General features: G+C 40.4%; 2 protein-coding genes across 4 annotated transcripts; one reads left to right on the top strand and one right to left on the bottom strand.

The window, feature by feature from the left end:
* The first annotated feature begins 48139 nt into the window (after positions 1-48139).
* On the top strand, positions 48140-138974 carry LOC128869333 (mediator of RNA polymerase II transcription subunit 26). 3 transcript variants are annotated; one of them, XM_054111867.1, is made up of 6 exons: positions 48140-48306; positions 109924-110128; positions 110188-111337; positions 111447-112232; positions 134143-134253; positions 134366-138974. In XM_054111867.1, exons 2-6 carry the CDS (start codon positions 110063-110065, stop codon positions 138691-138693), a joined length of 6441 nt encoding a protein of 2146 aa, XP_053967842.1. In that variant the 5' UTR covers positions 48140-48306; positions 109924-110062; the 3' UTR covers positions 138694-138974. The 3 variants fall into 3 exon arrangements, with proteins under 3 accessions (XP_053967842.1, XP_053967840.1, XP_053967841.1); XM_054111865.1 differs by having other exon boundaries at positions 111396-112232; XM_054111866.1 differs by lacking the exon at positions 48140-48306 and adding an exon at positions 48413-48470 and having other exon boundaries at positions 111396-112232.
* Positions 77658-96561, bottom strand: LOC128870372 (uncharacterized). Its single transcript, XM_054112986.1, has 3 exons — positions 96501-96561; positions 92682-93717; positions 77658-77880 (listed from the first exon to the last, which is right to left on the bottom strand). Exons 1-3 carry the CDS (start codon positions 96559-96561, stop codon positions 77658-77660), a joined length of 1320 nt encoding a protein of 439 aa, XP_053968961.1.
* Positions 138975-144179: the final 5205 nt, after the last annotated feature.

Raw genomic sequence — 144179 nt, 5'->3', positions numbered from 1 at the left:
GAACTATTTGCATTTGTTGGTTTTTGGCTTTGATTTATGAAACAAAGAAAAATTGTAACTAATAACGCGGATGTGTGTAAAAGTGTGTATGCAAAAATATCGATGGCAACATTGTGCCGATAGCACCAAACACAGGCAAACAGCTGTATGATGTAAATATGATACGATACTATGCTACGATACTGAAAAGGAAGTAATTTTTCATTTACATGGGGCTCTCATTAGTTTGATCGTAACAGCTGGCAGGAGACAGCGTTTACATCGGTGACTGTTTGCATCATAATGGTGCTCACACCTGGTTGGCGACAGTAGATAGTAAGATAGGGCATACTTTCTAGGTCTACCGTTAAATTAGTTAGACCAAGACGACAGGTGACTACATCGCAATGACGGGGTTAAGATAGCTTCTATAACAACAGAACTCGCCAGAAGGTACGAGCGGCCAGGTTTAAACATTACGATAGTTATCAAGCACATGTTATAAGCAGAGGTGAATTCGTACAGGGTATTCAGTTGGTAATTGAACTTGTAAGCGAATAAACGCAAAGAAATATAGTGATTCAGTCTTAAGCTGAACGTGTACATTTAAAGTGAAGTGTTGCAAATTAAGTAAAGCAAGTGTGTTACCATTAACTTGTGATTTTAATTGGCAATCGAACTCAGAGGAGTTATTGCAGAACATTTATTTGAATTTTAAAGTAAAAAATATATAACAGTATTAATAGTCCGACTAACAAGCAAAGCTAACTCAACTTTCGAACCATTAAGGGACTGGGGTACCACTTGTAAAAAGTATTTAAAAATTTAACTTATTTCATGGTACACAATTGTAAGGATGGCTCTTAAATCGTGACTGTTTTATTCATCATTGTCTACATTTACATTTCAGTTAGGAATTCATTTTAAAGTATATTTACATATTTAGATAAAAGAGAGTAACAGTAAGCTAAGATAATAATTTAGCTACATCGCAGGGATGTATTTGCGATGTAACTACTTGAATAGGTCATTGGATTTATGACCTTACATTCGGCCAATCCTGGTCACTGGATACGACCTCGGATCCATCGCCGCCATCATTGAAACCGTCAAAATTCGGAAGGATACACCATGGTTTTAGTTTGTCAGCTGCGTGTATCGAGGAGTAGTGCCGCTGTTTACGACTTGAACCTGGCACATCTTCGATTAAATATCGGTCATTACCTATTACTTTTGTTATGATAAATGGCCCTTTGTACGGAGGTTCTAATTTGCGTGAACTTCCCGTACTAACAGGCTCATTTTCTGTAAGTACTAAGTCACCTACAGTATAGCGTATTGGTCGACTATGCTTTTCGTCGAACCTTATCTTTGCTTTTCTTCTTTGTTGATTCACTCGTTCTGCTGCTTCTCGTTGTACATCCTGGAGTTCTTCGTTTGTTATGATTTCATCTTTATGTAGCGCTAGTATAAGTTTATTTTGTAATATATCTCTTGGCTTGAAGTTAAATAATAGTTCTTGTGGTGATCGACCTGTAGTTTTGTTCTTTGTAGAATTCAATGTCCATTGTATTGCTCGTACTTCTTCATCCCAACATTTGTTCTCGCTTGTCGACGGAAGTAACATACTCATGATCGTACGATTAGCTCTTTCTGCATGACCATTCGCTCGTGGTGTTCTTACGGCATTAAGTATATGTTTAATGTCGTTATCTTTACAGTATTTCTGGAAATCTCTAGACGTAAACGCTGTCCCTCGATCGGTCACTATTCTCGCTGGTACACCAAAGTAACTGCTCACCTCATTTAGTAATCCAATAACATGTCATGTTGCTGTGCTTCTTACAGCTCTCACAATTGTGAACTTCGTAAATGAGTCCACAAAAACTAATATATGCTCGTTTTGTTTTTTACTTTTTGGGAATGGACTAAGATGATCCAAATGAACCGTCTTAAAAGGTATTGGTTCCATTTCATCATAATGGTATTCGCCTTCTTGTTTACCACTACGTTGTTTATTGTAACCACATTGAATACAAGATTTTATAAATGACTTTATAAAATTACGCATTCTGGGAAACCAAAAAATATTTTTGTGTCTCTTCTAAAGTCTTCTCGATACTTAAGTGCTTTACTTTTTCATGCATGCTCTGTATTATTTTGTAGCGTATCGCATTCGGCACTACCCATCATCTTTTACCTTTCTCTTTACGATAAAGCCTCTCATCTTCTACCGTATACTCTTCATTCAAAACATTGTCGCCATTTTTAACTTTATTAATAATCTCTTTTATTTTCTCGTCCTGTTGTTGCGTGCTATAAATCCAATCGCTTGTCTCTAATGTTGTCTTCGATACCTTTAACGATGCTGTGTCTAACTCTTCAGTATTTTCGTTAGGTATTCTACTTAAAAAGTCAATATGTTCCATGCGCCGACCTGGACGATGTTCGAACGTTACATCAAAATCTTGGATTCGTAACCACCAACGCGCTATTCTCGGTATGAGCTCTCTCTTGTTCATTGTTGACGTTACCGCACTACAATCGGTAACTACGACGACATGCTTACCCTGCACATAAAATTTAAAACGTTCCAAGCTGCTAACTACTGCCAACGCCTCAAGCTCGTAACTATGAAAGTTTCTTTCGCAATCAGTTGTAGGCCTGCTGTAATAAGCCACTGGCTTCCAATCGCCCTCATCATTTTGCATTAACACGCCTGCTATGCCCACTGAACTTGCATCTGTGTGAATTTGATGTTCTGCGTCTACTCTATATTTTGTCATTACAAGTTCTGACATTAAAGCTTTTTTCAATTTGCTAAAAGCTATCTCTTGCTGTTCAGCCCACTCAAATGGTTGGTCTTTTCGTAACAATTTTCTCAGTGCTTCGCTAATAATTGAATACCCCGGAACAAACCGACGGAAGTATCCGCTAAGACCAAGAAACTTTCTCACATCCGTTAATGTCTTCGGCGTAGGAAAACATTCGATCGCTAATGTCTTTATACTTCCTAGGCTCACGCCATCTTTATGTAATTTATGCCCTAAGAACTCTATAGTCTCCTTCAGGAACTCGCATTTGTTTACGTTTAGTGTTAACTTTAGTTGTCGCAATGCCTCAAATACTCTGCTTAATTTCTCGTACATTTCGTTAATACTATTACTGCCTACTAATATATCATCCATATAATGGATCATGTCACCTGGTTTTACCTTATCCGCTATACACTGCATTAACCTTTGGAATACGGCTGGCGCATTCTTAAGCCCGAATGGCATTCGTTTGAATTCGTATAAGCCCTCAGTGGTAATAAAAGCTGTAAATTTTCTACACTCCTCTCGAATAGGTACCTGATAATATCCACTATTAAGATCCAGTATTGAAAAATACTTAAACTTCATAGCTTCACTTAAACGTTCTTCAATATTCGGAGTCGGATAAATTTCTTTTGCTGTATGTTTATTAAGTCGCCTATAATCGACACAAAGGCGTTCTCCTCCGTTCTTTTTCGCTACTAGTACAACTGGACTCGCATACTCAGAATGGGACTTAGTAATAATGTCACACTCGAGGAGATCATTTATCATTTTCGATATGATGCACTTCTTCGGCTCTGGAACTCTATAAGGCTTTTGTGCAATCGCTTCTTTTGTCGTCAACTCGATCTTCATATCGATCACGTTAGTTAATCCAATATCATGCAAATTTTCAGCGAAAATGTCGCAATCTTCGTTAAGAAACTTTTGTAACTTATCTTTAGTTTGATCGTCATTAACGTTACAAATTATGTTACTTGAATTTGCTTTTGCAGCTTGCGTTGTAAACTCAAAATTTTTATTTGAAATTTCTATAATAACATCTCTACCTTGAAATATATCTTGACCAAGAAGAATGTCCGTCGACAAAATATCGTCATGGACAATAAACAAATCTAAATTCAAAACCTCATTGTCCAAACCGATGTTTGTGTTTATCTTTTCTGTCAAACAATTTTTACCGCCACTAATACCATAAATAATCATTGCACATTTCTGATATGGTATCGCTAAAGTATTTGCTACTGAACGCTTTATCATGCTGCACTCACTTCCCGTATCAATAAAAGATAAAAAGGTCTTCCCGCTTATTGAAATATATTTTTCTCCAAATTTAATTTCCTGGTTGATTTGTGCTCGTTTCACATTAAATTTTTTTCCGCAATTTACCGGTTCACCGTCACCATGAAATTTAGTACAGGCTTTACACCGACGTGGTTGTTTTTGCTTCTTACAATTTCGTGCGATATGTCCTAATTCTTGGCAATTATAGCACTTTGAACTCGTTTTATCGTAGCCACTTTTTTCGTTTTCGTTCTTAACCCAATTCACGTACTGTTTATCAGCCGTTTCGTTTCTTATAGTTTTCGTTAACACCGAATTTTGTAAATATTCCTCAATCGTTTCACGCATTTCTTTTAATGATTTAAATCGTACCGCCGATATAGCAACCTGTAGTTCTCTATGTTTCAACCCGTCACGCAAATATTTTATGATCGCACTTTCACTCAGTCCATAACGCCGACCAAGTCCACTCACTCTAAAACAATAGTCCATTATTTTCTCACTTTGCTTACGTGTAGCATTCGACATTTTAATATGCACTTCTGCTTCATTTAGTTTATACCCAAATTCTTCGACTAAACTATTCGAAAAGTCATTCCAAGTCGAATGAAACTTAGGTGATGCATCTAGCCACAGTCTCGCAGCACCCTTTAATTTGCTATATACTGCTAAGAGTAAACATTTCTCATCCCATTGATATGCTTCAATGGCACTGTTTACCCTATCAACGAATTGATCTACTGTTAAAGAGTTTTCGCTTGTTGGGTCATATTCAGGAATTGTCTCGGCAATTTCCTTTACACTCACACTTCGGCCCGCTGTCACACTCGAATTTTGTGGTGAGTTTATTATTCTATCTGCACCAACGCTATCACGTTCTCTCTCTACACTCGCGTTATTATAGTCTGTTTGCCTTTGGTCAGCTAAATCTTTAACAGCTGCCATCATGCTTCCTAACATTACACGAAATTCGTTTACCTGAGCTTGCAACGCACTTTCGCTACTTTGAATTTCTACCTCATCGGCATTCACGCATTCCGATAACCGAAGCATCAGTTCATTTCTCGTACCCGCAGTTGAGAGCTCGCGAGCGCGCAATTGCTCTTTAACTTCATCCACTCTCAATGAATTTATTTTTCTCAGCGGCATATTGTGTTCTTCTAATGTGTCTCTCTTTCTCGATTGTTCTTGAATTTCCGCGAATTTCAACACGCGCGACACCCCGACGACGCAATTTCGATATGTATATATATATATATATGTGCAACAAATACTCGTAAATTCATACGCGCATTATCACAACAATATACTTTTATTTGTCTTTGTACGCAAATGCAACAACAATACACTACTTCTTTCGCGTCTCTAAGCCACTTGCGCATGTACCTACATATGTATGTATCTACAAATGCTCATATGTATATTCGTACGCGCATTCACATACCTACGCAGTTTTTTTTTTTGTCCTTCTAAATTGTTTACTTTTTGTACTTTATTATGTGCAACTAAACGTATACTCATACGCAAATTTGCAACAACCACAATACACTTAATACACTTGCTCTTCTTCGCTTAGGTTTCAATCTTACTTCTGACCTGTAAGGATGGCTCTTAAATCGTGACTGTTTTATTCATCATTGTCTACATTTACATTTCAGTTAGGAATTCATTTTAAAGTATATTTACATATTTAGATAAAAGAGAGTAACAGTAAGCTAAGATAATAATTTAGCTACATCGCAGGGATGTATTTGGGATGTAACTACTTGAATAGGTCATTGGATTTATGACCTTACACAATATAATAAAAACGTATAAGTCTGTGTACAGTCTTAAAACATATGAAAAAGCCGTACAAATAATATATAAACACAAAAATTCATATTTTATTGGATAGCCACTTTATAGAGGGAGTTCATTCAATCTATTTGGCATTGAGTTTACTTTTCTGTTTCCTCAGTTGTAATCTTCGCCCATTCTGTCCGAATAACACTTCGCGAAGCCTCCTTACTTCTAATTACATGCTGCTGAATTCGTTTTTCTAATAGATCCCACAGATGGTCAATAGTATTGTGATCGGGTGAGAATGGGCCGGTTTTATCTGTTTGGGAACGTTGTACGAGAGCTAAAGCATGACGATCTCGGTTGTGTGTTTTCTTCTTGATAATCCAAGATTTTCAGCACTCTGTTTCGATTTCCGTTTTATAATGTTCAATGTACTCCCATTTACCAATTGTCGATTCAATCAATTTTAATTCGCCACTTGCCACCATGCATCCTACACCACAATTTCACTACCGTCGTGTTTGACTTGTGCCAAACAATTTGACGATCTCCTCTCCTAAAAATACAAAATTTACTTTCGTATGAAAAAAAAACTCTCAAGGCTTATTTATATATTTATTAGCGAATTCATCGAACTCTCGTCTGTTCACAAGTGAAATAAACGACTTTCTTCGAGCGACTACACTATGGTATCTAGCTTTTTGAAAATTTTTCTAACAGTTTCCGCACAAATAATTTTTTTTAAATGTTTGGTTAACTTTTTACAAACTTTTTTTAGGAAATAGTTCGGAATATTGATTATACTGCGTACTTCTCGGAACGATACTATGTACTCTTGGACGCCCACACCTCTGTTTAGATGCTAAAATCCCGGTTTGCTTGTAACCGCTATTACGCGTTAAACATGAAAGCATGCTTGCCAATTGGAATTTAAGAGTGCTCTGTCCAATCCATAAGAAGGGTGATCCTACAATCTGTGCCAATCATCGCGGGATTAGGATGTAGTGTGGGTACTGTGTGAGAGGCCGAAAGCCCACCGTTAACCAAATGATGGGACCTTATCAGTGTGGACTTCTTAAGCTGATGGTGGAAAAGAATAAAACTAGACTAAAAAACTAGCACTTTACAAGGCTCTCATTATATCGGTCCTATCGTATGGCGAAGAAGCTTGGACGATGACAATGTCCGCTGAGGCGTCCCTTGGAGTGTTTGAGAGAAAGATTCTGCGGAAGATTTTTGTACTTGTGCATGTTGGCGACGGCGAATAAACGCAGGCGCTGGTATGGCTTTACGACGACATAGACATAGCGCAGCGAATAAAGATCCAGCGTCTATGTTGGCTAGGTCATGTCGTCCGAATGGATACAAACGTTCCGGCTTTGAAAGCATTCGATGCGGTACCAGCTGGTGGTAGCACAGGAAGAGGAAGGCCTCTTCTGCGTTGGAAAGACCAGGTGGAGAAGGACTTGACTTCACTTGGTGTGTCCAATTGGCGTAACCGGAGTAACCGGCTCGAGAAAGAAACGACTGGCGCGCTTTGTTAAACTCGGCCAAACACGCGTAAGCGGTTCTCGCGCCAATCAGGACGAAGATGTTACCTAATAATACGTTCACATATAAGTAGATGATCTACTTTTTCGCGCTTAATTCATAATCCGTAATTAAAGAGCGCGATTTCCCATACAAAATTTCTCTCACAAAATCTGAGAGTGTAAAATAATCCTAGATAGTACCTATACTTATTGACATACAACCCTGTGTTTTCTGTGTTATCGATAATTATTATTACGAATGTAAGGAGAAACGTCAAAATAAAAACTAAATTAAATAGATGCCGGCAAAGAAAACACGTCTGTAAATATAATTCTAATAAAATTTTTGTTAAATATTATTAATTAAGGATCCATTTTACAGAAAAAAGCGTGTGTTCATAAACGTTTTATCCTCTTATTACTTATTATAAAATGTAATATCGAATTTTGCATGCGTTTTGCTGCCATTATTTTTTGCAACCTCAGTAAACGTCGTATACGGATTTCCTCCAACTGTTTATTATTAGCAGCCAATGGCACAATTTAAATTAGCTATTCCTTCGTCTTAAATTTTCTTCATATCATTAAAAATAATTAAAGCAACCAAAAACACCGAACTATTCCACCAAAATAATTTCTATGAAGAAAAACCTTTCACAACAGTATTGACGGCTGATTGTAGATTTTGCAGGTAATCTGCCATATGTGAACGGGTAGATTAATTTGGTGGACTTATAGGTGATTAATGCATATATGAACATGTTATAAAAGAGAGTTTTAGAATCAGCTGATCTCAGCTGTGGGCATTTTGTGACAACCAGGTGAGAGTGTTTTTACTTATGGACCTGTACAATGACTATATATACACGCACTTCTTCCATTATGTGAACGTCAAGATACTGAATCAGTCAAGGCGTCACTGTGACGTCAGGCTCCGAGAGTATACAAACAATAGGAATGGTAATAACTTGTTTGTTAAGAAAGCAAAAGATACTACCAAACACAAAAATTATACACATACAAACGCATGCTTACCACGCGGTCTTTCGAATAAAAATGCAAAAGAACTACAATCGGAAACTATATACTTATTTCATTTTGTTTAAATGTCCCGAATAGCAATATTACCAAGCCATTTACTGAATTTTGACAAACATGTAATTTATCTTCATTTTGTGTGTTTTGTTTATTTGTTTTCTACTATTATTGTGCCTGACGCCACACCAAAATAACGGTTTTCGCAAGGCGCGATCCATATCTATTATTTACGCATCAAACTTAACTGTTCCATCTTTTCCAATGAAGTGGAATTCGTTATCTCATCCATCTTCCTTAATTTTCTGCTAACAACAGAACTCACTAGAAGAAAATTACTATAGTTATTAAGCACATGTATATAAGCAGAGGTGAGTTCGTATAGGGTATTCAGTTGGAAATTGAACTTGTAAGCGAATAAACGGAAAGTAATATAATGATTCAGTGTAAAGCTGAACGTGGACATTTAGAAGTAAAGGGATGTAAATAAATCAAACGAAGTGTTGTATCATTCATTTTTGTGTTTTGTTCGACCACCCAGTGATCGAACTTAGAGAGTTATTGTAAGAGATTTATTTGTTATTATAAGTTTAACGTAAGAAAATTCGTAACAATATATTTCAAGTATGTAAATAATTAAACTCACTGGGTGGTTTACATCCTGGCGTTAGTAATGCATCGTTAATTATTGGAATCGAAATCAATTGCTTTTTTTCTGCTTGCGCATTCTGTACAAAATTGGTAATCTTGCCTGGTCTATTTTACTTTTCATTTATTAAATTGTTCATTCTTATTCAGTTATTTGCAACTGTTGAGCAGTTATAACAAGAGTAAGTTGCCCTGTATACTTTATATTTTATTTATATTACATAAAGTGCCATCTATCAAAGCGGAGCTGTGAAAACCAATTTTTCCCGGTGAAGGCGAAATCACATTTAAGGCCACACCAATGTGAATGTGGCAGCAGTTGTACAAGAACAGAACGTTACAAGTATTTTGTTTTTGCTTTTTTGGCACAAGTGTCAAAATAATTATTTCCTACGCGAATTGGATCGTAAATAGTAAATGAACGTAAGCAAAGTTTATTGGGTGTTACATTGTCCGAAGTAAATTTGTGTTGTTAATAGCAAAAATAGTTAACAACTGGGATTATTAATTATTCCAAGAATTCGCAGAATTTATAATAACACAGTTTTCAAGATTGTTATTAAATGAAAATGGAGTGCAGGTAAAACGAAATTTCCGGAGACATTGGTATTTTCTTAATACCTTGCAGACACAAATTATGCATGTCAAGTATCATCATCAACAATTTACGAAAAATTCAGAGTGGTGTAGTACTTTCAGTTTGGATTCATCACTTGCGGTCCTGCGCTGTGGTGAAGTGCATGTAAGCAATACTTGCCTCTACTTTTATTTAGATACTATTTCCTAATATATGCAGCGCCTGTTATGAAGATTTCGTAACTCAAAATTGAAAAGTTGACGAAAAGCTAGTGGACAACAGGATGCCGTTAAAATTCTCGACTATTTAAGAACGTTTGACAACAAATATTGCAGCCGATTTCAAGGAACACATGCACGGTAAGTCAATTCTCTTCTGTGTTACATCATTTAATTCGCTAATATAATCGTATTATTTTTTATTAAGTTATATTTTGGTTTTAGATCATTTTATTTGTTATATCATTAATATATTGCTAATATTAGCGCTAAGACAATAGTCGGTAAGAACCTTTGTGCTCTTTCACTAAAGGTTTAAATGATTAAATAAAATTCAACTATATCCAACGTTGAAACTTGTTTTTATCACATAAGAATATATGTACATTTATATTTAATATCGTTAAAATTATAATTTATCACATACTATGTATGTGTAAAAGAAAGTACAAAATCAAATGGTATTCTTAAAACACAAAAAAAAATAATTTCTTTCTGAACAGTTTGGAAAAAGGATTTAATTAAAATGCCGGATTTGCAAATTTTATTTAAGCTTAAAGGTTGACAAACCAAATTTGTTCATTTCATTTTGTTTACTTAGCTTATAGACTTGATCTTGACTATGGCTATGAATAGACTTGTTGGATAACTATACGAATTACATTCGTTCAGTAATACACAAAGCCAGCTTTATAATGATATAACTACATTTATATATATACTAGCGGACCCTCACCCGCTGGGTGAAAGAAAAATATAAATGAAAAGTGTTCTTTGTTTTTTTCTTGTTTCATCATTTAATTCATGCTCGGCCATTATTTTCTGACTTGTTCTAATAACAATGTTTTATTTATTTTAGTGACTTACTCAAATGATTGTAAACGAACAACTTATTCTAAAGCCTTCTGATACACAAAATTTTTGGTTTTATTTTCATGCGGTGTATAAATATAAAGTAATGATGGTTGTCATGTCGGTCTCCTTGCCGCGGGGATGAGGCTTAAGTGGCGAGTTAACCCCATTCTATGGATATTAACTTACCACGAACTAAGAGGGCAGCTCCATATAGGAATTGGGTATCCACTCAACCGCGGAACGGCGGAATTGGTGACCACCCAAGTACTATGTGGAGAGTACCGTACCGACAACCTGGCAGGAGGCATAAAACGCATTTTCCTACAATGTGGAGGCTAACCAAGGATCTCTCTGCACGAGGTAACCCACTTCTGGGAAATCCTCCCGTCGAGCAATCGACGGCTCGGGCATCGGATGTGCAGGCCCGAACCCCACACTCCCCTATGACCGGAACTGCCACCCAGGGTTCCGGAGGAAGCGCACTACTAGTGGTGAAACATGGCACATTGGCTATGCCAATGGAGAGCCGAGTGAGTGTGAGCGATATACCGCCGTCGAAACGATCTGAAGCAACCGAACAAGTTGTGGAGGATGTGGAGATGGCGGACAATCTCTCAGTAGACTCAGACGGATCTCTGGTACCGAGTAAGTCTTTGCCAACGGTTAAACCTGGTGTGAATCAGGTAAGTACCGGTAAAAATACTGAAGTTATTGGAGATTCGAACGCAGGTGTTGGTTTAACCGCAAGGCAGATCAAACGAAGAAAACAGAAGGCGAGGCAAGCCGAAGCACTAGCTAAGGCAAGGACTCAACCTCCGTCAACTTCGACACCTGTAACGGAAACGGGAAAGCGTGGCAGAACAGAGGATTCCTCTGTAGCGCTGCGGTCTTCCGGAAACGAAACGGGGTCTGTGCCAACGACCGGGAAGAGGAGAAAGGCAAAGAAGAGGAAAGTCGAGAGACGGAATTCGGAAATGCCTGCATCCTCGATCCAATCCAAGGCAGACAAACCTTTGCCTGACAAGGCAGAGGCTAAGGGACCTCAAATGTCGAATGACACTCTTCCGTCAACGTCTGGCGAATCATTCGCGAGAAAGGCAGCAAAGGCAATAACGGTGGAGATACATACGGACAAACAAGATGGTCTACTGTCCAAAGGGCAACAAGACTATCTTGACAGCTATCTTTGGAAAGCTATCGGTGAGTCGAAAGACGCGCCGACGTTCGAGGGGAAAAGCGTGGTGGACGGCATCGTAAAGGTGCACTGTTCCAATGCCTTTTCCCGAGAATGGCTAGAAAAAGCGATAGCAAAGATTCCAGCCTGCGAAAACAGCAAGTTTATTCTTGTTGAGAGTAGCAAAGAAAGGCTGGTACGAGCGAGTGTCTGGGTTCCGGGTCCTTCCTGTAATTCAGCAGAACTCCTCAAGCGCATCCGTGTTCAGAACAAACATCCTGACACGACTCTCTGGAGAGTATACTCGTGCACCAGGCAGAAATCCGCTACCACTTCGGAAGCGGGTTCCCACCTGGTACTGGGTATCGATCTTGGGTATCGATCTTGGGTACCTCAAGGTTCTTAAGTCGAAGTACGGGTGCCGTCCTCACCTACATCCGGGGCGGATCCACTTCCGTGTCCAGGATAAGGTGGAGGACAAAGCGTAAATATACTCAGTCTCACGACTGAAGTAATATTTACACAGATAAATCTGCAGCATAGCAAAGCGTCTACGGCTCTCCTGTGCCGTAGGCATGCAAAACTGCACACAAACCCACACATAATACTAATACAAGAACCATGGGTATGTCACAAGCGTATCTGTGGTCTAAGTGCTATGTCGTGGGGACAAATACTTCATTGTGAAGGGAATGTGAGACCGCGAGCATGTATTATCATGCCGAGGTTGATCGAACACACGATGTTAAAAGAGCTATGCTCCGGAGATATCGTTGCTGCAAAAATAAAGTACTTGAAAAGTGGGAACAGTGTCGAAGCTATCATAGTTTCGGCCTACCTACCCTACGACTCTTTACAGCCACCTCCTTCGAGGGAGCTAAGAGAAGTGGTCAAGTACGCAGAATCCAATAATCTGGGGCTAATAGTGGGCTGTGATGCAAATTCACAGAACATTGTGTAGGGAAGCAGCAAATGCAACCCCAGAGGTCTCAAGTTACTGGATTTTATCCTGTCATCCGATTTGGTCATCCAAAACACTGGTAACAAACCAACTTTTGTGACCAGAAGGAGACAAGAGGTGATTGATTTAACACTTACCAATAGGTCAGTTGGAAATCAAATGAACCGATGGCGAGTTTTGGAAGAGAACTCTCTTTCTGATCATCGTCTTATCGAATTCCGACTGGGAATTGACACAATATCAATACCTTCCGGTAGGAATCCTCGAAATGTGGACTGGGACAGGTATGGTGAGCTTGTAACAGAGCGATTACCAAACCTGAAAAAACTCAAATCAGCTGAAATGATTGAAGATGCGACTAAGAAATTAGAAGGTACTTTAATTAATTGCTTTGAGGAACTGTGTCCACTCAGGCAAAGCAGACAGGGGAAAGCGGTTCCTTGGTGGAACCCTGAACTGTCGAAGCTTCGTGTACGGTCCAGGAAACTTCTTAATAAGGCCTTGAAGACCAAAACAGAAGAGGACTGGGCTAATCATCGACTTACACAGAGGGAATATAAGAAAAAAGTACGGAGAGCCAAACTTGAATCCTATAGAAATTTCTGCAGTAACGTCGAAGAAATGAGGGAAACAGCGAGACTTTGTAAGGTCCTTCATTTAGACCGCTCAGTAAGGCTGGCTTTCATTCGAAAACCTGATGGTTCATACACCATTTCCAAATCGGAAACGTTTAATGCTCTACTCGAAACCCATTTTCCGGGTAGTAGAACTCTCTGTGAAGTTGAGAGTGGCATGAACAATGACGGTGGCAACGATGGAACCTCTAGGTACAGCTGGTATATTGCTAGTCGGATAGTGACAAGGGAATCGATAAGGTTTTCCTTATCTTCCTTTGAGAACTTTAAGTCACCTGGACCTGACGGAATATATCCAGCAATGCTTAAGAAAGGAGGAGACAGGCTGATTAAGGCCCTGAAAAGGATCTTCACAGCCTGTCTTGCATTTGGTTATATACCATCCCAATGGCGACGCGTAAGAGTAGTATTTATTCCGAAACCAGGAAAAGATGACTATTCCCGAGCAAAAAGTTTTAGACCAATCAGTTTGACATCGTTCATGTTGAAAAGTCTGGAACGAGTGGTGGAGAAACATATTCGAGTGGAGGTATTGCCGAGAAGTCCACTTAGTAGAAATCAACACCCTTACCAGAGTGGAAATTCATGTGAATCAGCCTTACACGATCTTGTTAGCAAGATTGAAGCTGGGCTGGAAGCTGACGAATACACAATGGGCGTGTTCGTGGACATTGAGGAGGCTTTTGATAATGCCACTTTCGGCTCGATATGTTCTTCTGCCGAACGTCACGGAGTTAATCAAGCCATTATAAAATGGATATACTCCATGCTCTCTGAGAGGCTGTTAACCGCTGGTGGGAGCGATGACGAGCAAATCACCGTCAGGGCCAAGCAAGGATGTCCCCAAGGGGGTGTTCTTTCTCCGCTGCTGTGGTGCTTCGTCGTAGACTCCCTATTAGAAGAGATGCAGGAACTCGGTTTTCACGTCCAAGCATATGCGGACGACGTCTGTGCGCTAACATCGGATAAATCCTTAAGGAGGCTTTGCACGAAAGTGCAGAGGATTCTTGACAAAATCGATGATTGGTGCATGAGACAAGGTCTTTCCGTTAATCCGAACAAAACAACCATAGTCTTGTTTACGAGAAAACGGAAATTGGACGGACTCAGTCTTCCAACACTGAAAGGTGTGACACTTGGTCTTTCCAACGAAGTTAAATATCTAAGAGTAATCTTGGATAAGAAGCTGACCTGGGAGACACACGTTTCACTGAAGGTGAAGATTTTTCAGCAATGCCGTAGAGCCTTTGGCAAAACTTGGGGTCTGAAACCTGCTGTGGTCCTATGGATATACACGGCACTTATCAGACCAATCATCACTTACGCTTCTGTGGACTGGTGGCGACGGAGCATGGTTAAGTCCACAATCCGGGAACTATACAGGCTGCAAAGAAGTGTATGTTTATGCATCACGGGTGCCATGAGTACAACCTCTGGTGATGCCCTAAATGCTATGCTTGATTTGCTCCCCCTGGATCTTAAGATACAGCAGGAAGCAATAAAAGCAATGTGTAGACTCCATAAATATGGTTTCTGGCACGAAGATGGAACTTCGGGACACAGAGAAATCTTTAAGTTGCTGTCGGAGCAGTATCCACTGTTTTTGGCACCTAAAGATGACCTGATACCCACAGTTTCATTCGGAAGGAAATTTGATGTCAGATTTCCATTGCGTGAGCAATGGAGCAATCCAGAATGCATGCAGGGAGGTTTGACGGATATTTTCTTTACCGATGGGTCCAAGACTGAAATAGGGTCTGGAGCCGGATGGTACTTAAACGATAGTAATAAGTATCACTATGCTATGGGGGGAATGGCAACTGTTTTCCAAACAGAAGTTTTTGCCATCCTAAAAGTAGCCGAATGGATAATCGAGAGGATATGGAGCGGGAAACAGATTGGAGTCTTCAGTGACAGTCAGGCTGCATTGAAGGCCCTGGAGAACGCGAAACAAACCTCAAAGATTGTTCAAGAATGTAAGAAGAAGCTTAATTCTGTCGCAAGATAAAACAGGCTTGTACTTATATGGGTTCCGGGACACTCCGGTGTTCAAGGAAGCGAAATTGCCGACGAATTGGCCAACCGTGGATCAGCGGCGCCCCCACAGGGGCCAGAGCCAATAATCGGAATCAGTTCCGCAGGAATCAAGAATTGGATCAACGATTATGTAGACAATCTACATAAAGAGCGATGGTCCGGTCTAGAACGCTGCAGAACTGCAAAGTGTTTTGTGACAAGTCCGAACAGAAAACTGTCAAACTTTCTACTAAAACTTAGAAGGAAAGACATTCGGTTGATGGTCGGCATCATTACAGGACACAACCCATGGGGTCAGCATATGACCACCATTGGAATCATCGAGGACCCGGTATGCCTGTCATGCTTGGAGGAGGCGGATAGCACTGAGCACTTTCTCTGTGAGTGTCCTGCCTTTGCTAGAGCGTGACTACGAGTGTTGGGTCCCGATGTCATGGGAATGAGTAATATTCGTTCTCTAAAACTGGAGGATATTTACAGATTTGCCAAAGAATCTGGAAGATTCTCACAGGACTAACTATCTCTATCTCTGTCTCTATTCTTTCCTACCTCTTTCTCTGATACTTTTCTCCCTCCCTCCTTGACTATCTACCCCCTTTCCAGAGCTTTAAATACAATGGGCTTTTTAGCCTGAGTGTTTTAGGAGCCACCAAATCTCCTGGTGCTCCTTGGCTTGACCTCTTCAACTTCAACGATGCTTTCCCTACTCGAGAACATCCTACATACAGTTGCCCATGTCCAAAGCATGGATAAGTTAGGTCAATTCCACATAATTTAAGTGTTTGACCTTGAGACTTATTGATTGTAATAGCAAAAGCAAGGCGAATGGGAAATTGAATTCGCTTAAAATCAAAAGGCAAATCTGTTGAAATGTTGTAACGTCACTAATTTATCGATTATCACACAACGAATTTTTGCGCCGTATCTCATCTCTAATATTAATACCAATCTCTCTTTCCTTTTTATATTTGTACGCTTAACAAACCACATTGAAATTCGGCAACCTAATTTGAAATAAAGAAATATCAGTAATTCGCGATATTTACCGAATAAAAAGTATATAGGTGTTTTCTTTATATTATTGGAAGAGGTCACTCGATCCAACAATTGATAGCAGTACAAGGTTTTCAGTAATCATCATAAATACTCAAAATGGCTACTTCCACGCACAATCGTATTGAGGCACTTACAAAAAGCAATTACGACACGTGGTGTCTTCAGGCACAAGCAGTGTTAATAAAAGCCGAATTATGGGATTATGTTAGCGGTGCGACGATTTTAGCATCCACAGCGACTGCTGAGCAACAAGCTCAATTCAATAAAAAGGACATGATGGCAAAAGCCGAGCTTAAACAATTAAAAGGCTGTTCAACAACAAAGCAAGTGTGGGATAAACTAAAAGCAACCTATCAAAGCACTGGCCCTGCAAGAAAGGCAACTCTTCTAAAACAACTTATATTGCAAAAAGCATCTACGGCAGATGATACAAGAGACCATCTTAATAACTTCCTCGATATAGTTGACAAACTGGCCGACATGAATATAAAAATCAATACGGAGTTGCTAAGCATCATGATGCTCTATAGCCTTCCGCCAAGTTTCGAAAATTTTAGAATAGCTATTGAATCCAGAGATACACTTCCTAGCCCCGAAGAGCTTAAAGTTAAAATAATCGAGGAAAATGACGCGAGAAATAGCACAAAAAGTGGCGAAGGAGCGTTTTACACGAAAAAAAAAACGCGAACATGTACTGTCAATCATGCAAAAAGAAAGGTCATACGACAGATACATGCTGGAGTAAAAAGAAAACAGGCAAAAATAATGCAAAAAGCTTCAACGTCACACACAAATGTATGAATATTACCTCTCCCAATACATGGTGCTTAGACAGTGGAAGCACCTCCCACATGTGTGCTCAGAAAAGCTATTTCGAAACAATGTGCGCTGAAAATGGATCACTAAAGTTAGCATCAAATAGTCACACAGTAAATGTCGAAGGAAAAGGCAAAGTACAAGTCAACATTAACAACGAGAAATACAATTTACTCAACACCCTGTATGTACCCAACCTATCAACAAACCTATTGTCAGTATCAAAAATCACTGAAAAAGGAAATTGCGTAATTTTCACAAATGAAAAAGCTTTCATAAAAGATAAATCTGGTAATATGACATTAATCGCTGAAAAAGAAAATGGTCTTTATTATACAACGAACGAAAAAGCAAAAATTGTTCACACCACTGAAAACAAAATTGAAATGTGGCATCGAAAATTAGGACACCTAAATGAAAACGACCTATGGATCTAGGAAATGAGAACTTATCTAAGTGCGAAGTCTGCATAAAAGGTAAGATGACTCGATCACCATTTACCTCCATAGAAGGTGTTAAGTCTAGCCAGCCATTAGAAACAATCCATAGTGACGTGTGTGGCCCCATACAAACCGAATCTTTAGCCGGAGCCGTATATTTCGTAACATTTATGGATGACTTTACAAAATACATATATTTCATGGCTCATAAGAACGAAGTTTTCCAAAGATTTAAGGAATACAAAAATGAAGTTGAAAACTTTCACAACAGAAAAATAAAAAGTTTGCAATCTGACAATGGCACAGAATATTGCAATCGCGAATTTGATCACTGCCTAAAAGCAAACGGAATAAAAAGAAGACTGAATGCACCCTACACACCCCAGCAAAATGGGCAAAGCGAAAGAAAAAATCGATCGTTGCTGGATAAAGCCCGATGCCTGATGATAGAGGGAAACATACCCCAGAAGTTATGGGCGGAAGCGGTATATACTGCTAACTATCTACTAAACAGAAATCCCGCAAAGGCACTTAAGGGCTGTACACCACACGAAAAATGGATAGGACGTGCGCCATCTGGAAATCACTTACACGTTTTTGGTAGCAAGGCATTCGTGTTAGACAAACTTAGAAAGGGTAAGTTTACACCAAAGGCTACAGAAGGTATTTTTGTCGGTTATGCACAAAACGCAAAAGGTTTTCGCATATACTTACCGAAAAAAAAGGATATCATAATTAGTAGAGATGTCAAAGTAATTGATAAAATGTATTATCAGATAAACACAAATGAAACGAATAGCTATGTCAATCAATCAAATACAGATGAGGTTGGACTGCAAAAAGAAGACCTGTCTAAAAGTAGACCTATGTATTGAGTTCACATCAAAAGAAACAGACCGTGAAGAGATAATTTCTGAAAATTCCCATATCCCTGAAACCATATCCTACCAAGGTACACAATCTGAAACAGAGAGTAATACTAGAACCATAAACGAGCTAGAAAACGTTGAAGAATCCTAAAGTGAGGAAAATGCTCAAAGCACGAAAGAATTGAATACCGGCAGAGAAAATCAGAGACCTCTCCGAGATCGAAAACATCCAAATTGGTTAGATGACTATGCAGCCGATGAGGAAGAAACATCTGATGAGTACCTATCAAATTTTTGCGAAAGAGGCATTGATGAGTCAACGTTTATGTGTCAAACCGAAGAAAAAGAATGGCATAATGCCATCAAATCGGAACTCAGAGCTCACATAAAAAATTGTACATGTACAAATTGTACAAATAAAAGATAAAGAAAAAGAAAGAAATGTAGTTGATTTCAAAATGATACTCAAAGAAAAAGGGGATGCCAAAAAGGCCCGCCTTGTCGCACCGGAAATCTCACAGAGACCAGGTGTAGACTACCTTGAAACTTGGGCTCCAGTTGGAAAATTGAGCTCTATTAGGCTATTGATATCAATTGCTGCTCAAGAGAACCTAACGCTTCATCAATTAGACGTTACTACGGCATACCTAAATGGAGACTTAGATGAGCGAATAATAATGAAGAAACCCGAATACCTAGAAAAATATATCGCAGAAATTTTAGTTAATGAGAGCGAAAATGAATGATGAATGAATGCTAAAATAAATCAACAATTCTTCAAAGGAAACGGTGTGTGTCTTCAAAAAGGCATTATACGGGTTAAAAAAATCCGGACGACAATGGTATAAAAGGTTGGACTCCGAATTAAAGAAACTTGATTTCAATCCTTCAATAGCAGACCCCTGCATTTACGTACTGCGGAAAGGAGGAGCCAAGATACTACTCGGGCTATATGTCGATGATATATTATTGGCGTATTCCTGCGAGCAAGCCTTTGAACAAATCAAGAAAAAACTGATGGCCACTTTTGAAATGAATGATATTGGGCCTGTACAAGATTTTGTTGGTATTGAAATAAACCAAACACATAGTACGATAACATTGAAACAAGAAAAATACATTGAAAAACTACTTGCGAAATTTAAAATGGAAGAATGCAAGAGTTGTGTTACACCAACAGAACCGCACCTAAACCTGGAAAAACTAGCAAAATGCGATGAAAGCTTACCTTACCGAAACCTGATTGGATCCCTGATGTTTTTGGCTGTAGCAATCAGACCAGACATAATGTTTGCCGTAAATTATCTTTCACAATTCAATAACTGTTATGGCACTGAGCATTTTAAATCTGCGAAACGCATTTTAAGATACCTTAAAGGCACCAAGGAAATAGGTTTAACTTTTGATAAAAATGCAAACAAAGAGTTGATCGGATATGCAGATGCTGACTGGGCAGCTTGTACCATAGACCGGATACTGTTTCATGATGTCAAATGGCATTATTAGTTGCGAATCCAGGAAGCAGAGGACCACAGCCATGTCCACAGCAGAAGCAGAATACATGGCGTTGTCGGATGCAACAAAGGAGACGCTGCACCTTAAACTTCTTCTTGAAAACATAGCTGAACGTAAGCAACAGGTTATTACCATTTTTAACGATAACCAAGCGGCACTAAAGCTATGCCAAAATACTATAATAAGCAGAAAAACAAAGCACATCGATTTGCGAATACATTTTTTGAGAGAACACATACAAAATGGAAGCATCGTGGTCAAATATCAAGACACGTCTGGAATGCCTGCAGATATCTTGACGAAGGGATTAAGCGGACTTCGACACCAAGAACTAAGAGACAATCTGGGATTAAAAATATAGTTGTGAGGAGGAGCGTTGTAACGTCACTAATTTATCGATTATCACACAACGAATTTTTGCGCCGTATCTCATCTCTAATATTAATACCAATCTCTCTTTCCTTTTTATATTTGTACGCTTAACAAACCACATTGAAATTCGGCAACCTAATTTGAAATAAAGAAATATCGGGAATTCGCGATATTTACCGAATAAAAAGTATATAGGTTTTTTCTTTATATTATTGGAAGAGGTCACTCGATCCAACATGAAATCATTGGAATGCGCGGAATCAAAACATCCTTACCTTTAAAATTGCCTTTCACAATTGTTGCTTCAATTACATTGTTCATTGTCCGTTTCACTGCTAATCTTGTCCCATTGCATAGTTTCGGCTGATTGATATTTCGCAACATAATGACCACTGCGCCGACTTTCAATTGCAAACGATGTTGTGGCAAGCCAGGCAAATTAAATTAATTCAAAAATTCATTTGGATAATTCACTACATCGTCGGAATTAGAGATTGAATCAATTGATTTATAGGTGACAACTTCACCTGGAATTTGAGTCAAAATACTGGCATTGATTTCATTGACATCGACATTTTTGGCAGCTAATATAACTCCCTCGCTTAGCCAATCTTGATTTCGATAGCTTTGTGCAATATTTGGGAATACATTTTGCACTAATTGTACTATTGATTCTGTTGCGGTACAAAAATTAGTTGGAAGTGTGATCATGCCTGTATTCTTATCAATTGACTTTCATCCATTTCCAATTTACAACAAATGTTCGGAAAATTCAGCAGCTGTTGGATCATTCTGTAACTGCACACGAACATTAGTAGTTAATGTGCAAGATTTAAGGCACGCTCTCAATTCATCAGCTGCTGTTGATTTGGGAATAACAGGCAAAGTTTGTCGAAAATCACCGGCCAATAGAATTAGTGCACCACCAAATATGTTTGTGTTATTTCGAAAATCTTTCAGTGTTCTATTTAAGGCTTCCAGTGATTTTTGAAATGAAAACTTCCTTAGAATCATTGGGAGTGATTTGAAACTCGATGAAACGAAAAAGCGACACTAAAAAGAGACATACACTCTTGGCTACGAAGCGTTATATGTTGATATACGTGTATGTGTGTGGCCGCGTACTGCTGAGCCACGCTAGTATAGTGAGTATTGTAGTATGTATACTACACTGCCTATTACTTGCTTTGGTGTTTAGTTCAAGCGTCATACGTATGTATGTTTGTATGTATGCTAGTACGTATGTGTGCGCGCCTGCGTATTACGGAGCCACGGTGAGCGAGAAGGCATTATGTATACCTATACTACACTACCTAATACTTGCTTAGACCAAGCGTCCTATGAATGTTTGTGTATATGTTAGTACGTCTGTGTAATATACGCGTTACGACGCTCATACTAGCAACCGCGTGTGCTGTATTGCGTCCGTATTTTTATATTCGTAACTATTTTCATTTTTAAATATTTACCGCAATTATGCCGAAAAATCATGCAGAAAAGTGTCGTGAATATCGACAGAAGCTAGGTAGGTAGGATGGTTGTCATAAGACACACTTAGACCTTTCGCAGGTCCATTGTGATACCACTGGAGCTTATCCTTACTCTACGTATTCCTTTTCAAACCATCCGGTTGCTTTAATAAACGAGCAGAGCTTCGTTTGTTTTAGATGGGCTATGTCCGCTACATCGGTTAGAAATGCTGTATCAAGAGTGCGCAGCCTTCTCATAGCTAGGCTTTCACACTCACATAAAAGGTGTCTGACTGTTTCCTCTTCTTCTGTATTAAGTCAGCTTCTACAGAAATCGAAGTACGGGAGTCCTAACCTTCTAGCGTGGCTGCCTATTAAACAATGATCAGGTAATTCAGACAATTCAACAATGAATCCACTGTGCAAAATAGTGAAAACGATCATCGTAAGTACATTAATATTTTCTATGACAACATCGAAACCAAAGCATTTGTATCATATTTTAGCTATCATAATCCACTCGTATCATTTGTTGAAATTGAAAACATTGAGGATGAATAATAATAAAATGAAGAAAATAAAATATGAACTTTATAGCAATATTATAATGAACCTATAATTATCCCGCTCCTAATGCTGCTTTCGTCTCATTCTCTCTCAATTTGTTTTAAGGAAGGTTTCACTTCTATCGCCTCTAACCGTTAGACTGGTATTTTTTTTTATGACCCATCGTACATTCATCCCATAAAATAATTTTACATGTTTGTAAAACCTTTCCCATTCCAGAATTTTTAGAAATGTTGCAAGTTGGTTCTTCATTTACGGGCATATTTAATGGTAACTTTAAGGTAGAATGTGCAGTGCGACCGACGTCCAATAAAGTTGCCGCTATTCCAGATGATGCCAAAGCCAATGCAATATTATTCTGTGATCGAATGGTGGCTAAAATTAACGACAACAAGCACGTTTTTCCAGTCCCACCAGGTGCATCTAAGAAGAATATTCCTCCTCTTTCATTTGCAACATTGTCTATAATTGCGGCATATGCCTGCCTTTGTTCTGTGTTTAATTTTGGTAGGTTTGTTGTTACAAATGTATTCAGATCATTTCGATCATATTCTTTTTCACGTCTTAATTCTGCATTGTATGCATCATGCATCGGACGATTTGGTGCGATCATACCTAACTCACTCAGGGTTTTATTTGCAATCATCAGGCAAAAGTCTTCGATTTTAATTAATGCCTCATTATATAATTCATCTGTATAATTCAAATTTGGATTTGCAGTAATGCGACGTACTTGATGTAGGATATCTTCTGTCATGTATTCTTGGTAAGTACTCCACAATTCTTTTGGGTTTGCTGGGAAACATGTAGCAATAATGATGGCAAATAGTGTTCTTATTTAGTGTGGAGAACTTGTTGCATATGCATTCATAAGAGTTGCATCCCACTGATTATCATTTTCAATTCTTTGCATGCTTGCTGATAAGTAAAACAAAGATGACCATTAACTCGTTTCAAACTTTCGAATGATCTTGGACCGGGAATATCAACTAAGAGTAAACGTAAATAGAAACATTCCACTTTACTTGGATGCACAGTGTAAAGTCGTCGAATTGCATCACCCAAATGAACACCTGGATATCCATATACAGGTATTCCTCGTTGCCTTCGTACCCAGGACCTTGATGATGCATTCCAAGCATAATATTTAAGAACATTTGAATAAAGCAATGTTCTTGCCAATGAATCTGTTTCACATAAGTTGAAAAATGCAGTTAGTGTTGTTGCTGGTGGTCGTTCGGCCATTTGTGGAGCAGTATTTTCAGTGAAATAAACACTTTGTTCATTTTCTAAATGGACTGTCAAATGAATAACAGCTAGATGGCGATCATGAATCGGAAATGATAATATTCTCCAAACTGCTTCGTTGCTACTAATGTATCTTCGCATTTGGTAATTAGTAATTTCATCATTTCGATTTACAACTCCAAATACTGCCATGTCAGTTTCTTTATTGTTATATTTGCATATGTATTTGATGGATTTTACAGAGTTACAATATTCAACATTTATATGTGCGTTAAATGTTTTCGACAATAATTTGGAATACGGAACTATCCAACGGTTATCGATCTCCACATCTTAATTATTTATTTTCACAGTGACTGTTTTTCCATTACCTTCTGGTGATCTTCTACGGTACAATGGATATCTATCATTTCCAGTCATTGTTTCAGCAATTGATTGCCTTGGGTAGTTTTTTGAACATTTACCATCAACCATGCATGGAGAATTTTGATTTAACGTACCACACGGTCCATGAATCATGTTTTTGGTTACAGTAGTATGTAATTCTGGATCTTCATTTATATCTGATTTTCAGCACATATAATATGATCAATTTTATCTGTGGTTAGTTTTTGTTTTAACCAAATCAAAATATGCGCTTGAGGCAAGCCTCTTTTTTGCCATTCCACAGAATACATGAAACATTATACATCTCCGTAAACTTTATGTTTTACAATGAAATCCATTAGAGACTGTAGCTTCGTCTAAACACTCTTGCAGTAATGTCATGCCTATCAGTAGCTGATTGCCCAGTATATAAATGATTCTTAATATCATCCCATTTCGGATTGCATGTGAAAGTTATGAATAAGTCGGGTCGACCATAATTTCTGACATAACACATTGCATCTTGGGCGTATTCATGCATATGCCTTGGACTGCCTGTATACGATGAAGGTTATATTACCATTTTACCAATGTTATTAACGTTGGTATCGTTGTTAATTGCATCTCGTAAATGTATGTATTCGTCACAGCGTAATTTTCTTTGGTTGAATCTAATGTAATTCAATCGTTCTGTTTCTATTTTCACATACATGTCAATGTACATTTAAAATGTGATTCTCTTGATTTTCTCTTATCATGATTCTGTATGCATAATAATTCATTGCGCTTACAATTTTATTTGTTTCTTGACCATTCGCTGGATTTATTTGTTTTATATCAATCGAATAACCATCTTCACCACGACAGAACATAAGAGGATATTGTAATGCATCATATTTTCGATGCGTTTCATTAACACGTTGCAGTGTATGATTTCTTCTTTGCAAAATAATATCTCTTGGTTGAAATTCTTCTCCAAATATAACAATTGCAACCTCGTTGCTTGAAGTTGGTTGATTGTATCTTCCACGATGTTCGCTGGCAGGCGTTTTATTTGCATCAATTTTAATTTTATGATTATCAGATGACAATCTTTCGATTCTTGTTTTAAAACTTTGCACCAAAACATTGTGTGTGTGTAATAAATCTTGTAACTCTCTCATAATGACTCTGTTTATGCACACCGTGCTTCACGATTTTTTTGACTTAATCTATCAGCATGATTTTCCTCACTTTCATTTTGTCTGTGATTTTGCACATTTCTATTGTGACGTGTATTACGTCCGATGTTAGCATGTCGTCTACCTCTTGGCATTTCTTTTACCGAATCAAAGTGGTCTTCTTTATGTCACTCTGAGCTCTTGATTGCTACTTTTCTTGTTTTTAAACTGGAATTCAAATTAACATACTGTTAGCGCCATCTTTTAAAAATATACAATAATTGAACTGTGAGCACGCGTTGAAATGAAAATTACACAGAACAGAAATGGGAAATGATCAGCAAAAATAATATATATTTTTGAAATTTTTCTTGAAAATATCTACGGAAAGTGTGAAAACAATCTTTTCTTAAATATCTTAAGTAAAAACTTCTAAAATATTAATTATTATTGCCGATTTCTGTTGTGTGTATTTTTCACACCATTTATTCACTGTTTCACTTGTTATGAATCATTTACAAAATTAATATATATTTTGTAAATTTTTCGTGAAAATATCGTTGGAAAATGTGAAAAGCATTTCTGTTCTCTTAAATATTTCTGACGCACTTTTTTTATTTCTTTGGTTAGTGCCTGGAAACTGCTTCACTTGAACACTTTATCAAATAAAACACTTTCTTGTTAGTTTTAACACTTACTTTCATTATGCACTATTACTGATAACCTTTGGTAATCTTCTAAGAGAACGGCCTTGCTTAAGTACTTTTTTAGCGACGACCTGTTCAGGTTCATTGAGCTAATGGTTTTGCTTGGTTATCCCGAAGTGTGGGTGTAAAGAAGAAGCATTTAAGCAAAGTGTTAAGTTAGTCACAGCAGCATTGTGTTACGATTAATTATTGCAGACGATCAGCTACAGCTGTGTCTGCTAATTTGTATGTTTCTATTCTATGCGAATGCATGCGTGCAACCACTGCTGTATGAATATATGTATATGTATGTATGTTTGCATTCCATTGAAATGTATGTAATGGAATGAAAATTTAGGCATAAATACTGCTGCGTTAACTTGAACATATCGCACCCTAAATACAAAAGGGTCACAACTCAAAATGTACCTTCTGCTCAAATATGAACGAGACGTTATCAAAAAAACGGTCCGCGGATGACATATGGCAAAAATAAATTTTTTGTTTTTTGGTAGGACTGTTATAAGCTTACATGGCAAATTTCAGCGTGATATGTCACATAGTTTGTTTTCTGTGCTACTGTAAACAAGTCAAGCTCGAGTGTGGAAAATTTTGAGTTGTGACCTTTTTGTATTTAGGGTGCGATATGTGAGTAAAACGTACGCTCCATGCAACCGTTTACAATAACAACCACACGCGTAAACAGAACGCTGCCTCGTGTATACTGTGCGTTGACGAAGAATTAAAGGAGATTTTAACCAAACATAGTTACAAACCGTCTCCACATGTGTCTCTTCAATGTGGCAAAGTTTGGTTAAAGTCGGTTGAGCCATTCTCCGTAAAGTTCATCACAACGCGAAAAACGGCTGAATTTTTATATATATAGATATATATAAATATATTATATATCGGCCGCCGTAGCGGGTTGATGCGTGACTACCATTCGGAATTTAGAGAGAACTTAGGTTCGAATCTTGGTAAAAGACGAAAATAAAGAAAAAGATGTTTCTAATAGCGGTCGCCCCTCGGCAGGCAATGGCAAACCTCCGAGTGTATTTTTGCCATGAAAAAGCTCCTCATCCCTACTAATATTATAAATGTGAATGTAAGTTTGTTTGTTTCCCTTTCACGCAAAAACTACTTAACCGATTATTATGAAACTCTGTACACATGTTTTTGGCGGTGTTAGAAGTAATATAGGATACTCTATATATACAAAAATTCAGCCGTTTTTCGCGTTGTGATGAACTTTACGGAGAATGGCTCTCCCGATTTTAACCAAACTTTGCCACATTGAAGAGACGCATGTGGAGAAGGTTTTTGTTTCAAAATTTTAAGAGTCGAATACCAAGGTCTCGAGAGATAGGCCAAAACGTGGACCCGGGTAACCCTAGAATGTGTTTGTACAATATGGGTATCAAATGGAAGCTGTTGATGATTTCTATAGTATAGAGTAGTTTTCATACCGTTTCCTGATTAGGGTCTCGAGATATAGGCCAAAACGTGGACCCGGCTAACCCTAGAATGTGTTTGTACAATATGGATATCAAATGGAAGCTTTTGGTGAATGCTTTAGTACAGAGTATTTTTCATGCCGCTCCGTGGCTGGGGTCTCGAGATATAGGTCAAAACGTGGACCCGGGTAACCTTTGGTTGTCTATGTACAATATGGGTATCAAATGAAAGCTGTTGATAAGTGCTTTAATACGGGGTAATTTTCGTACCTTTTGATGACTAGGGTCTCGAAATATATGCCAAAACGTGGACCCGCTGTGTCTTTGCACCAAATTAAACCAAACTTACACACATTGTTAAGTAAGTATTGAAAATGGGTTTCGTAAAGTTTGGTTGTAATTCGGAACACCGGCAACGCGTACAGCGTTCTTTTGAACCAGCCATAATGTCGTTTACTTTTTTAACGCTTGGGGCGGAACTGAACTGTCAAATTGACAGTGTGAGTTACAATGTGTCAATATTTCTTTCTGATTTGGACGCCATAAGGAGAAGACCTAAGTGCAAAGTGTAAACATTTTTTGTGAATTTTTTTGGAGTGGTGAATAATTTCTTACGAAATTTGAGAATTTAATGTGAAATCCGAATGTTCAAATGAAATTATGTTTTGTGGACTTAGTTTTTCGGTTCATATGCGATAAGCTACGATACACCATGAGTGAAAAAATGGTAAAAAAAAAATTAAAAAACAAAAGAAATTGTTAAAGGATGATAAAGAAGAGCACGAAAAATGCGTAACTTTGATGAAAAAATTAATAGTGTTATCATGCAAATTGTCAACAATTTTCAGAAGAAAAGAGTTAATTTAAGAAAATCACAACAAAATAAAATAATCCTGACCATGTGGACTGGGGCTTTTAAACACATATGCATCGAAAATATAATCCACAAAATTGAAAAAAAACATGTTTTAAAATCTCAGAATACCATAATTACAATCATGTTTATTACAGTACAAATGCCAAGACAATCACGTAATCATATTGGTCGTTCGACAAATAATAATAGGCGCATGAGAAATGCCCGGAATAACGCGACATCAGAAGAACGTCAAGAACAAAATGAAGTAGTCAAACGATTGATGAATAATGTTATCCAAGCAACTATTTTAATTGGCAAATTCAAGAATGAACACGTTCTAATACCAAGAATTCCAATGATTCCACCTGAATCGCCATTTGAATTCAAGCGTTTGCAACTACCCATTCGTTTAGCATTTGCAATAACTATCAAAAATTCACAAGGGCTAACTTTAGAAATATGCGGGATGAATTTAGAAGAACCAGTATTCACCCATGGTCAACTATACGTTGGCTGTTCACGTGTTGGGAAACCAACAACATTATATATATTATTTACTCAAAAACAAATAGAAAAACAAAAAATATTGTTTATGCCAAAGCGCTTGAATAAAGAATAAAGAAATAAATAATATGAAAACCATATCTTTTCTGTTCTAAACCATATCTATTCTATTTTAGTGTGCCCAGCGAAGCGGGCCGGGTTTGCTAGTAAAAAATATGTGCCGTTCGGAGTCGGCTTAAAATTGTAGGTCTCTTCATTTGTGGAACATCATCAAGACGCACACCACAAATAGGAGGAGGAGCTCGGCCATAGAATAACCATGTTGCTGCAGTGAAGATCAGTCAGCGCCTGACATGTGCTTATATTGTGTTCCTTCTTTATTGTTACAGAAGCGCATAAATTAGTGGCGGTCAGGCGTATCACATATGTAGGTAGCAACGTAATTAAGTTTTCTAGAATGCCACGGTTAGTAACCACCGGCCGCTGCTGCGGTCTTTTTGGTCTCTTGACTGAACAGCAACATGTCGTGGTATATATTTTTAATGCACTATAAGAAATCATGACATTCCAACGTTTATATTATTGCGAGTTTAACGAGATGTTGTCGATAAAATTAAAATGAAAAGATCTTATAGCTGTATCTATTCCGAATGTAAAAAGCATTTAATTTCAAAAATCGATCCAAATGTGTCGAAGTAACGGATTTTTTTGTAAAACCAAAAAAATCAGTAAACTGAAAGTTTTGTTCACTACTTTCATATTTGCAAATTTAATGCGGTTCTTCCTTATTATTCGCAAAATACGTGTATAATTAAGTATATTTACTCATACCTGTGTCCATTCCGAACCTAGCCAGCATTATTTCATCAAAATTGATAAGAAATTTTCCAAGTGAAGAAATAAAATAAAAACAGAACATTCTCGTTTGAACAGAGACCGTAGAAGAATATTCTTCTTCTTCTTCTTAATTGGCGCGATAGCCGCTTACGCGGTTTTGGCCGAGTTAAACAAAGCGCGCCAGTCGATTCTTTCTCGTGCTAATCGGCGCAAATTGGACACACCAAGTGAAGTCAAGTCCTTCCCCACCTGATCTTTCCAACGCAGAGGAGGCCTTCCTCTTCCTCTGCTACCACCAGCTGGTACCGCATCGAATACTTTCAAAGCCGGAGCGTTTGTATCCATTCGGGCGACATGACCCAGCCAACGTAGCCGGTGGATCTTTATTCACTGGGCTATGTCTATGCCGTCGTAAAGCTCATTCAGCTCATCGTTCCACCGCCTGCGATATTCGCCGTTGCCAACGTGCAAAGTTCCACAAATCTTGCGCAGAATCTTTCTCTCAAACACTCCAAAGCGTCGCTTCATTGGATGTTGTTATCGTCCATGCCTCTGCGCCATACGTTAGGACGGGCATGATGAGAATCTTGTAGAGTGTTAGTTTTGTTCGTCGAGAGAGGACTTTACTACTCAATTGTCTACTAAGTCCAAAGTAGCACTTGTTGGCAGGAGGGATTCTACGCTGGATTTCAAGGCTGACATTGTTATCGGTGTGTATGCTGGTTCCTAAGTATACGAAGTCCTTTACAACCTCGAAATCATAGCTCCAACCGTGACGTGGGTGCCGATACGTAAGGGCGCCGTCTGTTTGTTTGATGACAGGAGGTACTTCGTTTTGTCCTCGTTTACCACCAGACCCATTCGCTTTGCCTCTTTATCCAGTTTGGTGAAGGCAGAACTAACAGCGCGGTTGTTAAGGCCAATGATATCGATATCTTCGGCATACGCCAACAATTGTACACTCTTATAAAAAATTGTGCCTGAGCAATTAAGTTCTGCGGCTCGTACGATCCTCTCAAACATCAGGTTAAAGAAGTCACACGACAGCAAGTCACACTGTCTGAAACCTCGTTTGGTATCAAACGGCTCGGAGAGGTCCTTCCCAATTCTGCCGGCTGGTTTTTGGTTTCTGGTTCTGGTTTTGCGGGGATACCAAATTCAGACATCGCGGCATACAAGTAACAACTCCTTGCGGTACTGTCGAATGCAGTTTTGAAGTCGAGGAAAAGATGGTGTGTGTCGATTCTTCTTTCATAGGTGTTTTCCAAGATTTCCAGGTCTAAAGCAGCACTGATAAGGTCCAATCAGTTGGTTGACGGTGGGCTTCAGCCTATCACACAGTACGCTCGCTAGAACCTAATAGGCGAAAGTTAGAATACTAATTCCGCGGTAATTGGCACCGATTGCAGGATCGCCCTTCTTATGGATTGGGCAGAGCACACTTAAATTTCAATCGGCATGAATGCCTTCATCGGACCATATTTTGCATAGAAGCCGATGCATGCACCTTACCAGCTCCTTGCCGCCATATTTGAATAGCTCACCCGGCAGTCCGTCGGCCACCGCGGCTTTGTTGTTCTTTAGACGCCTTATCGCTATTCTCACCTCGTCATGGTGGGGTAGCAGAACGACAATTCCGTCGTCAACGATTGGGCTTTCGGCATCTTCACATTCTCTGTGACATGCACAGCTGTCACTGTTTAACAGGTTCGAGAAGTGTTCCCTCCATAATTTAAGAATGCCCCGGATGTCAGTCACCAGATCGCAGTCTTTGTTCTTACAGGAAAACGCCCCGGTCTTTAAACCTTCTGTAAGCCACCGAACTTTCTGGTAGAATTATCGGGCGTTGTTCCTATTGGCCAGCATCTCGAGCTCCTCGCATTCACGTACTTCGGCCTCTCGTTTCTTCTATCGGATAATACGTCTTTCTTCCTTTCTTAGCTCTCTGTATCGGTCCCACATGGCGGATTTTTCAAGCTCGCCGGAATCCGATTTCTTCTTCGGCGGCGGTACGTAGAGAACGATAAATGTTGCTCCATTGCTCGTGCATTCCGGTTTGCTAGGCGGTCCGCTCTGAGAGCAGGAGTGAGAGTCGAATGGCGAATCTTCTGGCTGTCTGTTGTGATTGCAATGTCGAACATTCCTTGCATAGTTAGATGTACGTTTTTTGCTGCACAGAGGCGTGTGCGCAGCTAAGCTGCAACCAGGTAATGATCCGAGTCGATGTTGGGTTCTCGGATCGTACGTACATCTAATACACTAGAAGCGTGCCTTCCATCTATCACAACATGATCGATCTGGTTTCGGGTTTTTCGATTAGGAGACAGCCAGGTAGCTTGGTGTATATTTTTATGCTGGAATCTGATGCTGCAGACTACCATGTTTCGGGCCCCGGCCAAGTCGATCAGCCTCTGTCCGTTACCGGATGTTTCGTTGTGCAGGCTGAATTTTCCGACTGTGGGACCAAAAATTCCCTCCTTGCCCACCCTGGCGTTGAAGTCGCCAAGCACGATTTTTATGTTGTGGTGGGGAAGCGCTCACAGGAACGTTCAAAGCGATCGTAGAAGGATCTTTGGTCGCATCGTCTTTCTCTTCCGTCAGGGCGTGGGCGAGATGTTAAAAAATCGCGCTTTGATGCGGATTATTGCGAGACGCTCGTCCACCGGAGTTAACGATAGTACTTGGCGACGAAGTCTCTCTCCCACAAGAAATCCGACACCGAATTTGCGCTCCTTTACTTGGCAGCTGTAGTAGACGTCGCAAGGTCCTATGTTTTTCTTGCCTTGCCGCCACCATCGCATTTCTTGAATGGCAGTGATGTCAGCCTTTACTCTCACGAGGACATCAACCAGCCGGGCTGAGGCACCTTCCCCATTAAAGCACCGGACATTCCAGGTGCATGCCCTCAAATCTTATTCCTTATTTCGTTTGCAGAGGTCGTGATCAGTAAAGGTAGCTCTCATCCGAGGCTTTGCATATATTTCACATTTTTAGGTGGCGAGTCATAGACCCAGAGCACAACCAGTTATCCTGGAATGTTCGCCTTCTCACCTTAGCTCACTCCTGAACGGGTGTTCGGAAGCTACCCAGAGGATAGTTGTGCTAGTCCCGGACGTTGTGAGCTGCTTGAACGCATAAGGATCGTCCTGGCCACTCCCAAGTGAATGGCGATCAGTAACTTTCCCCACTTGCGTGGAAGAATATTTTAACGTAAAAAAAAATGATGCAAAAAGTAACGCAATTTGCTGACTTACTTCTGCAATTTTCTAACTTACCCGGACGTAGTATTACCTAACTAAACCTCACCTAACCTAACGTTATCGAAATCAATCCAACCGTACACAATGTGAGTCAGTCCAACCCATTGTGCTGCTTTTCTGCATTGCAAAAGGAAGTCATTTTGATGAGTTTGCAATGCCAACCTATCCCAACTCCACGTAACCTTGAATAACTTATCCTAATCTCACTTAACTAAATAGAGCCCTACGTAACACAACGATTCAAAACATCTACAAATAAACGTAACGTATCTTAATCTAGCATAACACAAAATAACATAACTTTACAGGAAATTCGTAACTAAAATCACTAAAAAACGCGTGTCGCGTTTTTAATATCTCCATTTTTTAATTGTAGTAGTGCACATTGAACAAACATATTCAGGTTCAAACCAATTTCAATGTATGTGCGTTCAAAAAGAAGGTTATATCCTTCAACCGCGGCCTTACTCTTTGCGAATTCCACACACAAAAATGATAACGCTTATCACACATTCTGACTTATGTTTATTTAATACACTTAGGTAAGGTTAGGTTAGGTTAGATGCTTTTATGCTAAGTTTTAATAGGTCTTGATCATTTAAGAGTGATGATTTTTCACCCTCATTAAATTGTACATGCTTACCAGCAAATTGTAAACAGTTCTGCTGCGTCATGTAAGCTTCGGTTGGTCAGTTTGGATTAGGTAAGCTTGGGTTATAATGAGTTTTGATATGTGAGATGTATTCATAGTTATGAAAACTTATTGCTGTCTTTCAAAATTAGCTACAATGAGCAGTAAAGCACTATTGGTCATGCGGTATTCTCTTGCAGTCTCGGTTCAGCTGGACTTTTAAAAATGTGGAAAAAACTTTTGTTTGAAAAAATCGTATCTTTTACAGTTTTCAATGTATAAAAATGAAAAATAGCTTATTTCGAGCACATTTTATTGGAGCTTAAAAATATGTATATAAACGTGGAAAAATTGCAGAAATCAGAGCTTGTTATTAAAAATTTCTTTTACATTTCAATCGTTCAATCTTAGAATTCATAACGCACATACATTCCCCTTCCCAAGAACATATTGAAATAAAAAATCGGTTGAAAAATAGGTTAGTTATGTATTTTTACTTCATCCAAAACAACATAAATCGGTTTTTTGACAATAAATAAGAAATTTGAGGGTGTTTTGAATTTTCTTAACACAGTTTAGTGTTGTACTGGTCTTGACCTAAAACGTGCACTATATCAGTTGAAGAGTTCTTTCGATTTTTTTTTATTTTGTAGCACCGTGTAATAGTTAAATTACTTCTGAACGAAGTGTGGAACGTTTGCGCTTTTGTAAGCGTCTATTTAAGAATAATTGAAAATTAATGGATCTGAAGTATCGAATATTTGGCTATCTCAAAGCAATATGCTTCAAATTTATATATATATATATATATATGGTTGGCGCGTACACCCTTTTTGGGAGTTTGGCTGAGCTCCTCCTCCTATGTGTGGTGTGCGTCTTGATGTTGTTCCCCAAATGGAGGGACCTACAGTTTCAAGCCGACTCCGAACGGCAGGAGCTTTTTCATAGCAGAAATACACTCGGAGGTTTGCCATTGCCTGCCGAGGGGCAACCGCTATTAGAAAAATGTTTTTCTTAATTTCTGTGCTTTCACCGAGATTCGAACTGACGTTCTCTCTGTGAATTCCGAATGTTAGTCATGCACAAACCCATACGGCTACGGCGGCCGCCAAATTTACTTCAATTAATTTTGAACTGGCAGGATAAACAATTCAAAATTATTTTGAAACGAAATAGTCAGCAACAGTTATTTCAGAAAAAATGTCATGTTCAGTAAAAGCTCGACGAGCAATGTTTCCCTCATTTGTGGAACCGAAGCTGCCTATTCTGGGTATTCCTACGCAAAGTCCAAGCTTTTTCCACAATCATTTTGTATGTATCTTTTTCTTGTTAGAACAGTTAACTTATCGCCCCCTCTTATCTGCCACTTCTTCAATGTACATTTATAGCCTAAATGCAATAAGAATTCGAAAAAACCTTAGCCAGCAATGAAGGGGACCAAGTCCAAATTTTAATTTTCCCTCTTTTGCACGAAATATTTCACTTTTACTCGTATAGTTATATGTATTCATAAAGTCCTTAGGTGTAGCAGCACAAATGGGGCAAGTCTCGTTTGACTTAGTTCCAGTTATAATGATTAAAACTTTGCCATCAATTAAGGTCAAAAATTATTTAAATGATACTTCAATAGATTTTCCAGCAGCAATTGAAATTCGTAGATTTTTCAAAGCGTTAACTTCTTTTTTCCAGGCCAAGTCTTCCTTTAAAACAACTTCTTTTGTCTCCTTTACGGACTCCAGTTTGATGGGCCGACAAAATCTTACATTAGTATTCCAAATTGTTTTTCCCGATAAGAGCAGTACGCTTAATGGAATTACAGTAGTAGCGAAAAGAGAGGCATCACTGCTATTCGAAGAACCTGGTTGATCAAACGTCTGTTTAAATTGAGCTTAATAAGAATTCATAGCTTAAAAAATCCGTGCTCTCTTCTTCCATTACTGCTTAAAAAATTTCTCTTTGCATCTCAACTATTCTTTCAGCCGTATGTTCTAAAATAGATTGCAACGAAACTTTTACAAGGGACTCATTTGCTTCTATATCCTGAGGTTGGAATTTGAATTTAGCGGCTTTAATTTTAGAATAGTGTGGATAAATGTCGCAGTTTCTCAACTTGTTTTCGTATCGTACTGCTCTTTTGAAAAATTATTTTCAAGAAGGAAAGCTAAAGCGTCATCTGCCGAAAGTTTAATTGGCGATTTGGTAGCTTTAATACAGAACTTCCGCATTTTTAATGGCCTTGTTGGGCTTTTCATACTTTCTTTAAGGATTGCAGCCAAATCGGTATCCCCTTGCTTACGAGCCGGTGTTGCTGCTGCACGAACAAGAAGATTTTTTATTGGCTTTCTCAGTTGAAAGGCTTGTTTTCTTTTGCCAAATTCTGATTTTTTGCTGAATGGCATTCGCGGACGGCCAACAATGGTATTAATTGCTTTTTTGGAAATGCTATTTACCACCAACTTTAAAAACAGTAAAAAAATAATTTTTTTGCTTTAAGTCCTTCTTCATCTCATCAGAAATATTAATGTCCTTAATTTTTCCAAGAACATGATTAAAAACTGCATCAATTTTTTTTTTTGTGAACGTTCTTCTCGCCATATTTCAAACAAGTCGCAATTTAAAATAAATAAATAAAATAACTCATTAAATAACGTTCCATCTATTTTTTTTTTGATTTGAAAGAGGTCAAAGGGCGTCAAAATTTTATAGGGCTTCCAGAAAGTCAATGTGGAAGATAACTTGTATCACTTCAAGGTTATGAAGGCTTATAAGTTATTTACAAATATAGCAACGGAAATATAAAGCGTTTTAATTAAATACATATAAATATATACTTACATGTCTCTTTATTTTCCATTTTACACTAATGAATTATTCTCAACACAATTCGAGAAACGCGGACTCAAAATTCCCCAAGTACTGCTGAACTCGCAAACAAATTTCTACGAAAAATTAGTTGAGGCGTGCTTGTGTAGCGGTGCTTTTTATTAAGTGAAAATAAAATCCACGCACCTTTGTTTTAAGGTATTTCTAATTACAAAACAACAACAAGAAAATTAAAACGACACTTTCATTGTTATCACTTTTGCACTGCAAAAACGGTCATTTGACCTAATGTGCAGTGGTTTGTTTACGAATACGGTGAATACAAATGTGCAAAGCTGCAAAATGGTGCGCCAATGATGCTGCGTGGTTAGCCAATTGTGAGAAATTGTGTATTTTAAATTAAATTTAGCTATATTTGAAAATTAGGCGGCCGCCGTAGCCGAATGGGTTGGTGCGTGACTAACATTCGGAATTCACAGAGAGAATGTAGGTTCGAATCTCGGTGAAACACCAAATTAAGAAAAACATTTTTCTAATAGCGGTCGCCCCTTGGCAGGCAATGGCAAACCTCCGAGTGTATTTCTTCCATGAAAAAGTTCCTCATAAAAATATCTGCCGTTCGGAGTCGGCTTGAAACTGTAGGTCCCTCCATTTGTGGAGCAACATCAAGACGCAAACCACAAATAGGAGGAGGAGCTCGGCCAAACACCCAAAAAGGGTGTACGCGCCAATTATATATATATATATATATATATATATATATATTTGAAAATCAATTAAAATATCAGTTTTATTTAAACAATATAATTTGCTACTTTGCACGTAAACAAAATAATGGTTTGAGCATCGGCTGTGATGATTTTTAACAATACCACAAGCTTAATTTTGTGAAACACATCCCAAGTGAAATTAATTGTACATTAAGTAGGCCACTGACGGCGAATATGCTCACGAACATGTCCGCTGCCTTTTGCCACAGACGACTAGCGGCTCATACGTGATATTGTGCTAATAGCGTAAAAATGGATAGCAAAAGGGAAGAGGGCAAAAATCAGAAGAAAAACTCAGAAAAGTATGGGTAAATGATTGGCTAATAGAAGAAGAAGACGTGCGTAAAGACTTGGAAACTTGGAAACTTGTAACTATGTTCCCGAATCGGTAACGCCTGCAATTGTTAAAAAATGCATTAATGCGAGACGCGATTACACCAAACGAGGAATTATCCGCTACGTTAAGATTCTTTGATTTAGGTGAAACCTAGGAGGACTTGAAATGCTTCATATATATGTCACTCCAGCCTCTCGGCTTAATAGAAGTAAAAACATGTTCAGCAATTATTTCCTAAATTTTTCTCTTAATATTTGCCTTAATGATAACTCGCTTTGTAGGCAATCAATTAAGTGCACTATTACTTTCTGGCACAGCCGAAAATCAAAATTTTTTGACGATGAACATGCAGTGGACCGAGAGCATGGTCGCGAGCCTGTTCGCGAAAATTGAAATGTGAAAAGGTCGAGCCAAGGAGCACCAGGAGATTTGGTGGCTACTAAAACACTCAGGCTAAAAAGCCCATAGTATTTAAAGCTCTGGAAAGAGGGTTGATAGTCAAGGAGGAAAGGAGAAAAGTATCAGAGAAAGAGATAGAAAGAATAGAGATAGAGATAGTTAGTCCTGTGAGAATTTTCCAGATTCTTTGGCAAATCTGTAAATATCCTCCAGTTTTAGAGAAGGAATTTAACTCATTCTCACGACATCGGAACCCAAAACTCGTAGCCGTGCTCTAGCAAAGGCAGGACACTCACAGAGAAAGTGTTCAAAGGTATCTGCCTCCTCCAAGCAAGCACATTGGATCCTCAATGATTTCAATGGTGGTCACATGCTGACCCCATGGGCTGTGTCCTGTCATAATACCGAACGTATTTCCTTCTAAATTTTTGAAGAAAGTTTGACAGTTTTCTGTTCCGGCTTGTTACAAAACATTTTGCAGTTCTGCAGCGTTCTAGACCGGACCATCGCTCTTTATGTAGATTGCATACATAATCGCTGATCCAATTCATGATTCCTGCGAAACTGATTCCGATTATTGGCTCTGGCCCCTGTGGGGGAGCCGCTGATCCACGGTTGGCCAATTCATCAGCAATTTAATCTCCTTTAACACCGGAGTGTCCTGGAACCCATATAAGTGCAAGCCTGTTTTGTGTTGCGACAGAATTAAGCTTCTTGAACAATCTTTGAGTTTTGCATCGCGTTCTCCAGGGCCTTCAGTGCAGCCTGACTGTCACTGAAAACTCCAATATGTTTCGCGCTCCATCTCTTCTCGATTATGCATTCGGCTACTTTCAGGATGGCAAAACTTTTCGTTTGGAAAACAGTTGCCATTTCCCCCATAGCATAGTGACTCTTTTTACTATAGTTTAAGTAACATCCGGCTTCAGACCATATTTCATTCCTGGGCACATCGGTAAAGAAAATATCCGCAAACATCCCTGCATGCATTCTGGATTGCTCCATTGCGTGAGCATCAAACTTCCTTCCAAATGAAACTGTGGGTATCAGGTCGTCTTAAGGTGCCAAAAACAGTGGATACTGCTCAGATAGCAACTTAAAGATTTCTCTGTGCCCCGAAGTTCCGTCTTCGCGCCAGAAACCATTTTTATGGAGTCTACACATTGCTTTTATTGCTTCCTGTTGTATCTTAAGATCCAGGGGGAGCAAATCAAGCATAACATTTAGAGCATCACCAGAGGTTGTACTCATGGCACCCGTGATGCATAAACATACACTTCTGTGCAGCCGGTATAGTTCCCGGATTGTGGACTTCACAATGCTCCGTCACCATCAGACCACAGAGGCGTAAGTGATGATTGGTCTGATAAGTGCTGTGTATATCCATAACACCGCAGCAGGTTTCATACCCCAGGTTTTACCAAAGGCTCTGCGGCATTGTTGAAAAATCCTTAATGCATGATTCACCTGCAGTGAAACGTGTGTCTCCCAAGTCAGCTTCTTATCCAAGATTACTCCTAGATATTTAACTTAATCGGAAAGACCAAGTGTCACACCTTTCAGTGTTGGAAGACTGAGTCCATCCAATTTGCGTTTGCCCGTAAACAAGACTATGGTTGTTTTGTTCGGATTAACGAAAAGATCTTGTCTCATGCACCAGTCATCGATTTTGTCAAGAATCCTCTGCACTTTCGTGCAAAGTCTCCTTAGGGACTTGCCCGATGTTAGCGCACAGAGATCGTCCGCATATGCTTGGACATGAAAACCGAGTTCCTGCATCTCCGCTAGAAGAGAGTATACGACCAAGCACCAAAGCAGCGGAGAAAGAACACCCTCTTGGGGACATCCTTGCTTGGCCCTGACGGTGATTAGTTCGTCACTGTTCTCACCAGCGGTTAACAAGCTCTCAGAGAGCATGGAATATATCCATTTTACAATGGTTTGATTAACTCCGTGTCGTTCGGCAGAAGAACATATTGAGCCGAAAAAGGCATTATCAAAAGCCCCCTCAATGTCCACGAACACGCCGATTGTGTATTCGTCAGCTTCCGGCCCAGCTTCAATCTTGCTAACAAGAGCGTGTAAGGCTGATTCATATGATTTTTCACTCTGGTAAGCGTGTTGATTTCTACTAAGTGGACTTCTCAGCAATACCCAATCAAACTGATTGGTCTAAAACTTTTTCCTAGGGAATAGTCGTCTTTTGTTGGTTTCGGAATAAATACTACTCTTAAGCGTCGCCATTGGGATGGTATATAACCAAGTGCAAGACACGCTGTGAAGATCCTTTTCAGATCCTTAATAAGCCTGTCTCTTCCTTGTTTAAGCATTGCTGGATATATTCCTTCAGGTCCAGGGGACTTAAAGTTCTCAAAAGAAGGCAAGGAGAACCTTATCGATTCTTCTGTCGCTATCCGACTAGCAATATACCAGCTGTACCTAGAGGTTACACCGTTGCTACCGTTATTGTTCATGCCACTCTCTACTTCAGAGAGTGTTTTACTACCCGGAAAATGGGTATGGAGTAGAGCATTAAACGTACTGAGCGGTCTAGATGAAAGACCTTGCAAAGTCGGAAATAGGGAGACATTTCTTCGACGTTGCTGTAGAAATTTCTATAGGATTCAAGTTTGGCTCTCCGCACTTTTTTCTTATATTCTCTCTGTGGAAGTCGATGATTAGCCCAGTACTCTTCTGTTTGGGTCTTTAAGGCCTTATTAAAATTTTTTCTGGACCGTACACAAAGCTTCGGTGTTAAAGTAATAGGTGGCAACATTGTTAAAATTCAAGTTGACTATTCAAGTTAAATCCACTGGTAACTCTGCCTCTACTATTACTCGGAAATACAACATTGTCAAACGTAAGAAATCGATAAAATTCATTGAAATATATATTACACACGCTAGAATTGAATTGCAGTCGAGTTTGAATTTGAAGGTTATTATTTATAAAAACGTAAAACACAACAGGTTATGGGTCAAGTACGTAAAAACGAGAGCAATTAATAATTCATTAGTCGAATGTGATCAGGGCGTGGCTAGAAAAGTAATCTCAGCATTGACGAAGCAATGGATTTGGCGAAGCACATAAAGCCCTTAGCTGGTGAGTCAGACTGGCCTATATGGAAAAGGAAAATGCGCGATATGCTAGACTACCACGAAGGAGCGTTGGAGGTTATCGATAATACATTAACTAAACCAAGAACTTTGGGGGAAGGAGCTAGTGATAAAGATGCGCAGGAGCACAAAAGGAAGTGCGATTTCTACCGCAAGGCTAGCAGCTATGCAAAATCAATGATTTCAAGTTCAGTAACAGACGCGGTATACGAGAAAATCATGGACAAGGAATCTGCGTACGAGGTGTGGGAAGCATTGAAACAGCAGTTCGAGGCATCGTCGAAGGATCAGCTGTTCAAGATTTGCACAGAATTTTTTGCATTTAGCTGGGCGCGTGGAGATGATGTAAGTACGCACGTCGCAAAGTTGAAAAGTTTGTGGAATGAGTTCAACATTGGGCTGAAGGCTCGAAACGAGAATGCATTACCTGATTTGCTTTTAGTTTGTAAAACGCTGCAGATTTTGCCGAGTGATTTTGACAATTTTCAATCTAGTTGGATGTTGCTATCCAAAGATGAAAGTAAAACTTTTGATGAATTAATATCTCAGTTGTGCATGTATGAAAGAAATTTCAGAAAGATTGCAGACACTGAAAAAGTCACCGACGAGGCTCTACTCGCAAAAACGTCCTTTCAAAAGAAGAAGTATAGCACTTGTAACTACTGTAAGAAAAAAGGACACTGGGTTAAAACATGTAAAAAGTGGATTGCAGACGGACGACCACCGAAAAATAAGGCACAAGCCGATCCTCAGAGCAACGCATTGGATACGGATGTAGCTCTTGCGCATTATCGTATCTTCCTGCTATGCTCACATTCCAGTTGAGAAGAGAAAGAAGATGGACAAGAAAGCAGTGAGAGGATTCCTTGTAGGATACGATCAGGACGAGCGATACAGAATCTACGTTCAGGAAGAACACAAGGTAATTTTGTCAAGAGACGTCCAATTTCGAGAGAAACCAAAAGAATGTGAAGAAGAAGTCAAACTACCAATGAGAGATGTCGAGAACGATGGTGAGGACTACAATGAAGAAAGAAGAAATTCATCATTGAAGACTAAGCAGACATATGGCTCTGAAGAAGATCTGAGCAGCGAAGAAGAGTATGAAACTGGAAATGAGTCCGATTCAGAAGAAGAAGAAAACTCAAAATTACCAACAGAAAGAAAATTGAGAGATAGGTCAACGATTTCGAAACCGAAACAGTTCAAATATTATGTTTTCACAGTAGAGCAGTTTGCCAACATCACTGAAGATCCTGAAACATTTGAAGATGCTTTGCAAAGTGAGGACAAAAATGAGTGGAAAAAGGCCATGGATCAGGAAATCGCCTCTTTAAATGAGAATCAGACCTGGGTCATGTCAGAACTTCCTTCAGGTGCAAAGGCGATTCCATGCAAGTGGGTTTTTCGTTTGAAAAAGAATCCTGACGGCACAATCAACACGTACAAAGCAAGACTCGTCGTCAAGGGATTCAGTCAACGACATGGCATAGACTACAGCGAAACTTTTAGTCCGGTTGCAAAATAAGGAACGATTCGATCAATTTTGAGCATTGCAGCAAACGAGCGTATGTTTTTAAAACAGTTTGACGTCTCTACAGCGTTTTTGTATGGAGAACTTGAAGAAACTGTTTTTATGGAACAGCCCCAAGGATACGGAGATGGAACCAACCAAGTCTGTAAGCTCAAAAGAAGCCTTTATGGTCTGAAGCAAGCACCAAGATGTTGGAACAAGCGTATTGGGGGATTCCTGAAAAAACTAGGATTTCAGGTTAGTGGTGCAGATGCATGTCTATACATTCAAGAGAAAGATGGCAATAAACTCATACTTGTTATTTATGTGGATGACGGCTTAGTTGCAGCTACAGATCCACGAAATCTGGAGTTTTTCATAAAAGAGTTGGAATCGGAATTTAAAATTACTTCAAAGAAGGCTGACTACTTTTTAGGATTAGAAATTCAACAAGAGGAAAACTTCATTAAAACCTGTCAATATTCTTATGCAAGAAAAATTTTAGAGAAGTTTAATTTTTCAGAATGCAAGCCGATCTCCAATTCTCAAGAACTCAGAAACTTTGAGACCAGGGAAAGATGATCATAAGTCAGAGAAGTTTCCCTACCGGCAGGAAGTCGGAAATCTAATGTATCTCATGCTTGGTTCAAGACCTGATCTGGCATACAGCGTAGGATTTGTATCCAGATCCCTGGAGAACCCCTCCTCTGAAGATATCGTCCGAGTCAAGAGAATTTTTCGATACATAACAGGAACTTTAGATTTGGGCCTAGTTTATCAACGAAACAAGGAAAAAGGTATTCTGGAAGTTTACAGCGAAGCAGATTTTGGAGGATTTTTGAGAACAGGTCGTTCAACTTCTGGAGGCATCGTCAAATACGCAGGAGGAGCGATTTCCTAGCTAAGTCAACGGCAGACAGGGGTAGCGAGCTCCACGACGGAAGCAGAAATTATAGCAGCAAGCAAGGCAGCCAAATAAGCCATTTGGTTAAGTCGACTTTTTCGTGCAATCGTAAAACTAAAACATGTCCCTATTGTTCAAGTTGACAACAATGCAGCGGTGAGACTTGCACAGAATCCAGAGTTCCACCGCAGAACGAAGCATATAGCAATGAAACACTTTTTCATCCGGGATAAAATTTCCAAAGGGCGTGTGGGAATTGAACGAGTTTCCACGGATCAAAACACAGCTGATATTATGACGAAGCCGCTACCAAGAACCCGTTTGAAGATTCTTTGTATAAAAATGGGACTATCGTAGATATATGTATTTATGATGTATTATATATTAAGATTTTTTTTCATTACTTAAGATTCAACTTTAATTAACAAGGGAAAGTGTTAAAGTAATAGGTGGCACCATTGTTAAAATTCAAGTTTTTCTATTCAAGTTAAATCCACTGGTAACTCTGCCTCTACTATTACTCAGAAATACAACATTGTCAAACATAAGAAATCGATAAAATTCCTTGAAATATATATTACACACGCTAGAATTGAATTGCAGTCGAGTTTGAATTTGAAGGTTATTAATTATAAAAACGTAAAACACAACATTCGGCAGTTCAGGATTCCACCAAGAAACTGCTTTCCCCTATCTACTTTGGCTGAGTGGGCACAGTTCCTCAAAGCAATTGATTAAAGTACCTTCTAATTTCTCAGTAGCATCTTCAATCATTTGTGCTGATTTGAGTTTTTTCCAGTTTGTCCCAGTCTACATTACGAGGATTCCTACAGCAAGGCATTGATATTGTATCAATTCCCAGTCGGAATTCGATAAGACGATGATCAGAAAGAGAGTCCTCTTCCAAAACTCGCCATCGGTTGATTGGATTTCAACTGATCTATTAGCAAGGGTTAAATCAATCACCTCTTGTCTCCTTTTGGTCACAAAAGTTGGTTTTTTACCAGTGTTTTGAATGACCAAATCAGATGACAGGATAAAATCCAGTAACTTCAGACCTCTGGGGTTGCATTTGCTGCCTCTCCATACAATTTTGTGCGAATTTGCATCACAGCCCCCTACTAACCCCAGATTATTGGATTCTACGTACTTGACTACTTCTCGTAGCCTCCTCGAAGGAGGTGGCTGTAAAGAGTCGTGGGGTAGGTCGGCCGAAACTATGATAGCTTCGACACTGTTCCCACTATTCCAGTACTTTATTTTTGCAACAACGATATCTTCGGAGCAAAGCTCTTTTAACGTCGTGTGTTCGATCAACCTCGGCATGATAATACATGCTCGCGGTCTCACATTCCCCTTCACAATGAAGTATTTATCACTACGACATAGCACCTAGACCACAGATACGCTTGTGACATACCCATGGTTCTTGTATTAATATTATGTGTGGTTTTGTTTGTCGGTATGTATCTCTACCGTCATTGCCTTTGCTGCCATTCGACATTCGAGGTCACTTAGCCGTGGCCTTGTCAGGTAAAAGCTTACCTGCCTTGGATTGGGTCGAGGGTGCAGGCATTTTCGACTTCCCATTCTCAACTTTCCTCTTGTTTGCCTTTCTCTTCTTCCCGGTCGTTGGCACAGACCCCGTTTCGTTTCCGGAAGACTGCAACGTTACAGAGGAATCCTCTGTTCTGCCATGCTTTCTTGTTTCCATTACAGGTGTCGAAGTGGACGGAGCTTGCGTACTTACCTTAGCTAATGCTTCGGCTTTCTTCGCCTTCTGTTTTCTTCGTTTGATTTGCCTTGCCGATAGGCCAGCACTTGCATTCGAATCTCCAATAACTTCAGTCTTTTTACCAGTACTTACCTTATTCGCACCAGGTTTGACCGTTGTCAAAGACTTACTCGCTAGCAGAGATCCATCTGAGTCTACTGAGAGATTGTCCGCCATCTCCCCATCCTCCACAACTTGTTCAGTTGCTTCGGATCGTTGCGACGACGGTGTATCGCTCACACTTACTCGGCTCTCCATTGGCATAGCCAATGTGCCATGTTTCACCACTAATAGTGGGCTTCCTCCGTAATCCTGGGTGTCAGTTCCGGTCATAAGGGGGTGTGGGTTTCGGGCCTGCACATCCGATGCCCAAGCCGTCGATTACTCGATGGGAGGATTTCCCGAAAGTGGGTTACCTCGTGCAGAGAGATCCATGGTTAACCTCCACATTGTAGGAAATGCATTTTGTACCTCCTGCCAGGTTGTCAGTATGGCCACCCATTCCGCCGTTCCGCGGATGGGTGGATTCCCAATTCCTTTATGGAGCTGCCCTCTTAGTTCGTGGTAAGTAAATCTCCATAACATGGGGTTAAATCACCTCCTAAGCCTCATACCCGCGGCAAGGAATACGACATGACACGGGAGCCTGTTCGGAAGTACACTTATAATACGTTCACATAAAAGTAGATGATCTACTTTTTCGTGCTTAACTCCCAATCGAAATTAAAGGCGAGATTTCCCATACAAATTTTCTCTCCCAAAATCTGAGATTATTAAATAATCCTAGATAATAATAATACTTTTTGACATATAACCCTGTGTGTTCTATGTAATAGATCATTATTTTTACGAGTTTAAAAGGAAGCGTCAAAGTAAAACCAAAATTAAATCAGTGCCGGCAAAGAAAACAGGTTGTAGACACAATTCTAATAAAATGTTTGTTAGGTATTATAAACTATATATATATATATAAATAATTGGCGCGTACTCCCTTTTTGTGTGTTTGGCCGAGCTCCTCCTCCTATTTGTGTCTTGATGTTGTTCCACAAATGGAGGGACCTACAGTTTCAAGCTGATTCCGAACGGCAGCTTTTTCATGAGGAGCTTTTTCATGGCAGAAATACATACGGAGGTTTGCCATTGCCTGCCGAGGGGCGACCGCTAATAGAAAAAACTTTCTTTCACCGAGATTCGAATCAACGTTCTTTCTCTGAAATCCGCATGGTAAACACGCACCAACCCATTCGGCTACAGCAGCCGCCCATTGCATTATTAAATATTATAAAATGTAATATCAAATATCGAAGTTTAAAACCTTGGCAAACGTCGTTTATGGATTTCCCCCAACTGTTTCTCACTAGTAGCCAACTGCGCAATTAAACTAGCTACTAATTTTCCTTGTCTTTTCCTTATATCCAAACCAAAAACACCGAAATACCCCACCAAATTAATATCTATGAAGAAAAATCTGTCACAGCTGTATTGACAGCTGATTGTCAATTTTACAGATAATCTGCCATATGTGCACGGCTAGATTAATTTCGTGAATTTATTGAAAATAAATGCATATGTGAACGAACTTTTATTCAACACTTAAACATATAACTCTGTTCACATTTTAACTGCAATGAGCTGTTTAACGAAAAACGTACGATAATTCTTTTGACGTTTCATGCTAGGAACATTTATTTAGCGCTGTTTAAATTGCATTTGTTATTTAAAACTCCGCGAAATATGACAGTTTGTTGAATTTAAAGAGTGTGTTCGAATTCAAATGCAGCAAAAATGTACAAATTTGGCGAAAAAGTAAGATTGCCAATAATATGGTTACATTTCATTTGGTTACCCCCATTCTTTGCTCTCATAGGGGACTGTGGAAATAGAGGAAACTAAACTATTTGGAATTTGATATTTTAGTGTTTTGATCCTTTTGTTTGACTTGTTATGTTTCGACGTAAGCTGCTGTCAAATTATACCTTGAAATAAATTGAGCTGACAGACGAATGAGCAGGTCATATGTACGTCAGCAAAATATTGCAAGTTAAAATATTCTCTAAAAAATTATTATAATACGTTCATCTATTCATTACTCACCTATAAATCTACCAAATTAATCAAACCGTTCACATATGGCAGATTACCTGGAAAATTGACAATCAGCTGTCAATACTGCTTTCTTCATAAAAATTATTTTGGTGGAATATATAGGTTTATTTGGGTTCTTTAATTATAATTAACGATATGAAGAATATGCAAGGAGAAGGAAAGCTAATTTAATTGCGCAGTTAATTGGCTGGTTTAAATAAACAGTTGGAAGAAATTCGTATGCCACGTTTACTGAAGCTGCAAAAAAGTATGGCAGCAATGCGCATGGGACATTCTATATTATATTTTATAATAAGTAGTAAGAGGGCAAAACGTTAATGGACCCACGCCTTTTTTGTGTAAAATGAATCGCTAATTAATAATATTTAGCAAAAATTTTATTAGAATTGTGTTTACAGACCTGCATTCTTTGCCGGCGTTTATTTTGATGTTTCTCCTTACATTCGTTATTCTAATTATCGATGACACAGAAGACACAGGGTTGTATGTCGAAAAGTATTGTTATTATCTAGAACTATTTTATAATCTCAGATTGTGGGAGAGATATTTTGTATGGGAAATCGCGCTCGTTAATTACGGATTTTGACTTAAGCGCGAAAAAGTAGATCATCTACTTATATGTGAACGTATTATTAGACCTACAACCTCGGTAACTCGTTAAAGTAATAGGAAAGATCAATGACTTAAAGAGAAAGGTGTGAAACCCCCTAATGAAATTTAACATACTAGTACTGTAAGTACAACTCTGCCATTCACTAATTTCATTCGCTTTGTTGTTCATGTCGCTTTCCTTCCGCCATTACGAGATAGATTGTTTTGCGCTGTAAGGGCATGCGGGCTAAGAGTAATATTAATATTTTCTAAATTTGCTGTAGATTTAAACGTGCGGAAAATTGTACTAAGCAAATAATAAAACGTATGTTTAAAATCAATTATATCAATGTAAAAGTTGGGATTTACCTGGTGGGTTAGATATTGCATTAAAAATATTTCGATTATAAATAATATTCGCAGTCATTTAGGAGGAATTGACAATGCAACAATCTGGTGAATTTTATGAATTTCAGTGCAAAGTGCTAAGTATGCTCAGTGTTTAAATATTGAATATGGGACATTTATTCTCAAATAGCGTCAGCCTACAATATATATATTTGCGTTTTAATTATTGCTTTCATCAATGGTATTGTTTTAGTAATCATATAATAACAAAAATGCGTTTGAAAACGATTTGTCTGAGATGTTAGCCGGAGTGTATAGTGAAAACAGAGGCAACTCTAATACATGAATGAATAAAAACTTCACATACGTGTACTTCGTGCGTTAAGAAATTTAACTTATTACAATTAATACACGAGAGATGCCAAATCATAAAGCCACAAGAAAATTTTTGCTTACACTGATATTTTCAAAATATTAGAATTTCTGTGTTTACCTTATTTTTCATTCTTGTATTTAAAACAAGCAATTTATTGGTTTAAATCGTATGTGTTATATTTCAGTTTAATAATACTCTGGTAATTGATTTGTTTTCTTTTTTATAGGGACGGATCATATTTTGCTAGATCGAGTTGCCGTATTATTACACATTTACATATATATATACATTTATATATACATATATTTATATGTATATATATAGATTTATATACATATATTTATATATAATAGCTATATATGTTTTGAATTTGAAAGACCGACTGGCGTTCGGTAACTCGTTTAATCTAATGCAAGTAGAGATGTCTTTCAACCACTGTTTAATATGCTATTATTATTACATAGAGTTAATTAATGCTTTAACAACAGAAATGCCTCCCTTAAACTTTTGTAACACCATTGCTACAGCTGTTTTAATAGTAAATGGGGCGTCACCGTCTAGAATGTAGAGAAAACTTCTTTAAAGGAGGACATGTGCACAACAGTTTGAAACTACCATATAAACAGAAAATTGTTATAGGGAAACGAAAAATTTTATATTGATGTCCCATAGTTTGAAAAGAAGAGTTATATGGGGAAAACTTTTGTATAATGTATATCGCTTTGAAAAAAAACGGTTAAAAGGGGGAGAGAGGGATATATCCCCATCTTAAAACTGAAAACCGCGCCCTTCAGAGGTTTATAGTTTTTAAGTAATTTATTGTTAAATTTGAGCAATTTAGCGAAAAGTTGGTGTTGCCAGGCACCTGATATAAGATCGAAGTTCGCATGCATTAATGTTCATTGAAATACTTCGAATACAAGTATAAACAAGTAGACACGCGAGTTAAATAGGTACTTTTGATGTATTAATAAAAAAATATATTTTATTCGTATCAAGATGTACTTAGATCAATTCTAAACTGAAGTTCATATGCTTCAGTATAATAGAAGACTAACTTATTTCTATGCTTAATCGTCTATTTATTGGCTCTGGTTTCTTTTGTTTATTGGTTGCTGATAATGTTCAAAAGGAATCTTTTATTTTCTATTTGCTGATAATGTTAAAATAGAAATATACTATTTGCTGATAATATTTAAATAGGAATATTTTGTTTACTATTTGCCGATAATATTTAAATAGGAATGTTTTGTTTGCTATTTGCTGATAATATTTAAATAGGAATATTTTGTTTGCTATTTGCTGATAATGTTAAATAGAAATATTTTGTTTGCTATTTGCTGATAATATTTAAATAGGAATATTTTTATGTAAACTACTGATTCTGTATCATACATTGGATGATGTCATCGGTACAGTAGTGTGTTTTCTGTTACACTAACTCTCCTCCCTCTTAAAATTAAGTGTCCTCATTTACAATTTGGACTCTAGTAATTTTTGTTTTCTTTCTTCATGGTCTTTTTGACATTGTATTAGTGCTCCTTGATAAAGTATATTCCTTCTCCTTACTCTAAATTCTAATAATAGTTTGGTTATTGTGATTAATAGGGTTATAATTAATATAGTTATAAATGTAGCCTTAATTGGATTTTGTTCAATTGGTACAAATATGGATGATATTTCGTCTAGATTATTGAACTTGTATTCTGATTAAGATTCTAAGTATTCTAATATATCTAGATTTTCTTTATGCTTTTTATGGAGTATTTTTTTTTACCATAGTTTCCTTAATGTTTATATATTCTTCATTATTTAATGTTATATTGGGTTTGAAATAAATTAAAAAATCTCCATCTAAAATCTCGTTGTTTAATATATTCAATCCGCTAATAATAATGTTTCCGTTACCATAATTAAGGGGTTATACGCAGTTATGAAGCAAATAAAAGACGGGTTGTCAAGGATTTATCCTGAAGAAACTGCAGAATATTTTAATTTGAAAATTTTTGGCGGTTATAAAAGCATCCTTCAAGAACGTAACCAAATTTTTTATTTATGAAAATGTTGATTATAGAGCGCGCTGCGGGCGATTTCTGGAACCTCCTTTAAAAAAATACGATTTACGGATAACATCGTAACTCAGGATTGGATTATCTGAAATCAAAAAACCAAACAAATTTTGTTAATATATTAGATTATCTAGTAATTAATCGTTCGGCTAATCAAAATAGTGAATTTTCACAAAATGGCAGCTTTTAAAAGAAATGATTTCGATTTTTACGTTAAAATTTGGCCGTAAATTGGTTATAAAATGGAAAATAAGTATCAGATTTACAAAAGGAACGATTAATTACTAGAAAATGTATCTTTAAAGATTGAGTTAAAACGGTTGACCGATCAAACAAGCCGTTTTCGAGATATCGTGTACACCGACTTGAAAAATGCCGTTTTGAAAAAAACACGTTTAAAGTTTCAATACCTACCTTAAAACGTGCCGAGGCATCTCTACATATTTAGGTATAACCCCGAAAGTATTGCTTAGATCTACTTCAAATTTCGTGCGTATACTTTTGAATATATGTACATTACAAAAATGCAATAAAAACAAAAAAATACCAGTCTAACGGTTAGACGCGATAGAAGTGAAACCTTCCGTAAAACAAACTGAGAGGGAATGAGACGAAAGCAGCATTAGGAGCGGGATAATTATAGGTTCATTATAATATTGCTATAAAGTTCATATTTTATTTTCTTCATTTTATTGTTATTCAATGTTTTCAATTTCAACAAATGATACGAGTGGCTTATGATAGCAAAAATATGATACAAATGCTTTGGTTTCGATGTTGTCAACATATCTTTGAAATACCGCGTCACTTGTTGTTTTTTTTTCTGTCGATATTCACGACACTTTTCTGCATTATTTTTCGGCATAATTGCGGTAAATATTTAAAAATGAAAATATTTACGAATATAAAAATACGGACGCAATACAGCACACGCGATTACTATTATGAGCGTCGTAACGCGTATAATACACAGACGTACTAACATACACGCAAACATTCGTAGGACGCTTGGTTTGAATTTTTTATACATATGTATGTATGCTATACTATGGCCTAGCCTATGTACGTACCTACATATTTGTGTTCTGAACTTCCAGCAAAACAATGCTTATTAATATACACATATGCATCTACATACAACCGCACACACAGGCCACTCACTTTATTCCTGTAAATGTGTATGTCGTCCAAAGCTAAAATTCTATGCCTAGCGACTACAAGAACAAAATGCATTAATAGGCGCAGGCGTAGCGGCCATCATCCTAGTTGCCATAGCGCTGAACAGTCGCGGCAGCGCCGAACAGTTTCAACTATTGTACTGTGCAACAAAAACTCATCATCAAAAAATTGATTTATAAATTCGAGCTGATAGTTCAAAGAGCAAGTACTTTCATTCATAAAACGAGCCGCCCATATGCTAATTTTTTCGACAATTCGAAAATAGTCAATATTGGAATATTTCGCGTAGAATTATTTGCCAATATTCAATTTTTGTCAAGTCGAGTGCCCGCGGCTCCGTAAATATGTTTGCACCCATATATGTATGTAAATATATGTTTCTAAATGCTCGACAACCGCAGCTGCCTGTTCAAGGTTACTGTACATTAGGCCGGGTCGATTTGTGGGAAGGCAAAAAAATCGCCCATTGCTCTGTGAAAATCATATTCTAGGGATCAGAATAAAAAATTTTGCCGAAGGAACCATACCTCTAAAACGATTTCTGATGTCCCCCAATATGGGTCGAACTTTTTAGTTTCTTTTCTATAACTCACATTCATTCATTTACATATGTTCTGACTAAATAAATTTCTTAAGAGAAAAAATAGATAATATTATAAATAAATAAAAATAAAGAAAAAACATAGCCATTTAGCTGATTTTTTCATGTAAAGGCCAAAAATTGTGATATTTTGAAATTGGGGGACATCAGAATTCGTTTTAGAGGTATGGTTCCTTCGGCAAAGTTTCTTATTTTGATCCCTAGAATACGATTTTCATAGAGCAATGAGTGATTTTTAAATCGACCCGCCCTACTGTACGCGCAATGCTGTGCCTATGAATGTGCGCTGTGCCTATGAATGCGCACTGGATTTCTTGAGAAATTTTACCGTATGTTTTGCTTTGGCGAGGCATATGTACATACACACAACATATATACATATATCCGCATTTATACATACATATATAAATTCACAAATTTAAATTTGCTTATGCCATCCTTCTGTGTGCCTGGTAATGAAGAATTTTCTATACATACATATATATACGTATATCTTTTTTCTTCTTCTTTTTGGTGTCGCTTTTTCGTTTCATCGAGTCTCAAATCACTCCCAACGATTCTAAAGAAGTTTTCACTTCAAAAATCGATTTTTTTGAAAGTCATAACTGCGTATAACCCCTTAACGTAAATAATATCTCCTTTCTTGTAAGTAATTTGTTTGTTCGGTGCCTTCTGTTGGGTGATATCTCTTTCTTGATTATAACGAATTCTATTTCCGATGGCTTTATAGTCGTATCCTCCTCTGTTGAAAAACACGTCCTCGGGTTTATGTCCTGTGACCGAGTGAATGGTTTTATTGTACTGTCGTACTGCTTCGAATATCACCTCTTCGTGTTTACTTTTGGTTTCCTTTACTAGTAAGTTAGTTAGCTCCACTATTGTGCTGTGCGTCCGCTCTACTTGACCGTTCGTTGTCGAATGTTGTGGTGGCACTGCTGTGTGCTGTATATGTAGTCGATCGTATAGGGATTTTGCTATTACATTAACGTATGTCGGGTCGTTATCGGTTGTTAGGTTCGTTGCGTATGGGAATATTTGTGATAGTATTTCATTCAAATATATGTATGAGTTTTTCCTATCTGGTATTTTTCTTATATAGCAGAATTTTGAGTATCTGTCTACTGTAGTTATAAATGTTTGGTTGTCCATAAAAAATGTATCCATGTGCAAATGTGTACCTACTTCATTTGGTATTGGTGTTTTTCCGTAAAGTAATTTATTCGGTCGTCTGTCGTATTTACATTTTTTACATATCTCACATATTTGTGCTGCCTTCTTTGCCATATCTTGCATGTTAGGCCAGTAATAGCTCTCAGAGAGTTCTTTTATATTATTTCTATAATTTCTATGTGCTCTTCTGTGTATTTGTTCAACTATCTCATTCTGTTCATTTTCGTCAGTGATGTCTCTGAGTAATGCATTTGCTATTACAAAAGTAGTGGTTGGGAAAGTTTGTACTAGTGTAGTTTTTATTTGATATAGAATTTCTTCGGTAGTGATTATGGCGTTAATATTGTTTGGGTGTAGTACGCCTTTAATATCACTTATCAATTGTTCTATAGTGGTGAAGTATATGGTGTGTCTAAATTTTCCGAATATATTTTTACTTTCTATTCTTACTAATCCATTGTTAGTTTGGATAATAATTTGATTATTAAAATGGTTTAAGCTAGTGCCTACCCTTCTTATGGTTTCAGTGGGTGAGCTGAGTTGAGAGTGCTGCGATTCTGAGTCGGTTAATTGATTAATTTGTTGCCGACTTAGTGCATCTGCAACGATGTTTTGAGAACCTGGTTTGTATACCAGTTTGGCACCGTATTCTTCTATTTGGTTTTTCCACCTTTTTAGTTTATTATTAGGGTTTTTCTCTGAAATAGAGTAGGTTAAGGACTGATGATCCGTGTAGATTGTAAGGTCTGATCGTCCATATAAATAGTTCCTGAACTTTTGTAGTACCCAAATTATGGCTAATAACTCTTTTTCGTTTGTGCTATATTTTTGTTCCGTCTCGCTTAGTTTTCTGGATATAAAACAAATGGGATTTTTACCTTGGGATAACACAGCTCCTATGGCAAAATTACTTACGTCCGTGGTTAAATCAAAGGGTTTATTGAAATCTGGCTCAAAGAGTTCGACTTGTGCTTGTAATTCCTTTTTTAATATATTCATCGCTTTTATGGCTTCCTCATCTAATTTTATTTGCATTTTTTCACTTTGATTTTTCTTTACGAGACCGTTTTCTCCTCGTAAAAACAATGTTAGGGGTTTGGTAATCTTGGCGTAGTCTTTGATGAACTTTCTATAATATCCTGCTAGTCCTAAAAATGATCTTAATTCTTTCAGATTCATAGGCACAGGGTAATTTTTTATGGTCTAAATTTTTTGTGGGTCTACGGTTATTCTGTTATGTTTAATAATATGTCCTAAATATTCAGTGCTGTTTTTGAAAAAATGAGATTTTTCATATGAAATCTTCATATTTGCTTGACGCAGTGCATTTACAACAATTCTTATGTGTTCCATATGTTCATCGTGTGAGGATGAATATATTAACACATCGTCTATATATACATGCACGAATTTTCCTATGTAATTCCTTAATATGTTATCTACGCATCTTTGAAATATTGAAGGTGCGTTCTTTAGTCCAAACGGCAGCCTTAAGAATTCATATTTTGCTCCGTTTATGCTAAAGGCTGTCTTTTCGGTGTCTGACTCCTTGATTTTTATCTGATGGAAACCTGCTTCCAAATCTAGGGTTGTAAAAACAGTTGCTTTACCCAAATTCTGTATTGTCATGTTGACATCAGGTATGGGATATCTATCGGTAATGGTTTCGCTATTCAATTTCTGGAAGTCTATGACCGTTCTTCTCTTAGGGTTTCCTAACTCGTCAGTTCCTTTCTTTGGTACTGTCCATACGGGTGAGTTATAGGGACTTTTACTGGGTTTAATTATATTATTCTCTAGCATTTTGTTTATTTCTTTATTTATAAAATTATTGTCTGAAAAGGGGTAAGGGTACTGTTTCGTCCATATTGGCTCTTCAGTTTTAGTGCGGATCGTCGCTTCAATTGTTGTTGTAAATGGTAAAAAAGGATTTGTTTCCTCATTAATTCTCATAATTTCTTCAACCTCTTTTTTATATTTGCTCTCATCTATTGTGAAATTTACTTGACTGACATCCATTTCTTTTTTCTTCTGTTCTGTTCACCTGACATACATCATTTTATATTCGAACAGATCTATCTTAGCTTTCATTTCTCTCAAGGATTGTTCTCCTAATATCATATCGAATTCTTTTAATTCTTCGATTTCAAAAAATACTAATTCTTGTCCTAGCATTCTTATCTTCTTGGCTGAGTTTATTGTGTTTGAACCATTCAGAGTTCTACTAACAAATTTTTTAACTGGGAAGGTCTTTCCATTTGGAATATTTTTCCTAATATAATTTAATGTCGAACCTGTGTCTATTAAAACCAATAGTTTTTTATTATCATGTAAAATAATCTGAAGACACGGCAGATTATTTACTCGTCTAAAAAAGTAGCTCTATTTTCAAATTCACTTTCATATTTATTTACCTTTAATGACTGATCACTATTATTATCCGTTATTTGGTTGAACCTTTGTAGTTTCTGCGGTGCTATATTATATCTGGATGACGTTGGTTGGTGGTTTCGTTTAAATGGTTCTCCTCTATTGGGATTGAAAGGTGCGTATCCTGCTCTTTGTCGTTGTTGTTTCTGAAGGGATTCGGTTGATACGATTGCTGTTGTTGATGCTGATTATTCGTGGGTTGCCGGAATCTTCCTATTGATGTATCCACGTCCATTGGTGTCGGGTTTGGTCTTTGCATATGGGGAATTGGTTGAACTCCTGGTTGATACCTCCTTTCGTTTTGTGGGTGTTTGGGGTAGTTATATGCTTCTCGTCGTATCGGATTGTTCTGCCTTTTATAAAGAATCTCCGTGGCAATTGCGTATGCACTTTCTAAATCTGTTGGTTTTGCTGCATATAATGTGTGTAGTATCGGCGTAGCTGTAATCTAGGCGATTGAGTATTGCTTGTAAGTGAAATACTGTGCCATGATTCTGTAGAAGAGTTGCTGGTTCTCCTTCGATCTTCGTGTGACGTATTATAAATAATGCATCGTAATATGGTTTGGTATCACGAAAGGCTTCTATGGGACTCATTGCTGATATAATGGTTGCCCTCCATGTCCTGTATTTGGATGTGTCTCCGTTGAACACTGGTAGCCGTTCGAATAGTCTCAAATTTATTTCATTTGCATTGTTTATCCTGGGACTTATGGGTTGGAATTCTTCGATATTAGGTACTTGCGCTTGCTGCAGCTGGGCTAATTGTGCTTCTACAGTGGCATAACCTTGTTCCAAGGTTACTAACCTTGCTTCCATAATGATTCCTCTGCTTTGGTCAAACACTTGTAATCGCTTTTTGCGGAAGAGGTCCAGTTTTATTTTTGGTTCTCCTTGTCCTCTTTTTCAGGACGTGTGGAATTTGATTTTTTAGGAGTTCCTTTTATTATTCACTTATTGAGCCCCCAGTTAAATAGGTACTTTTGATGTATTAATAAAAAAATATATTTTATTCGTATCAAGATGTACTTAGATCAATTCTAAACTGAAGTTCATATGCTTCAGTATAATAGAAGACTAACTTATTTCTATGCTTAATCGTCTATTTATAGGCTCTGGTTTCTTTTGTTTATTGGTTGCTGATAATGTTCAAAAGGAATCTTTTATTTGCTGTTTGCTGATAATGTTAAAATAGAAATATACTATTTGCTTATAATAATTAAATAGGAATATTTTGTTTACTATTTGCTGATAATATTTAAATAGGAATGTTTTGTTTGCTATTTGCTGATAATATTTAAATAGGAATATTTTGTTTGCTATTTGCTGATAATGTTAAAATAGAAATATTTTGTTTGCTATTTGCTGATAATATTTAAATAAGAATATTTTTATGTAAACTACTGATTCTGTATCATACATTGGATGATGTCATCGGTACAGTAGTGTGTTTTCTGTTACACTAACTCGCGTGTAACTGTACATTTAATGAAGTTTAGAAGAAAATATTGGAAAACTTTAGTATAATGTATATCGCTTTGAAAAAAAAAAGGTTAAAAGGGGGCAATAGAGGGGTGTATCCCCATCTTAAAAATGAAAACCGAACCTGCCGGAGGCTTATAGTTTTTAAGTAATTTAATGTTAAAGTTCTCTAATTTAGCGAAAAGTTGGTGTTGCCATACACCTGAAATGAAAACGAAGTTCGCACGCAGGGATGTTCAGTGGAAGGTTCATTGTAAAACTGCAGTATTTTTTGCTGTAATTTAAAGTTGAGAAATAATTTTGAAAATAAAAACATACAACTCATTTAAACTTAAAAACAATGATATCAAGCGTATCACAAAAAATAATAAAGTAATTAAAATTAAATTAATTAACACAGTATTTTTGCGTAGAACTCCTTATCGCGTGGGCGGCCTTCGGCCGCGTTTCAAAAAAATAACCCTCATCAGTCCAACTCCGGCTACGCAATCCACAGTATTTTTGCATAAAACTCCTTTTCGCGTGGGAGGCCTTCGGCCGCGATTCAAAAAAATAACCCTCATCAGTCCAACTCCAGCTACGCAATCCACAGTATTTTTGCGTAGAACTCCTTTTCGCGTGGGCGGCCTTCGGCCGCGCTTCAAAAAAATAACCCTCATCAGTCCAACTCCGGCTTCGCAATCCACAGTATTTTTGCGTAAAACTCCTTTCCGTGTTAAAACAATTGAACCCAAAATTAAAACGTCATATGCGTGTAAGGAGGCACAATAACGCCCATCCCCATCATTAACACTAAACTCAAGTACTTAATTTTTGTTTTCATTTGCAGGCATCCGGCAACACCATACTGTTGTCATTCCAATCTTCTTCTTATTCGCGTTTAAAATTGGAAAGTGATTGCATGGGCAAATGAATTTGCATTTAATTTTAATAGAAATAATTAAAATATTAGCATAAAAATCAGTAAAAACACGCGTGTGAGTGTATATTTGGTGAATTTTAGTGAAATGTTAAAAAATATAGAGTGTAATGTGGCAAATTATAGTGAAGTTCCCGAGGGCATTTGGAATGCAAATAATTAAAAAATTATTATTTCCCGAATAATTTAAAGTTATAAAGAGTGTTCCTTAACACCTCACCAACATCTCCACCAAGTTTCATTAAAAACAACATTATAGTTTGCCAAATATTCCCAAATATACATTGATCTAAATTCCAGCCCAGTATTTTTGCGTAGAACTCCTTTTCGCGTGGGAGGCCTTCGGCCGCGCTTCAAAAAATAACCCTCATCAGTCCAACTCCGGCTACGCAATCCACAGTATTTTTGCGTAGAACTCCTTTTCGCGTGGGCGGCCTTCGGCCGCGCTTCAAAAAAATAACACTCATCAGTCCAACTCCGGCTACGCAATCCACAGTATTTTTTGCGTAAAACTCCTTTCCGTGTTAAAACCATTGAACCCAAAATTAAAACGTCATTTGCGTGTATGTAGTAAGGAGGCACAATAACCCCCATCCCCATCATTAACACTAAACTCAAGTACTTAATTTTTGTTTTCATTTGCAGGCATCCGGCAACACCATACTGTTGTAATTCCAATCTTCTTATCCGCGTTTAAAATTGGAAAGTGATTGCATGGGCAAATGAATTTGCATTTAATTTTAATAGAAATAATTAAAATATTAGCATAAAAATTATATTGAAGCTCCCGAGGGCATTTTGAATGCAAATAATTAAAAAATTATTATTTCCCGAATAATTTAAAGTTATAAAGAGTGTTCCTTAAGACCTCACTAACATCTCCACCAAGTTTCATTAAAAACAACATTATAGTTTGCCAAAAATTCCCAAATATACAGGGTGGCTGATGAATTTTGCTACATTAAGAAACTCAAATAACTTTTTTTTTAGTGTATGGAATTCATTTATTTATTTTTTTCAAGTTGAAGGTCATTAAATTTTATTAAATGTAGCTTAACTAGTTTTAAGAATATTGAATTTAATGGGGGGCATATGCTCGTTGACACAAGTGCGTCATCTTAGTAAAAAGTTGTTCATTGCTGCTTTGAGAGTTGCGACAGGAATAGCCGCAATTGTTGCCCGAATGGATTGTTTTAGTTCATCCAAATTTGGTGGCTTTGTTTTATAAACTTCTTGTTTACATAAACCCCACAAGAAAAAGTCAGGTGCAGTAAGGTCAGGCGACCTGGGGGGCCAACGAAATTCGGAGTTTCTTGAAATCAGTTTATTGGGAAATTTTCGTCGCAACTCTGTCATAACAGTCTGGGCTATGTGAGACGTTGCCCCATCTTGTTGAAACCACACAGAGTTGAAAGGAATTCTCCTTCGGCGTAGTTCTGGATAGAAAAATTCTTTCAGCATTTTCAAATAACGGTCTCCAGTAACCGTAACGGTGTGACCATTTTCTTCAAAAAAATAAGGCCCGACAATACAGCGTGAAGAAACCGCACACCACACTGTCACGCGAAGAGGATGCAATTCCGTCTCGTGGAGTATCTGTGGGTTAGAAGTATTCCATATTCGACAATTTTGTTTGTTCACATTGCCGTTTAAATCGAAATGGGCCTCATCAGACATGAAAAGGCAGTTTAACATGTTTTGGTCTTCTTCCACCATTTGCCGGATCTTCTGGCAAAATTCCAAACGAATCGGCTAGTCTGCTGCATTCAGTTTGTTAACCATTTGAATTTTGTAGGGAAATAAGTCTAAATCTTTGTGCATTATTTTTTGCAAAGACTGTCGGCAGACACCAAGTTGAGCAGATAAGCTTCTTGTTGAAACCCTAGGATTGCTTTGTATAGCTGCAGCTACAGCAGCGATCGTTTCCTCCGTCCGAACTGGTGGGTTTCGATGATAAGGCCTTCTTGCAACTGTTCCTTGCTCAGCAAAATTATTCACCAGTCTCATTATGGTCCATCTGCTCGGGGGATCGCCGCCAAACATCCGCCTGTACTCTCTCTGTACCAAAACTACGGACTCCAGTGCGTGATAGCGGCGGACTATCCAAATTCTTGTTTGCGTGTCCCAGTTATCCATTTTAATAAATTTTAAAGATCAATCTGCAAATTAAAACAAAAATGGAACAGATAACTTAAAAAGAAAAAAAGTTATTCAATTTTTTTTTGGTAGCGGCTTTCATCAGCCACCCTGTACATTGTTCTAAATTCAGAATAATGTATATTGGGCAATTTTTGGCAAACTATTATGTCTTTATTAATGAAACTTGGTGGAGATGTTAGTGAGGTGTTAAGGAACACTCTTTTCATAATATTAATTTCATAATTATTTGCCTTCAAAATGCCCTTTGGAACTTCATTATAATTTTCCACATTACACTATATATTTTTAAAACTGTTTTTACTTATTTTTATCCTTATATTCGAATTATTTTTATTAAAATTAAATGCAAATGCATTTGTCCATATAGTCACTTTCCAATTCTAAACGCGAATAAGAAGAAGATTGGAATAACAACAATATGGTGTTACCGGATGCCTGCAAATGAAACAAAAATTAAGTATTTAAGTTTAGTGTTAATGATGGGGATGGGGGTTATTGTGCCTCCTTACTACATACACGCATATGATGTTTTAATTTTGGGTTCAATGGTTTTAACACGGAAAGGAGTTCTAGGCAAAAATACTGTAGATTGCGTAGCCGGAGTTGGACTGATGAGTGTTATTTTTTTGAAGCGCGGCCGAAGGCCTCCCACGCGAAAAGGAGTTCTACGCAAAAATATTGTGGATTGCGTTGTCGGAGTTGGACTGATGAAGGTTATTTTTTTGAATCGCGGCCAAAGCCGCCCACGCGATAAGGAGTTCTACGCAAAAATACTGTGTTAATTAATTTAATTTAATTTTAATTACTTTATAATTTTTGTGATACGCTTAATATCATTGTTTTTAAGTTTAAATGAGTTGTATGTTTTTATTTTCAAAAATATTTCTCAACTTAAAATTACAGCAAAAAATACTGCAGTTTTACAATGAACCTCCCACTGAACATTCCTGCATACGAACTTCGTTTTATTATATGCGTTTTTATTGTTGTTGTAGCAGTACCTTTGCCCTGTCAATGTAGTGTAATCACCAGTCGTCTTCGTCTAGCTCATCTAACGGTAGGCCCAGGAAACTGGCTGTTTCGACGGGTTGGGTCCAGAGGGAGAGAGTGTTAGATGAGTGGGTTTGATGGGGCATGTGAAAAGGTGGTTAGTGTTGTGCGGGGTGCCTTCACATGCCGGACATATGTTTAGTATGTCTCGGAGTCGATTCTGGATAAGTTGGAGTTTAACGGGCTACAGTATCCAGAACGTAATTGAGCCAAGGTTACGCGGGACTCTCGGGGAAGCTGGAACTCTCCGTCTGCAATTGGTGGTCGCTGGACTCCGATAACGGCATTCGGAGGTCGGGAGCTTAAAAAGGTGGTAAGGGTCTCCCGATGAATGTCGTGGATTGCCTGTCTGTACACTGTCCGATCCTGGAGAGCAAGCTGTCAAAGGTGACTCCCAATATTTTGGGGTTGTTAACCGTCGGTATTGGGGTATCATCGACGTGTACCTAAAGTTGCAGCTTGACCTCCTTTGTCCAGGTGGTGAAAAGGGTCGCCGTGGATTTAGTGGGAGAAAGTTGTAGGTTTCTCGCAGTGAAGAAGCGAGAAAGGCAGGCGAGGTAGTCGTTTACTTTGGAGCATAGGCCATCAATGTGATTGTCCGACGCCATTATCGTACAGTCGTCGGCGTAGGAGACCAGTGAGATTTCCTCTGGTGGCTGGGGGAGTTTCGGAATATAGAAATTAAAAAGCAAGGGTGAAAGGACACCACCCTGCGGTACTCCTTGCTTTATTTTTCTCTGTTTAGATGTTTGGTCTCGAAATATTACCGACGAGTGACGACCACTCAGGTAGTTCGCGGTCCACCTCTTCAGCCCTGGCGGGAGTGTCGACTATAAAATGTCATCTAGTTGCGTGGCGTGGCTGACTGTATCGAAAGCCTTTTTTAGATCCAACGCTACTAGGACAGTCCTCTCGCACGGGCGGTTTTTGTTGAGTCCGCGGTTTACCTGGGTGTTTATCACGGTGAGTGCCGTGGTGGTGCTGTGCACTCTTCGGAAACCATGCTGGTGTGAGGCTGGAGTCAGCTGTTCTGTAAGGTGTGGGAGTAGAAGGGCTTCAAGAGTCTTCACTACTGGGGAAAGGAGAGTTATCGGACGATAAGACTCCCCTTGGTTGGCGGGTTTCCCTGGCTTCAGTAGTGGGACCACTCTCCCTAATTTCCACTTATCAGGAATGATGAGAGTGGCCATAGACAGATTGAAGACCTTGGTGAGAAATTTTACTCCCAGTGGGCCCAGGTTTTTCAACATCAGCATGTTTAGTCCGTCAGGGCCAATGGCTTTAGTGGTTCCATGAGTTTGATGGCCCTCTTAACCTCGTCGCTGGTGAAAGCAAGCGGTGTACTGTTGTGTGTTAGTTGGTGCAACCGTCGGGTAGCACAACGTTTTGGATCTGTCGGCCGGAGGATGCAGAATAAATTGCCGGCTAAAGTAGCTCGCGCATCTCTTCGTATCCGACGAAGTATGACCGTTGAAGGTGATATCCACCTTGTCGTTGCGCTTCGTCGGGTTCAACAGGGACCTTACGGTGAACCAGAGCTTGCTCACACCAGCGGTGAAGTTGCAGGACTTCAGATGCTCTTCCCATTTAGTCCGCTTGTCCAGTTGCCGGATCTCCGAATTGAGATCCTTTATTCGAGGATCCCCGGGATCGCCCTGGCGTAGGCGAGCACGTTCGTTCGCCAGAACAGCTGCTTCAGCTGGGAAATTGAGGCGTATGTCCCGGATCCGTCCAGCGGGTATGAAGCGAGCCACGGCGGCTGTGATCACCTTGCGGAATGCACGTTCGCCTACGCGCACATCGGTGAGAATGGGTAGAGCGGCAAAGATGTCCTCAGTAAATTCCGCGAATCTGGTCCAATCAGCTTTGTTGAAGTTGATGTATGACCAATGATCCGCGGAAACAAAGGTTTCTCGATCAAGGTGATAATGGGCAAGTGGTCTGATGCAAGCGATAGCATAATCGCCAGGTTATGCTATTTATCAGAACTGCGCTAGCTATTGTGATGTCAGGCGAGCTGCTGCGATTGCCCACTACCTTAGTGGGGGCGTCGTCGTTTACAGTGCTGAATGTGGAATCGTCTATCTGCTCTGCCAATTGCTGTCTCCTACGATCATTTGGCAGGCTTGAATGCCAAAGATCGTGATGCGCATTAAAGTCACCTACTACCAATCGGTTTTCACCCTTGATGAGCACACCAATATCAGGGAGATATCCTGCCGGGCAGCAGGTGACAGGGGGTATATAGATATTACAAATTTCGAGCTCGGAATCGCCTGACCGGACAGCTATACCTTGACATTCTAAGGTTCTGTCTCTGCGAAATGAGACGATACTGCACTGTATGGTGGACTATGAACTCTAGGCCACCACCGTTGACGCGCACGCGGTCCTTTCTGTGCACATTGTAGCTGTCCCTGGTGATCAAGGTGCAGTTTTGTCTCTTGGACCGCAGCTATCTTGATACCATGTCGGCTCATGAAGTCGACTATCTAGTCAATCTTACTCGTAAGTCGGTTGCAGTTTAATTGTAAGAGTCTTAAACTCATCGTGAGTGGTCGTAACTTAGGGGGTGGGGACGCGTGGTGTTCTTTGCGTAGGTCCTGTTGCGTGTTCCGCAAAAGCTGTTGTGGCCTGATGTTGAAGAGTGGTCGCGCCACAGGGGGTGGTTGTGCGCAGGCCAGAGCACCTCCGAAAATGGCACCAGCCATTGCAAGAATTGCACTTGACTGTTGTCAGGTTCCGAGGAACTACGGTTTGACACACGGAACAGACTGTGCGGGGGGCCAAGAGCTGCTGGTTTGTCCCCGCACTGGGGTAGGAGCAGGAACGCTGTGGATCAGTGGGGGAGTTGTGTTCTGCCTGAGGGAGCCTTACCGTTAAGTTATGGTTGGTGGCGGCAGTTTGTCGTGCCGGCATTGAGGACGGTATCGCCGTTGAGGCAGGGGCCGCATGATGGAGGGAGCAACACGTGGCCACATACCTTATGGACCACTCCCTACGAGTCTTAAGGCCTGAACAGGGCTTAAGGTGGCACCACCCGTTGCACTTATTGCACCTAACCGAGGTGGTGCCGTTTGTGGCAGATGCAGCAGTAAAATACCTCTGGTCCAAGGTTGGGTTGGACACCAGCCCTGAAGAGAAGTACTTCGTTGATATACGATACACTAGACAGGGCTAGTGTACTGGGGCGGCAGCCCTTGGTCGGGAAAAACCCGAGTCATTTCGGTAACGTAGAACCGGCTGCCATGGGGACAAACCAGCAGCTCCTGGTCCCCCGCACAGTCTGTTCCGTGTGTCAGACCGTAATACCTCGGAATCTGGTATCAGTCCAATGCAATTCCTGCAGTGGCTGGTGCCATTTTCGGAGATGTTCCGGCCTGCGCACCACCCGTGAGTGGACAACTGTCTACGTTGCCCCCTGCTGCAGAGCTCTGCACCCACTACCGCCCCCGGAGGCGCGGCCGCCCACCACCATCAGGCCGCAACAACCACAGTGGATTGCGCAGCAGGTCCAACGTAGACAACCCCACGCGCCCGCACCCCCCGGATTACACTGACCTCACCGAGAAGCTTCAAGCTTCTCCAGTTTAACTGCAACGGACTTACGAGTAAGGTCGACGAGATAGTCGACTTTATGAGCCGGTACAGTATCAAAATAGCTGCGGTCCAGGAAACAAAGTTGCACGCTAGGTCATCTCTGATCACCAGGGATGGCTATAACGTGCACAGACACGATCGCCAGCGAGACAATGGTGGTGGCCTAGCGTTCACAGTCCACCACACAGTGCAGTATCGTCTCATCGATGAAGGAATCGACCGCAGGGACAGCACCTTAGAATGTCAAGGCATAGCTGTCCGGTCAGGCGATTCCGAGCTCGAAATTTTTAACGTATATATACCCCCTGTCACCTGCTGCCCGGCAGGATATCACCCTGATATAGGTGCGCTCATCAGAGGTGAAAACCGATTGGTTGTAGGTGACTTTAATGCGCATCACGATCTTTGGCATTCAAGCCTGCCAAATGATCGTAGGGGACAGCAATTGGCAGAGCAGATAGACGATTTGACATTCAGCACTGTGAACGACGACGCCCCCACCAGGGTAGTGGGCAATTGCAGCAGCTCGCCTGACCTAACAATAGCTAGCGCAGGTCTGATAAATAGCATAACGTGGCGACCTATGCTATCGCTTGCATCAGACCACTTGCCCATTATCGTCTCGATTGAGAGACCTGCCGACTTCGTTTCCGCGAATCACCGCTCCTATTTTAACTTTAAAAAAGCTAATTGGGCCGGCTTCGCGGAATTCACCGAGGACACCTTCGCCGCTCTTCCCATCCCGACTGATGTGCGCGTAGGCGAACGCGCATTCCGCAAGGTGCTCACAGCTGCTGCGGCTCGCTTCATCCCAGCTGGATGTTATAAGGACATCCGTCCTCATTTCCCAGCAGAAGCACCCAGTTTAGCAAACGAGCGTGACCACCTACGTCAGGCCGATCCCGGGGATCCCCGCATAAGGGATCTCAATTTGGAGATCCGGCAACTGGTAAATCAACACAAGCGGACTAAATGGGTTGAGCACCTGAAGACTTGTAACCTCACCTCCGGAGTGAGTAAGCTCTGGTCCACCGTTAGGTCCCTGTCGAACCCGACGAAACACAACGACAAGGTGGCTATCACCTTCAACGGTTGTACTTCGTCGGACCCGAAGAGATGCGCGAGCTATTTTAGCCGGCTGTTTACACTGCATCCTCCGGGCGACAGAACCAAACGTCGTGTTACCAGAAGGCTGCACAAACTGACGAACGACAGTGCGCCACTTAGTTTCTCCGGTGATGAGGTTCAGGGGGCCATCAACAAGTCGAAATCATCGAAAGCCATTGGCCCTGACGGACTAAACGCGCTGATGCTGAAGCATCTGGGACCCCTGGGAGTAGGATACCTCACAGGGGTCTTCAATTTGTCTCTGGCCACTCTCATCATCCCTGACAAGTGGAAAGCAGGGAGAGTGGTCCCACTATTGAAACCTGGGAAACCCGCCAACCAAGGGAAGTCTTATCGGCCGATAACTCTCCTTTCCCCAGTAGTGAAGACACTTGAAGCCCTCCTACTCCCACTCTACACGACACACCTGGCCCGAGCCCCACATCAGCACGGATTCCGACGAGTGCACAGCACCACCACGGCACTCACCGCCATAAACGCCCAGATAAATCGCGAGCTTAACCAAAACCGCCCCTGCGAGAGGACTGTCCTAGTAGCGTTGGACCTAAAGAAGGCTTTCGATACAGTAAGCCATTCCACGCTACTAGATGATATTTATCAGTCGACACTCCCGCCAGGGCTGAAGAGGTGGTCCGCGAACTACCTGAGCGGTCGGCACTCGTCAGTGATTTTTCGAGATCAAATGTCAAAGCAGAGGAAGATTAAGCAAGGCGTACCGCAGGGTGGTGTCCTTTCACCCTTGCTTTTTAACTTCTACATCTCGAAGCTCCCCCAACCACCAGCGGGAGTTTCCCTGATCTCATACGCTGACGATTGCACGATAATGGCGTCGGGCAATGACATCGATGGCCTGTGTTCCAAAGTGAACAACTACCTCACCGACCTTTCTCGCTTTTTCACTGCGAGGAATCTCCAACTTTCCCCCACCAAGTTCACGGCGACCCTATTCACCACCTGGACAAAGGAGGTCAAGCTGTCCCTTAAGGTAAAAGTCGACGAGACACCAATTCCGACTGTGAATAACCCTAAAATTTTGGGTGTAACCTTTGACAGCTTGCTCTCCTTCTCTGCACATACAACCGCAATTGCCACTAAAGTCCAAAATCGCAACAAGGTCCTCAAATCGCTGGCCGGCAGCACTTGGGGCAAAGACAAAGAACTGTTGCTTTCGACATTTAAGGCAATTGTCCGGCCGGTTCTAAACTATGCTGCGCCTGTCTGGTCGCCTGGTACTAGTGATTCGCAGTGGATAAAGCTTCAGACATGTCAGAATACCGCCATTCGGACAGCGACCGGGTGCCTCCTGATGTCACCCATACAACACCTGCACAACGAGGCACAAATGCTCCCAGTCGCGGAGCACAACAAATTGCTCAGCAAGCAGTTCCTGCTGGGGTGTTACCGCAGGTTTCACCCCTGCAGACACCTGCTTGAGCCTGAGCCGCCTCCCAGGCACGTCAGGAGACACCTCCTCAACTACGCTGACGAACTCCAGGACAAAACTGACCGAAACCTACTGGACCGGACAGTATTTAGACAGTCAATAAACGACATTCACCGGGAGACCGTTACCACCTTCGTGAACTCCCGTCCTGTGAATGCCGTAATCGGAGTCCAACCACCACCTATTGCAGATGAAGAGCTCCAGCTTCCCCGTGAGACTCGTGTAACATTGGCACAATTACGTTCTGGATATTGTAGCAGGTTAAACTCCTACTTATCCAGAATCGACCCCGACATACCAAACACATGTCCGGCATGTGAAGGTACCCCGCACGACACTAACCACCTCTTCACATGCCCCCTCAATCAGACTCAGCTAACCCCCCTCTCCCTCTGGACCCAACCTGTCGAAACAGCATGTTTCCTGGGCCTACCCCTTGATGAGCTAGACGAAGACGACCGATGATATACTTACACTGACAGGGCAAACTATGCTGTTAAAACAACAACAACAACAACAGAAGTACTTCGTTCCCACGATGGTCGGTTCTACATAACCGGAACGACCCGGATTTATATCCGGCCAAGGACTTGCGTGCTGCAATGGATTGCTCCTGTGACGAAAGATTGGGGGTGGGATACGGTACACTAGGCAGGGCTAGTTTACTGGGGTGGCAGCCCTTGGTCGGGAAAAACCCGAGTCATTCCGGTAACGTAGAACCGGCTGCCATAGGAATGACGCGTTAGTGGCCTTCGCCCTCGCTTCCAAAATATAACTCTCATGTGTCCAACACCGGCTACGCCATCCACAGTATTTTTGCATAGAATTCCTTTCAACGTTAAAACCAATCAACCCAAAATTAAAACGTCAAATGCATGTGTGTAGTAAGGAGGCACAATAACCCCATCCCCATCAACACTGAACTGAAATACTACATATACATAGGTATGTTCATATTTTCATTTTTATTTGCAGGCATCCGGCAACACTAACTTTCAATTCCAATTAATTCTTATTCTTATAAGGGTTGGTCCTGAACCACTCCCTGACATCTCCACCAAGTTTCATTAAATAAGACGTTATAGTTTGCCTAAAATTGCCCATGTTACATTATAGCAAATCCCGGCCTTTCCCGGTGAGGAAATGATAAAGGATTGGCATTTAATTTTCACCGAAATGTTTCGAATACAAGTATAAAAAAGTAAAAAAAAAAAACGTGAGACTGTACATTGTATGAGAAAAAAATATGTATAATATATTGTAATGTACGAAATTATAGAGAAGTTGTCGAAGGCACTTTGAAAGAAAATATTTGCAAATCTATTGTTTTAGGAATATTGGGAGTTACAAAGGTTGTTTATGCTCCACTCCCTAACATCTTAACAAAGATTCATGAAATAAATCATTATACTTTACCCAAAAGTGCCATGTTTTCGTGTGGAAACGTTGAATGTTTTGTGCTTTTACTCAATGCTTGTGAGTGGTTGACTTTAGGCTTTTTTTTTTTTATTTTATTTATATATATTTTTTTATTTTTATTTATTTTATTTACATATTTTTTTTATTTTATTTATATATTTTTTTTATTTTTATTTATTTATTTTTTTTATTGTTACTAGGGATCTCGACACAAAATTTCTGATTGCTTTCAGTGGTCAAATTCAATAAAATTCTCAATCGATATAGTAAATTGAATGATTCATCCCATGAAATATTTTAACTCAAATGTTGCCAACATTTGTGAAGCAATGGGCTGTAATTTTGCATGATTGGCAACCAATTGGTATTTTTATGTGACGCTCATTGGCAGTGGACGTTTTCCAAAACGTATGTTTGCAATGTAAAAGTCTCGCATCAATAAATAAACTGTCATATCATATCTCTACATTGCATCCGTAAAATATTGATACTTTGTAATGTTATGCCTTGCAAACCTGTTGACGTTTTGGAACAGTTTATTTACTTTGAATATTAAAAATTAAATATTAAATAAACTTGTCTTATAATGATAAAAACAATTCCATTAAAACTTTGCAAAAAGGATTCACCCAGGATATTCGCGTCAGTCTTCCCTTTTTATCGTATAAATCATGCAGTGTTTTCAAACAATCAAGAGCGCGAGCACAAAGTTCGTACTGGCTTACTTGACAGCATATTTATAAAGATGATAACACTAAATTCCAATGCCAACACTTAGAATATTGCCATGCTATTCCATAAAACTTATTTATTTATTAATTTTTTTAATATACTTGCAAAAAGTAATTAAAGTAAAATAACTGTTTATTTGAAATTAATGTGTACTTAATACTTTTTGCATATTGCTTAAGAATGACATCGACAGCTTCGAGAAGAAGCTGCGGCATAGCCGAGGAACTTAACCAATGATTTCTTGGGTCATAGGAAACCTCACCTTTGCATAAAACATTGGTTGATTGCATCTGTTACCCTATGTATTGCACAAAATTGTGCCATGTATCAGTATTACCGTAAGGTCTCTCATTTCATAAATGAATTCATCATATTATTTTTTACGAATATATATGGAGGTTGAATTAGTTTTAAAGGTTTTTTTCGAAGATTTGGGGCTTTATTGTGAAAAAACGGTACAAAATATTTTATTCGAAGTATTGGCCATCGCTAGCTACAACTTTCGCCCATCTTTCGGGCAATTTCCGGATGCCGTTTCTCCAAAATTCTGGCCGCTGCTTGGCTATCCATGACTCAACCCATATTTTGGTAGCCTCGTACGAGGAGAACCGCTGGTCCGCCAAATCGAGACTCATATGCCGGAACAAATGATAATCGGAGGGAGCTATGTCTGGACTATACGGCGGGTGGGGTAACACTTCCCAGCCAAGCGTTCCAAGGTATTTTTTGACAGGTTGAGCAACATGCGGCCGAGCGTTGTCATGTTGCAAAATAACCTTGTCGTGCCTTTTTACCGTTTCCGGCCGTTTTTCTTTCAATGCCCGGCTTAAACGCATCAATTGCAGTCGGTAACGATCCCCCGTGATTGTTTCGCCCGGTTGGAGCAGCTCAAAATATACGACGCCGACCTGATCCCACCAAATGCAGAGCATGATTTTCTTGCCGTGAATATTCTGCTTGGTCGTCGACGTTGATGCGTGGCCGGGCAAACCCCATGATTTTTTGCGTTTTGGGTTATCGTAGTGGATCCATTTTTCGTCGCCAGTCACCACCCGATGCAAAAAACCCTTCCGATTTTGTCGCTCGATCAGCAATTCGCACGTAAAAAGTCGCCGTTCGACGTCGCGCAGCTTCAACTCGTACGGGACCCAATGTCCTTGCTTTTGGATCATTCCCATCGCTTTTAGACGCTTGCAAACGGTTGATTTATCAACGCCCAATGATTCAGCAAGCTCTTCTTGGGTTTGGCACGAGTCCTCGTTTACCAATTCCCCCAATTCCGCGTCCTCGAACTTTTTGGGCTGGCCAAGACGCTCCTTGTCTTCGGTGTGAAAATCACCACTTTTGAATCGTCGAAACCAGTACTCACATGTTGAAATCGACGGAGTATGGTCTGGGTAGGCCTCCTGCAGCAATTCACGGGCTTGGGCTGTATTTTTTTCAAATTGAAGCAGAAAAGCAAAGCTTCCCGCAAATTGCGTTTCGACGGCACGAAAGTTGACATACTCGGAGCACGAAAACACTGCGTTGTTTATACTTCAGCGAAATGACAGATACTGATAAACAAAGCCTAGGGATGAGGCTTTGTCATGAATATATATTCAGTATTGCCAACGCGATAAAGTGATAAATAGCGCCATCTGTGTGTCACCTTTAAAACTAATTCAACCTCCAATATTAAAATTTTGTTCTCTTATATAAATTGTGTAAAGTATCAAGTATGTTTATAAACTGTGAGTTACGAATAAATTGTGTGACCACTGTATATGTGCGTATTTCTATGTTCTTTTGAAAAACTAAATTTGGTTACAGATAATAAAACTATTATTATTACAGATAATAAAATGTGGATTTTATAGACAGTATACAAGTTTGAAATTCAAAATTAATAAAAGAAAAATTTAAAGAAGTTATATGCATATATGGGACAATTTAGCAAAGGCTCAGTTACATCTTTCATTCGTATAGTGTTACACACATATTTACTGATGCAACTATGACCTACCCACGACTCATCGCCTTCTCATATCTATATACTTGAAAATTTAAATTTGAAAAGGTCGAGCCATGAAGCACCAGGAGATTTGGTGGCTCCTAAAACACTCAGCCAGAAACCATATTTATGGAGTCTACACATAGCTTTTATTGCTTCCTGTTTAATCTTAAGATCCAGGGGGAGCAAATCAAGCATAACATTTAGAGCATCACCAGAGGTTGTACTCATGGCACCCGTGATGCATAAACATACACTTCTTTGCAGCCTGTATAGTTCCCGGATAGTGGACTTAACCATTCTCCGTCGCCACCAGACCACAGAAGCATAAGTGATGATTGGTCTGATAAGTGCTGTTATATCCATAGGACCACCGTTGTTGTTGTTGTAGCAGTATCTTCGCCCTGTCAGTGTAGTGTAATTACCGGTCGTCTTCGTCTAGCTCATCTAACGGTAGGCCCAGGAAACTAGCTGTTTCGACGGGTTGGGTCCAGAGGGAGAGAGATGTTAGGTGAGTGGGTTTGATGGGGCATGTGAAAAGGTGGTTAGTGTTGTGCGGGCTGCCTTCACATGCTGGACATATGTTTAGTATGACGGGGTCGATTCTGGATAGGTAGGAGTTTAACCTGCTACAGTATCCAGAACTCTCGGGGAAGCTGGAGCTCTTCGTCTGCGATAGGTGGTGGTTGGACTCCAATAACGGCATTCGGGGGTCGGCAGCTTAAGAAGGTGGTAAGGGTCTCCTGATGAATGTCGTTAATGTCCTGTCTGATCCTGAAGTGGTCTGTCTGTTTTGTACTGGATCTCCTCCACGTAGTTGAGGAAGTGTCTCCTGATGTGCCTGGGAGGTGGCTCAGGCTCGAGCAGGTGTTTGCATGGGTGAGGCCTACGGTGACACCCTAGCAGAAACTGCTTGCCGAGCATTTTGTTGTGCTCCTTAACAGGGAGAATGTGAGCCTCGTCGTGTAAGTGTTGAATTGGGGACATCAGGAGACATCCTGTCGCGGTCCTAATGGCAGTATTCTGACATGTCTGAAGCTTTATCCACTGCGAATCACTAGTACCAGGCGACCAGACAGGCGCAGCGTAGTTTAGAACCGGCCGGCCAATTGCCTTAAATGTCGAAAGCAATAGTTCTTTGTCCTTGCCCCAAGTGCTGCCGGCCAGCGATTTGAGGACCTTGTTGCGATTTTGGACTTTAGTGGCAATTGCGGTTGTGTGCGCAGAGAAGGAGAGCAAGCTGTCAAAGGTTACACCCAAAATTTTAGGGTTATTCACAGTCGGAATTGGTGTGTCGTCGACTTTTACCTTAAGGGACAGCTTGACCTCCTTTGTCCAGGTGGTGAAAAGGGTCGCCGTGGACTTGGTGGGGGAAAGTTGGAGATTCCTCGCAGTGAAAAAGCGAGAAAGGTCGGTGAGGTAGTTGTTCACTTTGGAACACAGGCCATCGATGTCATTGCCCGACGCCATTATCGTGCAATCGTCAGCGTATGAGATCAGGGAAACTCCCGCTGGTGGTTGGGGGAGCTTCGAGATGTAGAAGTTAAAAAGCAAGGGTGAAAGGACACCACCCTGCGGTACGCCTTGCTTAATCTTCCTCTGCTTTGACATTTGATCTCGAAAAATCACTGACGAGTGCCGACCGCTCAGGTAGTTCGCGGACCACCTCTTCAGCCCTGGCGGGAGTGTCGACTGATAAATATCATCTAGTAGCGTGGAATGGCTGACTGTATCGAAAGCCTTCTTTAGGTCCAACGCTACTAGGACAGTCCTCTCGCAGGGACGGTTTTGGTTAAGCCCGCGATTTATCTGGGCGTTTATGGCGGTGAGTGCCGTGGTGGTGCTGTGCACTCGTCGGAATCCGTGCTGATGTGGGGTTGGGGCCAGGTGGGTCGTGAAGAGTGGGAGTAGGAGGGCTTCAAGTGTCTTCACTACTGGGGAAAGGAGAGTTATCGGCCGATAAGACTCCCCTTGGTTGGCGGGTTTCCCAGGTTTCAATAGTGGGACCACTCTCCCTGCTTTCCACTTGTCAGGGATGATGAGAGTGGCCAGAGACAAATTGAAGACCCTTGTGAGGTATCCTACTCCCAGGGGTCCCAGATGCTTCAGCATCAGCGCGTTAAGTCCGTCAGGGCCAATGGCTTTCGATGATTTCGACTTGTTGATGGCCCCCTGAACCTCATCATCGGAGAAAGTAAGTGGCGCACTGTCGTTCGTCAGTTTGTGCAGCCTTCTGGTAACACGACGTTTGGTTCTGTCGCCCGGAGGATGCAGTGTAAACAGCCGGCTAAAATAGCTCGCGCATCTCTTCGGGTCCGACGAAGTACAACCGTTGAAGGTGATAGCCACCTTGTCGTTGTGTTTCGTCGGGTTCGACAGGGACCTAACGGTGGACCAGAGCTTACTAACTCCGGAGGTGAGGTTACAAGTCTTCAGGTGCTCAACCCATTTAGTCCGCTTATGTTGATTTACCAGTTGCCGGATCTCCAAATTGAGATCCCTTATGCGGGGATCCCCGGGATCGGCCTGGCGTAGGTGGTCACGCCCAGTCTCTTCGAGGCGAGCGGCTAAACGTCGCAGTGTTTTACCAGTAGGCGTTGGACGGCGAGGAAATCTGCGACGAAATTTACGTTGTGCCAAAGTCACCGACCGATTATTGGTCAAATAAATAGTCAGCAATATTCCGCGTTCTGGAGCAGTGTAGCGTAACATTGTTTATTAACGGTTATTTCGCATGTGTTTACTAAACTAATGTCAAAACAGAACTGACATTAGGGACCAATCGCAAAATGTATAGCATTTTCTGATAGGAGGATTACTTTAGCGCCACCTGTTATTTTAAATTATTTATTTCATGGGAAATTTCGCTTGTTTACAACGGAGTCTGGAGCTAAGTTAACAATAGAGTGGGGAGCATTGCAGTAATTGCATTACATAAGTGTGGTAAAAGGGCAAGTGAGATTTACGCATTGTTGAAAAAACTTAATAATTCGAGAATATTTGTTTACTGCACGATCAATCGTTTTTTCCAAACGTTTGAAGTGACAGACTAAAAAAGAAGTGGTCTTCCTCCGGTGGTTCGAACCTGTGAAGTCATAAAAGCCATTTGAGAAAAAATTCGCAACAATCCATTAGAAAGCAGATAATCATGTCCTCGAAAATTAATGTATCGACCAGATCCATAAAAAAACGAATAAAAGGTGTTCTCCACATGAAAGCCTTCCGTCGCTCAACTGGTCATCTTTTGACAGCGCGCTTCAAGAAAAATGGACTCGAAAGATGCAAGCAGCTTCTTCGGTGGCACGCGGTCAACAGCCACGAAAATAATCTTTTCACAAATGAAAAAAAATTCACTGTTGAAGAAATTTTCAGTAAGAAAAAAAAAAAAATGTTAAAACTTCTAAAGACGCAAAAAATGTTGTTCTAAGGGTTCAGCGTGGCCACCACCTCTGTAATGGTTTGGTGGGCAGTGTCTTGTAAGGGCGTAACATCTCTGGAATTCTGCGAAAAAGGGGCAAAAGTGTACCAGGAGGATGTCATAGAAGGCGGGCTGAAGGAGTTGAGCAATACTCTCTTCAATGGAGAGCGTTGGATCTCCCAGCGAGATTCCGCTCCCGCCCATAATTGAAAAACCACCCAGCTGTGGCTAAAACAAATATTCTTGGGTTCAAAAACTACCCAGTTGTGGCTATTCTTGGGTTCGTAGCCGCAGAAAATTGGCCGTCTGGAATGGAAGTCTAGATCTGAATCCAATGGACCTTAGCTTGTGGGCAAAATTAGAGAAAGAGAACATGGCCTGCCGACCTCACAGAAATTTTGAGAGTCTCAAACAATCGTTTGGTTCGAAAGGTGACGTCAATATCCATGGAAACTGTGCATGCTGCAATAGCCGGATAGCCTAATCGTTTTACGGCTTGTGTAAAAGCAATTTCATAAAAAAGTATTAAAATTTCATATCTATAAAAGACATGACTTGTAACAGAACTTATGGCATGTGCGTATGCACACTTGATACCCTAGCTTGTGTACATTCATGTTTGTATTGTTTGGTTTTGTTTGTTTCTTAACAGTAATAGTAGCCCTGCCAGTGTAGGGTATATCACCGGTCATCTTCGTCTTGCTCATCTAGGGGTAGGCCCAGGAAGCATGCTGGTTCAACGTGATGGGTCCAGAGGGAGAGGGTTGTTAGATGAGTCGGTTTTAGGGGGCATGTGAAAAGGTGGTTAGTGTCGTGCGGGGTACCTTCACATGCAGGACATATGTTTGGTATGTCGGGGTCGATTCTGGATAAGTAGAAGTTTAACCTGCTACGATATCCAGAACGTAATTGTGACAGTGTTACACGTGTCTCACGAGGAAGCTGGAGCTCTTCATCTGCTGTAGGTGGTGGTTGGACTCCGATTACGGCATTCAGTGGACGGAGCTTAAGAAGGGGGTGACGGTCTCCCGGTGAATGTCGTTTATTGACTGTCTAAAAACTGTCAGGTCCAGTAGATTGCGGTCAGTTTTGTCCTGGATTTCGTCAGCGTAGTCTAAGAGATGTCTCCTGACGTGCCTGGGAGGCGGCTCAGGCTCGAGCAGATGTCTGCAGGGGTGAAACCTCCGGGAACATCCCAGCAGGAACTGCTTGCTGTTTGTAATCTGCACTCCCGGCGGAACTACCACACTCACCAACGTAAACGTACGTTGCATGCCAGCTGACACTACAAAACTTATGACGGTGCCATTTAAATGAAAACTCATATCGTGTCCGTAGAAAAGTTTAAATGTTCCGTAACATTTTTTCAGCTGATTGTTCTCTCAGGACACAGTGTTGCCAAACAGTACCCGTTGAATTCATTAACAAAATAAACTTATAAAAGTTAAAATTTTTATGAAAATAATTTAAAAGCGCTGTTAATTGTTGATTATAGGTAGGTGAACTATTAACATTACAATAAAAAATTGTAACTGTTAATGCGGAGGTGTGTAAAAGTATGTATGCAAAAGTGTAAACGGCATCATTGTGCCGATACAATCATGCACAAACCGATGTGTTATGTAAATATGTAACCAAACGAAAGCAGCTGTTTTCTACGTGCACAAGTTTTGCTCAATTTTGTGTATCTCACGGACAACAGACAGGGTCTGCGATAACGTCGTTCCGTGTCAGCTGACACGAACAAACTAATTATACCCCATGTCAATGAAAAATCACCACTGTTCCATTACGTCGCTATCGTGGATCGTGTACGTGTGCAATTGAAAATAATCGGTCCGTGCAAGGTCCTGAGAATAGGGCCGATCCTGAAGAACCTCCCATTCGAGCTCTGGGAGAGCGGCTTTGATGACTTGTGCAACATGGGGCTTGGCCTTGTCGTGTAGGCGTATGGTTTGACCATGTCGATCATGACCCCGACATACCAAACATATGTCTGGCATGTGAAGGCACCACGTACGACACTAACCACCTTTTCACATGCCCCCTAAAAAAGACTCATCTCACACCCCTCTCCCTCTAGACCCATCCAGTCGAAACAGCATGTTTCCTGGGCGTACCCCTAGATGAGCTAGACGAAGACGACCGGTGATATGCTACTATTCAAACAAACCATGTCGATCAGGTCTCTTCAGTTGAATAGCCTCATTCACGCAGTTTAGCTGGACAATGTAGTGGTCCTGATTAACCGTCGCATCGTTTCGAGCATTTCCCAGTGCACCATTCCCTCCCAGTTCCACCAAACACATATCATGGTCTTCTTCGGATGAAGATCCGGCTGGACTCGGCTTTGGCGTATCTTTTGGGGCCACTCGCCTAAAGCTAATAAAAAATTAAATAAGTCAAAAATACAATTAATATAGTTTTTTAGAACAGAAAGAGTTCTATCGAATGAATACTTACCCTTTGCCAAACAGCAAACAAGTCGTAAAATATAAGAAAATCTAAAAACTTTATGAACTTATTCCCCAATCCAATACTTTCATTATAAAATATTGAAATATTTCTTATAGAAATATTTGTAAATATTTGGTGAATCATGAATTTTTTCATGTGGGTCTGGTCGCGTCTCCGTATATATGTGTGCGTGCATAGTCATGCCGTAAGATGCAGAAAACAGCAACAGGTAGCTTATAAAAAAGTTTTGTCATGATCATTTCGAAAGAATTATTTTTTGTTCCCTGATAGTAGTTAAGTATTAATTGGTATATTTCCTTACGTATGTGGTTCTCCAATTCATAAAAAGTGCATAAAGTCGTATCTACAGCCCGGTTCACTTGATTAGAGGCAATAATTTTTATGGTAGAGAGACTGTACTTTGCTAGAAAATAAACATGCATCAAAATATAATATTATCCGTTCCTATGACGGTCGGTTTTACGTTACCGGAACGACCGAACCGGATTTATATCCGGTCAAGGACTGTCACTCCAGCAGCATTCTCCGTCCATGTATGGGGAATGCTTATGCTCCTACAACAACAACAACATAATTCCATCTAACGGTATTGCGCAGCAGTAAAACTTCAGCAGTTATAATACAATATTATGCTTGAAGATAGGCGCATAGTTTGGATACGTGCGCATTAAAGCTGTAAAAAGGGATCGTTTTTTCAGCATTCATGCTTTGGATCTCAAACTTTTTAACTTTAAAATTATTATTATTATTAATTCCTATCGCGCCGTCTTTTGGTGCATAGTGCAGAAAAAAATGCTTTCCAATGTTGTCTACTTCTCGCTTTCGTCTTAATTTGGGTCCAATGCTACGTCGTAAAGCTCCTTTAGGGTGTCTCTTACGGCGCGATCCTTGTGGGTTACAGTCCCGTGCCATTAACCTATGGCCAATCCAGTTCCTGTTTTGTAGCAAAGCGTTGACTGAACTTAGTTTTCCCAACATTGATTCGCAGTCCAACGTTGGGAGCTTAGGTCATTAATTTTGCTCTGCATGTGTTCGCCAGTCCGTGAAGAGTGCGATGCCATGGGCGTAGTTAAGATCGTCTAAATGCTCCGTACTAAAAGCGCTGTTTAGAACGTTGTCAATGCCTATTGAAAATATAAGAGGGGGTAGTATAGTTGGACACCAGCCACAGGTTCAGTAGGCTCGGAGAGGGCACCGTTGCTTGAATATTACTACAGATTTTATCTTCGACTCCCGTCGCTTAAGGGCCGGCCTAAAACCAGCCTGTTGCTTACAAAGTGTGCGGTCGATCTTACCACCTATACGATTTAGAATTACTTTGCAAAGGACTTGTACACTGTATCCCACACAGAGCAGCGTGATGCCCCTCCAATTGCCGCACTCGGTTGGGGCTCCTTTTTTGGGACTTTCACAAGTATACCCTGCATCCAGTCGTCTGGCAGTGCTGCTGACTCCCACATAGACTGAAAAAGGTGGAACAAGATTCGTGCTGATATTTTGGGGTCCACTTTTAGCTTCTCTACTGTGATGTTATCCACCTCGCTCGATTTTCCAGACTTCATGCTTTTTCAATTTCATCCGTAGATAGGTGTTGGGAGCTAATGTGAGATATTCTTTGATTGAAGTACGTGGGTTTTTCCAGCGGTATCACATTATCGGTAGGTGTGGATGTCACAAAAACTTTCTCGAAATGCTCTTTCCATCGCTTGAGTTGGTCTTGAGAGGCTGTTAAGAGCTTCCCGTTTTTAGCTTTGACGCGCTCATCGGCTATCGAGTTACCGATTGTCGTTTGCCCTGTTCTTGTAGGCCCACGACAGTCGGTTCTACGTTACCGAAACGACCCGGATTTATATGCAGCATATAAGTATGGGGAATGTTTATGCTGCTACAACACCAACATCAATAACGTAGGCCCAGGAAATTTGCTGTTTCGACAGATTGGGTGTAGAGGGAAAGGGGTGCGTTTGATAACGCATGTAAAAAGGTGGTTAGTGTCGTGCGGAGTGCCTTCACATGCTGGACATATGTTTACTATGTCGGTATCAATTCTAAATAACCTGCTGCGCTTTAACCTGCTACACTATCCAGAACGTAATTGTGCCAAGGTTACGCGGGTCTTTCGGGGTGGTTGGAGCTGTTCGTCTGCTATGGATGGTGGTTGGACTCCGATAACGGAAGTCGGGCGCTTAAGAAGGTGGAAGGTGTCTGCCAATGAATGTAAGAACGGTGTGTCTTAACTTTGTCCGGTCCAGTAATTATTTTGTCCTGGATCTCGTCGGCGTAATTGAAGAGATGCCTCCTGACGTGGCTGGGAGACGGCTCAGGCTCAAGCAGGTCTCTACATGGGTGGGACCTACAGTAGTATCCGATTAGAAATTGCTTGCTGAGCAGTTTATTGTGCTTCTTCACTCTTAGAATCTATGCCTCGTCGTGCAGGAGGCAAACCGTCGCTGTCCGTATGGCAATATTTTGGCGAGTCTGAAGCTTCGTCCACTGAGTATCACTAGTTCCAGGCGATTAGAAAGGCTCAGCGTAGTTTAGAACTGGCCGACCAGGGTTGTCGGGGATTTCGTGGGGGAAAGTTGTAGATTCTTCGCAGGGAAGAGGAGACAAAGGCGGAAAGGTAATCGTCCACTTTGGTCTATGGGCCATCAATGTTATTGCCCGACGCCATTTTCGTCAGTCGTAGGAGACCAGGAAAACTCCCAATGGACCCAGCTTTTTCAACATCAGCATGTTTAGTCCGTCAGGGCCAATGGCTTTGGATGATTTCATATGGTTGAGGCCCCCTGAACCTCATCGCTGGAGAAAGCAAGTGGTGCACTGTTTGTCAGTTTGTGCAGCCGTCTGCTGGCACAACGTTTGGATCTGTCGGCCAGAGGATGCAGAATGATTTGCGGGCTAAAATCAAATCATTCATCTCTTCGGATCCGACGAAGTACAACCGTTGGAGGTGATATCCACTTTGTCGTTGTGCCTCGTCGGGGTCGACAGGGAGCTTACGGTGGACCAGAGCCTACTCAACCCAGAGATGAAGTTGCAGGACTTCAAGTGCTCCTCCCATTTGGTCCGTTGTGTTGGGTTACCAGTTGCCGAATTTCCAAATTGAGATCCTTTATGCGAGGATCCCCGAGATCGGCCTTGCGTAGGTGATCACGCTCGTTTACCAGAACGGGTGTTTCAGATGGGAAATTGGGACGTATGTCCTCTTCAGCCCTGACGGGAGGTCGACTGTATAACGTCATCTAGTAGCGAGGAATGGCTGACTGTGTCGAAAGCCTTTTTAATTTGGATGATGACCCCCTTAACCTCATCACTGGAGAGAGCAAGTTGCGCACTGTTGTTCAGTAGTTTGTGCAGCAGTCTGGAGGCACGACGCTTCGATCTATCTTTCTGAAGATGCAATATGATTTGCCGGCTAAAACAGCTCGCGCATCTCTTTGGGTCCGACGAAGTGTAACCGTTGAAGGTGATATCCACCTTGTCGTTGTGCTTCGTCGGGTTTGACAGGAACCTTACGGTGGACCAGAGCCTACTCACACCAGAGGTGAAGTTACAGGTTTTCAAATGCTCTTCCCATTTTGTGAGCTTATAATGGATGAACAGTTCCCAGATTTCCAAATTGGGATCTTTTACTGGTGTAGATGGTCACGCTCGTTTGCCAGAACGGGTGTTTCAGATGAGAAATTGGGACGTATGCCCGGGTCCTTCCAGCGTGGATGAAGCGAACCGCAGCAGCTGTGAGCGTCTTGTGGAATGCGCGTTCGCCTACGCGCACATCCGTAGGATTGGGAAGAGCGGCAAAGGTGTCTCGGTAAATTCCGCAAAGCCGGTCAAATAAGCCTTGTTAAAGTTAATATATGCGCGGTGATGCACGGGAACAAAATCGGCAGGTCTCAATCGAGCTGATAATGGGCAAGTGGTCTAATGCAAACGATAGCATATGTCTCCAGGCTATGCTCTTTACCAGCGCTAGAAATTTTTGTGTCAGGCGAGCTGCTGCAATTGCTCACTATCCTGGTGGGGGCGTCGTCGTTCACAGGGCTAAATGTCGAGTCGTCTGTCTGCTCTGCCAAGTGCTGCCTCTCCCCTACGATCGTTTTATAGGTTTGAGTACCAAAGATCGTGATGCGCATTAAAGTCACCTATTACCAATCGGTTTTCGCCTCTGATAAGCGCATCAATTTCAGGGTGATATTCTGCCGGGAAGCAGGTGACAGGGGCAACCCTGCCACTATCTTGTACCATAGAGAGTCAAAGTCTCACTATTTTGTTTGTATGCAATGAATTTTAAGTCTCGACATTGTAGCTATTGCTAGGCAAGCAATGCTGGAACAAAAGGAATAAATTTCATTCTGCGATAACACACCAAAAGGGCGGTAATCGGTATTAATATTAATATAATTTTGTATCATAACATTTTAATAAAAACTAAATTTTTCCTTTTAACGAAACCGGGGTTAATATTTTATAATTGGTATCGCTACATTGGTGACCCCGACTTGGGTTATATCGATTTAAATTGGCGTAAACCTAAATTTTTCTTATTTGAGAATTTTTTTTTGTCTTAACGTATACGACTTTAATTAAAGTGGGCCCTTTTTTATCCACTCACATCGGCGATTATTGGTAAGGTATAGTCATCAGACTGGAGTTGTTAGACAATCTGCAAAATTACGCAGCGACGAAGGATTATCTTTTTCTTTTTTATTTAGAACGTGTCTTTTCCTTTACACAGATTCTTAGATACAAAGTTTTATAATTTATAATATAGTTAATGTTGTATGATGAATTATATGTTTAAATACTTTTCTACTGTGTTTTGTATGCAATACTGCTTAAAAGAGACAGAGACTCACCCATAGCAATTGCAAGTGTTACAAACATAATTACAAACAATTTCTTGCTAATAAAAAAACTAAGAAATAAAAATAAAAACAAAGTGTACAAGAAAATTATCAGAAGGCAAGATGAGTGTGCGGCACTCTTTCACGCGGAGAGGAAAGCAACCCGAGAGTGTGCCTGTAATAAAAACAATACCTTTTGAAACTGTGAGTACTCCGACAATTACGCGCACGAACTCAATGCAAAAGAAAGCAAACGAAATAGAGACAGCCCTCTCTATTACCTCAGCAGGATTACCGCAAAGCGTAGAGAGCGTCAACCTTCAAGCTCAGCCGTTTAATGGCAGTTTCACAGCGTGCGTGAACACAAACGGAATGCCAACACCAACCACAACTAACTCATCATCAACAACGACATCCATTCTGTACACTAGTACTGCAACAACAACCGTATCAAACAAACCATTGCTTGCCATCTCCCCACCTTCTTATGTACAACCTCACGCTTTAAATGAGCCACCTCCCATAAAGAGATCACGAAACTTACCTATAAAGTCCTCAACTTTGTCAACCACCAACAAAAAACAAAAAATAACAACGAACTTGAGCCAAAGCAAATTACCAAACTACTGGCTAAGCGGCGATACAAAGTCCACAAACAAATTTGCCTCTTGCTATTGATGACGAAAATGAAAACAACGAAACAAATACACAAGCGAACAGTGGGCAGAACTCTGTTACTAATGCTCAAAATTTAAATAGTGAAAAAAAAAATAAAAATAATAATAAACCACCACCAATATATGTGCAAGGTGTTGAATGCATCAAGATACTAAAAAATGCTTTAAGGGGTTATACGCAGTTATGAAGCTAATAAAAGACGGGTTGTCAAGGATTTATCCTGAAGAAACTTCAGAATATTTTAATTTGAAAATTGTTGGCGGTTATAAAAGCATCCTTCAAGAACGTAACAAAATTTTTTATTTATGAAAATGTTGATTATAGAGCGCGCTGCAGGCGATTTCTGGAACCTCCTTTAAAAAACGACGATTTACGGTGTACATCGTACCTCAGGATTGGATTATCTGAAATCAAAAAAACCAAACAAATTTTGTTAATATATTAGATTATCTAGTAATTAATCGTTCGGCTAATCAAAATAGTGAATTTTCACAAAATGGCAGCTTTTATTAAAAGAAATGATTTCGATTTTTACGTTAAAATTTGGCCGTAAATTGATTATAAAATGGAAAATAAGTATCAGATTTACAAAAGGAACGATTAATTACTAGAAAATGTATCTCTAAAGATTGAGTTAAAACGGTTGACCGATCAAACAAGCCGTTTTCGAGATATCGTGTACACCGACTTGAAAAATGCCGTTTTGAAAAAAACACGTTTAAAGTTTCAATACCTACCTTAAAACGTGCCGAGGCATCTCTACATATTTAGGTATAACTCCGAAAGTATTGCTTAGATCTACTTCAAATTTCGTGCGTATACTTTTGAATATATGTACATTACAAAAATGCAATAAAAAAAATCGATTTTTTTGAAAGTCATAACTGCGTATAACCCCTTAAGTGCAATAGCAAATTGCAATTTTGTCCTAAAAATCCTAAGAAATAATGAAGTATGAGTGCAAGCAAATGACTTAGGAACGTACACTCAAATACATCAAATGCTAAAACAAAAAGGAACAAAACTGCATACTTTCAAACCAAAAAATAAGAGGGGGCTTAAAGTAGTATTACGCAACATGCATCATCTGGGAACCAAGAAGAAATAAAGAGTGAATTAAGAGAAAAAGGTCATAAAGTCACAAATATATTTAATATAACACAAAGAACAACAAAAAAACCATTACCACTATTTTTATTGAACTGGAAACAAATGCTTATAACAAAGACATTTACCACATAGACAAATTAATGCACTGCATCGTATCGTTTGAGGCGCCATATCATAAACGGATAATTGCACAATGCACGAAATGTCAGAAGTATGGACATACAAAGAATTATTGCAGAAGAGACTCAGTATGTGCAAAATGTGCAGGAAAACATTTAACAAGCGAATGCAACAATCCGACCATTCAAGTGAAATGCGCACTATGTGGAGGTAATCATATCGCCAATTACAAAGGCTGCAAAATATATACCTTTACGCAAAAAGGAAGTCATAACAAACCAAAACACAAACATCACAAAATCAACAGTAATACCAGGTATAAGTTATGCTGATGAAATAGCCTCATCAAATCCTCGGGTAGTAGAACCAGAACTAACTATCAAACCTCAAAACAACAAAGATATTGATGAACTCAAAGCCGTGATAAAAACTTTAATCACCCAAATGACTAATATGATGAACGTAATTACAATGTTAATAAATAACTCGAATGGACGAAAGTAATAACACAAAAATTCTTATCTGGAATGCAAATGGACTAACTCGGCAATATTTAGAACTGAAGCTGTTTTTAATTGACAGAAAAATTAATATTGCGTTAATTGCAGAAACACATTTCACAGACAAAAGTTATTTAACATCTCCCGAATATAAATTATATGCAACTAATCATCCCGACTGAAAAGCTCATAGAGGAACAGCCATTATCATAAAACAAAACACAAATCATACTGAACGATTGCCCTATGTGTCACCTGACATCCATGCAACGTCTATACAAATTGTTGACAACAATGGACCCATATCAATATCTTCTATTTACTGTCCACCACGACACTGGATAAAGACGGATCAAAGTGATGATTACTTTAAGACATTAGACAACAGATTCATTGCTGGAGGAGACCCAAACGCAAAGCATACTGACTGGGGTTCAAGGTTGACTAATAAAAAAGGTATGTATTTAATTAACGCAATCCATAAAAAAAATTGCAGGTTTATAAGTACGGGTGAACCAACTTACTGGCCTACGGATGTTAAAAAAAATTCCAGATGTAATCGACTTCTGTATAACAAAAAATATTAACCATAACCAACTGAAGCTTAAACCAAGTTATGAACTATCTTCTGACCACTCGCCGATAATACTTAACTATACATCAAAAATTTACCGTATAGAGACAACACCCCAAATATTTACAAAGAGGACTGACTGGGATGAGTATCGAAAACACATCGCCCAACAACTCATTCTAAGTACACCTTTGAAAACACAACTTGACATCGAGCGTAGCATCATACATTTTAATGACATAGTTATTGACGCAGGATTCAGATTCACACCGCAGCAAAAATATAGCGCACAAAACACTTCAAATGACATTTCTATTAAAAAGCAAATCAAGGAAAAAAGAAAATTGAGAAAAAGATGGCAAACAACCATATCTCCTGCAGACAAACAGAGGTTAAACTTAGCTACAAAAAATTTGAGGGCTTGTTTATGTGACATAAAAAATAAGGAAATTGAAAAATATCTAAAAAATTTAACTCCTACACATGAAACAAATTATTCCTTTTGGAAATGTACAAAAAAACTTAAAAACCAGATAAAGCATCAACCCCCACTAAGAAAAGATGACAAGACATGGGCTTTTACAAATGATGAAAAAGCAGGGGCATTGGGAAATTATTTTGAAAATGTCCTATGGAACGATGAACATAAACAAATTGACACGATTAGTAATGTTAATACTTATACCATTACAAAAATAAGAAAAACAAGCACACAAGAAGTGATATTATGCATCAAAACTCGAATTAAACATAAAAAAGCACCCGGATATGATATGCTGACAGGCAAAGCACTTACGAAGCTACCAATTGATGCTTACATATTCCTTAGAATAGTGTTTAATGCAATGTTTCGCTTACAATACTTCCCAAAGTATGGAAAGTCACAGAAATCATTGCGCTACCAAAACCGGGTAAAAACCCAACAGCTTTAATTTCATATCGATCTATAAGCCTACTTCCGACTATATCTAAAATTGCAGAAAAACTTTTACATGACAAAATTACCCCAATACTTGATACGAAAAACATCATTCCAGATCATCAATTCAGTTTTCGAAAAAAACATTCAACTATCCAACAAATACATGCAACAAATACAAAGCGTTTGACAAAGTTTGGCACAAAGGCCTCTTACATAAAATTAGGACAATATTACGACGGGACTATTATTTAATTATCAAGAGCTACCTTACTGATCGATGCTTCTACATTAAATACAATAACAAATATTCACATATACATCCAATAACAGCAGGAGTTCCTCCAGGCAGCGTTCTAGGACCACTGTTATATGTTTTATTTACCTTTGACATACCACTCCCAGATGAAACTAATTCAACTATAGCAACATTTGCAGACGACACAATTTTATTGTCATCTGACAAAAACCTCTCAACCGCAACAGCAAAATTACAGATATACACCAACAATGTAAAGAAGAAGTTTGACAAATGGAGTTTGAAAGTAAATGAGGACAAATCTACAAGCAATATTTACGACAAGAACAGAGGTTGCTGCTATACCGATTAAGCTCAACAATAAAAATACACTAATTGAAACATCTGCGAAAGATCTTGGAATCTATCTGGACTCAAAATTAACTTGGAAAGATCACATCAAAAAGAAAATAAAGCAAATAAGGGAAAAATTTTGACAATTGCATTGGCTAGTAGGTAGAAACTCTAAGCTCAGTATTTCCAACAAACTTCTAGTATACAAGGCGGTCATTAAACCAATCTGGACCTACGGACTTCAAGTGTGGGGAACTGCAAAAAGAACTCACATAAACGAAGTACACCGACAACAATCAAAAATCTAACGTATAATAACAATGCCCGACAGGTACACAAAAAATGATGACATCCATTCTACGTTCAATATACCATTAATCGACATTAAATATTATTTCTCGTATGCTAAAATAACTGTTCTATATAAAATGTAATTGTTTTATTAAAATGTAATCGCTGTATTCGTGTTGGCACTGGCCATGATGAAATATATTTAATAACTTTCCTAATTAATTGTTAAAAAATGTACTAGATGTCAGTATGACAGATGTATGATTAATGTAGGAATATCAAAATAAAATACATAATTGATATTAATTTTCAATTGAATTTGATATCCAGCTTTGCGCCCATCACTTCGGCGGTCTTTCAGGACGTCGTCTTCCGACAGGTTTTTAATGCGTGCATTTCTGTAGAGCGTAATAATTGTTTCGTTTTTGTGCTCTCCGCACGTACCTATGCACCGTATGTTAATATCGGTCTTACGATTGTTTTATACACATTCATTTTGCTTTCCGCATTCATGTATTTGTTCTTCAATACATTACAAAATCCTCATATTTTTGCACTATATGTACATCTTTCTCTCACTTCTGTGATGATATTCTGATGGTTAGATATACCTATTCCCAAATACTTGAAATGCATTGTTTGTTCTATAATATTCTGGTTAATTTCCAGTTTACACCTTATTGGCTCCTCAGGTTTTACTATCGTCTGCATAGCAAATAATTGTTATGTTTTGATTGTTTAGTTTGTAATCTTGCAGTTGGGTAACTTCAGAAATAATTTTATCCATGATGAGATTAAAATGAACCTGTGTGATATCTTTAAAAATTTTCGGATTATTAAGCTCGGCACAAGAACCTGAAAGGTCACTATAGACCAAACAATTCCAATAACAAGCACCGAGGCAGGATCATTAACACATCCACCGCTAATGTATCCAACAACAAGTTTGTCTGTTTGCGCGCCACCCTTCTCTGCAGAGCGCCCTGCGTTGTGCTTCGCTCAATGAGAATCGGAATTCAGAAGTCGATCAGTTTATAATGAAGATGACTTGTTCCACCATGCAGTGCTACTCATCGACACGCAATCATCAGCGGACGACGTCGACGTTTGTTTGTTAACAGTAATAGTAGCCCCGCCAGTGTCGGGCATATCACCGGTCATCTTCGTCTAGCTCATCTAGGGGTAGGCCCAGGAAACATGCTGTCTCGACGGGATGGGTTCAGAGGGAGAGGGGTGTTAGATGAGTCGGTTTTGGGGGCATGTGAAAAGGTGGTTAGTGTCGTGCGGGGTGCCTTCACATGCCGGACATATGTTTGGTATGTCGGGGTCGATTCTGGATAGATAGGAGTTCAACCTGCTACAATATCCAGAACGTAATTGTGCCAGTTTTACGCGGGTCTCACGGGGAAGCTGAAGCTCTTCATCTGTAGGTGGTGGTTGGACTCCGATTACGGCATTCAGTGGACGGGAGCTTAAGAAGGGGGTGACGGTCTCCCGGTGAATGTCGTTTATTGACTGTCTAAACATTGTCAGGTCCAGTAGATTGCGGTCAGTTTTGTCCTGGATTTCGTCAGCGTAGTCTAAGAGATGTCTCCTGACGTGCCTGGGAGGCGGCTCAGGCTCAAGCAGATGTCTGCAGGGGTGAAACCTGCGGTAACATCCCAGCAGGAACTGCTTGCTGAGCAGTTTGTTATGCTCTATTACTGGAAGCATTTGTGCCTCGTTGTGTAGGTGTTGAACCGGGGACATCAGGAGGCAACCGGTCGCTGTTCGAAAGGCAGTATTTTGGCATGTCTGTAGCTTTGTCCACTGCGTGTCACTAGTTCTAGGTGACCAGAGGTGCTGCATAGTGTAGAACCGGCCGACCAATTGCCTTAAATGTCGATAGCAATAGTTCTTTGTCTTTGCCCCAAGTGCTGCCGGCAAGCGATTTGAGGACCTTGTTGCGGTTTTGTACTTTAGTGGCAATTGTGGTTGTGTGCGCTGAGAAGGAGAGCAAACTGTCAAAGGGAACACACACGATTTTGGGGTTGTTTACCGTCGGAATTGATATGTCGTCGACTTTTACCTTAAGGGACAGTTTGACCTCCTTTGTCCAGGTGCTAAAGAGGGTCGCCGTGGATTTAGTGGCGGAAAGTTGGAAATTCCTTGCAGTGAATCGCGCAGTTGTTGGCGTATGAGAGCAGGAAGACTCCCTCTGCTGGCTGGGGGAGTTTCGAGAAATGGAAATTGAAAAAAGGGTGAAAGGACACCACCCTCCGAAACTCCTTGCTATATTTTCCTCTGTTTGGAAGTTTGGCTCGAAATATCACCGACGAATGAATACCACAGGTAGTTTGCGGACCACCTCTTCAGCCCTGGCGTGAGTGTCGTCTGTAAAATGTGATCTAGTAGCGTGGCGTGGCTGACTGTATCGAAAGCCTTTTTTAGGTCCAACGCTACTAGGACAGTGCTCTCGCGGGGGCGGTTTTGGTTAAGCCCGCGGTTTATTTGAGCGTTTATGGCGGTGAGTGCAGGGGTGGTGCTATGCACTCGTCGGAAGCCGTGCTGATGTGGGGCTAGGGCCAGGTGTTTCGTGAAGAGTGGGAGTAGGAGGGCGTCAAGTGTCTTCACTACTGGGGAAAGGAGAGTTATCGGGCGATAAGATTCCCCTTGGTTGCGGGTTTTTCAGGTTTCAGTAGTGGGACCGCTCTCCCTGCTTTCCACTTGTCAGGGATGATGAGAGTGGCCAAGAACAGATTGAAGACCCCTTTGAGAAATCCTTCTCCCTATGGTCCCAGGTGCTTAAGCATCAGCGCGTTTGGTCCGTCAGGGCCAATGGCTTTTGAAGTTTTAGATTTATTGATGGCCCCCTGAACCTCATCACCGGAGAAAGTAAGTGGCGCACTGTCGTTCGTCAGTTTGTGGAGCCTTCTGGTAACACGACGTTTGGTTCTGTCGCCCGGATGATGCAGTATGAACAGCCGGCTAAAATAGCTCGCGCATCTCTTCGGGTCCGACGAAGTACAACCGTTGAAGGTGATAGCCACCTTGTCGTTGTGTTTCGTCGGGTTCGACAGGTCTTCAAGTGCTCAACCCATTTAGTCCGCTTATGTTGATTTACCAGTTGCCGGATCTCCAAATTGAGATCCCTTATGCGGGGATCCCCGGGATCGGCCTGACGTAGGTGGTCACGCTCGTTTGCCAAACTGGCTGCTTCGGCTGGGAAATGAGGACGGATGTCCTTGAAACTACCAGCTGGGATGAAGCGAGCCGCAGCAGCTGTGAGCACCTTGCGGAATGCGCGTTCGCCTGCGCGCACATCGGTGGGGATGGGAAGAGCGGCGAAGGTGTCCTCGGTGAATTCCGTGAAGCCGGTCCAGTTAGCTTTTTTGAAGTTAAAATAAGACCGGTGGTTCGCGGAAACAAAGTCGGCAGGTCTCTCAATCGAGACGATAATGGGCAAGTGGTCTGATGCAAGCGATAGCATAGGTCGCCACGTTATGCTATTAATCAGACCCGCGCTAGCTATTCTTAGGTCAGGCGAGCTGCTGCCATTGCCCATTACCCTGGTGGGGGCTTCGTTGTTGTTGTTTTAACAGCATAGTTAGCCCTGTCAGTGTAAGTATATCATCGGTCGTCTTCGTCTAGCTCATCTAAGGGTAGGCCCAGGAAACATGCTGTTTCGACAGGTTGGGTCCAGAGGGAGAGGGGGGTTAGATGAGTCGGTTTGAGGGGGCATGTGAAGAGGTGGTTAGTGTCGTGCGGGGTACCTTCACATGCCGGACATGTATTTGGTATGTCGGGGTCAATTCTGGATAAGTAGGAGTTTAACCTGCTACAATATCCAGAACGTAATTTTGCCAATGTTACACGAGTCTCACGGGGAAGCTGGAGCTCTTCATCTGCGATAGGTGGTGGTTGGACTCCGATTACGGCATTCACAGGACGGGAGTTCATGAAGGTGGTAACGGTCTCCCGGTGAATGTCGTTTATTGACTGTCTAAACACTGTCCGGTCCAGTAGGTTTCGGTCAGTTTTGTCCTGGAGTTCGTCAGCGTAGTCAAGGAGGTGTCTCCTGACGTGCCTGGGAGGCGGCTCAGGTGTGTCATCGACTTTTACCTTAAGGGACAGCTTGACCTCCTTTGTCCAGGTGGTGAAAAGGGTCGCCGTGGACTTGGTGGGGGAAAGTTGGAGATTCCTCGCAGTGAAAAAGCGAGAAAGGTCGGTGAGGTAGTTGTTCACTTTGAAACACAGGCCATCGATGTCATTGCCTGACGCCATTATCGAGCAATCGTCAGCGTATGAGATCAGGGAAACTCCCGCTGGTGGTTGGGGGAGCTTCGAGATGTAGAAGTTAAAAAGCAAGGGTGAAAGGACACCACCCTGCGGTACGCCTTGCTTAATCTTCCTCTGCTTTGACATTTGATCTCGAAAAATCACTGACGAGTGCCGACCGCTCAGGTAGTTCGCGGACCACCTCTTCAGCCCTGGCGGGAGTGTCGACTGATAAATATCATCTAGTAGCGTGGAATGGCTGACTGTATCGAAAGCCTTTTTTAGATCCAACGCTACTAGGACAGTCCTCTCGCACGGGCGGTTTTTGTTGAGTCCGCGGTTTACCTGGGTGTTTATCACGGTGAGTGCCGTGGTGGTGCTGTGCACTCTTCGGAAACCATGCTGGTGTGAGGCTGGAGTCAGCTGTTCTGTAAGGTGTGGGAGTAGAAGGGCTTCAAGAGTCTTCACTACTGGGGAAAGGAGAGTTATCGGCCGATAAGACTCCCCTTGGTTGGCGGGTTTCCCAGGTTTCAGTAGTGGGACCACTCTCTCTGCTTTCCACTTGTCAGGGATGATGAGAGTGGCCAGAGACAAATTGAAGACCCTTGTGAGGTATCCTACTCCCAGGGGTCCCAGATGCTTCAGCATCAGCGCGTTTAATCCGTCAGGGCCAATGGCTTTCGATGATTTCGACTTGTTGATGGCCCCCTGAACCTCATCACCGGAGAAAGTAAGTGGCGCACTGTCGTTCGTCAGTTTGTGGAGCCTTCTGGTAACACGACATTTGGTTCTGTCGCCCGGATGATGCAGTATGAACAGCCGGCTAAAATAGCTCGCGCATCTCTTCGGGTCCGACGAAGTACAACCGTTGAAGGTGATAGCCACCTTGTCGTTGTGTTTCGTCGGGTTCGACAGGGACCTAACGGTGGACCAGAGCTTACTCACACCGGAGGTGAGGTTACAAGTCTTCAGGTGCTCAACCCATTTAGTCCGCTTATGTTGATTTACCAGTTGCCGGATCTCCAAATTGAGATCCCTTATGCGGGGATCCCCGGGATCGGCCTGGCGTAGGTGGTCACGCTCGTTCGCTAAACTGGCTGCTTCTGCTGGGAAATGAGGACGGATGTCCTTATAACTTCCAGCTGGGATGAAGCGAGCCGCAGCAGCTGTGAGCACCTTGCGGAATGCGCGTTCGCCCACGCGCACATCAGTGGGGATGGGAAGAGCGGCGAAGGTGTCCTCGGTGAATTCCGTGAAGCCGGTCCAATTAGCTTTTTTAAAGTTAAAATAGGACCGGTGATTCGCGGAAACAAAGTCGGCAGGTCTCTCAATCGAGACGATAATGGGCAAGTGGTCTGATGCAAGCGATAGCATAGGTCGCCACGTTATGCTATTTATCAGGCCTGCGCTAGCTATTGTTAGGTCAGGCGAGCTGCTGCCATTGCCCACTACCCTGGTGGGGGCGTCGTCGTTCACAGTGCTGAATGTCGAGTCGTCTATCTGCTCTGCCAATTGCTGTCCCCTACGATCATTTGGCAGGCTTGAATGCCAAAGATCGTGATGCGCATTAAAGTCACCTACAACCAATCGGTTTTCACCTCTGATGAGCGCACCTATATCAGGGTGATATCCTGCCGGGCAGCAGGTGACAGGGGGTATATATACGTTAAAAATTTCGAGCTCGGAATCGCCTGACCGGACAGCTATGCCTTGACATTCTAAGGTGCTGTCCCTGCGGTCGATTCCTTCATCGATGAGACGATACTGCACTGTGTGGTGGACTATAAACGCTAGGCCACCACCATTGTCTCGCTGGCGATCGTGTCTGTGCACGTTGTAGCCATCCCTGGTGATCAGAGAGGACCTAGCGTGCAACTTTGTTTCTTGGACCGCAGCTATCTTAATACTGTGCCGGCTCATAAAGTCAACTACCTCGTCGACCTTACTCGTAAGTCCGTTGCAGTTAAACTGGAGATGCTTAAAGCTTCTCGGTGAGGGCTGTGTAATCCGGGGGGTGAGGGACGCGTGGGGTTGTCTACGTTGGACATGCTGCGCAATCCACTGTGGTTGTTGCGGCCTGATGGTGGTGGGCGGCCGCGCCTCCGGGGGCGGTAGTGGGTGCAGAGCTCTGCAGCAGGGGGCAACGTAGGCAGTTGTCCACTCACGGGTGGTGCGCAGGCCGGAACATCCCCGAAAATGGCACCAGCCACTGCAGGAATTGCATTGGACTGATACCAGATTCCGAGGTATTGCGGTCTGACACACGGAACAGACGGTACGGGGGACCAGGAGCTGCTGGTTTGTCCCCGCACTGGGGTTGGAGCAGGAAGGGATGGGAGGGGTTGAAGGGGAGTTGTGTTGCTCCGATAGGCTCCTCACCGTAGAGGTATGGGTGGCGGTTGGTAATGCCGGCCTATCAGGGGGTGTGGTAGCCGTGGAGGCATCAGACGCCTGTTGGCGGGAGCAACACGTGGCCACATACCGTGTGGACCACTCCCTGTGCGACTTAAGGCCTGAAAAGGTCTTAAGATGGCTCCACCCGTTGCACTTATTGCACCTAACCGAAGTGGAGATCGGGTGGAGCCGTTTATGGCAGACGCAGCAGTAGAATACTTCTGGCCCAGGGTTGGATTCGACTCCAGCTCTGAGGAGAAGTATTTGGAGCAGGATTGCTGCGAGAGTTTGCTCCTGTGACGTAAGGGGTGGGGTGATATACGATACACTAGACAGGGCTAGTGTACTGGGGCGGCAGCCCTTGGTCGGGAAGGAAAACCCGAGTCATTCCGGTAACGTAGAACCGGCTGCCATGGGAATGGTGGGGGCTTCGTCGTTCACAGTGCTGAATGTCGAATCGTCTATTTGCTCTGCCAATTGCTGTCCCCTACGATCATTTGGCGGGCTTGAATGCCAAAGATCGTGATGCGCATTAAAGTCACCTACAACCAATCGGTTTTCACCTCTAATGAGCGTACCTATATCAGGGTTATATCCTGCTGGGCAGCAGGTGACAGGGGGTATATAAATGTTAGAAATTTCGAGCTCGGAATCGCCTGTCCGGACAGCTATGCCTTGACTTTCTAAGGTGCTGTCCCTGCGGTCGATCCCTTCCTCAATGATACGATACTGCACTGCGTGGTTGACTATAAACGCTAGGCCACCACCTTTGTCTCGCTCGCGATCATGTCTGTGCACGTTATAGCCATCCTTGGTGATCAGAGAGGACCTAGCGTGCAGCTTTGTTTCCTGGACCGCAGCTACTTTGGTACTGTGCCGGCTAATAAAGTCAACTATCTCGTCGACCTTGCTCGTGAGTCCCTTACAGTTGAATTGGAGAAGCTTAAAGCTTCTGGGTGATGTCGCAAGAATTGCAATTGGCTGATGCCAGATTCCGAGGTATTACGGCCTGACACCCGGAAGAGCTGCTGGTTTGTCCACGCACTTGGGTTGGAGCAGGAGGGAAGGGGATGGGTTAAGTCAGTGGAGTGGTGTTGCTCCGATAGGCTCCTTACCGTAGAGGTATTGGTTGTGGTGGCGGTTGGTAGTGCCGGCCTATCAGGCGGGGTAGTAGCCGTAGAGACAGATATTTGACGCCTGCTGGCGGGAGCAACACGAGGCCACATACCGTGTGGTCCGCTCCCTATGTGTCTTAAAGCCTGAACAGGTCTTAAGATGGCTCCACCCGTTGCACTTGTTGCACCTAACCAAGGTGGAGTTCGGGTGGAGCCGTTTATAGCAGACGCAGCAATAGAATACTTCTGGCCTAGGGTTGGATTCAATTCCAGCCCTGAGGAGAAGTATTTGGAGCAAGGCTGCTCCGAGGAGTTGCTGGGGCGGCAGCCCTTGGTCGGGAAAAAACCGAGTAATTTCGGTAACGTAGAACCGGCTGCCATGGGAATGGACGTAGACGTCATACACCTTGTTGAAGACGGTCCTAATCGAGCGGCTTAGGAAGTCAAAAGACGCAAAACTTTTACAACTTTTAGATGGTGAGCAAATTGGCGATCGCACCCCGTCCCAATTTTTCCGCCACGTTTCAGATAACGTAATTAAAGCAAGATGGCAGTCTAAACTTTCGTCGCAAACACGCGCGCTGGCTTGACAGCGCAGCCCGATGCTTCATTAGAAGACCTCAGCCCTCTAGCTGACAAAATTCACGAAGCCATCCCAAAGCAGTCATTTCGCTCCGAAATCTTAGAAATACGCAAACAATTACGATCACTCTAAATAAGAAACTCACGCAGTAAAGGTAGACAACAACGCCCACAACCTCGTGTCAGTCGTAAATTGGTCACACAGTCGCGTGCATTTGTCGATAAACGGTCAATGTTTTTACCACAAAAAATTTGGCAGTGAAGCTCGGCGATGCCTAAGTTTGCAAAAAACGCGAAAGAGGGTCTATAAAGGCGGCAAAAGGCTCTACAATTACAACATCACACCGCCTTTTTTTGATAGATCGCGCTTCTGGGACACAATTTCTTGTGGATACGGGCGCTGATGTATCTGTTTTCCCTCGCTCGCGAATCTTTGCAAACGTAACTCCTATTAGGTATCAGTTGTACACAGCTACAGACGCAACAATTTAAACATATGGGCATCATATGCTTGCGCTTGATTTTGCCTTGCGACGCAAATTTACCTGGTGCTTCGTGATCGCCAACGTAACGAACCCGCTTATTGGAGCTGACTTTATAAGTCATTTTGGTTTGTTAGTCAACTTAAAAAACAAACAAATTAGCGACGAGGAAACAGGTATAACATCTCCAAGGCTAGTGAGAAACGCATCCTATATTATGTGAATCAAGGTGATTCCCATTCAATCGCTCTACAGTGACCTTACAAAAGAATTTTCCGGCATCACCAAACCTAACGGTAAATTCAAATTTGCCAAGAACATAGCGATGCACCACATAAAAACAACCAAAGGCCCTGTCAAGCAAAGCACGACGTATTGCACCACATAAGTTCGGTAATTCCCGAACAAGACATTGAAAAACCGCAAATATCACCGTTCAGGTTGTTTGAATTTCCGTTTATGACTTTTGTACATCGATTGGAGCAGTGTTACAATAAATTAATGGCAATCGCTTGCTCTCTTTAGCCGGACGCTACCAGAATCTATACGCAAGCTTTTAACTTACGATCGTGAACCTCACGCAATATACGAGGCTGTTAAATATTTGCGGCATATGATCGAGGGCTGACATATTGTGATTTACACTGACCTACCTAGGCCAATTCACCACAGAAATAAATCATCTTTGTGGGCAGAACAATATAGTAGCTAACACGTTATCGCGAATAGAAACAATCACAGCTCCTGTGACAGCTCAACAGTTAGCTGATGCTCAAGGAAGTGACGCAGAGCTTCAACAGCTTCTCGCTAACTCTATCTCGACGCTTCAATTGAAAATTTCCTTTTTCCGTAACATAACGCTAGTTTATACTGCGATATATCCTCAGGCACTCAACGTCATGTTACTACAATACCAGCGAGATTCCAATTACCGTCACAATGATTCGAACTCATACATATTGATCTCATTACGCTGCCTCCTTCCAAAGGCTTTCGCCAATGCCTGACAATAATCGACCGCGTTCGTTTCAAACAATTGCACACTTGCTCCCACGTTTTGGTACGCCAAGCCAAATTGGACTATCATTCTCAGCACCATATCAAGGACCATATCGGGTTATATCGCGGCGTGACAAATATTTCTACTTAGAAATTCAAGGCCAACATACATTGGTATCAGTAGATCGACTCCAGACGGTCTATGAAGTCCATGACGAACCACCAAAAGAAGTTTCTTCTGATCCAACCACAACTAATAGTGCACAAGGGTACACCTCGCCGATAAATTTTTAGTTTAGTTTATTATACGCATATTATTCAGTTCGTTTCTTTATATTTTTCTTTTCGCAACTTGTTATGTAAAATTACAAAAAAAAACTATCTTTTACCATAGAGAGTCAAAACCTCTCACTAATTTGTTTATATGCAATAAAGTTCAAGTCTAGACATTGGAGCTAATGCTATAACAGAAGGAATAAACTTCCTGACATGACACACCAAAAGGTACGCACGCGTTTGCGGTAATCGGTATTATTATAATATTAATTTAACTTTGTATTATAACATTTCAATAAAAACTAAATTTTTCCTTTTAACGTAAGCGGTATATATATATATATATATAATTGGTGTGTACACCCTTTTTGGGTGTTTGACCGAGCTCCTCCTCCTATTTGTTATGTTCGTCTTGATGTTGTTCCACAAATGGAGGGACCTACAGTTTCGAGCCCATTCCGAACAGCAGATACTTTTTATGAGGAGCTTTTTCATGGCAAAAATACAATCGGAGGCTTGCCATTGCCTGCCGAGGGGCGATCGCTATTAGTAAAAACTTTTTCTTCATTTTGGTGTTTCACCGAAATTTCGTTCTCTCTGAATTCCGAATGATAGTCACGCACCAACCCATTCGAGTACGGCGGCCGCCTATATATGTTAAAGTTTTCGAGCTCGGCATCGGCTGACCGGACAGCTATACCTTGACATTCTGAGGTACTTCATCGATAAGACAATACTGCACTGTGTGGTGGACTATAAACGCTAGGCCTCTACCGCTGTCTCGCTCGCGATCCCCGCTGTGCACGTTGTAGCCATCCCTGGTAATCAGGGAGGATTTAGCGTGCGGTTTTGTTTCTTGGATCGCAGCTATTTTGATTCCATGCCGGCTATAAAGTCGACTATCTCATCTATCTTACTCATGAAATCGGTGCAGTTAAGTTGAAGGAGCTTGAAGCTCCTCGGGAGTATAGTCATAACTCGGGGTGTGAGGGACGCGTGAGGTTGTCTGCGTCGTTTGTCCCGTCTGTAGAGCCACATGACTGGTTTATGTTGTTGTTGTTGTAGCAGCATAAACATTCCCCATATTTACATACGGGGAATGCTGCTGGAGTGACAGTCCTTGGCCGCATATAAATCCGGGTCGTTTCGGTAACGTATAACCGACTGTCGTGGAAACACATGACTGGTTTATCAGAGTGTTGTTGGTCTTTTCACAGCGGGCGGTTTCAGTCTTTGTGCATCAAAACGGCATCTTAACTCTTAGAGCTAACGACCTTCAATCGTATTTCGGCTATAAGAAGGGGCGTTTTCCAAAACGTATGCATACAATGGGTATATTCAGAAACGCATTATAAATGCGCAGTAATTGCAGCGCTGGCAGCACTGCCAATGTGACAAGTGTTGCAATTGATAGATTGGCAGTATTAAAATTTTTCCTGCAAATAATGCGCGACGTTTAATACAAAAATGGCGTTTTGGAACGCGATGCATTTGCAGTACTGCCATATTTGCATTTCTGAACGCATTGCCAACACTGCAAAAGTACGTTGCGCATTATAATGCGTTATTGAATATACCCAATGTAAAATAATCGCATTAATATTGTATAGATACCGTAAAATGTTAATACATTGTAAAGTTATGCTTTGCTTTGTTGACGTTTTGGAACGATTGAACATCAACGATACTTTTAGGAACACGATACATCGTCAAAGATTTCAGGGTTGCGTTTAGGAACATGATACTTTGTTCGAATACAATGCAACAGCTTCTTTGCCGAATTGTGTAATCTTCTCTGTTTAAAATAGCGATCTAACATTCCATATTCCGACTCGAGTCAGTTCTTTTATTCCAAAACTCGTTGCCAGAGTTCGATTTCATGTTCATTTATTTGATTCGGTTTCAGTAACAGATTTAGTTCAGGATCAATAGGTTTTTAGCCTGGGGTCCCTATCCGCACGATGGCAGGCAGCCAATCCAGCGTTCGAAGGGCTATTCTAAAAACACCAAATCTGAAGCATAAGGAATTACAAAAATATAATATCTTTGACTAAATTTCGCAAAGAACGCCAACTCCATTTTGCTAGGAACCTTATGGCTTGGAGTTCTGCTACAAATAGCGTCCCGGTAAATGGAAACGATTTCATTTCTATGACTTAAGAAAGGAGGAAAGGCGCTTGAGTCGACATCACAGCCGTGAAGGTGTTGTTATGGTATGGGGAGCAATATTGTACTATGGTGCGATCGAATTGAAAATTGTAGACTACAAAATGACTTTGGAAACAGCTATAAAGCTCTGTTGAAATCATATTTTTCCGAGATTCGTGAAACATTTGGACCTATTGATTGATTTGAGCATTATTGGAAATCTATAGGGATAGCTCCTCGTAAGGTTTATGAGACTGGGCAACTATTTCAAGACATAAATGCTTTAATTGGAACCATTAAAACGCCTGGTCTGAAATTTCGTTAGAACTATCCCGAGAATTTAAACAAATCCATTCATTAATGTATTTACGAAGTAATTTATAAAAAAATGAATTATCAAAAAACCTTGAATTACTAGATCAAATACCGTTGCTTCAATAACCATTTTCTTCCATAAAAATGATTGCCTATAATCAAGTGAACCGAACTGTATGTAAAAATATATATCCCCAAAGTTAGATATTTATCTGAAACAGAAGTGCGACTTACTTGGATGTTTCTGTATCATACATACATATGTACATACATTCAGCCTTCGGATGTAGCCAAAAATATGTGTTGCAATATTGAATAAATCATGTGTTCATAACAACAAGGACCCAAGCCGCAAATGGTTAAACTAAAATCTTTCAGTCAATATGCTTTTTTTATTTCTAAAATGTTCATATTAAAATTCATGTATCGAATAATAACCATAGCTCGCAAATGACAGTTGATCGTTTTTTCTTATATGCTCTGCTTCGTAACATAACCGAAAAGATTGTGCAGATACGATATCGCTCTGAGCGGCTCTGTTTGTTTTGTTTTGAATTGGTTTTGGTCAAGCGCTTTGCATTGATTCATTCGTGTGGCGCTCTCAAATGAGTGTCGCGTAAAGAGTAATACGATTTTCGCTCACACAAAGACTCTCAGCAAAAGACAGTTTGACTAAAAAACTCAACAGAAATGATCTTTTCCTTCGTGTGCATGTAAATATATGCATACATACAATACATACATACATATAAATGTAAATGAAAATAATAAAACAAACAATGCAATCGGATGTTAAATAAAAATGTGAAAAATTTTTTTGTTTTTTAAGGAACAATATTTATTTTTATTTTGTTTTTAAAAATATTTATTTTTATTTTGTTTTTAAAAATATTTATTTTTATTTTGTTTTTAAAAATATTTGTTTTTTTTTAACAACTAATAACGCGTTATGATTTTCTGCAGATATAGAGCTTCGTCTTTCACTTAAAATAAAATGAAGGGCAGAAAATGCTCGCTCTACAAGATACCTGAGTTGCCGGTGTTGCTAGAACAACCTGCGCAAGTGCACTCAAATGTGGCAACTTAAGTCTGATATCATTAAAAAACTGCGTCAAAACAATGCCAGCATAAATTTTTATAAGTTTTGCAGAGACATTATCTTCTTTGATTTCTGTCACTGTCTGGACATCATCCAAATATGCCGACAAGAGCGTCTTCTCTTCAGCCGAGGACGCAGTCGAAAAAGTTGAAGATAATGATAAGTTTATATCTTCAGATGCAGGAGCTTCAACCGCTGGAACAGTTTCTTTATTTTCTTCGACAATAAATCTAAAAAAATGATGAACTTTTTTATTTTCGTCCCTTCCCATTTCGCAAAAAATATAATGCTCCGCACACATTGAATTCACAAACGCAATTAATATGTATAATGCAAACAAAAAGAACGCAACAATCGCGTGTGTTTACCCATACATACGCAAAAGACAATTTGCTTCATTTAACTCAAGCAAACGATCAGTGTTTGATTTGAGCGAAAGGAAAACAGAAATAACTGTCTCGCTCAGAGCGCGAGCGAGCTAAGCCAGACGCGACAAAAAACAGTTTCTGTCTGAGTCTTTTTTATTGTGTGAGTGGAAGACACTTATTTGCAGACAACGAAAAAGTGTCAACAGTTATTTCCGAGCTATGATAATAATGTACCACTTCATAGTAAATACCTAAAAAGTCGTATAAGTAAAATATGAAGCAATTTTGACGACGCTTCATAATGCATAATTTTTGGCACAATGCTGTGCCTATTAATGTGCGGTAAATTCCTTGAGAATTTTTAGCGATTCGTAATATGTAATATGGCAAATGCACGCAGCCAAATGTGCCTATTTTATCTTGCTATGTGTGTGCCCGCGTGTAAGATTGTATGCATATATGGTTTTTCGTGCGCTTATATGAAGCATTTGTCTATGAAGGAATTAATTTGATTTGGTTGGAGGCATTTAATAATGTTCTATCGAAAGTTTTGACTAATTACACGGATTTGCTCTTTCTAATAACTATCGATACCAATAGCTACTATTGAATTTAGAGTACTTGTTTTTTAATATTTTTATATCTTATTGAATAAGTAACAAAATGTGAAATAAACGTAGCATTAAGCAACCACACAAATTGCAAAATTTTAGAAATTAATACAATTATGAATTGAAAAGAGCAAGAAAGCTAAATAAATAAATTACAAATTTAAAAAGAAAGATTTGCAAATGAAATGAAAAGTAAATAGAAAAAAATCAAATAAGTAAAATTATTAATAGTCATATTAAAAAGCAGCTGTTGCTAGCCTACACCGTTAACATTAACATAACATTTCTAATTACAAACGAATTCTACTCAACTGCTGCTAAATTTAAACTCTGTGTGTCTGTGGTGATAAGTCTTCATAGAACGAGTACCTCTCAAAATTCCATGCGTTCCTCCCATTGAGACTTATCTGTACATTAACGTTCTCTAAACCGAGTTAGGCATTTGTTGAAATAGTCCCGTAGTTTCAATAAAAATACATTAAAGCGATGTTTTTCATTACATTTTTTTTAGGATTTTTTTAAATATTATAATTTTATGTAAATAGTCAATTTTGATGTATCGGTCAAAGCCACTACAATGGATGCATTATGAAAAATTTCTCAAGTAAGTTTTTAATTATGTATAGTTTCTATGGCAAAATAACAAAATGCTTATAATACAAATGACTTGTTTCTTGAAATGTCTAACGAATGCTTTTATAATGACGGTTTTTGGCCATTTACAAATTGGGTTTGTTGCGGAAAAGGACTCTTGCAAGTTTGATTCCTCACTTTGACATAAGAAATATCATAATGAAGTCGTAATGCTAATATATTTTCTGGGAAAAGCTATCAGTTGACTATCTGTGCCGCCATACTTCATTCCTGATTTCGAATAAAGGAAATAAATTACGTCTTATTCGGAATAAGAATAAACAAGTATATGTCAAAGATCGAAAGTTTATTATTTTCGTAGAAATACGTTAATTTATTTCTATTTATTCACAGGAATAATGAAAATATTACGTCTGGAATATAAGATAACATATCCGAAGCGCTGTTAGGTTTAAGTAAACGTAGATCTTTATTAAAAGGTTTTAAATGAATAAAGAAAAGCAGACACAATTTTTCTTTTAGCTCTAGTTGTTGGAGTGATTTAAATCCGGGTTGTTCTGATAATAATTCGTTGGTATTTCGTAGTGTGTAAGTAATTACGTCCAGTAGTATCAGTGCCGGTACTAGATATCTATATAATTTTGGGAGAGTTTAATGTTGCTGTGCAGCATAAACATTCCCCATACATATACGGGGAATGCTACTGGAGTGACAGTCCTTGGCCGGATATAAATACGGGTCATTTCGGTTACGTAGAACCGACACCCTTTCCGGGTGTTTGACCGAGCTCCTCCTCCTATTTGTGTCTTGATGTTGTTCCACAAATGGAGAGACCTACAGTAACAGTATAGTATCGACTCCGAACGGCAGATATTTTTGATGAGGAGGTTTTTCGTGCCAGAAATACACCCGGAGGCTTGCCATTGCCTGCCGAGGGTGGCCGCTATTAAAAAAAATTTTTCTTCATTTTGGTGTTTCACTTAAAAAAAAAAAAATAACTCGATGTTTATTAAATTTAATAAACAAAATATATTCGACTGTAATGAGATATGTACTGTGTCTTCTTCTTCTTAATTGGCGCGATAACCGCTTACCCGGGTTTAACAAAGCGCGCCAGTCGTTTCTTTCTCGTGCTAATCGGCGCCAATTGAACACACCAAGTGAAGTCAAGTCCTTCTCCACCTGATCTTTCCAACGCAAAGGAGGCCTTACTCTTCCTCTGCTACCACCAGCTCGTACCGCATCAAATACTTTCAGAGCCGGAGCGTTTGTATCCATTCGGACGACATGACCCAGCCAACGAGCCGCTGGATCTTTATTCGCTGCGCTATGTCTATGTCGTCATAAAGCTCATACAGCTCATCGTTCCATCGCCTGCGATATTCGTCGTTGCCAACGTGCAAAGTTCTACAAATCTTGCGCAGAATCTTTCTCTCAAACATTCCAAAGGGTCGCTTCATCGGATGTTGTCATCGTCCATGCTTCTGCGCCATACGTTAGGACGGGCATGATGAGAGTCTTGTAGAGTGTTAGTTTTGTTCGTTGAGAGAGGACTTTACTGCTCAGTTGCCTACTTAGTAGCCCAAAGTAGCACTTGTTGGCAAGAGAGATTCTGCGTTGAATTTCAAGGCTGACATTGTTATCGGTGCTAATGCTGGTTCCTAAATACACGAAGTCTTTGACAACCTCGAAATAATAACTGTCAACAGTGAAGTGGGTGCCGATACGCGAGTGCGCCGCCTGTTTGTTAGAATACAGGAGGTACTTCGTTTTGTCCTCGTTTACCACCCATTCGCTTTGCCTCTTTATCCAGTTTAGAGAACGCAGAACTCACAGCGCGGTTGTTAAGGTCGATGATGTCAATATCATCGGCATACGCCAGCAATTGTACGCTCTTACAAAATATTGTGCCTGAGCGATTAAGTTCTGTGGCTCTTACGATGCTCTCCAAGATCAGATTGAAGAAGTGACACGACAGCAAATTACCCTGTCTGAAACCTCGTTTGGTATCAAACGGCTCGGAGAGGTCCTTCCCAATTCTGACGGCGCTGCTGGTGTTGAGCAACGTCATCTTGCAAAGCCGTATTAGTTTTGAGGGGTACCAAATTCAGACATCGCTGCATACAGATAACTCTTTTTCGTACTGTCGAATGCAGCTTTGAAGTCGACGAAAAGATGGTGTGTGTCGATTCTCCTTTCATGGGTGTTTTCCAACATTTGGCGTATTGTGAATATTTGGTCGATGGTAGACTTTCTCAGTCTAAAGCCACCTTGATATGGTCCAATCAGATGAATAACGGTAGTCTACAGCCTTTCACACAATACGCTCGCTAGAACCTTATAGGCGATATTTGGATGACTAATCCCGCGGTAATTGGCGCAGATTCCAGGATCACCCTTCTTAAGGATTGGGCAGAGCACACTTAAATTCCAATGCTGTTGTTCTAGCAGTACCTTAAACTAGCCCTGTCTAGTGTACCGTGTCCCTTAAATTCTAATCGGCAGGCATGCTTTCACCCGACCATATTTTGCATAGGAGCTGATGCATACACCTTACTAGCTCCTCGTCGCCATGTTTGAATAGCTCAGCCAGCAGTTCGTCACATCGTCATGGTCGGGTAGCCGAAGGACAATTTCAAATTCTCTGTGACATGCGCAGCTATCACTATTTAACAGGTTCGAGAAATGTTCCCTCCATTATTTGAGTATGCTCTGGATGTCAGTCCCAGGTCGCCGTCTTTGTTCTTACAGGAAAACGCCCCGGTCTTAAACCTTATGTAAGCCGCCGAACTTTCTGGTCGAATTTTCGGGTGTTGTTCCTATTGACCAGCATCTCAGGCTCCTCGCACTCACGTATTTCGGCCTCTCGTTTCTGCGCCCGATCGTAGCGTGGCTCTATAGGCAGCATCTTTTCTTTCTGCTCGACCATGACATTGCTCGTCGTACCAACTGCTATTTCGGGCTTGCCGGAATCCGATTTCTTCTTCGGCGGCGGTACGTAGAGAACGATAAATGTTGCTCCATTGCTCGTTTGTTTGTTTGTTAACAGTAATAGAAACCCCGCCAGTGTAGGGCATATCATCGGTACCGTCTTCGTCTAGCTCATCTAAAGGTAGGCCCAGGAAACATGTTGTTTCGACAGGTTGGGTCCAGAGGGAGAGGGGTGTTAGGTGAGTCGGTTTTAGAGGGCATGTAAAAAGGTGGTTAGTGTCGTGCGGGGTGCCTTTACATGCCGGACATATGTTTGGTATGTCAGGGTCGATTCTGGATAAGTAGAAGTTTAACCTGCTACAATATCCAGAACGTAATTGTGCCAGTGTTACACGTGTCTCACGAGGAAGCTGAAGCTCTTCGTCTGCTATAGGTGGTGATTGGACTCCGATTACGGCATTCACAGGACGGGAGCTTAAGAAGGTGGTGACGGTCTCCCGGTGAATGTCGTTTATTGACGGTCTAAACACTGTGAGGTCCAATAGATTACGGTCAGTTTTCTCCTGGATTTCGTCGGCGTCGTTTAAGAGGTGTCTCCTGACGTGCCTGGAGGCGGCTCAGGCTCAAGCAGGTGTCTGCAGGGGTGAAACCTGCGTAACATCCAAGCAGGAACTGCTTGCTGAGCAGTTTGTTACGCTCATTTACTCAATTGTGTCTCGTTGTGAAGTTGTTGAACAGGGAACATCAGGAGGCAACCGGTCGCTGTCCGAATGACAGTATTTTGGCATGTCTGTAGCTTTATCCACTGCGTGTTACTAGTTCCAAGTGACCAGAGAGGCGCAGCATAGTTCAGAACCGGCCGACCAATTGCCTTAAATGTCGATAGCAATAGTTCTTTGTCTTTGCCCCAAGTGCTGCCGGCAAGCGATTCGAGGACCTTGTTGCGATTTTGGACTTTAGTGGCAATTGCGGTTGTGTGCGCTGAGAAGGAGAGCAAACTGTCGAAGATTACACCCAAATTTTGGGGTTGTTTACCGTCGGAATTGATATGTTGTCGACTTTTACCTTAAGGGACAGTTTGACCTCCTTCGTCCATGTGGGGCTGGGGCCAGGTGTTTCGTGAAGAGTGGGAGTAGGAGGGCTTCAAGTGTCTTCACTACTGGGGAAAGGAGAGTTATCGGATGATAAGATTTCCTTTGGTTGGCGGGTTTCCTGAGTTTCAGTATTGGGACCACTCTCCCTGCTTTCTACTTGTCAGGGATGATGAGAGTGGCCAAGGACAGATCGAAAACCCCTTTGAGAAATCCTTCTCCCTATGGTCCCAGGTGCTTAAGCATCAGCGCGTTTGGTCCGTCAGGGCCAATGGCTTTTGATGTTTAAGATTTATTGATGGCCCCCTGAACCTCATCACCGAAGAAAGTAAGTGGCGCACTGTCGTTCGTCAGTTTGTGCAGCCTTCTGGTAGCACGACGCTTGGATCTGTCGGCCGGATGATGCGGTATAAAAAGCCGCCTTAAATAGCTCGCGCATCTCTTCGGGTCCGACGAAGTACAACCGTTGAAGGTGATGGCCACCTTGTCGTTGTGCTTCGTCGGGCTCGACAGGTCTTCAAGTGATCAACCCATTTAGTCCGCTTGTGTTGATCTACCAGTTGCCGGACCTCCAAATTGAGGGATCCCTGGGATCGACCTGGCGTAGGTGGTCCCGCTCGTTTGCCAAGCTGGCTGCTTCGGCTGGAAAAGGAACCTTCCAGCTGGAATGAAGCTGGCCGCAGCAGCTGTGAGCACCTTGCGGAATGCGCGTTCGCCTGCGCGCACATCGGTGGGGCTGGGAAGAGCGGCGAAGGTGTCTTCGGTGAATTCCGTGAAGCCAGATGGCCCCGTTAGCTTTTTTAAAGTTAAAATAGGACCGGTGGTTCGAGGAAACAAAGTCGGCAGGTCTCTCAATCGAGACGATAATGGGCAAGTGGTCTGATGCAAACGATAGTATAGGTCGCCACGTTATGTTATATTTCAGACTCGCGCTAGCAATTGTGATGTCAGGCGAGCTGCTGCCATTGCCCACTACCTTAGTGGGGGCGTCGTCGTTCACAGTGCTTAATGTCGAATCGTTTATTTGCTCTGCCAATTGCTGTCCCCTACGATCGTTTGGCAGGCTTGAATGCCAAAGATCGTGATGCGCATTGGAGTCACCTACAACCAATCGGTTTTCACCTCCGATGAGTGCACCTATATCAGGTTTATATCCTGCCGGGCAGCAGGGGGCAGGGGATATATAAACATTAAATATTTCGAGTTAGGAATCGCCTGTCCGGATAGCTCGATCTTGCTCGTGACTCCGTTGCAGTTCAATTGTAGAAGCTTGAAGCTTCTAGGTAAGGGCGTTGTAACTCGGTGGGTGAGGGACGCGTTGGGTTGCCTACGTTGGGCCTGCTGCGCAATCCGCTGTAGTTGATGCGACCTGATGATGGTGGTGGCCGTGCCACGGGGGGGGCGGTTGCGCGTGTATAGCTCTGCAGCAAGGAGCAACGTAGTCAGTTGTCCACTCACGGGTGGTACGCAGGCCGGAACACCTCCGAAAATAGCACCAGCCTGAATTGCATTTGACTGATACCAGATTCCGAGGTATTACGGCCGGACACACGGAACAGACTGTGCGAGGGACCAAGAGCTGCTGGTTTGTCCCCGCACTAGGGTTGGAGCAGGAGTGAAGTGGATAGGTTAAGTCGGAAGAGTTTTGTTGCTCCGATAGGCTCCTTAGCGTGGAGGTGTGGGTTGTGGTGGCGGTTGGTGGCACCGGCGTATCAGGGGGAGTAGTAGCCGTAGAGGTGTCAGACGCTTGCTGGCAGGAGCAACTCGCGCCGCATACCTGGTGGACCACTCCCTATGAGTCTTAAGGCCTAAACAGGTCTTAAGGTGGCTCCACCCGTTGCACTTATTGCACCTAACCGAGGTGGAATTCGGGTGGAGCCGTTTATAGCAGACGCAGCAATAAAATACTTCTCTCCCAGGGTTGGATTCAATTTCAGCCCTGAGGAGAAGCATTTGGAGCAAGGTTGCTGCAAGGAGTTGCTTCTGTGACGTAAGGGGTGGGGTGATATGCTGTTCACTAGACAGGGCTAGTTTACTGGGGCGGCAGCCCTTGGTCGGGAAAAACCCGAGAGTGGCAAATCTTGTGGTTGCAGCTTTTCGGTGTTGAACATTCTTTGCGTAGGTAGATGTACATTTATTGCGTTTGGAGAAAACCACACACCGCACTTCAACCATTTAATTTCCGCTCTACATTTAAACACGGCGGGGGCAGTGTGATTGTATGAGGTTGCATGTCTTATTCAGGCGTCGAAAATTTAGCATTTATCGAAGGAAACATGAATAAAGGGATGTATCTGGATCTGCTAAAAGATAATTTATTACAAATTCCGAATAAAATCGGCATTAGTGATTCGTTTCTACCAAGGTTCCGCCAAGACAATGATCCCAAGCATACGTCTGGTATTGGAAAAACTTGGCTTATTTGGAAATGCGCGCATGTAGAACAGACACCTGGACAGAGTCCAGATCTCAACGTTATTGAGAATTTGTGGTCATTGCTGGAAAATAAAATAAGAAGCCACAATATTTCTAATGCTTCTTATCTGAAACGGGCACTACAGAAAAAATGGGGAAAGGTATTGATATCCCACTAAGTCTTAGCCGTAATCATGAAATCGAAATATTAATGTGTTTATGTTTTTTGAATACTTTTAATGTAGTGCATCAATTAAGCTTTAACCTCAAAACTGTAACTGAATTATTTTAATTTGCCATATCTTTATTATGAAGAAAATTTTTTTGTTATTAAATCAAACATGTTATTTAACAATAAAAAATATATGATTTTTTTCTGTAATGGAAATACCATAAAATATATTTGAGATTTTAATAATTTTTTTTGGCTACATCAAATAAGCTGTGAGTTACTGTATATTTAATCGCTGAGGGTATGTAATATAGTCTATGTGCAGACATCTACAAAAACTGTTTCACCAAAGTTTATGGTATATTCGTGTATTAAGAAATCTAAGCGTATTAACAAACATGCTAGTTAAGTCGTTCCATTTTGACATTGATATAATATATATTTTATTTTCCAACTTTTCTTCACAGTTTTGGCATTAATTGGACTCTATTAAACCAAGCACAGAATATTAAGCTCTCAAATATCGATGTGAAGCAGTCTTATTTTTTTTTATTTAGTTGCGTTACATTTCAATATATTGGATTTTTTTCGTTTTGTTCATTATAAATGAACACCAAGCATATATATGATTTAACTTTTCGTTTATGTCAAGCGCTTGATCAAAATTATGACGTAAGTATTGTTACATAATCAGTTCTATATGCTCGAACTGAAAGTTGATCATCTTATAGGTGGTTAACATGGACGCAGTCATGTCTGTTATTTCTACCTTGGAAGGCACAACGATTACAAAAGAGCAATTGGAGGCCACCCGATTGGCAAAATATATAAACCATTTGAGGCGGCGACTTACTAAAGATAAACACTTAGCCCTCCGTGCTAAGTCTTTACTAAAGAAATGGCGTAAAATGGTTGGAATTCAACAACAACAGCAGCAGATCATTGAGACAGCAACTACCACTTCGTCTGCAGCCTTGCCGTGTATATCAGGTCTTAATACTACCTTATACCAACAACAACGCCTACGATCGCAGTCTATTTCGCCAGCAGCATCATCAATGCATCTTGATACAATGCAGCAACTTTCAAATTCTAACAGTAGTCAAGCTATAATTGCCCCTATTCCCGCTTCTGCCATTGTAGAAAGCATGCCACGTATAACGAATGTGGCATCTGTGTCTTTGGCTTCATTATCTGCAGGAAGTACCAATGTCCATGTACCTATTAACAATAAAAAGTTAGGGGAAATGGAATTAGCAAAAGCTGAATCAACACCGGCTTCAGTGGTACCTACTCATGACAGAAAACAGCTGACAAGTTTTGAGAATGTTCTAAGTGGTTTTGGTGTTACCGAAAACAGCAATATCGGTATAACAAGTGATAAGTTAAACCAACTGGGACAACAACGTTTAGTCCTGCCTGAAACTTTTATAATTGATCAATCATCAAATTCAAACTCGGAAACCAGTTTGATTCTTCCATCGAATAGTGGACCTGCAAAAGATACTCCTATTGTTATTGATATTCAGGATTCAAACTCTGGTTCAAATTTAGTTACATCTTTACCCACCATTTCGATAGTTAGCAATAGAATACCTCCAACTGGATTTAACAAAACAAATCCATTTAAATTAACTAGCAGCCTTGGCATGACGATTTCTCCTTCCCCATCGTCTTCGAAACCAAAAAAACTTAAAAAGGAGAAAAAACGTAAAGATAAAGTTGATCACGGCGAAGCTGAAAATGTCTGTGAATTAAAAAATGCGACTGCCTTATTAGATGATACTTCGTCTAATCATCAACGTCGTAACCATCCTGGAGGAAATGTAGAGAAATTTCCATCTTTCGTCAATGAGGAGAAGTCTCGTTTGGCATATCCAGGTAAATCCAATACATCCTTTCGAAAAACTTTAACTACCTATACGTATCTTTCTTTTAGAAATTCTTTCACTCTTGGATAATAGTTCAATGACCTCTATGTTTCCTCCAGATGGATCTACAATCCTCGCTGATGAACACAAAGTAAATTTATCTACTAGTAGCCACACATCCTTTAATTTATCAACATCTGATTTAACTTTTACTGGAAAATTTAAACAAGGCAATTCTGCACCTCCGGCAGGATATAGTAATGATATAATTGGCTATAATACAAATCGCCCCACTGTTTCTCCAAAAATTGCGATTGTTAATAACTTTTTGCAAACTGTACCGACAGCATTAAAATTTATGCCATTTCGAGACGATGGTTCAAATTCAAATGATAGCAATTCTAATAGTCAAACTTCTCAAATGGATCTCATTGATGTGGTTAGTAGTGACAAAATATTGCGTGCATTTCAGACTCAAAGGAAGCAAGATAACTCGAATTCACAACAGAAGTCAGTTGGGGTAATAAATTCAGGAAATCCGCAAACTTTCTCGTCATCAGTTTTTTCCTCACAAAAATTGCAGCCTTCGAGTAAAATGGAAGCAACAATATTTGCAGGTTCAAATGCTGCTATTGCGCTGGAAAAAAAACTACCGCGAAAGCGTGGTCGTAAAAAAGGTTCAAAAGGTGTCGATTTTGTTATTGCAAAAGAGACCAGTCTCAGTTCTCAAATGCTCATGACATCTCTCGGGAGCGGAAGTAAAAAAGTCAAAACTACAAAAGAGCTCTATGCTGAAATGCAAAATCGTAAATTCGGCATAATGGGGACTTCTTCGCCGACTTTGGCTGGCTGGGCAGCGCCACAAAACCAGCAACAAACGTCTCGTCCAACATCATCTTGTTCAGGTATGTCTTACCAGCAATTGTTAACATTAGTGATTTTGTAAAGGTTAAAATGTGCGACATGGTGTGTTTCCATTTCCAGTATCCAGTCAAAGAAGTTTGACGTTAATATACTTCCAGTTTAATTTTTTGATAAATGATGTTTCTTTCATTTTAATTTCGAATTTGTGGTTAATGCAGTAGTTCATAAGTTTCGTCGTCAATAAATCTGTACTAGATCCAGAAAAACTTCATCCCCTTTGATGGGAAGCTAAAGCAAATATTATTATTATTATTATTTAGTGACTGGTATGAATACCAGTACTAAAATTATGTTTGAGCATTGGCTGCAGAGGCCATCAGCTCTGTGTCGTCTGTGGCTGTCTGGATTATTTGTTATATTGTCATTTCGATAGTTTTAATGAATTTGCTTATTTTTTCGATGTTTGAGTGACTGGGAATGGCGAGGATGTCGCTTATTTGTTCCAATGACCCCGTTTTACCTTTTATTTGCTCCCAAGCACATATCAGCTTAACTTTCTTGCGTATATATTCGAAAGGTTTTAATGGTCACTATCCCAGAAAAACATTGTTAAATTTGGTAGTTTGTATATTAGAGCATGACTCAACTCAATCTATATATAGGGTTTTTCATTAAGAGCGCTTCAACTTTTGAACTTTTTTGAATAAAACACAAACGGTTTGACTTTTTTAACTAATTTTTTTTTTATTATCGAGTTTGAACATATACATTTAAGTATGAAATTCGATTTCTTTTGCATGACCACCGCGTGCACGTTTTACGAAGTCCAATCGTTGAACCCAATTTTCGACCACTCTTTTGCATAAATCGGCCGAAATTCCAGCAATTTCGCGTTCAATATTGGCTCTGAGCTCAAAAGTCGTCGCCGGCTTGTTACTGTAGACCAATGACTTCACATAACTCCAAAACGGGACGGCTTGTTAAATGGACCGTAAAATGGCCGTAATGCTCTTAAAGTAGCAGCAACAGAACGATTATTTTCATAAAAAATTTGCACGATTTGCAATCGTTGCTCAAGTGTGTAGCGTTCCATGATGAAATGTATACTAATGAAGTTTACAAATGACAAGCGAAAAATAAAAAATATAGCGTCGTTCGCCCTCCCTATCGGAAAAAAGTTGAAGCGCACCTATTGAATAACCCTTTATGTCTTGCTAGTGAAATTGAACTAGTCAAAAGAAAATTCATCAGATTACTTTTCAACCTTTTCAATTCCCTGATCAGTTACTCGTATGCTTGTAGGACAAGTAAAGAATCGCTGATGTTAATATTTTATCTGATTTGGGATATATTGATTGTCTTGCTTTACTTGAGCAGATATGATTCAGTGTTACACATAAAGTCTTGGGTTTTCAAACGCTTATATATCAACGTCTTTAATACAAACTATATTTCATTAGCTCTTATATAATTTATTAACCTCTCGAAGATGTTTTGTCTTTATGTCAATCTGAGTTCAATGTTTTTACTATTAGTATTTATAAATGATTGATCTTTATTTAAATACGAAATCTAGTCTGTAAGAGTTAAAATTCACTCATAATAAACTTGGATTAAAAAGCAGTTCCTCGACCAAGATAAACTTTAGCTAATTTCGTTCCCCCTACGGTCGGTTTTATGTTACCGGAATTAGTACTGTCTATTCAGCAATATTCCCTAACAAGTTCTACGTGCTGTTGGGTAATGTCTCATGCTTTTACGACAACAACAACAACTATGTTTAGTGGAATGTATCTCACCTCTCATCTTTTTTTTTTGTTGTTTTAACAGTAATAGAAGCCCAGTCATTGTAGGGTGTATCGCCGGTCGTCTTCGTCTGGCTCCTCTAAAGGTAAGCCCAGGAAACATGCTGTTTCGACTGGTTGGGTCCAGAGGGAGAGGGGTGTTACATGAGTAGGTTTTAAAGGGCATGTGAAAAGTTGATTAGTGTTGCTGTTTTTGTAGCAGCAACTTTGCCCTGTCAGTGTAGTGTAATAACCGGTCGTCTTCGTCTAGCTCATCTAACGGTAGGCCCAGGAAACTAGCTGTTTCGACAGGTTGGGTCCAGTGGGAGAGGAGTGTTAGATTAGTGGGTTTGATGGGGCATGTGAAAAGGTGGTTCGTGTCGTGCGTCGGAGTCGATTCTGGATAAGTTGGAGTTTAACCTGCTACAATATCCAGAACGTAATTGTGCCAAGGTTACGCGGCACTCTCGGGGAAGGTGGAGCTCTTCGTCTGCGATTGGTGGTGGTTGGACCCCGATAACGGCATTCGGTTGTAGGGAGCATAACAAGGTGGTAATGGTCTCCCGATGAATGTCGTTGATTGTCTGTTTGTACACTGTCCGATCCAGTAGCTGTCTGTCTGTTTTGTCTTGGATATCGTCCGCGTAATTGAGGAAATGCCTCCTGATGTGCGTAGGAGATGGCTCAGGCTCAAGCAGGTATCTGCACGGGGGAGGCCTGCGGTAACACCCCAATCGGAGACATCCTGTCGCGGTCCTTATTGCAGTGTTTTGGCAGATCTGCAGCTTCGTCCACTGCGAATCACTGGTTCCAGGCGACCAGACAGGCGCAACATAGTTTAGAACCGATCGGCCTATTGCTTTGAAAGTCGACAGCAACATTTTCTTATCTTTGCCCCAAGTGCTGCCGGCAAGCGACTTGAGAACCTTGTTCCGATTCTATACTTTAGTTGCAATAGCGGTTTTATGCGCTGAGAAGGAGAGCAAGCTGTCAAAGGTAACACACAAGATTCTGCGGTTGTTTACCGTCGGAATTGGTGTGCCATTGACTTTCACCTTAAGTTGCAGTTTGACTTCCTTTGTCCAGGTGGTGAAGCGGGTCGCTGTGGATTTAGTGGGGGAAAGTTGTAAGTTCTCCTTGCAGGGAAGAAGCTAGAAAGACAGGCGAGGTAGTCGTTTACCTTGGAGCACAGGCCATCGATGTCATTGCCCGACGCCATTATCGTGCAGTCGTCGGTGTAGGATACCAGTGAGACTCCCTCTGGTGGCTGGGAGGGTTTCGAGATGTAGAATTTGAACAGCTAGGGTGAAAGGACACCACCTTTCGGAACTCCTTGCTTTATTTTCATTTGTTTGGATGTTGGGTCTCGAAATATCACCGACGAATGGCGACCACTCAGGTAGTTTGCGGTCCACCTCTTCAGCCCTGGCAGGAGTGTCGACTGTAAAATGTCATCTAGTAGCGTGGCGTGGCTGACTGTCCAGGACAGTCCTCTCGCAGGGGCGGTTTTAGTTAAGACCGCGGTTTACCTGGGTGTTAATGACGGTGAGTGCCGTGGTGGTGCTATGCTGGTGTGAGGCTGGGGTCAATTGTTTCGTAAAGAGTGGGAGTAGAAGGGCTTCAAGAGTCTTCACTACTGGGGAAAGGAGAGTTATCGGACGATAGGACTCCCCTTGGTTGGCGGGTTTGCCAAGGCTTCAGTAGTGGGACCACTCTCCCTAATTTCCACTTATCAGGAATGATGAGAGTGGCCATAGACAAATTGAAGACCTTGGTGGGGTATTCTACTCTATTAATGGGCAAGTGGTCTGATGCAAGCGATAGCATAGGTCGCCAGGTTATGCTAAATATCAGATCTGCGCTGCAAGTGTGATGTCAGGCGAGCTGCTGCAATTGCCCACTACCCTAGTGGGGGCGTCGTCGCTTACAGTTCTGGATGTCGAATCGTCTATCTGCTTTGCCAATAGATGTCCCCTACGATCATTTGGTATTCTTTAATGTCAAATATCACGATGCGCATTAAAGTCACCTACTACCAATCGGCTTTCACCCCTGATAAGCGCACCTATATCAGGGTGATATCCTGGAGGGTAGCAGGTGGCGGGGGGTATGTAAATATTGTAAATTTAGAGCTCAGCATCGTGTGATCAGACGTAATATATATTCCATGACACTCTAAGTTGCGGTCCCTGAGGTTGATGTCTTCATCGATGAAACCATATTGCACAGTAGTGTTGTGGACTATAAACGCTAGGTCACCACTATTATCTCGTTCGCGATCTTTTCGATGCACGTTATAGTCCTCTCCGGAAATCAGGGGGGAACTACCGTGTGCGACTCATAAAATCGATTATCTCGTCAATCTTGCTAGAGAGTCCATTGCAATTCAGTGGTAGGAACATAAAACTTTTTGGGATGAGAGTCATGATTTGGGTGGCTGTCTATAGTGGCCGTGCTGTGTCTTTTACTGCTGTTGTGGCCTAATGGTGGCAGTCGGCCGCGCTACACTGGGGGGGTTGCGCTTGCAGAGCTCTACAGCCAGGCGAGTCAGTAGGTAGTCTTCGACTACACTGACAGGATCCCTTTGGGCCTCTTTACTACCTTCCTAAGCTCCCAACTGCGAATTTCGTTATCGGAATCTAATGACTACCCATTGCGCACGAAGAGCTTCAGCTGCCTCATTAGATCCGCGTATCTCTGGCTCAGTAGTGATCTGAATAATGTAGTAGGTTAAACTTCTACTTATGCAGAATAGACCCCGACGTACTCAATGTATGTCCGCAATGTGAAGGCACACCGCACGACAGTAACTACGTATTCACATGCAACAGTTTACAGACAGCCCTTAGCCGGTATGCATCGGGAGACTCTTATCACCTTTAAAAATTTCGCCTCTAGAATGCCGTCACCGGAATCAAACCACCACCCTTCATATACGAAGAGTTTCAACTTCATTCCCATGGCAGCCAGTTCTAAGTTACCGGAATGACTCGGGTTTTTCCGATCAAAGGTTGCCGCCCCAGTAAACTAGCCCTGTCTAGTGTACAATACCACACCCCATATCTATCGTCACAGGAGCAATCCTGCGCAATCCTCTAAATACTTCTGTTCAGGGCTGTTATTGAACCCAACCCTAGACCAGCACTATTCTATTGCTGCATATTCCACAAATGGCTCCACCCGAACTCCACCTTGGTAAGGTGCAATAAGTGCAACGGGTGGTGCCATCTCAAGAACTTCTCGGGCCTTAATACACATAAGGAGTGGTCCACATGGTATGTGGCCACGTGGTGCTTTCGCCATCAGTCTGTCCCTGCCTCAACGGCTTCATCGTCGAATGTGCCGGGATTTCAAACTGCCACCACTAATCAAACCTCAACGGCAAGGAGCCCACCGGTGCAACACAGCTCCCTCTTTGACCCACAACCCTCCTGCTCCAATCCCAGTGCGGGGACAAACCAGCAGTTTTGTGTGTCAGACCAGGGTTCCTCGGAACTTGACATCCGTCAAGTATAATTCCTACAATTGCCACTTGACTTCGTTGCCCCCTGCTGCAGAGCTCTGCACCCGCCACTACCCCCTGTGGCTCGACCGCCCGACATCATCAGTCCGCAACGGACATAGTCGACTTCATGAGCACAAATGCACACTAGCTCCTCCCTGATTACCAGGGATGGCCATAACGTGCACAGAAAGCATCGCTAACGAGACAAGGGTGGAGGCCTAGCGTTTATAGTATCACACAGTGCAGAATCGTCTTATCGATATAGGTATCGACCGCAGGGATAGCACATTAGAATCTGAAGGTATAGCTGTCCGGTCAGGTGATGCCGAGCTCGAAATATTCAATGTTTATATACCCCTTGCCAGCTGCTGAGTGGCAGGATATCACCCTAATATAGGTGCGCTCATCAGAGCCGAAAACCGATTGGTTGTAGGTGACTTCAATGCGCATCACGATCTTTGGCATTCAAGCCTTCCAAACGATCGTGGGGGACAACAATTGGCAGACCAAATAGACTATTCGACATTAAGCACTGTGAACGACATTAAGCACCATGGTCGTGGGCAATTTCAGCAGCTCGCCTGATCTTACAATAGCTAGCGCGGGTCTGATAAATAGCATAACGTGGCGACCTATGCTATCGCTTGCATCAGACTACTTGCCCATTATCGTCTCGATCGAGAGAGCTACCTTCAACGGTTGCACTTCGTCGGATCCGAAGAGATGCGTTAGCGACTTTAGCCGACTTTTTATACTGCGTCCTCCGGCCGACAGATCCAAGCGTCCTGCTACCAGAAGGCTGCACAAACTGACGAACGACAGTGCGCTACTTACTTTCTCCGGTGATGAGGTTCAGGGGCCATCAATAAATCTAAAACATCAAAAGCCATTGGCCCTGACGTACCAAACGCGCTGACGCTTAAGCACCTGGGACCATTGGGAGTAGGATTTCTCACAAGGGTCTTCAATCTGTCCTTCGCCACTCTCATCATCCCTGACAAGTGGAAAGCAGGGAGAGTGGTCCCACTACTGAAACCTGGGAAACCCGCCAACCACGGGGAATCTTATCATCCGATAACTCTCCTTTCCCCAGTAGTGAAGACACTTGAAGCCCTCCTACTCCCACTCTTCACGAAACACCTAGCCCCAGTCCCACATCAGTACGGCTTCCGACGAGTGCATAGCACCACCACTGCACTCACCGCCATAAACGCCCAAATATACCGCGGGCTTAACCAAAACCGCCCCTGCGAGAGGACTGTCCTAATAGCGTTGGACCTGAAGAAGGCTTTCGACACAGTCAGCCATTCCTCGCTACTAGATGATATTTATCAGTCGACACTCCCGCCAGGGCTGAAGAGGTGGTCCGCAAACTACCTGAGCGGTCGTCACTCATCAGTGATTTTTCGAGATCAAACATAAAAGCAGAAGAAGATCAAGCAAGGTGTACCGTAGGGTGGTGTCCTTTCTCCCTTGCTGATCAACTTCTAGATCTCGAAGCTCCCCCAACCACCAGTGGCAGTCTCCCTGGTCTCATACACTGACAACTGTACGATAATGGCGTCGGGCAATGAGATTGATGGCCTGTATTCCAAAGTGAACAACTACCTCACCGACCTTTCTCGCTTTTTTCACTGCGAGGAATCTCCAACTGTCCCTTTAGGTAAAAGTCGACGACACATCAATTCCGACGGTAAACAACCCGAAAATCTTGCGTGTAAGCTTTGACAGTTTGCTCTCCTTCTCAGCGCACACAACCGCAATTGCCACTAAAGTCCAAAACCGCAACAAGGTCCTCAAATTGCTTGCCGGCAGCACTTGGGGCAAAGACAAAGAACTATTGCTATCGACATTTAAGGCAATTGGTCGGCCGGTTCTATACTATGCAGCGCCTGTCTGGTCGCCAGGATCTGCACCCAACCCGTCGAAACAGCATGTTTCCAGGGCCTACCTGTAGATGAGCTAGACGAAGATGACCGGTGATATTCCCTACACTGGCGGGGCTTTTATTACTGTTAACAAACAAACAAATGACGCCCCCACTAGGGTAGTGGGCAATTTCACCAGCTCGCCTGACATAAAAATTGCTACCGCTTGACTGATAAATAGCACAACCTGGCGGCCTATGCTATCGTTTGCATCAGACGATCGAGATACCTGCCGACGTTGTTTCCGCGGATCACCGGTCATATATTAACTTTAACAACGCTTATTTTACCGGCTTAGTGGAATTTAACGAGGCACCGTCGCCGCTCTCGCCATCCCCACCGATGTGCGCATAGGGTAAAGCGCATTCCGCAAAGTGCTCACAGCTGTTGCGGCTCGCTTCATACCCGCTGAAAGGATCCGGGGCATACGTCTCGATTTCCCAGCTGAAGCAGCTGTTCTAGCAAACAAGCGTAACCACCCACACCAGAGCGATCCCGCGGATCCTCGCATAAAGGATCTCAATTCGGAGATTCGGCAACTGGTAATCCAACATAAGCGGACAAAATGGCAAGAGCATTTAAAACCCTGTAACTTCACCTCTGGTGTGAATAGGTTCTGGTCCGCCGTAAGGTCCCTGTCGAACCCAACGAAGCACAGCGACAAGTTGGATATGTTGTTCTTGTTGTAGCAGCATAAATATTCCCCATATTTGCATACGGGAAATGCTGCTGGGGTGACAGTCCTTGGCCGGATATAAATCCGGGTCGATTCGGTAACGTAGGACCGACTGTTGTAGTTCTTCAACGATTCCACTTCGTCGAACGCAAAGAGTGCCCGAGCTATTTTAGCCGAGCTCGTTCAGCTTGCCTAATGTTTTCCTTGCGGTATGAGGTTTTGCGTTGTCGTGGTGAAACAAAACTTTGCGTCTATTCACTAAAGACGGCCGATTTTCGTTAAGTGCCTCATTCAGGTTTGATAGCTGGTGGGAATAATAATCAGCAGTTGTCGTCTGGTTTGGTTCCACAAGTTCATAATAAACAATACCGGCGATATCCCACCAAATAGACAGGAGAATCTTCTTGGGGTGAAGGCCATCTCTAGGGGTCAGTTCTGGTGTTTAATCTTTATCTAACCATTGGCGTTTCCGAATAGGATTGTTGTAAAGGACCCATTCTTAATCACCAGTAACGATACGGTTCAAAAAACTTTCATTTTCAAGCCGTTGCAGCAGCTGAGCACACTCATTCACTCTCTGCTGAAGGTTGGCGACGGAAAGTCTATCCCGAACCCATTTTCACAGCTTTGAAACCTTTACCAACTGAACCAGGTGCCTTTGTACTGTTCCATGCGATGAATTTAACCTCTGAGCTATCATATCGACTGTCAAATTTGGCTTAGCTTCCACGAATTCGAGCAAGGCGTCGGAGTTAAAGACTCGGGGCTTCCTCCACATCGCAGTTACTAGGAATTTTTAAAACCCCTTTTGGACAGTCCCTGCACTCACGGATTCCTCTCCGTTAACCGTGTTTATTTTTGCAGCAGCAGTTGTTGCATTTTAACCACTTTTATAAAAAAAATACAAAATATGCCTCTTATACGCGTTCGAAGATTCCATTTTATTTTGTATCACCACATGCTTCTATCCGCGATTAAAATCACTTGTTAAATGCATAATGTATCAAAGAAAATATAAATAGTTCCGTTATATTCCGCGAATAATTTTTTGTATGCAAAAATCGTACAAAAGTGAAATTATGGGTAAAATACGCGCGAACTTATGATTGACCTGATATTAATGGTGCCATGTTTCAATGTTTTTTAAAATTTTCCTTGTTCTTCTGTTTAAAGGTTTGATTGTTATTCATTCACAACATATACATATTAAATGCCGTTTTTTGGCATTGTTGTTATCGAAAATTTCCCCAAATCCGCTTAAATTATCGGAATTAATTCTAGTAGTTGATCCGAATTAGTTGCACTTATTTCGAGAGATAATTCCGAATTAAGTCGGTAATCCCGATTAACGCCACCGTCTGTCTATTCTATAAGGCTTGTATAACTAAAAGACAGCAGAATAATTATCCTGATCTAACGCCTCTGCGGTTTTGAAGTTTCAGAAATGTTTCTATAAATATGACATGACGTCTTTTCATATAAAATTTCTGTGCTCTGCTGCCCTAAATATGACAGTTTGTCTATTAAATCTTTTCATATGAAAATATTTGGGAAGGAAAAATGTTTGAAGTGGATTCCGAAACTAATGCACGTATTGTGATTTATTTATTTTTATAACAAAACAAAAAAATCTAATATATATAAAAAGAAGTTACATTTCCTTGGTAATCTTATAACTCAAGAACGGGCTCACCTATCCAAACAAAATTTTTAGGCTTTGTTTGGACTATTCAGTAGATGGTTTGTGTTTTAAAATTTTAAGAATCGGATACCAGGGTCTCGAGAAATAGGCCAAAACGTGAACCCGGGTAACCCTAGGATGTGTTTGTACAATATGGGTAGCAAATGGAAGCTGTTGATGATTCTATAGTATAGAGTATTTTTGATGCCGCTCCGTGACTAGGGTCTCGAGATATCGCCCAAAATGTGGACCTCGATAACTTAAGGATGTGTTCGTACAATATGGGTAGCAAATGGGAGCTGTTGATGATTTCTATAGTATAGAGTATTTTTCATACCGTTCCGTGACTAGGGTCTCGAGATATAATCCAAAACGTGGATCCGGGTAACCCTAGGATGTGTTTGTACAATATGGGTAGCAAATGGAAGCTGCTGATGATTCTATAGTATAGAGTATGTTTGATGCCGCTCCGTGACTAGGGTCTCGAGATATCGCCCAAAATGTGGACCCCGATAACTTAAGGATGTGTTCGTACAATATGGGTAGCAAATGGGAGCTGCTGATGATTTCTATAGTATAGAGTATTTTTCATACCGTTCCGTGACTAGGGTCTCGAGATATAATCCAAAACGTGGACCCGGGTAACCCTAGGATGTGTTTGTACAATATGGGTAGCAAATAGAAGCTGCTGATTCTATAGTATAGAGTATTCTTTATGCCGCTCCGTGACTAGGGTCTCGAGATACCGCCCAAAATGTGGACCCCGATAACTTAAGGATGTGTTCGTACAATATGGGTAGCGAATGGAAGCTGTTGATGATTTCTATAGTATAGAGAATTTTTCATACCGTTCCGTGACTAGGGTCTCGAGATATAATCCAAAACGTGGACCCGGGTAACCCTAGGATGTGTTTGTACAATATGGGTAGCAAATGGAAGCTGCTGATGATTCTATAGTATAGAGTATTTTTAATGCCCCTCCGTAACTAGGGTCTCGAGATATCGCCCAAAATGTGGACCCCGATAACTTAAGGATGTGTTAGTACAATATGGGTAGCAAATGGAAGCTGTTGATGATATCTATAGTATAGAGTATTTTTCATACCGTTCCGTGACTAGGGTCTCGAGATATAATCCAAAACGTGGACCCGGGTAACCCTAGGATGTGTTTGTACAATATGGGTAGCAAATGGAAGCTGCTGATGATTCTATAGTATAGAGTATTTTTAATGCCCCTCCGTAACTAGGGTCTCGAGATATAGACCAAAACGTGGACCTGGATAACCCTAGGATGTGTTTGAACCACATGAGTATCCATTTCGGCAAAAATGTAAAGCAATTATGGATTTAATTGTGAAATTATATGTATTTGGGGAGGTGCGTTGCCATATGTACTCCATCGAATGGCAGAAAAGGGGATTGCCGCACGCACATATACTAATTTTGCTGGTACATAAAATAACTCCGGATCAAATCGATAGCCTTATATCAGCTGAAATTCCTAACCACACTGCTGATCCTGGGTTATTTCAAGTTGTCGTTATACATTACATTTCCTTGGTAATCTTATAACTCAAGAACCGCCAAACCGATTGACACAAAAATTTTAGAGTTCTTTTCTATCTTTAAGGAGGTGGTTTGTGTGAAGTTTGATTGAAATCGGTGCAGCCGTTCCTGAGTTATGATATTTTATGTGAGTAATGGTTTCCTCTCATACGAAATGCCTGTATGGGAAAAACAATAACAAATACACAGCCGTTTATGAGCGTTTCTGTTGTACTGTTGTGGTTGTAAGTGTATTATGTTAATATTAATTTTGGGCGAAGATATAATAAAAACTGGAGCATTCAAGGAACTGGAAAAACATTTTTAACTTTATTTATTTTAGCATAATTTATTTAGCGTAAAAAATTGAAATGGAAATTAAAGAATCAAAGTATAATTACAAGTTTTTATCGGCTCTTTTACCTTACCTGTATATACATAGGTGACCACCACAATCAAATTTTAAAAAAGTACAGAAAAGGCTATTGTGACATCTTTAGAAAGTATGTTGAATGAAAAAAATCAACTAATTCAACTGTTTAAACATTTTACGAGTTCTATAAAGAAAACTTAATATGAAAAATTTCTTGCGATATAAAAAAAACATTTTATGTATGGTGGTGCGAAGCCCACTGGGTGATGCTAGTATAATTATATATTTCAATCGATTTAGAACAAAAAAGCAATTTAAAAACAATATTCGTCACTGTCTCAAAACTCTTTTCACATATCAACAAAATAAAAGATCGAATAAATGTACATGACTATTTTTATGTTAATATTTCGAGTGACTACCTGCAGCGGCGGCCGCCGTAGCCGAATGGATTGGTGCGTGACTACCATTTGGAATTCAGCGAGAACGTAGGTTCAAATCTCGGTGAAACACCAACATGAAGGAAAAGTTTTTATAATAGCTGTCGCCCCACGGAAGGCAATGGCAAAGCTCCGAGTGTATTTCTGCCGTTCGGAGTCGGCTTGAAACTGTAGATCCCTCCATTTAGGGAACAACATCAAGACGCGCACCACAAATAGGAGGAGGAGCTCGGCTATGCACCCAAAAAGGGTATACGCCCCAATTATATATATATGTATATACCTGCAGCATTTACCGCTTGTAATCCCCTGGGCATTGATGCAATTAGTAGTTTTAGTTCATATTTCTGTGAAATCTCTTCCTATTCCTCTTTGATGCATTGTATCAAAGTATTTTTGTTTGAAGGATACCTTTTCATCACTTTCTTTTTGAAATGCGACCATAAATTTTCAATTGGGTTGATATCTGGGCTTTGGACAGGAGTATCTAATAGTTTTGAACAATTATATATTATAATTAAGTTCTGCATATGTATACCTATGTACCTGGATAAGTACACTGCTACAACAACAACCTGCATATGTAGGACTTGTACTTAGAATCATTATTTTGGTATAATTTGAATAACAATTTATTTGGATTTTCTGGATCAGTCAGTCCAAATTTTTGCACACTTTGTTTCCAATTGTTACGTAAAATGTCGAAATAGATTTCTTTTGTTATGTTGACTTTATAAGTAATAATTTTATTTCACCAACATTTTTGATAGCAATTTTATGAAGACACCTCTCGCAACTTGTAAGCTTTTCATTAGCGACGCACTAATCAGTTCTGCAAATCAAAGATGGATTAGCGTTAACACCTGTGAAATTGCTAGGCAAACATGGCCAAGGCTAAATTTACGTCTGTCCAAGAGTATTATAAAACTGAGTAGACTTCAAATCGGGATCCTAGTAGGGGCCCTCACGGGACATTGTCTCATAGGAAATCATGCAAGTAGATTAGGCGTTTACACCCATGATTTCTGTCGTAGCTGCAGAAATGAAGAGGAGTTGGAAACAATTCAACACCTGTTTTGCACATGCCCAGCTCTAGCTAGAAGCAGGATCCGATTTTTAAAATCTTACTTCTTCACGAATTTAGATAATCTATACACTTAAAGCATCAACAACCTTTTACGCTTTGTCAAAAGCTCAGGATGGTTCAATATGGAGAGGGAAATGTAGCCCAGCCTCCGCGGCTCACAACGGACCCATTTCGTGATCTAAGTGGCATCGTTGTCTCTATGTGCGATGCGGCTGCAAAATCTAACCTAACCTAACATTTTTGCTACAAATTCAACCCCATACCATTACACTTAGCTACCAAAATTTCACTGTGGGAATAACGTTCTTGTTTTTTAGGGCTGTTAGCGGCTTTCTCTAAACTTTGTTAGGTTCATCGAAGTTATATTCCATTATTTTTGTCTCATTACAAACAAAAAAAAAACATCCAACGTTAGCATGCGGCAGTAATGATGCAGTAATGCCGGTTTTCGTCAATGCAAAGGCAACGAAAAATATACAAAAATAGTAGTATACCGTTAAGTGTCTGCGAGTTGTGGAAACAATTTCGGGACAAAATGTGACGCATTTAGGTTTTCGCTATTTATGCATATTCAAATAACTATTTTTGTTTACAGGATTAAGTAGATGGCGCTAGCAAAGTGTTCTGTTACAAAAAATATAAAAAAATATTACAAAACAAATCGAATCACTAAAAGAATAATGATATTAAATTGTGAAAAGAGTTATGAGACTAACTATATATTTTCGTGTATTTATTTTTTCATTTACCTGTGTATACTACTGTATTTCTTTACGCATTTTTACGCTTTTTGTGACTAGCATAAAGTAAAGGGTGATTTTTTAAGAGTTATAGGAAAGTTTCTCAAAAAAAAAACACGTAAAATTCAGAAAAATGCATGCAATTTTTATTTAAATCGATAGTACAGTCCATATAATTTAATTTTTGAAGATTATTTCATGCAAATGTTGACCGCGACTGCGGTTCAAGGGGTCTATCCGCTTAGTCCAATTTTGGCATACTCTTTCCAATATTTCGGCCGGTATCTCACATATAAATGATTTAATGTTGTCTTCCAATGCGTTAATGAAGCAGACTTGTCTGAATAGACATGAGCTTTAACATAGCCCCAAAAAAATAATATAAAGGCGTTATATCGCACGATCTGGGTGGCCAATTGACAGATCCCGAACGTGAAATAAAATGTTCACCGAACTCGCCTCTCAACAAGTCGATTGTTACGCGTGCTGTGTGGCATGTGGCACCGTCTTGCTGAAACCACATGTCATGAAAGTCAAGCTCTTGCATTTTGGGCAAAAAAAAGTTGGATATCATTTCACGGTAGCGTTCACCATTCACAGTTACGTTAGGATTCGCAGCATCTTTGAAGAAGTACGGTCCAATGATACCTCCAACCCATAAACCGCACCCAACTGTGACTTTTCTGGATACATTGGTAGCTCTTGTAATTCTTCTGGCTGATCTTCACTCCAAAATCGACAATTCTACTTATTTTCGTACCCATTGATCCAAAAATGAGCTTCGTCGCTGAACACAATTCTTCGATAAAAAAGTGGATTTTCGGCCAACTTTCCAAGAGCCCATTCACCAAAAATTCTGCGTTGCGGTAGGTCGTTCGGCTTCAATTCTTGCACCAGCTGTATTTTGAAAGGCTTCACACCTAAAACCTTTCGCAAAATGTTCTGCGTTGTTGAGTAACAGAGGCCCAATTGCTGCGAACGGCGACGAATCGATAATCGATGGCCATCATTAACACTGGCCGATACAGCTACACTATTTTCTTCAGTTCCCACTCTACGTAAGCGTGTTGGTGGTTCAATGTCCAATAATGTAAATTTGGTTCTAAATTTAGTCACAATAGCTCGAATAGCCGATTCAGTGGGTCGATTAAACTGACCATAAAATGGAAAAAGCGCGCGATAAACTTTCTTAACAGAACACGCATTTTTATAATAAAATTCAATGATTTGCAAGCGTTGTTCGTTTGTAAGACGATTCAAACGGAAGATGTTTGACAGTGAAACAAAACACGAAAATTGCGTCAATTGTTTAAGGGGGGAAGCTGGTCTAGAGCGCAAAAAATGGGCATATTTTATGAATTTATTTTGACTCAACAAAGGAATCAATCGAAAATCTGTGAAATAGGTTTAATATATTAATATAGCTTTCATGGTACAAATACAAAATTTTTCGTCTGAATTAATTTCAAAATGGCCGCTGTCCAGCAGTTCTCCTAAGGCGCCTTTTTTTCTAGTGGGTCCATTGCCGAAGACGTAAACTCCTTAATTTTTGTCCTGGAGCAAAAAATAAAATTTTTTTAGTTTCTATATAACAACAGAAAGAGACGTACGTAGGATTTTTTCGATATTTTGTTTTTTCGCGAAATGGTGCACGTTTGAACAAAAAGTTAAAATTTTCACTATAAAGAACGACATAAAATTGTTGATTAAAAAAAAAAACTATGTAATATAAATAAAAAATTCTACGTACGTCTCCGGAGAAAGGTATTTCGAATGTATTGTTAAAATTTCGTAAGAATCGGTAAAGATTTGTTCGAGTTATGTCTTCGGCCAGTTTAAAAAAAGTGATTTCGAGAAAAACGCGTTTAAAGTTGTAAGTAGCGTTCGGGGCATACCTGCGAGGCACTGCCGTCGAATGAAAAATTTGGGCATTTAGACATTTTTGCTGGCATCCCTCATTTGGTATATTATTTCTAAGACCCTAAAGCACCTTTTAAGACAAAAAAAAATTTTTCGATTTTTTCAAAATTCTAGACCAGCTTCCCCCCTTAAACCAACTGTTTAAAAAGATAATAGCTAAAAAATCACCCGTTATATGCGTACTTCAATTAGTGATGAACAGAGAAGAGAAAAATAATGCTCAAATGCAACTCCGTAACAAACTCAGTAGAACTACCCAACACAGAACAGAGTAAATACATTTCGTGTTCGCCGAACAAATATCCGCCAGCGTAACCACGGCCTTACTTGTCTTTTTTTATATAATTTGAATATATGTATCATATTTTGTATATACAGTGGCCCCACAATTTATTCGTACACCCCGCGTAGTACATAAAAATTTTCGCTATGCACAAACTGCTTGCGGTAATAATATATTTATTTTGAGTCATTGTAAGAATGTTACATTCCTAATAAATTGCCGCAAACAAAACTCTCGTTATTTCAACTCACACTGAAGAGTTCCAAGGAAAGCAGGAGGCAGACGTAGCAAAATGCTGCAAAACATTTATTCGTACAGCTCATAATATCGTTGCTGCAAAAGTACAGTAAAAATCGTTTGTGTTTTCACTAATATTGCTGAAAACAAAATAATATAGGTTTTGTTTTAGTTTTTCTCGCTGATTCAGTTTCAGTTGCGCGTAATATCTCGATTGTAAGGGGACCAGTGCGGATTTACCATTACAAATGCGTAAAATTGTTATTAAATTGTACATACTTGTGAAACAAGTCTCTGTGCGAAATCGGCAAAACAATTGGCAAATCGCATCCTACAGTGCACAAAGTGTTATTATTGCTAATAACGTTCTTATTGGTCAATTGGAAGCTAATCACCACCAAGTCTGAAGGCGAGAAATATTGATTCCATGTGAGGAACGCAACAAAGTAGCATCAGTCGCACAAAATCCAAAAATAACCTCCACGATACTATGCCGAAATATTCAAGAGTCTTTGCATAAAAAAATAAGCCCTAATTGTCTGCATAACGCTGGTTATCATAGCAGAGTGGCACGCCGCTAGCTCTACTTTTCAGATAATAACAGAAAGAAGAAATTGGAGTTCGCTAAACGCTATATAAATGAGCCAGATTCTTTTTGGGAAGACGTCATAATCAGTGATGAATCGAAATTTAATGTTTTCGGATCAAATGGCCCTTCAAAAGTTTGGCTAAAAGAAAATACAGAACTGAATGAAAAAAATTAAACATGGAGGAGGAAATGCAATGCTTTGGTGGTGCATAGCTGCATCTGGAGTAGGAGAAATGTTAAACTTGGATTGGATGGTAAAAATATAATAAAGGGTTCTTGTTTCAACAAGACAATGACCCAAAACACTCATCTCGTGCAAGAATTGCTTATTTACTTACCACTGTAAGCAGCTTAAAACTCTAACTCAATCACCATATCAGAACCCAATTGAGCATGTCTGGGAGCTTTTGGAAAGTAGAAACAGAAATCACAAAATAACATCAAAGGCGTCATTGAAGACAGCTTTAAGTGTTGTGGGTGGTGGAAAATTGCAGCTAATAAAACAGTCGGTTCTACGTTACCGAAACGACCCGGATTTATATCCGGCCAAGGACTGTCACTCCAGCAGCATTCACCGTATGTACATAAGTATGGGGAATGTTTATGCTGCTACAACAACAACAACAACAGCTTTAAGTGTTGTGGGTGGTGGAAAATTGCAGCTAATAAAACCAAGGTATTGATAAAAAGTATGTATCGACGTTTGGAAGCAGTTATTAAAGCTAAAGGCGCCCCAACAAAGTACTGAATACTCGTTTTTTCAAAAAATTTTATAATAAGATTTTCTTTGCATGGCTATGTACGAACAATATTTTTGCAAAAAATGGTGCCTTATTTCATTACTACCTTAAGTTCCTTAATTCCAGATATTAATTTGGAAGTTTTTGTTCCTTAAATATTGAATAAGAATGTTATTTTTGACGAATATTTTAAAATTTTATTCTTTTATATAAATCGTGCTAAGTATCAGGTGTATCTGTTTATAAACTGTGAGTGTACAAATAAATTGTGTGACCCCTGTATGTACTTTTTTTCAATTGGTTTACAAATTATGTGAACACTGATTAACACTCTTTGTGTATAGAATGAATTTATTTTTGTTATTTACTTAATTAGTTTAATTAGTTGTAACTGGTCGATAAGAATTCATTTCTTTAGGGCGTAAATAAACAAAGCACCTCGTTGTCCCTCCCATTGAGCCACATAACCTAAGGGCTTAGACAGAAACATACAATATACCAAATTTGTGCTTCTAGTTTTAGGGGGTTGTTGCAAGTGACCATTAGCAACAACTGAAAGTCATTTGCCCTGACGGACTGAACACACTGATGCTGAAGCACCTGGGACCATTGGGCGTAGGATTTCTCACAAGGGTCTTTAATCTGTCTCTGGCCACTCTCATTATCCCTGGCAAGTGGAAAGCAGGGAGAGTGGTCCCACTACTGTAACCTGGGAAACCCGCCAACCAAGGGGATCTTTCCCCAGTAGTGAAGACACTTGAGGCCCTTCTACTCCCATTCTTGACGAAACACCTGACCCCAGCCCCACATCAGCATGGTTTTCTACGAGTGCATAGCGCCACCACAGCACTTACCGTCATAAACGCCCTGACAAACCGCGGGCTTAACCAAAACCGCCTCTGCGAGAGGACTGTTCTAGTAGCGTTGGACTCGATGAAGACTTTCGACACAGTCAGCCCTTGCATGCTACTAGATGATATTTATCAGTCGATACTCCCGCCAGGGCTGAAGAGGTGACCCGCCAACTTTCTGAGCTGTCGTCACTCGTCAGTGATTTTTCGTGACCAAACATGTCCTTTCACCCTTGCTGTTCAAATTCTGTGATTCGAAGCTCCCCCAGTCACCAGAAGGAGTCTCCCTGGTCTCATACGCTGACGACTTGAACAGCAAGGGTGAAAGGACACGATCCTGTGGAACACCTTGCTTGATCTTCCTCTGTTTAGATGTTTGGTCACGAAAAATCACTGACGAGTGACGACAGCTCAGATAGTTTGTGATCCACCTCTTCAGCCCTGGCGGGAGTGTCGAATGTAGTAGCGTGGCGTGGCTGACTGTGTGGAAAGCCTTTTTTAGATCCAACGCTACTAGAACAGTCCTCTCGCAGGGGCGGTTTTGGTTGAGTCCGCGGTTTACCTGGGTGTGAATGACGGTGAGTGTCGTGGTGGTGCTATGCACCAGAGGTTAAGTTGCAGGACTTCAGATGCTCTTCCTATTTGGTCCGCTTATATTGGGTTACCGTTTGCCGGATCTCCGAATTGGGATGCTTTATCCGAAGATCGTTCGCTAGAACAGCTGCTTCAGCTGTAAAATTGGGACGTGAGCCCCGGATCCTTCCAGCGGGTATGAAGCGAGCCGCAGCGGCTGTGATCACCTTGCAGAATGCGCGTTCACCTACGCGCACGTCGGTGGGAACGGGGAGAGCAGCGAAGGTGTCTTCAGTAAATTCCGCGAATCTGGTCCAATCAGATTTGTTAAAGTTGATATATGACGGGTGATCCGCGGAAACAAAGTGGGCAGGTTTCTCGTTCGAGACGATAATGGGCAAGTGGTCTGATGCAAGCGATAGCATAGGTCGGCAGGTTATGCTATATAACAGACCTGCGCTGCAATTGTGATGTCAGGCGAGCTGCTGCAATTGCCCACTACCTTAGTGGGGGCGTCGTCGTTAACAGTTCTGGATGTCGTATCGTCTATCTGCTTTGCCAATAGATGTCCCCTAAGATCATTTGGCATTCTTTAATGGTCTGATGCGAGCGATAGCATAGGTCGGCAGGTTATGCAACACGTGGCCACATACCTTATGGACCACTCCCTACGAGTCTTAAGGCGTGAACAGGGCTTAAGGTGACACCACTCGTTGCACTTATTGCACCTAACCGAGGTGAAGCCGTTTGTGGCAGATGCAGCAGTAAAATACCTCTGGTCCAAGGTTGGGTTCGACGCCAGCCCTGAAGAGAAATATTTGGAGCAAACGTGCTGCAAGGGACTGCGCCTGTGACGAAAGATTGGGGGTAGGATATGGTACACTAGACAGGGCTAGTTTACTGGGGCGGCAGCTTTTCGGCGGTAAGAACCCGAGTCATTCCGGTAACGTAGAACCGGTTGCCATGTCTGGTCGCCTAGAACCAGTGATTCGCAGTGGATAAAGCTTCAGACATGCCAAAACACTACCATTCGGACAGAGACCGGTTTCCGCCTGATGCCCCCTGTTCAACACCTTCACAACGAGGCACAAATGCTCCCAGTAATTGAGCATAACAAACTGCTCAGCAAGCAGTTTCTGCTGGGATGTTACCACAGGTTTCACCCCTGCAGACACCTGCTTGAGCCAGAGCAGCCTCCCAGGCACGTCAGGAGACACCTTCTAAACTACGTCGACAAGATCCAGGACAAAACTAACAGATATCTATTGGATCAGACAGTGTTTAGACAGACATTAAACGACATTCATCGGGAAACTGTTACCGCCTTCTTAAGTTCCCTTCTACTGAATGCCGTAATCGGAGTCCAACCACCACCTACAGCAGATGAAGAGCTTCAACTTCCCCGTGAGACCCGCGTAAAACTGGCATAGTTACGTTCTGGATATTGTAGCAGGTTAAACTCCTACTTATCCAGAATGGACCCCGACATACCAAACTTATGGCCGCCATGTGAAGGCACCCCGCACGCCACTAACTACTTTGTCACATGCTCTTTAAAACCTACTCATCTAACACCCCTCTCCCTCTGGACCCAACCTGTCGAAACAGCATGTTTCCGGGGCCTACTTTTAGATGAGCCAGACGAAGACGAAAAAATGAGAATACGAATAACAAATTTATTAGCTCCCAGCCCTCCTTCGGCTTAGTGTTTTAAAAAATTGATCCTGAATATGTTACGGAAGTCTATTTTTCAATGTCTATATTGCCTGTCGAAAATCGGCAACGAACGTTTATTTTGATGACATTCTCAATTGAAAATGAGGAAACTGTTTAACCCTTTGAAGCACACATTTTACTTACCAACCGCTTTTATGATTGCATGTAATTTTAAGGGTTTCAGGGGTCGCTGATTACGAATCTGAGGTCAGATTTGAGAAATTCAATATGGCGGATACAAAACGGCGGACCTATTTTTTGAAAACTTGTTGGATACTCACCAAATTTGATATTAGGGGGTTTTTGGGGTCGCTGATTACGAACCTTGAGTCAGATTTGAGAAATTCAATATGGCGGATACAAAATGGCGGACATATTTTTTGAAAACTTGTTGGATACTCACCAAGTTTGATATTAGGGAGTTTTTGGGGTCCGCCATATTGAATTTCTCAAATCTGGCCTCAGATTCGTAATCAGCAACCCCAAAAACCTTATAGTATCATGTCCCATCTTTATACATTATGTACTTTGTTCAAAATGAATTTTTTCCTGAAAATAGACGATTTTTTCAATTTGTTTATCTGTAATTGTTTATAAATTCACGCAAAACAATTTTCTTAGTTTCAGTTACATTCTTTGATATATGGATTATCATATAAATAAATTTTCTCGGTCCCATTTTCATAAATATGAAATCTGTAGAGAAAAGTTGAGAAAAAAGAAGGTGGGAACATGGCTTCCCACCATGCTCCTAAGGGTTAAGAAAAGTAACATAATGCATAATAAATAAAATAGCATAATGTTCGAAGAAATCATTATATTTACCTCTCTACGCTGAAGTCTAATGTTTTCTCTATACCGAGTTCAGCATTCAACTGATCCTTCTACATGAAATGCCGCACAAATTTAAAAAAGTTTAACTAAATTTTTAATGCCCACTACCACGAATCACTGGATAAAGATACTTCATGGTTAATTATTTAAGCCCTTTTCAACTTTTGTTTGAAACTTTTATATTTTAGAGCACGGTGACACTTTAAACAGAACTATCAGGTCCAACTAATTTATAATCTCATATTTCGCTTTAAAACCCGTTCATACATCGTACACACATTCGTTCGTACATCCAGCGGAAAGCTTTCTGAACTTTTTACTTCACCTAATACATAGCGCTTCTGTGAAAAGAAAACCGTGTTGCTATCTCTAAAACAATGCGAACAAATGTAATGCTGTTGCGGTTGCAGATATAAATATTTATCTAATTCTGAATTTTTTTTTATTAGAACCCTCACTGCAATCACCCCATACATTTGATGCCTGTTCAACAAATGCCACTATGTCTACCGTGGCCACACGTTCTACGCCTGAAAAATACCTAACTAATGCCAATGCAGGTAAATATTGTCGTAATTTCAAAATAAATTAACTATTTTATATTTTATACGGTTACGTAAAAATTTCAACTCGGATGAATATTTTGACTATAACTTTTTTTATTTCATAAAGTCGAAGGTGAGACTACTAGCGATACGGTCACTTCGGAACCTTCCCGGGATAGCTCTGTAATCCCTAAGCACATAAAGCGATCTTTATCCATTGAAAGTAATAGCAATTCACAATTGACTTCTTCAGCGAAAGGGAATGCTATTTCGCCGTTTATGACCGATATGCAATCTAGTGACACCTCAAGTCAAATTGCTGCAATTGAAAAGCAGTTGCTTGAAATATTGAAGAAATTACCGCCTGTACCAAACATTACTGCCACTGAGTTGAAGCGTACTACAGGATTAATACCGTGCACTTGTAAAATAACTGAAATATCGCCAGAAAAGAATAACCTACAAGAATCTGCTAAAAATCAGAAAATTGAAATATGTGCTGCAACCGGAGTATTAGAGCAAAACAATGTTAAACATGATCCTTTGGAACAAACAGATGATAAATCGATTATAAAGCTTGACGCAGTTAGTAGGAATGTTGTTATTGGCGGTACAACTGAATTGAAGCCGAATTCACCGGCAACATCACCACCTCCTTTAGCTAGGATGAAGCCCAAAAAATCTATATTTGACTTAGATTTCGATGATGATGACGACCCACTGCATACGTTGAAAGCTGAAGCTGCAGCTGCCAGTTTGAAAAAAGGAATTATGCAAGAAAATCTTAAAATAGAAGTAGAATCCGAGTCACATATAAATAACTTGCATTTTGAACAGATTCAGCCACCACAACCTGTCTATAATAAAATGGCTATTGAACAAGCAGCAAGCCAGACAATGAGGGAGGAGATACCCATGCTTTTATTTCCAACGTATGAAGTAGAAGAGGATCCTCTATGTATAGCAAAACAGCGCTTCGACATACAAACCCAAAAAATTACAAAATTTCACATTGATGCCTTACATAATTGCTTCATACCAAATGTGAACGGTAATTGGGATAATTCAAATAACACCATTGCTCGTAACATGACGCTAGATAAAGTTACCGCAGCTGCTGATGCCAAAACTGAATATGTTATAACAGATGGTTGCAATGTAGCGCCAAGGTATGGTTCTCTTGTGATGGAACGCATTAGGAAAGATTTAAGTCATATAAGTTTTACCAGAAATTCTATATCGAAGAAGACAGTAACTGCTATGGAACAATGGTATATTATACCTTTTCTGGGTGTAGCTCGTTCATTGTTAACGAATAACAAAAGAGCATCACACAATCATAAAACATGCCATAAAACGAAAGTTACTACATTAAAAATTTCTGAATACGAGAACATTGGCAATGCAGAGCCACAACTAAAGGCAAATAAGAGAACTGAAGAGTACAAGACTGATAAACAAAGAATTTGTATCAGTGTCATAAGGAACGATGATAGAACAGATTTGATACCCGATACCGAAGCAATCACATCCAAGGATATTTGCGACGAATCAACAAATCTGGATGCTAGGCTAAGTGTAATAAAGCCTTTCGACGTGGAAACTTGTGCAATTGTAGGGAAAAATAATAACAATGTCACCCTTAAAGACATAACAATCGATGTAATCGGCCATGGCACTGATCTGTTTCTATCACATTCAAATGAATTAAGTGAGAGTGCGCAAAATGGTCAGAATCTGCTTGCAATTGCTGACCATTTGGGTTACAGCTCAAAATCAGCTGTCAAGATTTCCCTAAGCCCAACAACATTATCGTTGTCTAATAATAATCAACGCCAATATAGCAGTGAATTGGGTTCCGCAAGTGACCTAATAAGTGATACTAGTTGTAGACCTGTTAGAAATCTATGCCATACAAATTTACTGCAAAATGCTATCAAAGAAAACGACATATCGTCTGCGAACGTGGAGGAAAATATATCTAGCAGACGCAGTAGCATTAGTAGTAACTCAAGTTTACTGCAAACTCAACAGTCGATAAACTTGAAGTTGAGGCGCCAATTTCAGGAACAGAAGTTACTAGATATAAGCACGGAGCGAAAACGTAGACGAAAGAAGTTTAATCGACGCTACTCCGCAGACAATAAAGATGGCGATGATATAGGTCCAGATAATAAACAACCAAAAATAAAACGAATCAAGATAGCAATAAGTGGCGATGTGGCGACACAAATGCAAATCTCAGGTGGAAGTAACGTTAATAGTACTGACGAAGAAAATGAAGACGAATCTGCTGACACTCTACACGATGGCGATGGGAATGAAGAAATTGTTGTAAACGATCGAGCACTTCTGGTTGATGGCGCCGGCGAAGACGGTGAATCAATAAAGAGCGCCAGCAGCCACGTTTCAACATGCAATCAATTTACCTTGGTTAGTGTTGGCGACGAATTTGACGCTAATTCGGCCGATAACAATTACACTGATGAACAAGAAGTAGACTATGCCGACTATGGCGACCCTGATGTTGATGCTGATGTAGAGTTCAACGAATATGAGGACGGTGAAGATAGTACCGGCGATTTTCATGAAGTTGTAACACGGGATATTTCTCCCCCTTCAACAGGCAACAACCACATTTTACTAACTATCAAGAAAACACCAAGTAAAACTAATTCCCCTTCGAATTCCATCTCTACCATGTCGCCTATCATCATTAATAATAATACAAATAGCTCCCATGCATTAGGTATAACAATGCAGCCAATGATATGTAATACTTCTGTCAATACCTCGAATTCCGTTGGTGGTATAGTCATGAACACGTCAATTGTAAAAAACTTAGAGGTTGAGGAAAGCACACCACCGTTCGAAGCTTCCGTTACATTGACTAGTAGTGTCAAAGAAATTCTGTCCCATAATCAAGTTGCAATGGGCATAACTAACGATATGCCGAACGTCGGACGACGTTCAACGAAAAGGTCTTTTGAATTTGATGATACTGAAAGTTTAACATCCGTATTATCCCTTGATTTTCCTCAATCCGCTGCAAATTATTTCCATAAGAAATGTAGAAAGTATCGTCGAAGACGCAAAATAAGGAAGGTTGATAAAGGCGCCATGTCAAGTTCGAAAGCTATAAAACTGCATCGCGAGCTATTTTTTCCATATGAACTTATTATTAGTGATCACGATGACGCTAAAACAAGCCTTCTCAATATCAGCAGTTGCAGTTCAAGTTGTGTGGAAGATAGCGAATATGATGACAATGAATTTGTGACAAAAGACTCAAATTGGGGGAAAAAAGAAAACTATCCTCTTCAAACACATTCTAAAATTGATATTAAATTAGAAACAGATAATATTGAGTCTTGGGAAACAAGAAGTGATATTAGTGTCCGCCAGCAGCGGAAACGTAGTTCATCGATATCATCTTGCTCTACTTATTCAAGTTCTATTTATGAATTGTTCATGGCAAATCAAGCAAACTCGTTGAAGTCCTGTAGTGGCTATGATTTTACCGATCACTTAATTGAGTCAGCAAAGATCAAAATTAAAAATTATGATGAGGATGTAGTGAATGAGTTAAAAAAAAAAGACAAAATTGAAGTCAACGAAGTTACCTCTGAACCTTCCCCGACTGTAAATATATCTAACTCCAACGAACAAAATAGTCATGCGACTTCAGATAACGCTGATAAAAACATTGAAGATAATATCAACGAAGAATTGCCTTTGGCAAATAACTGGCTATTACACTCGTTTAACAATATCTATTACACCGTAGATAAGCTGGATACACAAACCCATGACGAGCGTATGAACAATGACGATAAAGACAGTCATATGATATTCGATAATGTAGTAGTTGGCCCTGCTGTCGTTGACGCAGCACAACAGCAGGAGCAAAAGCTCCTAAATAAAAATTGTGTTAATTGTTATAATAACCTTTATAATAAAAACAGTAATAACATTAATTTTATTAGATATTATATTAATGATGCTAGTTTAGAAACACATGTTAATCGTAATAAACAAAGCGCGAGTTGTAATGAGGTGGATCAGCGGCAGGAAGAAAATTATTTAAACAATGATGAATATGATGTTAATACTGATCGTTGTGTTAGTATTGACGATACAAAATCATTGATCATTGGCGAAGATGATAATAGAAATGGCATTAATCTTGCTAGTACTCAAACTGAAAATAATGCTGCTTATAAGGCTGATATAAGTTTCAATATGAGCTGTGAAAACTACGGAAAAACTGCACAAGAAATGCTGCCATACAAAGAATATCGCACAGGCCTACGCGCTGTCGACGAGGATGTAGATGATGACGACGGCAATAACTGTGCCCGAATTCAGCAATTTAAGGAATGGCATCAAGTTCTGCAATTGCGTTCTTACAATGATGAACTGCTCACTGTGTTACCATACGTAGTTCTTGATTGAGTTCATAGGAAGTTTGCAATTCTATTCATACACTTATCGACAGTTATTCATACTGCTCATTTAAATATAAATGTTTTATGATCCGCCTTTGTTAAATATAATATAATAAAAAATAATTATTAATAGAATACAGAAATAATATAATATAATATAATAAATTATGGTAACATGACATAAAATAAAGAAAATGAAATTTTAAGAACTATTTGTTCTGATATTCAATAAGTGTTGTTGTTGTAACAGTTCATCAAGACCTGCAGGTAACGTGTAATCAGTGATCGCCATCGTCCATCTTATGTTTTTTTTTTTCTTTATTTAATTTAGTCAAAAAACCTAAAGATTCTTACTGACTATTGATTTACTGCTCATATAAACAATATTTATTTATTTATTTACAAATTACAAAATTCAGAACATACATTTCAGATTTTAATTCAAAACTAAAATACAAATTTTATGATATTTAATATTAAAAAGTTTAGTAAAATTAAATTATCAACACAAGAAACCATTAAATTGCTAGAAATGTATGAAAGTTACAGTTCAATTTTTTTTTTTAATAATTGTGAAACTAATATAACAAATATTTACAAAGTATTCTTTTGATTTTATACATAGCAAGTAATTTTTTAATTGCATTTGAAATACTTGGTTGGCTCCAGAAAGGTCCAAATCGAAAAAGGTTGAGAGATAATTAAGGTCAGACAACGATCAAACGAGAAGCGCATTCGCACTATATAATGTCCTACAAAAGTCAACGCGAAAAATGTTGCAACGGCGAAAATTTTCAATTTCGTCATTCACGAGATCAAAGATAAATGATACTGCGTGAAAAGTACCCCTGTCACTTAATGAGAAGAGACTAATCAATTGAGAGCGAGATTCGTATGATGGTTTCGGGTCTGAGAAATTGAGTGAATGTAGTGCGAAACGCACAAAAATTTTGTGCACCCTTTCCTCTTGATTTATGGGGTTATACGCAGCTTTGACTTTCAAAAAAATCGATTTTTTTTATTGCATTTTTGTAATGTACATATATTCAAAAGTATACGCACGAAATTTTAAGTAGATCTAAGCAATACTTTCGGAGTTATACCTAAATATGTAGAGATGCCTCGGCACGTTTTAAGGTAGGTATTGAAACTTTAAACGTGTTTTTTTTCAAAACGGCATTTTTCAAGTCGGTGTACACGATATCTCGAAAACGGCTTGTTCGATCGGTCAACCGTTTTAACTCAATCTTTAAAGATACATTTTCTAGTAATTAATCGTTCCTTTTGTAAATCTGATACTTATTTTCCATTTTATAATCAATTTACGGCCAAATTTTAACGTAAAAATCGAAATCATTTCTTTTAAAAGCTGCCATTTTGTGAAAATTCACTATTTTGATTAGCCGAACGATTAATTACTAGATAATCTAATATATTAACAAAATTTATTTGGTTTTTTGATTTCAGATAATCCAATCCTGAGTTACGATGTACACCGTAAATCGTCGTTTTTTAAAGGAGGTTCCAGAAATCGCCTGCAGCGCGCTCTATAATCAACATTTTCATAAATAAAAAATTTTGTTACGTTCTTGAAGGATGCTTTTATAACCGCCAACAATTTTCAAATTAAAATATTCTGAAGTTTCTTCAGGATAAATCCTTGACAACCCGTCTTTTATTTGCTTCATAACTGCGTATAACCCCTTATACGGACTGCAAGATAAGGTCTCCAAATAAAAGCAGCGTAATGTAATTTGAGCCGAACAAAGGTATTATTATAAAGAGTATGTGCGGAGAACGTTAATGATTTAGAAAAGTCTCACGAGCTACGAATAGTGTGAGCTGTCAAAAATTAAGTTTAACCGCGAAGACTTTTTACCTCACCCAACTCGACAGCGAGGAAGTTCTTAAGAGAGCTGATTACAGCAAATTCTGTATAAGTAAAATGGTTCTGCACAGTTTTTGGCATCCGTATGAAATGAAGTTGCTGACGGTATATGGCAAAACATTTGAATGTGCATTTATTTGTTCCTTTGGCAAAGGAAATTTTATACAATTTATATTTTGTTACAAAGAATAATATATGGAAGCATTTTCTAGATAGTATAAATTTTTGAGATTTAAAATAAATAAAAGAAAAATTTAAACAAACGTATTTGCATATATGGGGCAACTAAGCTTAATTGCATCTTTAACAAATAAAGTATTGCACACTTATGTACGCACTACTGATTGCTGAAAACAGTCACCGACGTATCGTATCCCTTACCGCAGCCCCTGGAGAGCACAAAATTGAGCAAAACTTATCGCGTAGAGAACATCTGCGTTCTTTTAGTTACATATTTACACAATATATCGGTTTGTGTGTGTATGTGTTTGGTTGTATCTACACAATGTTGCCATTGATATTTTTGCTTACACACTTTTACACATCCTCGTTATCAGTTATAATGTTTCATTGTTTAATAAACCAAAGCCAAAAACCAACAAATGCAAATAGTTCATTTATCTATAATTAACATTATTCAACATTGTTTTTTAGTTATTTTAACAAAAATTAAAATTTTTTCAAGTTTATTCTGTAAATGATTTCGAAATATACTGTTTGGCAACACTGTGGAGTGAGAGAGCGATACTGAGAGGAATTTTCAAAAATCCTGCGATGAAACCTACGATACTACGATATGGAAGGGAAGTAATTTCTCATTTACATGGGGCTCTCATTAGTTTGATCGTAACAGCTGACAGGGGACTGCGTTTACGTCGGTGGTTGTTTGCAGCATAAAATTCTGTGCCCAGCGAACACAAGAACAAAATGCATTCATAGCTGCAGCGGCCATGATTCTAGTTGCCATTTTATTGAAAAGTTCGAGCTCATATTTCTATGAGCAAAGTACTTTCATTCAAAAAACGAATGACAAAAATGTATATCTAAGATTGAAGAAATCAAATCAAAATAGTCAATATTGGAATATATCATATATTTGCCAATATTTGGTGAATCGTGCAATTTTATCATGTCGAGTGGTCGCAGCTCCGTACATAGGTTTTCAACCATACATGCATGTATGTAAATGTGTGTTCTAAATGCTCGACAGCCGCAGCTACCGTTCGTCAAGTGCGCGCATGAGCGTACAGTAAAATGCAGAAAACAGGAACAAGTAGCTTAGAATAAGTATAGAGAAAATTTTGAAACCATTATATTTTGTTCTCTGATAGTCGGTAAATAATTAGTATGTTACTTTACGTATGTATATAGTTCTCCGACTGATAAAAAGTGGACAAAAATATGTGTATATAGCCGCAAAGTTAGAAACTTACACTGTAACCAGAGTGCGACTTATTTTGATGTTACTGTATATACATTAAGCCTTCGAATGAAGTCCAAGTGCCAAATATTTAATATTAAAGCTTCTGTGAGCTGTGCAACGCTGTTCATAACAAAAGGGACCAACGCAGCAAATAGGTTAGGTTAGGTTAGGTTAGGTTATGGTGGTAGTCGGTCTGCACGACCAACTCACTTAGACCTTACAGGTCCGTTGTGATACCACTGTGCTACACGGGAACCTCATTTATCTTCCTTCGTGGAACCATTTCGTGGCTCTTATGAAGCGTAGTATTGATGCCAACCCCACGCCAGACAGTTCTGTAAGAGAATTAAAAAAGTATTTACCTAGACAACCTGCTCTGATTTTAGCTAGGGCTGGACAATTGCAGAGGAAGTGCTCAACTGTTTCTTCCTCTTCCTCATCTCTGCAACTTCTGCAATATTCATGGGAGAAGACTCCTAGTCTCGAGGAATGCCTGCCAAATAGCAGCAAATTGTTGAACTAATATTTTTATGCATTTTTTATTTCTAAAATTTATTACATATATTACTATTCTTCTTGAACATTAAATTTTACATATCGAATAATAGGCCCTTATTATAAGCAACATTCGATCTTCGACTTTAGTCGAAAATGCTGATCGAACGTATTTTCATTTGGTATTATGGTGCTTATTCGCTGAAGAATACGACTATTGTGATTTTCGATCGCTCGACGCATTTACAATAAATAATTTTTTCTCAGCTGATACAGCGAATCAAAATAAAAGAAAAAGCGGTTGTATTAAAATTCTTTGTTAACAACATTTTTAAAAGTTAAAAAAAGTATTTTTTGTGAAAATGAGTACAACGGGGTTGTGGTTCGACGATTCTTTTCAATGCGAATAATGTAAATTTTAGGTTTGTGATTATGCAATGAAAATAACTTATATAAATGCAAAAAATCCAGGAGCTACTCATGATTCTATGGCTTTCAACATGTCGCCATTGAAAGCACATTTAGAGGAGCAACATCTCAATGACCTTCGTAATACTTGGCTCCTCGGTATGTAATAAACACCAATTGAAATTCCGTTTTTAATAATTTTTTTCTGTCTGAGGTGATGCTGGATACGCTCTAAAACCATATTTAATGACGGCGTTCAGAAACTCTGAGGAAGGGTCTCCAAAAAGGACATCCAACAAACAACATGCTAAAGCGAGAAGTATCATTGAGAGAACAATTGGAGTCTCGAAAAACCGATTTAGGTGTTTATTGTTGTTGTAGCAGCATAAACATTCCCCATATTTACATACGGGGAATGCTGCTGGGTCGACAGTCCTTGGCCGGATATAAATCCGGGTCGTTTCGGTAACGTAGAACCGACTGTCGTGGAAACGACTAGATGTTTGTTGCACGCAAGAGCTCTCCACTATTCTCCAAAAAAAGCAACACAAATTATTAATGTGTGTGCAGCTTTGTACAACAGTTGTCTGCTTTACAATGTTCAACTTCCGGAAGAAGAGTTATCCGATGAGACCCTCAACGATGATGCTGGAGATATTGAAGTGAAGTCAAATAATGGAGAAGCAGAAAACATAAGAAATGAAATTCTTAGAATATTATGGAAAAAACTAAAAAGTATTAAATAAAAACCTTTACGCCTAGTTTGTTTTTTATTTTTGTTATAAATTTTCTTTATTCAATTATTCGTCATTCGTCAGCCCATACCTGCCAAGGGAAAATAAAAATGTATTTCTACAAACATCAGAAAAAAAAACCATTATTAACCTTAATCCATTTTGCTGCCGTTCTAACTGGTGGTCCCAATAAATTCAGCTCCGTTGCACATAGATAGATTTAAGCTATTTAGGCGGCCATAATTGGATTTCAGAAAGTGGTCACAACTACAAAAAAAAGCACTCCCACAACTTGAAAATAGACCGAGGAACAATAATTCAACCTCCTACGGTCAATCCCATACTTTGCATTAGCTGTCAGTTAATCAAAACATAGCTATTTCTGAAACGCACGTTATCGTTTTTGTTTAACCGCTGTAAAATCGTATGTTTTAACGTGAATATTTACGGATTTAAGTTACCGAGCTGAATAATCGTGATGGATTATGATATTTCAGGTGAATATTATCATTTGTTAATGTTACCCTATTTCATTTAGGGTATAA

The sequence above is a fragment of the Anastrepha ludens genome, chromosome X, assembly GCF_028408465.1.
Source record: "Anastrepha ludens isolate Willacy chromosome X, idAnaLude1.1, whole genome shotgun sequence".
NCBI lineage: Eukaryota > Metazoa > Arthropoda > Insecta > Diptera > Tephritidae > Anastrepha > Anastrepha ludens.
The sequence above is the reverse complement of the archived record's forward strand: the minus strand, read 5'-3'. Positions and strand labels throughout refer to the sequence as shown.

Excerpts from the sequence above, each read along its gene's own strand:
- LOC128870372 (XM_054112986.1), bottom strand. The coding sequence starts at position 96,561 with ATGACTTATAAAGTCAGCTCCAATAAGCGGGTTCGTTACGTTGGCGAT. Across the intron at positions 93,718-96,500 it reads TGGCGATCACGAAGCACCAG|TCACCAGGGATGGCTACAAC; the intron begins GTAAATTTGCGT and ends GGTCCTCTCTGA. Across the intron at positions 77,881-92,681 it reads GCGAGCTATTTTAGCCGGCT|CTTTAGGCGAGTGGCCCCAA; the intron begins GTTCATACTGCA and ends ATTTTTTATTAG.
- LOC128869333 (XM_054111865.1), top strand. The coding sequence starts at position 110,063 with ATGAACACCAAGCATATATATGATTTAACTTTTCGTTTATGTCAAGCG. Across the intron at positions 110,129-110,187 it reads CGCTTGATCAAAATTATGAC|GTGGTTAACATGGACGCAGT; the intron begins GTAAGTATTGTT and ends ATCATCTTATAG. Across the intron at positions 112,233-134,142 it reads TCCAACATCATCTTGTTCAG|AACCCTCACTGCAATCACCC; the intron begins GTATGTCTTACC and ends TTTTTTTATTAG.